Source organism: Acinonyx jubatus, chromosome A2 (assembly GCF_027475565.1).
Source record: "Acinonyx jubatus isolate Ajub_Pintada_27869175 chromosome A2, VMU_Ajub_asm_v1.0, whole genome shotgun sequence".
Classification (NCBI taxonomy): domain Eukaryota; kingdom Metazoa; phylum Chordata; class Mammalia; order Carnivora; family Felidae; genus Acinonyx; species Acinonyx jubatus.
This window is the reverse complement of record NC_069383.1, coordinates 32,419,387-32,563,565: the sequence shown is the minus strand read 5'-3', so window position 1 is coordinate 32,563,565 and position 144,179 is coordinate 32,419,387. Positions and strand designations below refer to the sequence as shown.

The window sequence follows — 144,179 nt, the reverse complement described above, 5'->3', positions numbered from 1 at the left end:
AATCACATAGCTAGCAAATGGTAGAGTTAAGATGAAATCATTCTGACTCCAGAATCTTGTCTTCCAAAATAAAAATATAATATATACCACATAAAGATAAACTGTGGTCTTCCTAGCCCCCTATTCTCTCTCAAAGGACATAAGAATTTCTTTGTGGAACAAGATGCACAGCACTGCTTTGCTCTCTAAAGTTAGCAATATACAATCTTCTCAGCCCCTGAACTTATTCTCTAATTTCTTTTACTGATCTTTTTTCAGCTATGCAGTCATGCAACAAACATTATTATATAATTACCGAGAGCTAGGCACTATATTTGTTATTGGAGATATAAAGGCATAAGGCAGCCTCTACACTAAAGAAGCTCATACTCTAGTGATAGAGAAATAAATAAGTAATCCCAATATAATATGTAGGAGTTGCACAAAAGAAAGGTGTTTGCAAAGGCGGGGGTGGTCAGGGAAGCCATCACATCAATGTTTTGAACTGGATCAAGTAGCGAGTAGGATTGGCAGGGAGATAGGGGAATGAACCTTTAAACTGTGGGAACCACACTTATGCAAGAATGCAGTCATGAAATGGCTTGATGTTGGGAGTCTCTTGGGTTGGAGTTTAGCTGGCAATGAGAGTAGAGGGAAGAATGAGACTAGAGAACTAGATAGCAGTTAGGGGCTAATACACTACTATTATTACACTCATTTTTTACTTAGTTAGCACTACGTTCCCAGCAATGTCCCAAGTACTTTACATACATTATTTCATGAGGAAGTTTACAGTTGAAGAAATTGCAACTCAGATAGATGACTAATTTGCCTAGATCATGCAGCTTGGATAGAGGTAGAATTTGAGCTCAGATTTGATTTGTCTCTAAGCATGCATTTCTCTTCCATCTATCACATGTAGGTGTTTGGAGATTATTGCCCAATAAACAATGAGAAGGTGCTTGAGAATTTCTAACTACCATGTAATATGCAATGCAATACATTTTGAATTTTAGAAGGATCTCTCTGGCAGCAATGTAGAGAATTAACTGCGAGTGATATAAGACTAGAAGATCAATTAAAAAGTTACTACCAGGGTCCAAGTGAGAAAAAATGAGATCCTAGGTCAGTGGATCTCATAATTGAGTGTCTAGTGGGAAGCTTTAAAAAATATATAATGCCTTGGTCCCATACTCAGAGATTCTATTTTAAATACCAGATGTGGCCTGAGAATTTGACATTTTTAAGGTTCCCCAGATGATTCTATTATGAAGCCAGAGTTGAGAGCCATTGGCCTTGGCCAAGTCAAAGACAGAGGAAAGAAATTGAAGAGATGGGCTTGAGTATTATTTAGGAATTAGGGTCAACAGGACTTAGTGGTTGATTGGATGCGTGTACAGTGGTGATGGAGTGAAGGTGGGATGGAGGAAAGACTCTAAGATGACTCCTAGGTTTCTGATTTAGGAGACTGGGAGATTGTGGCCCCATTAACCAGGCCCTACTGTCTAACAACAATAAGATAAAGTTTACGATCTCTTAAGGTAATGCTATATAGAACAGAATTATATTATAAAACATAATGAATTTTTAACACATTTGTGATAGATTCTAGCACAAAACAGTAAAAATAAGTACCTTTTGTGTCAAAGTGAGAAAATAAAACTTTTAAGACTTTTAAAATAATCCTACTCTGCTATCTCCTATCCCTGGTGTTAACAACCTTACTTTACCTTCTCTCCAGGCAGACTCACCATACCTGGAAGCTGTAAGGATCAGAGAGAGCAGGTTGATGATGGCAGTGGGCTACACACTGCTACAATCCCAACAACTTCGATTCTGCTCACAAGCACTATGAAGGCATGGGCTCCACTGGTCTCCTAAGCTCAGAACCAGTCCTAGAGGTAACGCTGACAGCAGATGAGAAGAGGAAGCAACTTCCCAAATTAGCTGATACTGACTGACTTACACCAACAAGCAACTGAGTTAAAGGGAGAAACAACAGGTGGTTTTCAGTCTGGCTGCACATTGAAATCACCTAGGAAGCTTTAAAAGATACTGATACTTAGTTCCACTGCCAGGGACTCTCATTTTAATTAGTCTGGGTTGCAACCTCAACACTGGGATTTTCTTAATGCTCTTGGGTTATGCTAATGTGAAGCCTAGGTTAAGAATCATTGCTTTAGTACCTTTATGAACTTTCAACAAATAGACTGCATTCAAGTTAGAAAGTAGATTTTTCTGGGTTATTTAGAATGGCCAGAGAATGCCTTTCTTTCATCGGAGGAGAAGCAACAACTGTTGCACATGTTAACACTTTTGCAAGCAATGTGTTCTTAGTGGTCAAAATTTCATAAACTTCTAGATAGTAGTGCCAGATGCCAACGTTTTTGACTTTACAGACAGAAATGAACTGTCTGCACTGTAGCTCATGGTGACAGAGTCTGCTCAGAGAAACAGACCTATGCCTGGTAATATAAAAGGAAATTCAGTGTGGATGCTAGTTTAAAAGTGTTGGAAGAGCTAAAAGGGAAAATGGGCTGGACAGGCAACCCAGAGATGGGACAAAAGGCTACACAACACCTAAGGAAGTGGAGAGACAAAAGTAGGGAACATTTTTACTGCCACACATTCTTACTGCCTGGACTGCCTTTGAGAGCTGGGACCTCAAAGGAAGTAGCTGACTGACAGGAGCTGGAACCACAGAGATGTAGCCACTACTGGAGATACTTTTTAAAGCTGAGAGGAAGGGAGGAAAGCCTGGCTCTTCCCTTCCACTTGCTCTCCAATCTCACACCTGTGCCTCCCATTGGCTGAGGCTAATAGGAAGCCAGGTGGAAAGGGATCCTGAGAAGCATACTTTGCAGGACTTTTCACTCGGCAATACATCACAGAGCTGGAGGCTGGGGATGGGTCTTAAAGCAAACAGGCAAATGACCAGGGCTATGATGCTGAGCCAGATTTGTCCTAGATTCTGGCTGGAGATGTATTCCATACCTGCTGTTAAGTATACGTGGTACAGGATACAAAGCAACTGGAAAATTCTGAGAGTTTTCCTTTTATTCCAGGTACATAAGAACAACTATTCTAGTGACATATGTTAGTAATTGTTCTGACATTATCCGTTTCTCAGCTAAGTTCACATTTACAGAATATATTCCAATATAAACATGTGAAAAAATATATTTGACATGAATAAATGAAAGAAAAGCTACAGATTACAAAAAGGATGAAACTTCAGATAGGTGTAATCTCAATGTGCAGAATTTTACGGATACTGAACAGTTAGCAGTAGGGTAACAGCTGCATTGAGGGTGCTATTTTCAGATAGGTGGTAAGTCTCATTTTCACAAGCCAATTTGCAAAGAGTAACATTTAGAAGAATAATTTTTCCCCACTCAAAAACTACCTTGGCTACATGTACTGAAAAATAATTAAGAGTGAAATTGTCTTTATACAAACCTGTCACTGAAGGGGCCATATGGGCTTCAATTCCAGAACTTTCTACCTATTGGTGCCCATCTATACTGTTTGGAAGGGTCTTGCTTATTCCAAAACAATATCCTTGGTTAAGAGTGAGGAGTCTGGTCCCAGATGAGCCATGTGGCTGGAACACTGATGAGATGCACACCTTCATGAATTTAGACTAAGCTATAGGTGCACATACAACAACTATATCATTTTCCTATGGAAGTATTAATCTGAGTCAGGTGGAAAAACTGATTATTTTCCTATCCCCCCACCCCCAGTTGAACTTTAAGAAGATTAGAAAGAACAAGATAAATCTGAGAGGAATGTACTTTAGTCTTAGTTGTCTATTCACGAGTCTATTCTAATTGAGATGACTATTATAGTGGATTAAACCCAATGATTTTACAGTGGTTTCTTTTTTCAAAATGTAATTTCTCCAGAACTTGGTAGTTTGCATTCTTAAAGTACAAGTAAATATGACCAAAACATTAAAAATGTTCACATCAAGATGAACTTGGCCTACTCGCATTCCATTACACGTACAACATTTATTTGACCTGTACCTCTGTGTATTTCTTCAAGAATGCATTTTCTCATGATTGGTTTCAAACAAATGTAAAGCTTTAAAAGAGTTAGGTTAGTCTGAAAATATGTGAGTCTTTTATCAGCATCTTAGGGAGCACACAGTATCTCTTTCAGATCCTGGATTCCAAGAAGTGATAAGAGTCCTTGTCTTGACAGGTTGATTTCTTTGCCTAGGCTCAACCGATAATGATAATAGTAGAGGCACTATGCGTGTACTATGTTTCATTGGCAGAATTATTAAGTTAATGTAAGACTTGAAGGTTTGTACACTAGTACAAGAACTTTCTTGCATGGGGTGTGTCTATGTTTTGCATACTAAATGCTAATGGTGTGTGAATTGCCAGGAAATCCTAATATGGTCCGGCCAACCAAATATCCAATAGGGTTTTTTGTTGGTTTTCCTGTTTGTTGTGACCCTCATTTTCATAATGGCAAAAGGTAAGGTTTTAAAATACTTAAATTTTGTGGTGTGTGAGTGGCTCAGTTGGTTGAGTATCTGACTCTTGATTTCAGCTCAGGTCATGATCCCAGGCTTGTGGGACTGAGCTGCACTTTGGGCTCCATGCTGAGTGTGGAGCCTGCTTAAGATTCTCTCTTTCCCTCTGCCCCTCTCCCCCACTTATACACACACTCTCTCTCTAAAAAAATAAAATTTTTAAAAATACTTAAATTTTATGTTGTTCAAGATTTTAATCAATTGATTTGTGTAAACTCCCCTTTATCTTCCATCTGCTCCTGCATTTTGGGTAGTAACAAGGACCAGACCAGAGTTATTGTTGTGTGTCAAATAATTTACTGATTTATTTTATAACAAGACCTATGACATGGGACCCTCTGTTACAGGCAATGAAAACAGGCAATCCCCACTGGAAAGAAATCATTCAGAAGTTTCTCTGTAACTAAATGCAATCAGCTTTCCTCCAAAAATAGTCTTCACTTCATCTGGACATTTACACATTTATGCAAAACCCGTAGCCATTTTTATCTTTGTTCTCTCTTTTGACTCCATCCAGGTTTCCAATGAGATAGTCTCCAATTCAGTGTGGAAATTAGGTTTTTTATATGCACTCCATTCTATACACGTGACATTGTAATAAAAAAAAAAGTGGTTTGTTGTCCTTAATAATCTCATTTGGCTCTAGCACACTTCTTTGAGATAATTCTCTTGCTGGCTGGTCGTATTCTAAAAGTGTGCAAACCATATTACGCTTCTCTAATCTAAAGTATGCAGACCTTTACTTTCTACTCTATTTTATAGATTCTAGTTTTCATTAAATTGACATAAATATATCATCCTTAAACTTTTGATTTTGTTTTTAGTTTAAATTTCTTTCTTTTCAGATTTTATAGTCTGCTTCTTCCTAAAACATTATTTGAAATTGAATGTATTAATACATTCTATGGCAATTTTTCCCCATACTATTTTATTCTTTACTTTCTAATATCCTCTCATTATTTATTATACTTTATTTTTATACTTCATTTTCACATAGTTCAGCGGATTTAGCCATAGAGTTACATATTAAGGACTGGGAAGTTTTTAAATTTTTTTTTAATGTTTATTTATTTCTGAGACAGAGAAAGACAGAGCATCAGTGGGGGAGGGGCAGAGAGAGATGGGGGACACAGAATCCAAAGCAGGCTCCAGGCTCTGAGCTGTCAGCACAGAGCCCGATGCAGGGTTTGAACTCACAGACTGCGAGCTCATGACCTGAGCCAAAGCCAGACGCTCAACCGACTGAGCCACACAGGTGCCCCAACGGACTGGGAAGTTTTTAATCAGTAAATGTTTTCTAACGGGTTTAATGACTATTCAGACCAATCTATATTTTAGTCATTCACAGCAGAATGTCAAACCAAGAGTTGTGGGACATATCATTGATACAAGTTACACAACAGAATACTGGGAATCCATTAGATATTAGTAAATTAATTAGACCTTCTTAAATTAATTAGTTCAAAACTACCACCCTTTCAGAACCATGGACAGCTATATCAACCTCTTGTGCTGATCTCAAAAATTGGGATTGTATAATGAAAAATCTAAAGGCTCTTAATTATGTAGCCTTGCTTAATGCTTAGAAGTTTTAAACATCTTAGTTATCCTTAGGAAAATTATGCAGGGCATTGGGGTCTGAGCTAACCTTCAGAAAGCTTGCCTAGGGACATAAAGTTGGAGTCCACTAACATCAGTAAACTGGCCAAGCACACTATTATAGCCCTCATAGCTGAGGAGACTCATCTGTGGAGGCTTTATATATTTGTGTCTCTCTCAAAGAGACTAATATCCTAGGAAAGTTTAGTGGCCCTTGGCTTTGACCTAATGGTAGTAAATTTTGAGGCTAGGTAACGTGGCCTAATAGAATGTTATAATTCTATACAATTATGTGTGAGTACATTAGAAAAAGTTAAAGAGAGGAGACGATAGAAGTGGGAAATGTAGAAAATGTGTAAATAATCTTGAAGAGGTATTTAGAGATTTGTGGTCGGTTTGATCTAGAATATCATGGGAGCCAGTGGAAGCAAAGAAGAAAAAAGAAAAATGTAGTCATCGCAATATGCCAAGAAAGGTTATTTTACCTCTATCACTAGACATATGAGTATTTCACTGTTAGATAAAAATCATCCTATACAGTACTTATTAGGTTATTCCATGGTTTTCTGATAAACTTTTATCACCCAAGATAAAATGTGAGCATAAGGGACCTGGATTAGATTCTTAGCATATTTCACTCAATTTTTTATGGTGGATTTATATTATCTACCCTCTTTCTCCTCTGTTCAACTTCCCCACTGTCATTATATTCTTGTGGATTTTTTTTTATTGGGAATGTTCCCTTTCATGTGAAAATGTAGCTGGTGTCTCTTTGGAAAGGAAACAAGACTAATTGTCTACTTTGGCAATCACTTAGTCCTGAGTCTAGCAGGAAGGGCTGGGTTTTGGCAGGAAAGAGAATTAAATGTTCAAATTCCCAAGCTGTCAGCTAGCAGATGTATGTTTGAATAGGAGAACAAAGAACCTTCTGGAACAAAGTTGAGGGCCTTGAGTGTGTTGTCACTTGGAAGGGGAATCTGTTTCAGCTCAGAAACAAATGCTCAACTCCATGTGTTCTGACTTTCTGTACCAGTCCCCTCATCTCACCTCTGTAACCCTGTGCCTCCAGTCTGCTGAGAAAATATCCCTCTAGAGGGGACACATATGGCTACAAATTCAAATTTTCACCCTTGTCACATGCCTGTGCATCGTTATTATTGAGCTAATTACATTAGGCAGCATCAGGTGCTTTCCACCTGTCCTTTCTTTGTGGCTGTGTCACAATCCTATCTCCCTGCTTCCAACTTGGCCAAGTTTGGGAAGGCCACTGACTGTCTTCTGGCTCAGTCAATAGCAAGAGACCAGCATTCCCTACACAAAGAGCCAACAACCTGTTTCCTGGCATTTGGCTTCTGCTAGAAGAACCCCTCTTTTCATTCTCTTTTGTCTTTGTGGTGTTAAGGGGAAACATAAAAAACTGGTATGGCTTGAAAGTTCTTTAGATATTATTGATACCATGTTATTTTTAGCAAACCTATAAACTGTTTATAAACTTTTTCTACTTAGTAAAACCTAGTATAGCTTCAAATCTTATCCATACTCAGACCACTTCTCACCGCCCCCACCCCCATTTGTCTCTCCCTTAGTCTAAATCACCATCAGATCTTACCTGTAATATCTTTGTCTCCCAAGTAGCCTTTGGAATTTACCTTTGTTCCACTTCAGTCTAATCTCAACCCAGCAGCCAGGGGGATTTCGCCACATCACACTACATCTCTGTTAGAGCCCAACACTGGCTTCCCAGCACACGCAGATGAAAAGTGAAGTCCTTACAGTTATTCAAAATGCTCTGCAGGGCCTGGTCCACCAACTCTCTGGCCTCATCTCCTAATTTTTTTTTCCTTATGGCCACTCAACTACAGCCATGCTGTCCTCATTGATTTCTACTACACATGCTCCTACTGCAAGGTCTTTGCATTGTTCTTCCCTGAGAGAGTCCCAAAGCTCACTTCCTCCCTTTTTACCCTGCACATATTTTCTTCCCTGCTTTTTTTTCTCTTTAGCATTTATCATTATACATTTTACTTATTTACATTGTTTATTGTCTTGCCTATTATAATGCAAGCTTAATTTCTCTCTAATTTCCCTATGTTAGCCTTGTGAATTTCCTCTCTTGCTAGCATTTGGCACTCTTTGGCGTATTTAACTTGATATGTTTTCATCAAAGCTAGCACTTTGGTTTTTGTCTTTCCCAACTTTGTTGAGATATAATTGACATATAATATTGTATAAGTTTAGGTTGTACAACAATATGTTTATTTGGAACACATATATTGCAAAGTGATTACCACCATAGCATCAGCTCATACATCCATCACCTCACATAGTCACCTTTTTTCTTTTTTCTGTGTGGCAAGAACACTTAAGATCTGCTCTCTTAGGAACTTTCAAATATACAATACAGTATTTTTAACTAGAGTCACCATGCTATACATCAGATTCCCAGAACTTACCCATCTTATAATTGAAAACTTGGGCCCTTGACCAATAACACCCCATTTAAAGCTCTCGTTTTGAATCCCGTCTCCCCCCACACAGGTCCAACTTCAATCCATTTAATTTCAATCCGTACCAAATATATCAAAATAGCAAAAATCCTTTATATAATCAGGGAAGGGGGAAAAATTCTAAGGGAAAATGGGTATTCACTGGGCAAGTCTATGCAAAAGGTAAAGAAGTGTAAGATAATAGAAGGCTAAAATATTATTTAATGCAGAAAAATGATAGGAAAGACATCTACCCACAAGAGATGATCTCCAGACACCTACTGTGAAAGTAAGGAAAACAGGCAAGCTCCTCCCAATTCTGATGAAGTTCTCAACAGTGATATAACTCTTGGAAAATATCAGGCTTTCTGGTCTTTGGATATTTCCTGTCTGACGGGGTCTACTTTTCTGCATACGTCTACCTTCTTAGAGTCCTTCTTAATAGAGTCATTTAAAATCAACATAGCAAGAACTGTCTTTACTTATGTCTCCAGGCCCTTAGCGATTAAATGGACCCTTATGAGACTGGTTATATAATCAACCGTCCTTTTATCTATGACTTTGGGGGCCACGCCTTTTTCTGAGTTCTCTTCTAGGGAAGTGAATGAATAGGAGTGGCTCTTATTAGACTTTTTCCAATCTGGGGCATAATCTCATGCCCAATAATTCATAGAAGTATGCTTCCTCCAACTCCTGCTCACAAATAAAATTAATGTGTCAAATACTTTTATTTTAGTCAAAAGTTCAAACTAGTTAAGATGAAGAGTTTACCCCAAACACCACTACCTTAGGTTATTTTTGTTCATGTACCCTTTCTAATAATTTTGAAAAATCATTTATTGCCTCAAAGATTTTTTATTTTCAAGGGAAAAAATCATCATAATATTAAATAGTTACACAGCACTTAATTTCTGGCACACTGTAAGAACTGACATTTAAAAATGAAACTATTACAACATTCTTCTAAATGTTTCATGAGAAATCGAAGGTTGTAATTTGATAACTACCATAATCCTTTTAAAGTATATTAAACTGTTCCCTAACATCTAGAAACTTTCTTTCATTTTTATTTGTTAAGTCATATTTCTATTCTACTATACCCTCCTACATATTTATCCTTATATATGTTGTGCTTGAAAAACATTTTGTTGATCATATCATTCTAATCTGTAACAAAATATGCACATAAGTTTAAATTTAAATTTTTAATTTTCTCTAACCATGAGATTTTCAATGTTATGTTTTTTTTCTGGATTGGGTTACAATTATAATTTTTAGTAATATATCCTTGATGAAAACAATGTAAGCATACTATAAATGTCAGTGAACTAAACATAAAAGGTATACTTTTAATTGAAAAATCTTAAATGAAATGAACAATGATCAAACTTTTCTTAGGCTTTTAGTGAAAGGCAACTGCATTTACTGCTAAAAACTGGTTACACATTATAATCTGGAACATTTTATAACATGAAATTTTATGAGGACTGACTGTAATTGGAATACTTTATATAATATCATAAATGCAAGGTTCCAAGCTCTACCCCCAAGAGATTCTAATGCAGTAGTTCACCCCCACCCCTTACACTTTGGGAGGCAGTAGAACCTACTGAAGATGTGGGTCCTAATTCTAAGTGCAAAGGATAACCCCCTTGAAAGATCTAAGTTAAGGGTTGACATGCTCAGGACCATGGAAGGAGCTGTGAAGAGTGTATTACTGGGGACAGAAGAGGGTAGGGACATACCAGCTGGATATATCTCAGTAGTCTAGGCAGGAGATGATGGTGGCTTAGCACAGGGTGGTAGTCTTCATGATAGAAATAAACAGATAGGTGTAAAATACATTCTAAAGGTAGAGTTAAACACAGTATAGTGATTAAATGAATGTGGAAGGGGAGGTAGAAACAAGTGTCAAGGGTGACTCTCAGATTTCTGGCTTAAGAAACTGAGTGATGATAGTTACTGAAATATGGAATACTCTAAGTGGGATAGTTTGGGAAGTAGAGAAAGATCATGGGTCCATTTTGGACATGTCTGTTGCTTAGACATCCATGAAATTCTAGTTGGTCACCTACAGCAGCATGCATCTCACAAAGCCAGTACAAACTAAAGCAGTAACCCCCAAACTTTAGCATCAGAATCGGCTTTGGAGCTTGTTCAAATACAGATTACCAGACCTCACCCTCAGGGTTTCTGATTTTATGCATCTGGGAGAGTAGGGGCAGGAACTTGAATTTCTAACAAGGATCCAGAAGATGTTGTTACTGCTGACTCAGGGATCACATTTTTAGAACAACAGAGGTAGAGCTTGATATTTGGAAGTCACTTGGAACAGGGATGGTATCTGAAGCCATAGAAATTGATGAGGTTACTAAGGGAAGAGGCCAGAAATGGAACTACATAAAACTTCAAAATTTAAAATACCACTGGAGGAATTGAGTATCCTGAAGATAGTCAGAAGATAAGACTGAGAGTATGAACAAAGTAGGTGGCCTTTCACTCATGTGACCTCTTACAGGTCTTTGTAGCCCTATATAATTTGCTATACCTAGTTCTAAGAAAACACAACAAAATAATAAATAAGTATACCTGGAAGCAGATACTACCATCTGGGACTGAAAACCCAACATGTGCTTTTTGCTTCCCTCAGCTGAAAATTATGAAGCCAAATTAGGACATAAAAGCCAAGGAATTTAGTTTTGTTAGAAGGATAGATACATCTCTTAGAATCATCACTACAGATCATCAATATGCAGACCATCTTTAGTGGATGAATCACTTGAAATCTTATCTGGCCCGATGAGTTCTATTTCTATTATGCCTGTATTTAGTGGTGGACTACCTCTGCGTCTTCAGAATGTTAAGACCTTACCGAAGGGCCCAACAGTCTTCCTGACTTATGCTACCTTTTTCACTGTTTCCAGTTCAATCAATCCTTTTCTCACAAACTTGAAAATATTAGCCACATGGTTTATTTACTAATGTTTCATGGAGGGATAGCCAAGCAGGAATTTTAAGAGAAATTGACTTCCAACCCTACCAGGGTCTTTTGTGACATCAAGGAAGGCCATTTGGCCTGTTGGGCCACATACTTGCCTCAACCTCCAGTGACATCTGTTACATGACTCAAGTCCCCAGTAGAGATTGCAGAGTTATTACTGTTATCATCAACTCCCAGAGTCAAAGGGAACATTTTGTTAGTGATTCTCTTCTTCACATTAACAAGGCTAGTCTGGGGATAATTTTAGTATCTCTGATCATGGGTAGAATTCACTTGAGCTCCTGACTTTTTCTGGCTCTTTGTAACCCTATGGGCCAGGACTGCCCACACATAACAGGTGATTTGCCCACACAGAGAAAGCACAAAAAAGTTTCTGCCTTAACAATGAAGTCCTCCAGCCATATTTTCTGATGTTTCCCTTGTTGCCAATCTGTCATGTCATTCTCTGGATCCTGCCTAATAATCCGCCCCTGTACATGGATGGCACAGCCTGCCAACCTGCCCACCCATCTCTCCATCAGGCCCAACTATCCACCCACCTGCCTGCTTGTCTGCCCACCTGCTTGCCTGAGCTATGGATTGGGCTTTGTCTGTTCATCTGACACATGATTTTCTTTGTTCTGTTTTGTTTCTGGTTTTGTAGAGAATAAACTTTGCAGAGTTTTTGTTTTGTTTTTGCAATTTGAGCATTGCAAATTTGACCCACAAAATCTCCCTCACCTTTTGCTTTAGTTTCAGTTATAAGTAGTAAGTGTGAAATCAATATTCTCCTGAAACTCACGCTATGCAATAAATATGAAATTATTTTTAGTAAATTGGACATTTAAAAAATTCAGCTGTAGTTGAATATATAAAGGATTTCTGGGATAAACATTTACATATTGAAAAGGATTCATTTGTGCTATGAATCCTTGCCCCCTAATGTACATTTTTCATACCATTTTTCATACTCGATCTTCTTAAAGTGAACCACTCCAGCAACTTGAGCATAACTTCCATCATTCATAATCCTTCTCATGTATGGAAGAAGGATAATTTCAGTATTACTGGGCATTACCACAGCACTTGCCAGTATATAACTAGATTGATGGAGAAAGCCCTCTCCACAGCATCCCAGCTGTGACAGCCTACAGGGTTCAATCCTGAACTGGTGTCTTCTGGATGACATAAATGTCAAGAGTCATAAACCTCTATGTTGAAGATGTTTTCTGCCCGAAGGCCCCAACAATCTAGGGTAATACCAGGACTCTATACATAAAACAACCAGAATGTGGTACAATGAAACCAATCATTTCTGTCAAGTTAATGAATATGCCAACTGAGAAATGAAAAGTCCATCTGCAGCAACTGGTTCTGTCTGAAATGAGTGCATCAGCTGTGCCCCAGTTTAATGCACAGGCTGAATATAGAAATGGCCTATATACCGCTAACATTTTCTTCCACATAAAGAAGACTATGATTTTGTTTACATGACAGTCAAAGGAGGGTATTCTTTCCTTCTTGGAGTCATCAAAGTGCTCCACATTTTCCTACATTTGGCAATGACCCTATAGGAACAAATCCTTTGAATCCATCATTTTAAAGACATGTTATTAAAATAAAACCAGCCAGTTATTTCTTCCTCCAATCTAGGTTTCTAGGAGACAAAATTGATGGACTCTGGAGCTTACTGATGATGTAACAGGCTCAGAACAAACATGGGGTTAGGCCACCATGGCAGTAGCATATGAGCAGAACTAATAGATTAATAAGTGTCAATTTTCATCATCTAGTAAATACCTTAGTATGTCTATATTCTAAACTTACTTTTAGAAGATACTGAATTATATAACTATCCTGGGGTCAGAGAGTACATCAAATGTACCTTTGTAATTCCCATAGTACGTCCTGTACAGAACTGCACATAACAGGTGCACAATTAATCCCTATGATAGTCATAGAATATCAGAGTTGAACCCCAGAGAACCCTTAAAAATATTCTGGTCCAACATTTTTCTGAAGTATGAATTCTTTCTCTCTTTCTTTCTTTCTTTCTTTTTATTTATTTATTTATTTATTTATTTATTTATTTATTGAGAGAGAGAGAGAGAGAGAGAGAGAGAGAGAGAGAGAGAGTACCAAGCAGGCTCTGTGCTGTCAGAGCAGAGCCTGAACCAGGGCTCAATCTCACAAACTGTGAGATCATGACCTGAGCCAAAATCAAGAGTCAGATGCTCAACTGATTGAACCACCCAAGTGTTCCTGAAGTATTAATTCTTTTAAATATCTGACACAAAACATCTGCTCAGTATTTTCATGGATGCTTCTAAAGTTAGAGAAATCCCTGTGTTCTGGGCAAGTCCATTCAAAGTTGGGAAGTTTTAACTTCCTAAATGAAAGAAGGAATAAAACAAACATTGGAGAAATACACAAAAGTATAGCACTAGATGGAGAGCACTCTAGTGATCAAAATCAACATGTTAAATTCCATGGTCAATTATTATAATCAGCTCCTTGCATGTACCTACAATTCGCTTGCCTCTCTTTAGCTGTATCCTACTCCCCTGACTAAACCACACCCTGCTGAAATCCATCTATCCTATCATGCATGCTCACATGTTCTGCTACACATGCACGAGTAAAATACAGATCTGCCATGATTGGTCACCCTTTAAATTCATGAACCTCAGAGGGCTCCTAAGGATATATGACATTCCGCCCCTGACCAATTCCTTCTCCCAGTCTTCTGGATGACTTTCAGGTCTCTCTTCTTTCCTCAAAACTTCAAGTATTCTCCCCACCCCTATTTACAGCAGATCACCTTGCTTCCTATTTCACTGAAAAAATGGATGCAATCTGAAGAGCAATTCATTTCCCCAACTGTATCTACCCAACTATTGGCATCTGTGCTCATAATGCGTCCTTGCTCGAAGGCCAGTCCCTCCAGTTATACATTAGTTCCAACTTCTTTTCCCTGCTTAAGGTTTTATCAATTTCTCCCTCCCTACTTGGATCATTACCATGAATATGAACATGGTAATATTTCCCAAAATTTAAAATAACCCTTTCTTTATCCTCTCCCTGCTTCTGCTATCTCATTTTTCTCATTCCTTTTACAACAAAACTCCTTAAAAATATTTGCCTTTACTATGCAGCTCCAATTTTTTTTTCCTTCCATACCCCTTCAAACCATTTCAGTCACACTTTCACATATATCATTATTACAGGGACTATTTTCTTTTTTTTATGTTTTTTTCTTTTTTTAAGTTTATTTTTTATTTTTTAAAATTTACATCCAAATTAGTTAGCATATAGTACAACAATGACTTCAGGAGTAGATTCCTTAGTGCCTCTTACCCATTTAGCCTATTCCCCCTCCCACAACCCCTCCAGTAACCCTCAGTTTGTTCTCCATATTTATGAATCTCTTCTGTTTTGTCCCCCTCCCTGTTTTTATATTATTTTTTCCCCTTCCCTTATGTACATCTGTTTTGTCTCTTAAAGTCCTCATATGAGTGAAGTCATATGATATTTGTCTTTCTCTGACTGACTAATTTGGCTTAGCATAATACCCTCCAGTTCCATCCATGTAGTTGCAAATGACAAGATTTAATTCTTTTTTTTTTTGGATTGCTGAGTAATACTCCATTGTATATATATACCACATCTTCTTTATCCATTCATCCATTGATGGACATTTGGGCTCTTTCCATACTTTGGCTATTGTTGATAGTGCTGCTATAAACATGGGGGTGCATGTGCAGGGACTATTTTCTTAACAAAATTATATTGTTAAGTACATCTTATCATCATTTTAATAACCTCTTAATAGCATTTGGCAGGGACACCTGGGTGGCTCAGTTGGTTAGCATCGGACGTCGGCTCAGGTCATGATCTCACAGTTCATGAGTTCAAGCCCCTCATTGGGCTCTGTGCTGACAATGCAAAATCTGCTTGGGGTTCTCTCTCTCTCTGTCCCTCTCCCACTTGCTCTCTCTCTCTCTCTCTCTCAAAATAAATAAATAAACAAAAAACCCTGCATTTGGCATAGTTGATTACTCTCTCCTTTCTCCAAATATTTTTTCACTTGGTGAGGTAGCCGTGATCAATTCTTTTCCTTCCTGTAAGTGCATGCCACTCCCCTGCTAAGAAATGGTGTCTATTCCTCCACTTCCTTGAATCTAGGTTAGCCTGTAATTGCTTTGACTATCAGAATATGCTTTGACTAATATAAATAACACTTTAAGTTCCAGATTTAGCCCTTAAGAGGACTGGCAGTTCCTATTTCTTGCCCCCTTGAACCCTGAGCTAAGAAGGCCAGGAGGCCACATGGAACAGTACTGAGGTGCCAGACATGTGAGCGACAAAATAACTTTGGTCTTTCACCCCAGTCAAGCCTTCAGTGACTACAGATCCAGCCAAGATCTGACTGCAGCCAGAGGAGAGACATCAAGCATGAACCGCCTAGTTGAGCTCAGTCAATTCATACAGCCTTGACATAGAATAATAAGTTGTTTGTTTAAGGCACAAAGTTTTAGGTTGGTTTCTTATACAGCAATAAATAACTGTGTCACCCCATTTAGGAAACATGAAAACATGGCTTCAGACTAAAGGGAGTCTAACTGACCGAGGGCACCCAACTGCTATCTCTGGAATGCACTGTCATATTTGCATAGCATATGAATGGTTGCGTGTGGCAGGAATATCAAGGCAGGCCCATTCCTGGGAAACCAGCACTTCTCCAGATGGTTGACTTTGGCTTCAGGACTTCCCTGTGGACTTCCTAAGCCCTCTTTAAACTGCATCCATTCAACCTCCCCCACCCAAATTTTTTCACTTGTGATCAGACTCTCATTGCAGTCTGTCAGCTGTCCCAGTCTTGTGGGGCTCCCTCCTCTGCTTTTCCTCACAAGCATTTTCCCTAATAAAATACTTACATGTTTAGTTCTATCTTTAGTTCCATCCTCTGCACAGAGGATCTGGGTTAACCTACCACACTTGCCTGGCTCTTTAGTCAGTGCTTTTCAGTCTCTTTCATTGGTGTCTCTTCATCTCCCTGAAGTCAAAGTGTAGATGTGCCCTAAGACTCAGTCCTTGGACTTCTCTTTTTCATTGACGCTTTTTCGCTTGGAGATCTTGATGAATCTTGGGGCTTTAGATGCCACTTATATGTTGAAGACTCCAAAATATAGATCTCTCTCCAACCTGGACGTCTCCTCTGAACTCCAGACCTGATAGTTCACTTAGGAGTCTTATGGGAACTTCTCAAATTTAATGCGTCCAAAATTGTGCTGCTAACATTCCCCCCGCCCCAAATTTTTTCTCTTGCATTCCTCATGATTTCAGTAAATGGCAATCCTATCTTTCTAGTGGCTGTGATCATTCTCGACTCTCATACATCAGTTCTGGTCATTAATAGATTCTGTCATCTTTAACTCCAAAATCTGACCACATCTCACCACCTCCCTTGATACTGTCTTGGTCCAATGCATCATCTTTCTCACTTGGATTACTGTGACAATCTTTAATCTGGTTCTCTGCTTTTCTTCTTATCCTACCTTCACCATAGTCTCAGAGCAGCTGCCAGAGCAATCTTTTTAAAATCTGTCAGATCATGTCATTCGTCTGCCTCAAACCTTCATTTACTCAAAAATCTCACTCTGAGCAAAAGACAAAGTCCTCATAATTATGTGTAAACCCTCCATGGCGGGGGCCCCCAGTACCTCTCTGACTCATCCTGTCACCTCTCCTCTTAGCTCACTCTGCTCTGTCATGTTGGTTTCCTTGATGTGCCTCAAATCTGCCCAGCTTGCCCCAACTTTAGAGGGCCTTTGCCTCCGCCTTCTGCCTGGAACATTCTTCCTCTTAATATCAGCCAATCCCCTCCTTTCAGTTTTTCTTTAAGTTTATTTATTTATTTTGAGAGAGAGAGAGAGAGAGAGAGAGAGAGAGAGAGAATCCCAAGGAGACTCCACACAGTCAGCACAGAGCCTGATGCAGGGCTCAAACTCACGAACCATGAGATCGTGGCCTGAGCTGAAATCAAGAGTCAGCTGCTCAGCTAACTGAGCCACCCAGGCACCACCCCTCTTCCAGTTTTTATGCAAATATCAACTCCTCTGCTAGACCTTTTCTTATCACCGTCTCTAAAATTACTGTTCCCACTTCTCAGGACACTTTATATTTCTTTTACCTATTTTATTTTTCTCCTTAGCACTTGTCACTAAAATAGTGTATATTTGCTTACTTTTTCTGTTTTTGTGTACACCACTATAATGCACACTCTAGGAAGAAGCAGATTTTTGTCTGCTTCACTCTGTTGTTTCTCAGCACCTAGCAAGCATTGTCTGTTACATAGAAGATGCTCAGTAAATATTCATTGAATGAACAAATACATTATTTTTCTGAAATAAAATAAACACACATGAGCCAAATTTCACTGTCTGGTACATATAAAATGCCCAATAAATATCCATTGAATTAATGAATTCTTTTCCTAATATTTAAAGCACAAAATACATGAGCAAAAATTTCACTGCAGTGAATTAGAGACACTGTTTCACTGCAAAATGTACAGAGTATACCATTCTGTAAGTAGATCATAACTGGGGTTTGAGAATCTTTTTATCACACAGATACTTTAAAAATAATGGTATAGTCTTTGACCTTCATGTGTAATGTCTGTTTCTTATCACTAATCTATTGGATATCCTATCTTTGACTGCTAATCATGGTGGAATTTAATTAAAGTACATTAAAGGGAAAATTCCCTACCTTATTTCTTGGCAGAAGAAAACGACTCCAACTGAATTCATTTTGTGATGAAGTTCATTTGTTCAGGTAGTATATGCAGACTTAAATGAGAGAAAGAAAAAGGGGAAAAAAGGATAAGCTTAAGCATTTTAAACTCTTTCTTTCCTCAATCCCTATAGATGGAGAAGGTACATCTTTAGTCATTCGAGCCCTGTAGTTTCTGGTGCCAAAATTCCACTCCTCCTTCCTCCTACTCTTCTTGACATATATTTAAAACAGCCAAATGCAAAAGGAACTCACCATATCTTCACGAGGGGAGGAAGCTGTGCATTCCCTTTACTGTATCCTGGGATATTTTTAGCACATTTAAAGAACAGATTTTGACAATAGCAAAATAGGGCTGTTTGAGAACTAGTTATTTAAACCCCTGCTGAATGTATCCTGACAAAAATTAGAGAGTTTTATTAATTAGATAGCCTGAGGAGAGAATTAAAATCTTGAATCACCACCCCGTGTGCCAAAATAAGTTGAAATCTTCAAACTTAGCCTTGTAATTAGAAGGTCCCAGTGAGAGAGCCAGAGTATTCACTATTCATATTGGAGAACCTGACTGGCAGCAGGCGTTAGTGAGAGAAACTGCAGCAGCCAGTTCAGAAGGACAAAGAAAAAAAAAATGGGTGTCATTGAAAATCTGTGTGCCTGACTTCAATCTCCAAGAAACCAGGACAGGGAGTTGGAATTTACGGCTTTGAAAAACAGGAGACTGTGACATTGTCTTCCCAATTTACTCTGAAGCCTTGGTGCCATTATCTACACAAAGGGTAAAAAATGCAAAGTTTAATTGCCCGACTGCTTTCTTAAGGATAAAAAGGTGGGGATGAGAAATCAATGAAATTCTTTCCCAAGCCCCAGCAGGCAAGATTTTTGTCTAATAATTTGTACTGGAGCTCTAGTGATTTTCATGCAACTTCAAATATTCTCAAGAATAATGTACCATGTTGTAGCTCCCATAAATGAGAATGCTTACTTTTCAAAAATATGACACTTTTCAAATCATTTGCATTTTAAAGGTCTAAGGAATTTTAATCACTGATCAGTTTTAACCCACGTTTCCTGAATGCGAACATGAGAATACACCCTCAGCTTTGCCATCCTCATAAAAATTCTCTCTTAAGCTCTTGCTTTCATGTGTTTTTAAAATGGCTCAGCTCCCCTGCAGTTCTCATTGGCCTGCTTTCCCAAGTGGTCCCTCTGCTTGGAAGATAAAAGACCCTGTTCACCTCAGCCAGGGCTCCAGCTTCCAGCTTCCACTTACACACTAGTGGAAAATAACTTAAAGACGGAACAGGAATGGCGTATACAGGCTGACCTTGAGCTGGTGCAATGCATTTCCTCACAGGGGCTTTTCAGTTCTCCTGTGGTCTTTATTCCTAATGGGAAAAGCCACCTGATACACAAATTTCTTTAATTAAAATAAATTCTACAGCTTCATATCTACCCAGTTGTTATAGAATATGAGAAGCCCACTTATTTCATGGCATAATAGTTTTGGATTCTGGAGTCAGGCTGCCTACATTCAAATCCCACCTCTCTCTCTTATTAGCTGTGCAATCTTGAGGAAGTTACTTAACCTTTCTGTGTCCTATTTCCTTATGAAAAATATGGCTTCTATAAAATGGGAATATTATCTATTTCAAAGGGTTGTCATAAATATTAAGTAAGTAAATATGCATAAAATATTCTATAAGCATAAGCTATGATTATTTTGTATATCCCTTTTACTAACAGTAAGATAAGTAAGATTAAGATATACAGTTAGGGCTGTTAATGACATTTAATGCCTCCAGGATTAAAACCACATAAAAGTTCTGTGATATCTACTGGCTCATTTGTATTGACCATTGCTATGGTCTGAATATTTTTGTCCCTCCACTCCCAATTTATATATTGAAATCTTAATCCCCAAAGTTGATGGTATTAGGAAGGTAGTGCCTTTGGGAGGTGAGTAGTAGGTCATAGAGTTAGAGCCCTCATAAAGACAGTTAATGCATTATAAAAGAGACCCCACAAAGATCCCTAGACTCTCCTGCCATGTGAAGACCCAGCAAAAGGTCAGCAGTCAGAAACCTGAAAGGGGGCTCCCATCTGACCATGCTGGCATTCTGATCTTGGATTTCCAGCCTCCAAAACTGTAAGAAATAAATTTCTGTGGTTTATAAGCCATCCAGTCTGTGGTATTTTATTATAGAAGCCTGAAAGAATTAAGGCAACCATTTTGACAGTTACTAAACACTTGTCATGTCCACAGCAAATGTTCAATAGACTCCATTTCTGGCCATCCATTAGCTGGTGTTCAGGGCTGCAAGGCTAGTTTCCTTATGAATGAAGATCTGATGTTCTTGCCAAATAAGAGCCAGACAATACATCTCTCAAGTAATATGCAGTCAATAATATTTAAGTGATTCTCAAGGAATTATGTGCCATTACCACTAATAAGCTTTTATTGGGTGATGATTGTGTGCTGGGCATGGAGCCAGATGCTGAGGACACAAAGAGCCACGACATGGTCCTTTACAATAGGTTTAAGATTTGGTTGGAAAGATAGGATATAGTCATCAAGAGATAAATAAAAACAAATGGCAGCATAAGGTCAGTACAAAGTAAGTGGAGCAGATAATCATGCTCTAGCAATTCTAAAGCAAGAGGTTATTATGGGTTTGGGGAGCTGAAAAAAAATCTCCCTACATAAAAAAATCAGAATTCAGGCAAAATCTTGAAGCTGAAGCAGAACTTTAAACAAGTAGGAAAAAGAGGGGAGAAGGTATTTCAGTGGTCAAAGAATTAGAAATGTTTATGGCACAATTGGGAAATGAACTGGCTAGTTTAGGTGAATCAGGGTGTCATAACCCTTCACCAATGGTGATTCCCCAATTTCATGGAATATATATTTTTAAATGCAATTTGAATTTAGATTCACTGAAAAATTCCATATTTCCTCATGCAGGGCACTGTCTCTCACATCTACATAGTTAACCAGTGTAAAGGAGCAGTTTCCTAGCATGCTATATTTAACCTCTGCAACTATTTTTTCATTTGTCAGTACATCCAATCAGATGAATGTTGGGGAAAGTTGGAAGAGAGAATTAATTCAGCCATAGGAATACCTTAAAACTTTTCTTGGAAGGGGCTAAGAAAGTAAAAAGATGAAAGGAAAATTAATAGAATATACATTTATTTTGCCCATGCTACTCTGTACCTGATCAGAAAAGTAGAACATTTAGAAGTAAAGAAAGTATAGCAACTATTTGTATATCCCTCTTTACAATGAAGAGACAGTGATATATTCATGAGGGAATAAGTGTGCATAGTAATTATGGGCAAAATCAGGACTAGAACTCCAGACTGGAAGTCAGAAGCTGATCTCCTGGCTATCTGGCACACCAGGCTGGTGGAGAGAACCTGGCGGATGAAGATTGGCTATAGAAACCAGGAGGAAGTCAATGGGCAGGTGACTGTGAGATGGCCTCTGGTGTTAAAAGAGAAGTTGAGAGAGTAGGAGATTCTGGAAGTGTGAACAAGCCATGATATTGGGGCCAGATAAAAAAAAAAAAAAAGAGCACCAAGATCGGAATCTTTGAGAAGTGGTACTCTCTGAGTCTGAGGTCCCTTGATGTGACTTAGGGATCTGAGGCTAGAATGGAGGTGCATGGCACCCCCTATGAATTCTAATTCAACCTGTGAAATGAATTATACTTTTGGTGATCAGAAATGGACCTCAAGGAGTATTTCCTTGAATATCAAAGACACTAATAAATTTTTTGATACTTTATTTAAGGTTCTTGTTTTTCTTGTCAACTGATTCTACAATTATCACTATTAGGATCTCTAACCAATAGAATATAGGAAGATTCCAGCATGCAAAATGCAATAGTAGATTACACAAAAACATGATTGATATGATAGTCATTGAGATTCATCCTGATAATCAGGAAATCAATGTTTATTGTAATGGTTATTTTTAGTTGGTAGATGACTTCTGCAAACTTTATTTTACTTTCTGGCTTAATTGTAGCATTTAAAAAACTTTTTTTCTTCAGGTCTATCTCTCCAAAGAATATTTCTCCCTTCAGAGAAAATCTGAATGCTCAACTCAGCAAAACTGACACACGAATAATATTGGTGTCGAGAGCTGTCTTATTAAATATTTTATAAATGGTAATGATGAGGGAATGGGAGCACAGTGCCATTTGTAAGCCTAAAGATAAAAGTCATGTTGTAGATAATTGAATTCTATGCAGATGGAGATAAATTCCAATGAGATATATAAAGGTAAAGAAACAAAATAGTTTTGATATGGAAAAAATGTTAAGAATATTAATGAAGTAACAAATAAAACTTAAAGTTGTAAGGTTTATAAATTATGATTTGCAAGGTCAGTTTGATTGATTAATGTCTTATGAGAAAAATTATTCAAAGTGAATTGAAGGCTATTGATTGTAATCATACAAGTTGATAACCAACAAGGCCAAGATATGGGTATAGTAAGGATAAATAGTGGACGTAAAATGTTATCAATCCCTTGTACACAAAATGTTATAGCCTCGCCTGAATTGCTTCATGCACTTCTTGTCATTGTACCTCCAGAAGAAGAGAGTCAATTTGGAAAAGGCTTGCAATCTTACTCATCATTGTTCCCCCAAAGTTCTTGGCACATAATAGGTTTTAAAAAGTATTTTGTAAAATGAACCATTAGGAGACCTGGTATGATAATTTAGAACAATGGGATGGTGTAAGCAAAGGTGTAGTTGCAGATTTTAAAAAGATCAGTCTAAAAATTAGAGGCTGAAGAGCATTTAGAATAAAACTAACAAAATGGATGGAATCCCCCCCAACTCGATAAAAAATTCAGTATATAATAAAATATGAGGCATCTTGTGACATTTAAGAGATAAATATAAGTCAAATAAAAAGGGATTTGCAAAGCACACAGTAAATGTACATATCTCATTACTTCACAAGGTACACATGCTGAAAATGTGTATGAGCTTTTTAAAAAGGGTTTAACATAAAAATATATATTCAAGGAAGCAGGAATGTTTAAGTGTCCTAAATTTCTGAGACTGATACAATGGGAAGAAACTATGCTCTAACCCCCTCAAGGCATAAATTGTGTATAGTGTGAAAAACACTAACTTTGAAATCAGAATAGCTGTACTCAATTTTATTCTGCTACCTACTAGCTCTATGACCTTGCACAAGTCACAATTCCTCTAAATCTCATTTTGTCATCTGTGAAATGGGGATAGTGAGATCTCCCCTGAATAATAAATACAATGATTTAGTTGAATGTACATTCAGCACAAATGGATATATCATATACAAGGTATGAAATAATTCCTTGGAGTCACTAAGATATAGACTATTAGGATGACCCAAGGTGACACTGATAGTTTGAGAATTCAATATCCAAAGTTTCTGTTTATCAAATTTCCAATTGACATTCTGCTGGGAATATACTAATTTTATGACAGTAGTTACCTCTGCCATGGGTACTTAGTACAAACACCTACCATTTATTCTTAGAATGCAGGGCTAGATGGGAAGGTAGGTATGGAAAGGAGGGGATTCTAATGGCCTTTTATTCTTCTTTGAAAGTTTATTTTCAGAGAGAGAGAGAGAGGGAGGAGAGAGGAGAGAGAGAGAGAGAGAGAGAGAGAGAATCCCAAGCAGGCTCTGTGCCAGGCCCAACGTGGGGTTCGAACCCACAAATCAAACTGTGAGATCATGACCTGAATCAAAATCAAGAGTCAGAGGCTTAACCAACTGAGACACCCAGGCGCCCCCTGATGGCCTTTTTAAAAATGCCTGAGGAGATGACAAGTTCTAAAACCTGGCAACCTTCACCATTTCCCTGGCATGAGCAGATACAAGGGATGGTATAAAGATTACTGAGTAAGGGACGCCTGGGTGGCTCAGTCGATTAAGCCTCTCTGACTCTTGATTTCCACCCAGGTCATGATCTTGCGTTTCATGTGTTCGACCCCCGCACTGGGTTCTGCACTAACAGCGCAGAGCCTGCTTCAGATCCTGTGTCCCCTCCCCTGTGTGTGCGCTCTCTCTCAAAAATAAATAAACATTAAAAAAAAAAATAGGGGTGTCTGAGTGGCTCAGTTGGTTGGGTGTCCCTTTGGCTCAGGTCATGATCTCGCAGTGTGTGAGTTCAAGCCCCACGTCAGGCTCTGCGCTGACAGCTCAGAGCCTGGAGCCTACTTCAGATTCTGTCTCCCCATCTCTCTACCCCTCCCCCACTCCCCCACTCACACGCTGTCTCTCTCTCTCTCTCTCAAAAATAAAATAAAAACATAAAAAAAAAAGATTACTGAATAAGAACTTAATTTTCAAAGCTAAGACTGAATAAGAACTTCATTTTCAAAGCTAAGGCAGATCTACCAGGATCTCAGTGCCTGAGTGGCAGCTCCTCAGAAACCCTGGCTTCTGGAGACAGGTAACACAGCAGTAGGTTTTTTTCCCTTAAAGATTACATTAAAACTATAATATTAAATGATAAAAAGGAGTAGCCCAGATTTTAATGAAGTCAGAATTACTGGCCTCCATGGCACCCCAAATAGCCACAACGGTCTCCAGGAGTCTGGCTCAGTAAAATACAAACAAACAAATAAAAACTGACCTGCTGTAAACTACTCACTGGTTCCCAGAGAGAACATGCAAACTGATTTCTGATAATATCTCGTCTCTTCAAACGCCTTTAGTGTACTAGTTTACAACGTTGGCTAACAAAAGAATCACCTGGGAAGCTTTCAAAAGTCCTGAAGCTTAGGCTGTATTCTAGAACAACTAAATTAGAATCTTAGGGGGTGGGATCCAGGCACTGGTATTTTTAAGGCTCCCCAGATGATTCCAATGGTGGCTCAGGTTGAGAACCACAACTATAATAGCTTTGCATTGCCAGCTGAATCAAATCCATTCTCCTTAGCTTGGTGCTGAACTCCTGCCACACCTTGGGCCCCATTTATGCTTCAGGCTTATTTCTTGTACTCCCAATGCACTAGCTTTATCAGTCTGTTATGTTCTTGCATGGTTTATCTGCAGATAAAGATCCCTGTGTTTACCTCCATTTATATTACCTTCGCTTATTCAAATTACATTCATCTTTCAATACCCAGCTCCAATGGTAGTATTTCCACGAAGTGTTCCCTAATTCTCCAGTGTGGTGTTTTTAACATTTATTTATTTTTGAGAGTGCAAGCGGGTAAGGGACAGAGGGGGGGCGGGCAGAAGAGCTCAAGTGGGCTCTGTGCTGACAGCAGCAAGCCCAATGCGGGGCTCAAACTCAAACTGTGAGATCAAAGTCGGACACTCAACCGACTGAGACACCTAGGTGCCCTTCCAGTGTGGTGTTTTTAGAACACGCCCACAAATTGTTGGACTCTTTTCCCACAAAAGGTAGAGTATAATTCCTTTCCCTTTAAATACAGGCTAGCCCAAGTGAATTGATTCCAACAAACAATGTGGTAGAAGTGACTGTTAAGTAAGACTGGGTTAGAAAAAGCCATACAGCCACCTGCTGCTCTCTTTCAACATGCAGCCCAAGATAGAGAGACGAGGTAGAGGGACCACAGAAAGACAGAGTGAGATGCCTGAGAAGCTCAACTATCCCAGCAGACCAGCTTTTTGAGTCTAGGCAGCATCAACTGCCAGACATGCAAACAAATGAACCTTCGGATGATTCCAACCCCTAAGCTTCAAGTCATCCAACTGAGGTCCCAGACATCATGAAGTAGAGACAATTTATCCCTGATATTCCCTGTCTTATTTCCCAAACCATAGAATAAATGGGTATTTAACAACACTAAGTCTCAGGATAACTTGTTACACAGCCATAATAATGGAAACTCACTTCTCTCATTTTATCTCTATATGGTCACATATGGTACTTAACATATTCTTTCACTATTTTTATTACTAAACTTGCTGTGTCTCCCACCCTAGATTGCTAGGTACTTGATGGCAGAACTCCTAGTTTATTGATTTTTGTATCTTCCGCAATGACTTGTCTTAAAATGTATTCAAAATTGGTAACTTCCAGCACAGACAAGAAATAGCCTTCCTAAGGCATGTTTCTGCTTTTGCTTGGTTCCAAATTCCTGGCCCTAATTGTCATTTATCTTCACCTTGCTTAATGAAATTAAAGACCTTATATTCCATCGACAATACAAAGACAACAAAATGTTGAGAACTGAATGTACAAGAATGAATGTAGCAACATGTGGAATGTAACTAATAAAATACAATAATATATATGAATGTAATATAAATACAAACAATATGCATTATGGGTCTGGTGTTAACCTTTCTAATCTTCACTTTAGGGAACTGATGGATTCTTAGCTGTGTGGCTAAGGGGAATGTTTCTGACCTTGTCTGGTCTGTATGCTCTCCTCTTCTTGAACTGGTTATGTATTCCATGCAAGGTGTTTTATGTCCCACGTCACATGTGCTGGATGTTGGTTCCTTTAGAGGATTGTCAAATGTAAAGAGTTGTCTATTTTAAAAGACAGCACAGAATGGTAGGAAAAGCCTGGACATACAGGGTTGAAATCCTGGGTGGAAGTTGCAGTTGGCTGATCTGCCTCCAGCAAACACTTTCACATTGATGATACTCAATCTCCTTAACTGAAAGAAGAGGAGGGAGACACTTACCTTACAGGGTTGTCAAAAACAAGTGACATTAAATACTAACAGTGAATAGGCAGTGATTGGTACATAGCATTCAAAACCATTAGGTATCTTATTAACTCCCTTTAATTTTCAAGGCAAATTTACTTAGGTTTAGAATTTTTGTGATCTTTATGTATAAAGAAGTTCACTTTTCTCCAACAGGCTCTACAACAGGCTGGGGCTGTGACTTGAAAAATTCTTCGGTCTTTCTGTCTCTGTCTCTCTGTTTCTCTCTTTTGAGCAAGCTCCTTTCCTTTCTTCCTTTCTGGTCTGCTAGACACAAGCTAACCTAAACTAAGAGTGTTATTTCAGTCTCTGATATGTTGCCATAAATAGAGAAGTTTTGAGGTATAATGTAAGCAAAAAAGTGCTACCCTACTGAGCAGATATCTTTGATTCCATAATATTTTCTATGTTATAATTCTAAGTGTTCCCCTGGCTGTGGTTTTCAGAGCAGAGATTAGCTATATAACAATTTTATTACTTCTATGAATAGATTTCAAATCAATTTTTTTAAAGTACAGGCCCAAGAGATCAGTACCAGCTCTCTCTCCAACCCTTTTTCTTCACTTAGAGATACTACATCTGTTTATTATCCTTCCCTCTCATCCATTAGCTCACCAAATCTGGTTGATTGTTCCAGTGAAATACCTCTCAAATCTTCCCATTCTTCTTAACCCTGCTACCACTAACATAATTAAGTTTAGATAAGTGCATCTCAAACTTTAATATGTATTGGAATCACTGAGTGAACTTATTATAATGAAATGCAGTCTCTGACTCAATCTTGGTGTGCCCCAAGATTCTGCACTTATAACAAGCTCCTGGGTTATGTAGATGATGCTGTTGGTCCAGGACCACATTCTGGGTTACTAAGATCTATATTATAGCAACAGCTTCATTCCTGGGCTCCCTGCCCTCACTCTTGCCTGCGTCAATCTTGATGATAAGACCAAAGTGAGAAATTGAAAATACAGGTCTGATCATATCTATTCTGTACCCCTACTCTCAGCCCCATCATCCTAACATTCTTTTCAATGGTCTCCCATAATTGTCAAGGTGAAGTCCAAACTCCTTCGCATAACTTAAAAGGCTTCTTAAGGGGCACGTGGGTGGCTCTGTAGGTTGAGCATCAAACTCTTAATTTCACAGTCATAAGATCAAGCCCCACATTGGGCTCTGTGTTAAGTGTAGAGCCTGCTTGCGATTCTCTCTCTCCCTCTCTCAAAATAAATTTATAAATAAACATTAAAAAAAACTTCATCCCTCCTTGCTTCTACAGCATTATTTCTCTCTACTCTTTCATTCAGCATATATTTGATAAATGCTACTATGACACAGTTCCTGGCCATAGCCAAGAGCTTGCAATGCCCTTGGCACATCTTTCTTCCTTCTAAAACTTTTTAGATGCTGCTCCCTCTGCTGTGAACATAATAATCCCTCCTTGTTTCTCTGCCTCCAACTTCCCTGGTTAGAGCCTCTTCATCATTCAGGACCAAACTTGGGATCATCTCTTCTGGAAGACTTCCCCTTCCCCCATTAGGTATTCCTCCTATATGGCAATCTATTTGTAACATCTGCCTTGCACAGTGCTGGGACAGAGTAGGAACCCAGAGACTACCTGAATGAATAAATAGCATTTATGTTGTTGTATTTTAATGGATTGTTTGACTATTTCCCCATAGTAAAGTTTTTGAGGGCAGGAACCATTATTCATCTTTTATCTCTAGTGGTGCCAAGGCAACTCAGTAAATATTTGTTGAACACGTGAATGAACGAGTGCATAAAAGAATAAATTAAAAGATGGCCCAAGATCTCCAAGTCAGAGATATAAGCAAAGTTATGAATGGATTAAAATGTTACAGCTGAAGAAAATAATAAATGCCAGACTCAGATATGGGCTGGAGACAAGGAGGAAAGATCAATGCTCAGGTTTCTAGGGTTCTGTGAGGAATAAGAGTACTACGGCTAAAATTCCCGAACAACCAGGTTTGACAGAAGTTGGATGCAAGTGTAATTGTATAGGAAAAAAAAAAAAAAAAAAAAACCAAACACTGGAAAAAAACAAAGAGAAGTTCAGCCAAAATCAGTTTTCACAGCTCCCAGATGTTCTGCTAAACTCTTAAAAATTCTCCAGTTTTTAAGTAGTAACTACCTAGTAGAGTGGCTAAGCAAATGTGTTACCAATTAGGGAGTATTTCAAAGGGAGGACCAAAGAGAGATAATTGGAGCACATCTTTTATTGAGCTACGATTATACCCATATGTTCACAAGAAGAAACGCCATATAAGACAGTGAACATATATTTTGTACTTTCCTCTCACTCTTGACCTAGTGTGTCTTGAGAATTCTCATGCTCGGGATTCTACATTGGAGAGAAGATTATTTTCCGGTGAACGCATGCCATTCAAACAAAATAGAGTCGTCCCTGACCTCCTGATGGTTTAAATTAACAACAGACGTGGCAAACCAGACAACAAGCAGAGCCATTGTGCTGGGATCAGGGTAAAGACAAGCAGTGGTGAAGCACAGTGGAGGACTTTGCATCAGATGGGGCCTTGGGAACGCTTCCTGAAGTCCTGGCAACAAAATAAAATAAAACAACTCTTAAAATTAAAAAAAAAAAATCTAACAAAACAAACCAACAAACACACAAAAATCCAAACTAACAAACCAATCAGACAAAAAACCCAAAGGCTGTTAACAAAAAAAAGTCCTCAAAGTTATCAAACAAGAGGCAGGCTCATCTGAAATCTGAGGAAGATATCTGGAAGCAGCGTGTTTCCAACTCCTCTCCTTTCTCCTCTGCTCTCCCTCCGTAGCTTTCTCATCCCCTTGCCCTTCTGTCTTCCCTCCTACTGCCTCCTCCAGTCTAATTCGTATAGTATCTCCCATTGCTGGGGGTGTGGATGAAGGCAAGTTAGATCCTGCTTGGAGGGTGGGGTGGGTGAGAGGCAGATCCAAGAGCCAGAGCTGAAGTCCCAGCTCAGAGTCCCTGGGATCCTGATGGGAACAGGAATTCCAACCTGATCCCTGCAGCTGGCTAGGTGGCATTCTTGCCCTCCTCAGCTCACATTCAGGGCCCCTGGTACTTGAAAGATAAACTGGTCCGGTTTTGACAGAAATCACACAGGGAATAGAAGGTGGGAAGATCTAGGAGAATCCCATCCCATGAATTACCAAAGACCCAGGCACCAAATGACTATCTTGGCCATCTGTGTAAACAGATTGGAAAAGTCTAGCCCCACCCACCTCTAGGTTATCCACTGAGCTTCTACTATTTTTATACATTTATATTTTTACATGTTCTGTAAAAGTTGTGTCAGTTTTAGCCCTTTAAGTGCATTAAATCTTAATTTCAATGATGAAAAAAATTAGATGAATTCTGAGTTTTAAAAATCACATTTTCACTTAAATTAAGGCCAAAATGTCAATGCCATGTTGTTGTGCTACAGTACATCTTTGAGAGTAACTTGTTTACTCAGGTTGGCAGTTCATCCATCATGATGGAGAGAGTTCTTTATTCTCTCTGAACTCAGTCACAGCAGAGTCAAACAAGGGTAAGTAAAATGATTTCTGGGAAAATATAAATAAGACTACTGTAGAATTTTCATATCATAGAATACCATAAAGAGGGCTATTTCATTTCCAGTTTCTCTTATAACCATGGGCTATTAGTGTAAGGACTATTCTTTGGAAAACTTTTTTTCTTTTCTTTTCATATAGCATTCTTATAGAATATGGGTAATAGTTGAATCCATGAAGTAAACCAAACTCCGAAGACAGAGTATTTAGAGGGAGAAGGCAAAGAGGTGCCAAGACTAAAACCATGGGGAATGCATTGATGTGGGTTCTGACAAGGAAAAAGTAGACATAGCTAACAGGAGTGGTCAGGCAGGTAGGAAAGAACCAGAAACTAATTGTGTAGATCAGGGAGAAGAGACTTTTTTTTTGTTTTTTGTCTTTTTAATATGAAATTTATTGCCAAATTGGTTTCCATACAACACCCAGTGCTCATCCCAATAGGTGCCCTCCTCAATGCCCATCATCCACTTTCCCCTCCCTCCCACCCCCCATCAACGCTCAGTTTATTCTCAGTTTTTAAGAGCCTCTTATGGTTTGGCTCCCTCCCTCTCTAACTTTTTTTTTTATTCCCTTCCCCTCCTCCATGGTCTTTTGTCAAGTTTCTCAGGATCCACATAAAAGTGAAAGCATATGGTGTCTCTCTTTCTCTACATGACTTATTTCACTCCGCATAACACTCTCCAGTTCCATTCATGTTGCTACAAAAGGCCATATTTCATTCTTTCTCATTGCCAAGTAGTATTCCATTGTGTATATAAACCACAATTTCTTTATCCCAGGGAGAAGAGAGTTTTAAGAAAGGTGAACATAATGGCCTCTAATTCTGCATTTTCAAAATGTTAGTCCTTGAAATTACCTTATAAAATTCACTGCTTGGAATTCAAGGATTATTTACACAAGAGTGACTCTCTAAAATTTAAAAATGTTTTCAGTCTAGGCTTTTATTTTTAAAGTTGTCATAGTTAAATAGAAATAAAGGAAACAGGGCAAATTGTTTAATTAATGGGAGTTTCCCTCTTATTAATACAACTCAGCTGTGGCATATAACCCAGTCCTTCTCCTTGTCAAGGTTTTATGTTAAATCACCAGCCACTTTCTCCTTAAAGTTTCTTTGAATCTCCTCCAAATAAAGGAGCTCCTCAGAGCCTCCTGAGCCCGGTGTCTAGAAAGCAGGCCAGAGGACCCCTCAACTGGCTGCACAGGCTAGAGGAGAGCGACAGCAGGCAAAAAGAACCAATGGTGCCACATGTCTTTTCCCTTTGGATCTGGTCCCTTTTCTTCACCCACAATTACTCTCCCTTGAGACTTTGATGCTGATGGGTTTTTACCATACTACCTTATATTAAGAAAGATTTTTTTTAAGCTTTGCTTTTGGTCAATTTTATTTTTAAATCTCTCAGTATGTTTATTTTTGAGCAGCTAATTTAATCAATTTCATAAACCTGACTCGGTCAATTCTGAGAAAAGTTCACTGAAACCACCTGGGTGACTGGTTAGAAAAAAAAAAGAAAGAAAAGTGCCCACCTTTGTGACTAAACTGATTGTCATCTTTCTATTGATAATACAGGTGGAAGAGTTATAATCGATCACCTGTGGGCCAGAATGTGTCTGTACCCCACCCCCATCCACATCACCCAGCCATATTCAACAAATTGATCTTGTTTGATTCTTCTTATTTTTAATGTTGATTTATTTTTGAGAGAGAGAGAGAGGGAGAGAGCAGGGGAGGGGCAGAGAGAGAGGGAGACACAGCATCTAAAGCAGACTCCAGGCTCTGAGCTATCAGCACAGAGCCTGACACGGGCTCGAACCCACAAGCCATGAGATCATGACCTAAGCCAACGTCAGATGTTTAACTGACTGAGCCACCAGGCACCCCGATCTTGTTTGATTCTTGATCCCAAAGTCCTTTTCGGGGATCATCCTACTGCTACTGCAACTGCAACTGAGATATTGCTTTATTTTTCTCTCAATGAAGCTCAGGTATTAGATTAGGGGGAAGTGAAGAATTTATCCTAATGGCTTATTATCTCTGCAGGCAATATTAACCTGAACACAATTCTGCTAGCTATGCAACACTCCTCAATCATTGAGTAACTCGCTTACATATATTGATGTAAGTAAGTCTCTGTACACATTTAGTTTCCATTATCACCATCAAGGGAATTAGCTAAGCTTTTATCACAGCATGTGCTGACCAGTGTTGAAGCTACTTGTGATATGGAATTATATTTTTTAAATTTTGGACACGTAAAACAATAACCTTTTAATTTTTTCATTTCAGATTCACTCATACCATATATCATTACTCCAAATGAGCAAAGTCTGTATTTTGTCTCATGGAACCTTTGAACACCCTGCATTTATTTCCATGTGACAGCTCCTGCAATTATTAAAACCAGACACTGCCTAGGATCCTCATGGAGATAAGTCCTTATGGATAGCTAAATTTTCCAGTTAGAGGAAGCTTTATTATTTTAAGCAAAGAACTTTATTCTTAGTTGGAAGCTTTGGAAAATAAGATTCATATTCTGTTTTCCTAAACAAAAGGTCATATGACCATTTAGGAACAACATTATAACCAGTAAAATCCTGGTGACATACCTGGGTTCACTTGCCCCAGTACTAACTGGGCCTAGACTGACATGTTTTCATATTATTAAACATGATTAGCACTGCTTTTCTGTATTTTACTTGTTATCATCAGCCCTTTTCTCCCTTTTCTATTTTGCTACCCCAAATCAATCATGAGTTTGGAAATGAGTTTACAAATCTTAATAGAATTGTGTATATTAAATGTAAATAGATATTGTATAAAAAAGCAGATTTTGAAAAAAATTTTAATGTTATTTATTTTTAAGACAGAGAGAGAGACAGAGACAGAGCACAAATAGGGGAGAGGCAGAAAGAGAGGGAGACACAGAATCCAAAGCAGGCTCCAGGCTCTGAGCTGTCAGCACAGAGCCCGATGTGCGGCTCAAACTCATGAACCACGAGATCATGACCTGAGCTGAAGTGGGATGCTTAGCTGACTGAGCCACCCAGGTGCCCCCAAAAGCTGATTTTTTAAATAAACATGGCATATCTTTCCTTTTATTTAGTTCTATTCTTTTTCTTTTTCATTTTTATTTAAATTCCAGTTAGTTACCATACAGTATAATATTAATTTCAGTGTACAATTTAGTGATTCAATACTTACATTCAACAGCTGGAAAAACTGATTTTTTTAAAAAAATACACAAGCTTTGCTGCAGTGTAGAATTCAGGCTGGTTACTCAGAGGTCTTTTTGCTTTCCTCCTGTGCCCTTTGCAGGTGTTTTCAGCTCGCTTCCCTGGTCGGGGTGGGGAGACAGAGGAGTGACTTTGAGGATAAATAGCATCTGAATAAATCAGTTATCACTGAAGGCAGAGCTCTAAGGATCTGATATGTGACATTCCTTGGAACGTTTCAGAGTCTCAAATGCCTCTAAGAAGCATTGATGTAGAATAAGGTGGTCCAGATATGAGGGACAGGGCAGAATTATCAGGGTATTAAAGAAAAATCACTCCAGTTTTATGTAAGTTTAGTTACTACTATGCTACAGTGGCTCAAAGATTGTCACATCTGTGATATCCTATTGTATTTAGATGCTCCCTGGAAACTGTATGTCTGAAGGAAACAGAGACAGAGGAGACAAGACAGAGACAAAATCATGCCATCAGTGAAAATTATAAAACATACATTCTCAATAGAGGTGAAAACCGGCTTTCAGGAGAAAATCCTATTTTTATATAAAAAGTGCAGATAAGCATATACAGTAGATAAACACATACACAGCATACCTGTGGTATTAAAGTTTCATAGGGAGTGGTGTCAGAAAAAAAATGTTTAAATAGACTACTTGGGTGGAGTGACAATATGAAAGAAAGGTTGAGAAACACTGCTCTAAGACATGAAATCTGAGACCAGCCCCTCTGAATGAAGGAGGAAGGATGGGGTGTTGGCAGATGCAGTGGGCCTACAGGCACCACTGTTAGTATGTCAACAGATGGCCCTGTCTTCCTCTAGCTCCTTTCTCTCATTCACCCATGCTGCACTTTTTACCCCAATGGAACCACCTGCATTTCTCCAAGGTGGCATTCTATTTCTTGATGCTGAGCCTTTGCACATACTGTTCCTTTGGCCTGGGATTCTCTTCTCCCTCTTTCTTACCTGCTATCTCATCCTTCAACATACAACTCAAGCATCACCTCGTCCAGGAAGGTTTCCAGATAGGTGCAAAACAACAAAACTGACTATACAAACTATAGAAAGCAGGATAAACTGACAACAGGGATGTTGTGCCATTGAAGAATGCTGACTCTGGACGAAAACCTGAATGTAGTAAGAGAGAGTGCCATATGACTATTTGTAGGAAAAGTGTTCTGGGTAGAAACAAATACCCTGAAGTGAAAGCAGGTCGTCAGACTCACGGAAGGTCTCTGCATCTGAAACCAACAACAGAGAAGGGAAGTCACAGGAAATTAGGCAGGAGACGTGATGGGGAGTCATATCATATGGGGCATTGTAGTGTTAGGGCTTTGAATTTTCTACCAAGTATTATGGAAAATTACTAGATCATTAACAGCAGGGTGTACCATGAGTTGACTGATGGATTTAAGTCCTCTCCATAGGCTGTTGTGTGGATAATTAATGGTCGAGGTACAAAGAGCAAAGGCAAGGAGTCCAGGTAGAAGGCTAGCAGGAGAGTGTAGGGGAAATGGAAGTTGCTTGGACTAGTGTGTTAGCGACTAAGTAGGTGAGAAATGGCCCAGAGTCCTGTGCCCCTTCCATTTTCCTAGACACGTGGAAAACTCCTCCCCACACTGCAAACCTCAGGCCAAGCACCCAAACATCTGGAAACCTTCCCCAGCCACCCCAGGTTCATGGGAGTCTCCCTTGTCAGGACTCTCACAGCTCTTTGTATATTCTTCTAATTCTACACTTCCTTTATTTCTTTGTAATACTTACTTACATATCCGTCTTTTGTACCTCACTGCAAACTCTAATGGTTAATTTTATGTGTCAACATGAGTGGGCCATAGAGTATCCAGATATTGGGTTAAACATGATTCCTGGGTATGTCCATGAGGGTGTTTCTGGATGAGATCAACATTTGAATCTGTAGACAAAGTAAAGCAGATCACCCTCCCTAGGGAAGGTGGGCCTAATCCAATTCATTGAAGGCTTGAGTAGAATAAAGGGCTGAATAAGAAAGAATCCCTTCTCTCTACCTGACTGACTCCAAGCTGGGCCTTTGGTCTTCTTACCTTTTGCCTCAGCTTCAGATCGGAACTTACGCCATTGTATCTCCTGGGTCTCCAGCTTGCTGATGACTGTAGGTCTTAAACTTCTCGGCTTCCTTCTCAGATTTTTTTTTATAGTAAATCTCTCTATATCTAGAGTAAATCTCTTTCTATCTATACCAGTTTCTTACAGTAAATCTGAATCTATATTTATATCTAGGTACTCTAGTGAGTCACCACTTAGAGGAGTTTTACTCCTTAACAGATTTCATTGGCATAGTTTTGGTGCGAGTATCCAGTTTTTAAAAAAAATGTGCTCAGACAGGAAGGCCAAGTCTATGTGGCGGTGGCAAAGTTATACTGTGGTTTCATGTTAGTCACCTTATAATTACTGCCACTGTAATTAGTGCCACTTAATGTATGCTACCGAAACTAAAGATATTTATCCCAGACTGGAAAAAGTGTCTTAGCTTTTAAAAAATGTCTGATGGAAAAAAAAAAAAAGAATCTTTCCCTCCATATGCTATTGGTTCCGTTTCTCTGGAGAGCCCAAACTAATACAAGCTCCTACAGGGCAGATTATTTAATCATCTTGTGCTATAGACTAAATATTTGTATCTCTCTCCCTCCCCCCAGTTCATATGTTAAATCCAAATCCCTAATGTGATAGTATTTGGAGGTAAGACCTCTGGGAGGTGATTAGGTCATTATCATGGAAGCCTCATAAATGGGATAAGTGACCTTTTATTTTATTTTTTTTAAATTTTTTAATGTTTATTTATTTCTGAGACAGAGAGAGACAGAGCACGAGTGGGGGAGAGGCAGAGAGAGAGGGAGACACAGAATCTGAAGCAGGCTCCAGGTTCTGAGCTGTCAGCACAGAGCCCGACGTGGAGCTCAAACTCACAAGCCATGAGATCATGACCTGAGCCGAAGTCAGTTACTCAACCGACTGAGCCCCCAGGCACCCCTATAAGTGACCTTTTAAAGGGACCTCATAGAATTCCTCACTCCTCTGCTGTGTGAGGACACAGTGCCTATGAATCAGGAAGCAGTTTCTCACCAGACATTGAATCTGCTGGCACTGTGATCTTAAGAGTTCTCAGCCTCCAGAACTGTGAGAAATAAATTTCTGTTGTTTATAATCCACTCAGTTGATGGCCTTTTGTTATAGCAGTCCTAATGGACTAAGATATCTTCACATCTGAAAGGCCTAAGTAGCCAACATCAACAAACTTTCACATTGTGCCTGAGCATTTTACAAGTGTTATTTCATTTGATACAACAGGATGATGAGGTAGGTGTTATTATTACCCCATTTTCAAATATGGAAACTAAGGCACTGACAGTTTAAGGGACTTGTCCAAACCCATAGCACTGGCTACAGAACTAGCTAGAAAGTGGTTGCAGTAGTCCTCAAACCCATCTCTCTAAACACAGAGATTTCACTTTTAGCCATTTTGCAACTCTGCCATAATAAATGTTTTGTTCTTGAACCTTGGAGAGAACCCAAATTGGTTTGAGATTAAAATGAGATGGAATGAAATGATCAGTAATTATGTAAACATCTTGTTCAGTCTCTAGTGACATCTCAGCACTTCTATGCTATAGTTTATCTGATAAAAGAAGCATTGGTTTGGGCCAAACTTCTCTGAGACTGAGGATCACAGGAATGCACTTCTGGGTCTACCAGGGGCATGGCAGTTGAGTTTGTCAGCCTCAATGGGCCTTCATGATCCTTTGGGGCATATATGCTGTTGATCATTTTTATCTAAAATTGTCCTACCATCATCTATCGCTGAAATGGCTGCAGACCTATTGTTAGTTTAATGATAAAAAAAAAAAAAAAAACATTCTGGCATGTTTTCCTAGTTATGGTAATAAATCTATACTCTTCTATTCATACAGGTACCCTTTGAAATGATCAGTTGTGCTTTTAATAACTGGCTAAATATGATCAATGCACAAAGCTCAATGAGCTATTGGACACTGTCACCTCAAAGCATTTTTAGAACAAAGCCAAGTATAAATGAATACACAAACAAGTAACTAACTAAACCCACAACTTTAGCTTAACAATCACAATGTGCTTAGTTTAGCAAACACCAATGTGAAAACATTTTCCTGAGAGACACACATGGAAGAACCTGATGATTCGCTAAACAGGTAGCCTCATGTAGTTAAAATTATTTAGCAGAATTTCCACCTTCACTCTTTTCTCCTGCAAAAGACATGGTGTTTTTTGTCTTCATCCCTTTGTTCTTTTCCTTTGCTGACACTGGGTGTTGAGCTGCTATAGAAAACTAGAGGCTTCTGCTGTGTTACATGGACCACCTTGCTCTCATCACCTCCTACCTCCCACCCACTCCTCATCTGTGATTGCAGAAAGCCTACTGTCTTTATGTAAATCTAATGGTGCCTTAGTGAATTATTCCCAAGTACCATGACAAACATTAAGAATACAAAATATTAGCAGAAAGGCTGTGACTTTTAGACTGTGGTTTTTCTCAGAATCAGTGGGCTTGTTTTTCCAGTCTTTGTTGTCCTTTCAGCACACACCAAAGAAGTCTCTGGCCCTAAAGAGAATGCTGTGTTTACAGATCAGAGGTAGAGAGGTTCACAGAGTTCTTCTGAAAATGAAGGAAAGCTCCATTTCCAAGGCTGTTGCACCACAGATGTTTATAGTGTTCCTTGACAAGTGGGATCTTGTGGGATCTCATAACCTGTAACTTTTTTCTAATGGTCAGGGTATTTTTTGGCCAGGGACACACAAAAGGCTGCATAGGGGGGACAGAAGAAGGTACAGAATCTGAGCTGGAGATGTACCTACTCATGGAGGGCTGGCCCTGGCCAATGTTGGGAAGTTAGCAAAAGAATGGGCCCTCAGCTCTATTAGCCTCTCCTAAAAGATGCCCTCCCTCATCCTCACCATTTGAGACATGTCTCCTTCCCATTCCTCAGGTTTTCTCCAGCCTCCCTACAAAAACCTCTTTATAGAGTCAATAGAAAATGTGACAATGTGAAATACTAGAAACAGTACCCAATATATCCTCAGCTAAGTCCTGGTCCCAACATCACCATATACTACTGGTTTGATTTAGGGCAAATGGTTCAACTCTGATCCCCTGTTTCTTCATCTATGAAATGGGGATCTCTTCCCAGTTCACCTCACAAACCTATTTTTAGGATCAAGTAAGAAAAGACATGTAGGCATGCTCTATAAAATCTAAGTACTGTGCAAATATAAGACACAATCGATTTCTACTTGATCATCTTGCACACGGTGCTCGGTGGATACTCCGAGTGATTGCTAAATGAATACACTGTCTCATTTGACAAATGTTATCATTCTGAGAGATATTTGCAATTCCACAGGGGTAAATCTGGCATAATTGGGAAGGGAAACTTAACCACTAAAGTCATTCGTTTTCAATCAAATTGAATAATCAAGTTGAATAATTAAATTGCATTGTTAAAATCACTTATTAGGTACCACGGGACTGGTACACTGTTAGTAACCTCAAACTGTAGACCAATCTGGTCATCCTAACCGGGATGATGCTGTAGCCACTTATGGTTCCATTATCAAATTGTTTCAACCCTATATAAGTTCTATTATATATCAGAGAAGCTGGGAAGTAAAACAAAACAACAAATGACATTTCTAACATTGCCTTGAAACCATGAGAAGCATGTAACTTATCTGCCAATCAGTTGAACCCACAGTGAGGTTTGGACACAGAGCTAAAGTAATGCACAGGGGTACCTGGGTGGCTCAGTCAGTTGAGCATCCGGCTCTTGATTTTGGCTGAGGTCATGATCTCATGATTATGAGATTGAACCCCACAGCTGGCTCCGTGCTGACAACGTAGAGCCTGCTTGGGATTCTCTCTCTCTCATTCTGCCTCTCTCTGCCTCTCCTGCTCTCTCTCTCAAAAATAAATAAATATTTAAAAAAACTAAAAAATAAAGTAATGCGCATGTGCCTTGTGGCAAGCACAGTAGTGAAGGCATCTGGTGTTGCAGGGTCAACACTATGGTAGAATTCCATCATCCAACATCTCGATTTGCTTGACTGAGAAATCACTGCCTTTGACAGAGTCTACTTAGAAATGACTAAATTATTTCTTCTTCTATCAGGGATGATGGGGAATAAGAGTCAGATATTACAGCCATTAAGGACAAGCAAATATATATATTTATATATATTTATATATATATGTCCTACAAGTGTCCTACAAATATATATATATATACAAATACACATATATATGTATATGTATATATATATATACATATACACATATATATGTATATATATGTGTATATATGTATATATATATACATATACATATATATGTATATGTATATATATACATATATATGTATATGTATATATATATACATATATACACATATATATGTATATATATGTGTATATATGTATATATATATACATATACATATATATGTATATATATATACATATACATATATATGTATATGTATATATATATAACCCCTGCATTATTCCAGGGGTTAGGGGCATATAACTTTTGACTTGCCCAAAACTTTACTTAATAGCCCACTGTTCACCAGAAGCCTTACAGATAACATACAGTCAACACATATTTTTGTATATTATATGTATTATACACTGTATTTTGACAACAAAATAAGCTAAAGAAAAGAAAATGTTATTAAGAAAATCATAAGAAAGAAAATGCATTTACTGGACTGTGTTTTTGGAAAAAATGTGCATAAATGGACCCATGTGGGGGTCAAGGCTATGCTGTTCAAGGGTCAACTGTATTTTTGTAAAACAAAGCTTGTGACAATGAAAAATCCTACTTGCTATGTCATCTGTCTTGAAAATGGCTCTATATCAATACATGCAGATTGATCACAATTTTTTACCTTGCTTTTAAGATATACTGTTTTTTTTTTTTTCCTACTTAGGTACCTCCATATATCATTGAAAACTTGGAAAGAAGTGTTTTTAGTAGCTGCATAAGATTTCATTGTATGTGTACACCACGATTAGATCCACGGATTCATTTTTACACATTTCTGTAACACATTTTTGCTATGCTAAAAACTCCATGCTAAAAATTCTTTTGACATTTTGAATTATTTCCTACAAAATATCCATAATCAAGTTTTATGTTAATACTCTTGGTCATTTCCATATTCTATAAACTTAAATTTAAAAAAAGAAAAGCATTCCAAAGAATATTCCTTACACTAACAGTCCTCATTTTTAAGAGACACTGGAAATGAAGTATTCCTCTTTTATAGCATCCTACAATATGGAAATTATATTATTGTTTTTATTTAGATTTGTTGAGAAAACATTTTGTTTGCCTTTTGTTGGACTCTGCTATAGATGAGTTGAGAGAAAAGAGAAAACCAATACATTTTCTCCACGCCTGCTGCCAGGAGTCAGGAGTCCTCTCCCTATGGGCCTCCTAGGCTCATGGAGTCTGAGCTTAAGCTCCTGCTTCTGAGGCTGCCTCTTTCCCACCCCACCCTCCCTCCATAACCCAACCTATCCTCACCCTCACACTCCTGCCCCTTGGGAGCCTGGCCCCACAGGAACATACCATACCTGGAAGGCCAATGATGTCACAAGCCAGGGTGCCAAGTCATTGTGTGAACTTCTGGAGAAACTCTATACCGACAAAGTCATCGAAATGGACAATCTGACCATCAAGCTGGTTATCAAGGTCCTTCTGGAAGTTTGGTCAGGTGGCAAAAACACTGGACTGGCTGTCATGAGGTAAGATCATCTCCTCAAGATTTAAAATCCCTGAGACATGGAGAATCCATTCTTGAAACTGAAACTGAAAATAAATAAAATGAAAAGAGGAAACAAAAGAAAGCATCATGGTGAATAAAATCCTGCTTGTAGCAATTTTGGAATTCACATCATAGATGATTCTCAAAATGACTGCCAGCATTTCCATTCCATTTACCCATACTGTCCAAGTGTCCTACAATAAACTTCCATGTTTTTTAACTTAAAAAAAAATTAGAATTAGCGACTGGAGGGTGGGAGCATTCTGCAGGGGAGAGAGGACAAAATAGGGAGAATGAGGAGACAGGAGAGAAAATAATGATAGGAGGGTAAATGGGGAGGAGAAAGGACAAAAGGGGAGGAGTTAAGCAACACTTAGTACCCAGGTGTCCTCCTCAGACTTCTTTAAATAACCGTTTTTGTTTGATAATTTCGAGGAGTTTTGAAAACAACAACAACAACAACAACTTTTGGAGTTTCTTGACTGTTTATTTGGTTGATTGGCTTCATTTTGTTGTTTGGGTTTGGTTTTTTTTTTTTTAATTTTAAGGGTTATTCTCTTATTTCCTTTTGTTGCAAAGACTACAAGCTTTCTATGGAGAACAGACTATAGTTTTTCTTTCAGATAAAGCATGTCTACTCCTCTTCATCTTCTTTTGTTTCCCCGTGGCAGGTGCGGGGATCACAGCGCTGGTGGTATTGATGTCAAGGCAGAATCCACTCGTTAGGCAAGCGTCTGACTGGACAGAGAAGCATTCTGGCACACAGCTCCACCCCACCATAGTGCAGAGGCTACCTAGCTCCCAGGGAAGATTTCAAATGTAGAGTATTATTGGAAGGCCCTTCTGTCTTCTACCTTCCTACTTGGAGCCTTCCTCTGACTCTATCTTCTGTCAAAGTTTCCATATTGATGGCAAATAAATCTACAACTTCTGTCCTGACCTCTGTCCCTGGCTTCAGTCACTCTCCCCTGCTGTCTAGATGTTATGCGTCTATAAAGTCATGGGACTTTTCTAAGTCTTTGTGTACCTGAGACCAACGGACATAAAACTAGGCAAATTATATCTGTTCTTCATAAATCAAACCTCTTTCTTGACTCCATCTTCGTAGTAGCAGTTGTGGTGGTGGTAGTTTGGTCGCGGACATGCAGCTCTCTGTCCATGCCCAGGAGCTACACACCCTTCAAGTGACCAGCCAGGACATGGTCGCCCAGATCTAGGCCCATGTAGCCTTGCTGGAGGGCATCGCTCCAGAAGATCAAGTTGTACTCCCAGCAGGCACAGTGCTAGAGGATGAGGCTACCCTAAGTCAGTGTGGAGAGGAGGCTCTGAGCACCCTGGAAGTAGCTAGGCGTATGCTTGGAGGTAAAGTCCATGGTTCACTGGCCCCTCCTGGGAAAGTAAGAGGGCCGACTCCCAAGGTGGTGAAACAGGAGAAAAAGAAGACAGACAGGTGGAGCCAAGTGGCAGATGCAGTACAACTGCTGCTTTGTCAGTGTTGTGCCCACTTTTGCAAGAAGAAGGGCCTCAATGCCAACTCTTAAGTCCGTTGTAATCCTGGCTTTCCCCAATAAAGCCACTTAGTCGAGTCAAAACAAAAACAAAAACCCCTCAAATTTAGCCTATCAAATTTGACCATTTTTCCCCAAACCTGCACTTCTTTCCAAATTTTCCCATTTTTCATAAATGCCAGCAGAAGCCTGGAGCCACCTGAGAATCCAAGTCATCATTGTTCCTTTCTTTTCATTTTCTGTATTCAGTTTGGAAGCAAGTATTTTTGATTCTTCATTTTTTTTTTTTTTTGTCTCTTTTGCATCTCCCTTTATGCTCCCTACCACCATCCTGGTTTGGACTTTTTACTACTTTTCATCGGTACTATTATGATAGTCTCTTGGTTTACTTCCCCAGCCCACATTAAGCCTCCCTTAATCCATCTTGTATATTGCTGCCAGATTCCTTTTCTGAAGAGACTGTAAAACAGGAGTCTGAGAGTGAGAGCCTATCCAAACTCATATTTGTCTGAGTTTGCCTGGTAGTTGCATAAGGAACTCAAGATTTTAAAAGGGTATGGTCACCAGAAAAGTAGGGAAATTCTCCACAGTTGTGGTAGGCAGATTCTAACATGGCCCCAGTGATCTTTCCTCTGTGGTATTCATGCTCTTGTGTAATTCTCTCCCCTTGAATGTGGGCTAGACCAGCTGACTTGCTTCTAACAAATAGAATATTACTAAAATGGTAAAACAATGAGATGGCACTTCAGAGATTTATTTACAAAAAAACTTTGACTCATCTTGCTGGCTCTCACTCACTCTCTCCCTCAGGTGCTCTGAGAGAAGCCAGCTGTCATGCTGTGAACTGCCCTATGTGACAGTTCAGGCACATGTGGCAAGGAAGGCAAATGTGACAAGGAACTAGTGTCTTGGCAAGAGATTGGAGTCCTGCCAATAGCTACGTGAGTGAGCCTGGAAATGGATCCTCCCCCAGTTGAGTCTTGAGATGAGACCACAGCCCTTGCTGACACCTTTATTGCACCTTGATGAGGAACTCTGGGCCAAAGGACCCAGCTAAGCCTCAATTTTTAACTGACAGAAACCATGAAATAATAAATGCATACTGTTTTAAGCTGTTAAGTTTTGGGATACTTTATTATGTAGCAATAGATAACTAATACAACAGTTTATGTGTATATAAATCCAGATTGTTTCTTAGCTTCCTCCTCTCCCTCTATAACTTATGGTCGGAACCAAGGGGGTAATAGGCTGTGATAATAATTTTTGGCAAAGCCCTGATAAGAAATAGCTTGCTGCTTCGTGGAGCAAATAACAGAGTGTAATATATGATGGGAGTAGCAAAGGAAATGGGAGGAGTTAAGTGTAATGGATATCAGAGGCATAACAAAATCAGGAGACATGACTATGACTTAGGTACTAAGCCACATTACATCAGAAATGACAGGCGATGTCATGGCAACAATGCAGAATACATGCAGCCATTGTTAGAGTCCATCACAGGGAATTGGAGAGAATACCAGCAGAAAAAAAAAAATTAGAATTCAGTAATTCTAAAGGGAGCTGGTACCTAAAGCCAGAAAGCATCTTGTTTCTTTTGTACTGTTAGGTCCCAATTTATCTTCCACGTAGGTGGAAAATGGAAAATATAGACCTAACCTGCTTCCATCATGTCACATCACTACTTCTGTTGCTTGCTTTTGAGCATTCCAACATTTGGCTTCTCCTTCTACTATGGATGTGTTCATGCTCTCATAATGCATTGTATTCACTCTCAGTAGCCTTACCACTGACTATAACCTCCTTTTCTCTCCGAATGTAATGCCCATCCATTTGCAAAGTTCAAGGGAAATCCTAAATTCTATATATCATGCAAAATGATTTAAACAATTTCTCTGTATCTACCATGAAGTTATGGAACATCAATCAACTAATTGAGTATAATATACCAATTTATTTAGAACATACCCAATATTTGTTAGGCATTCTCAGGGATACACAATATGTGTATTGCATGGCCACTCCTCTTAAAGACTCTCTATCTTATTATAAAGGTACAATCTTCCGCTCTGAAGAAATCAGAGGACATAGACAAGATACGTATATTCTTAATCTTTTGAAAACAAGTGAAGTTGCTACTTAGAAGTGCTTACCTTTTGAAAGTAAGGGAGAGACTAAAATACGTTTTGCTGTTTCAAAGTAAATTTCGCTTTTCACCCTTGACTTTGAATATAAATGGGAACTTCCAGGTTCTAGTAATGGCATAGATGGTTGCCTGGAAGTTAGTCCTTACTTAAAGCAGATTAATCAGAGTTATTCCTAGTGAATAACTCAATCCTACTGCTCTCAGCTGTCTGTCACCAAATCCAGATGTTTGCATCCCAGAGAAGGTCTTGAGAGAGTAGGGGTAATGTTAGTAAACTAACCTGGCCAACATATAAATTTAACATCATAACTTGTTATGTGATGCCTGCTATACATTAATCCAACCTATTTCCTAGTCCCTCTCTTCACCTAGGCCCATATGAATTAAAATGCAGAAAGTCTATGTTGTTCAAACTTGTTTCATAGCATGATTTCACTCTATCACTGAATACTACTTTCTTTTTAAAAATGTTTTCATTATTTATTTTTGAGAGAAACAACATGTGCAAGGGAGAGGCAGAGATAGTGGAGGACAGATGATCCGAAGTGGGCTCTGTGCTGACAGCAGAGTCCGATGCAGGAATCGAATTCACAAACCATGAGATCATGACCTGAGTCAAAGTCAGATGCTTAACTGACTGAGCCACCCAGGCACCCCTACTTCACTTCTTATAACTTGTCTATCATGCTTGTCCCTGAAGAAGAATATAATTATACTTGGGAATAATTGCAAGTTGTTAATAATTTCATAATAGGATATTTTGAAATATTATCTCACATAATCTTTACTTCTGATAATTGTTATTGTCTAACCCTTTACCCAACAAGAATGAAGCCACGATTACTTCAGAGCATAAGCAGAACCAGCCAAGAGCAAAGAAGAAAGTATTCATCTTTAGGTCTCAAAATAAACTGCTAAAAGTTAGGTACAAAAATCATGGAAGCATAGGCTTCCTGTAACAATAGCCTTGCACTGGAGAAAGAAAAGGATTTTCTAAATTCTTAAAGCTTCCCCTTAAAGGTCTAGAATCATAAAGCATAGAGATTTACTATAAGCTATAGGGGAGAAAGGATGTACATTATGATCTTTTTAGAGACAATGTCTAGTTGCACGAGAGAATGAGGAAAGGAGACACAAATGAGGTGAGTGTGGTGCCTCTGATAGTGTTTTGGCCCTTCCCCTCTTCCAGGGTGGAAATCCTGACTGGGAGCTGGGGTGGAGGTTGGAGGAAAGGAAAGGTGGAGAGATCTGAGAGCAAAGAGGGCTTACACTTCTCTTCCCAACTGGCACCAAAGTGATCTGCACTGATTGACATGGGGTGAGACAGCAATTATCTGTGTTTATGTCAGTAGGGAATCTCAAGGGAGCATTTGCTCCTGGTTCTCTAGGATTTATGCAAGCCAAGGAAAGGTCCAGAACCCTCCCCTCCACCCCCATCACCACCCCCACCAGGGGCTAAAACTGTTGAGAGAGTACATGGACTTGTGGGTTCTCCAGGTGGGGATGAGGCATGTAGATGTCACTTCCAGAGGCTATGACAGGGACCACAAACATCAATAGTAACAGCTGTTGACTTGACCCAAATACAGATGGAACCCATTGCTTTAGAATATCATAATGACCACAGGGAATGAAGCACCCAGAGCCATCAGGGACCATCCCAGGTCAGCATGTGGATCAGACAACTATCCCTCGAGGTCACAAGGTTTCACAAGTATTCTGGTACCTACACACCATCTGGTTAGAAGCAAAGGAGGAAGGGGAGGGAATTATGTAAAACTGACCATCATCTCCAACAAGATGAGTTAATGTGGAAGAGACAAATTTTCAAGAAGAAATTTATCTTTAATTAGAAAAATTAAGGTTTTCATACCCACCCCCAATATTGCTAGTCCTTTTCATCCCTTCTGCCCATCTATGAAAGGAAGCAAGGTCATCAGAGAAAGTTGAGTTCAGTCTCAGAACTCTCATTACCATTCTTCCTTCTGAATCATAATAATGTCTCTAAATCTGACACTGCCTATAATACTTTCTTCCTTTCCAAGTATACCTGAAGGAACATGAGGAATATGTAGGGTCCTAAGAGTTACTGATTGGTTTTGAAACAGTTTTCACCACAAAGTAAAAATCCATCATACCCTAGATCAAACTCCAGATGCATGGATTGTGGGGTAACAATTTGCTAGGTAAATGAAATGCGAGGCTGGCCAATCACTGATCACACTGTGACCAAATTTATATCATCCCTAAATTCACAATGTTGCAGGGTGCTTCATCTGGAGGTGGTTAGAGTATTTGAAAAACATAGTGTTGTCAATATTTAAAATGGCTAAGATAAATACTGCACCCTTTTTTATGAAACAGTTCTATTTCTTCCTTTTTTAAAATCAGAGTGGTAAAAAAACTGACAATCCTTTAGGTGGTGGTCATCTATTTTTTTTTAAGTGTTTATGATACAATAGTATCCATTGCTTCTCATCTGAACAGATTAAGATCCTAAAATACTCCATACAAAGCACACAGTATCCGGGCACCTGGGTGGCTCAGTTGGTTGAGCATCGAACTCTTGATTTGGGCCCAGGTCATGATTTCAGGTTCCTGAGTCTGAGCCCCACATTGGGCTCTGCGCTGACACTGTGAAGCCTGCTTGGTATTCTCTTGTCTTCCTCTCTCTCTGCTCCTCCCCCCCCCCCCACCCCGGCCCCATTCCACACCCCCCCCCGCCTTCACCCCTCCCACCCATGCTCATGCACTTTCCCCCATCATCACACATCTCTCTCTCTCTTTCTCTCTCAAAAATAAATAAATAAACATTAAACACACACACACACACACAGTATCTCCTAAAAGTTTTGTGAAAAGCTGAGCCATTCTTTCCGTCTGTGCTAGTGAGGCTATATTTTATGGTGACGAATGTGAATGGCTAAGGATATACCTAGCACGAGTCCTTTTCTACTTGGCCAACACATGTAAAATTTGCTACAAAATCTTAGGTTTAAACCTTTCTCCTCAGATGCCCAAAATAAAACCCTATTTTGAAATAAGCAGATTTTTCAAACTCTTGATCAAAATGCAACCTGTCCCATTTTATAGATGCTAGAGGTAGAAAATGGAGTATCTCCTCTTTTGTGAGCATTTGAACCCACCTCCACTGCAGTGGTTTGCCCAGTGTCCTTTGCTTTGAATGGCAGCAAGTCTGCTTTGCCTACAACTGTGTAACAATTTCAACAAAATCACCTTCATTTGAGTTGTCACAACTATACCCACTTCCCTCAAACAAATGAGACCATTTAATGGAGCTGACAGCCTTCACTCTTCTCTCATGCCTGATACAGGATGAATGAACATACTGGCTGATGGAAACTGACTTTTTTTTTTTCTTTCCAATTTCTCTTCCAAATCTCCTAAATCAGTATTCAAGCCATGTCTCAATATTTAATCCTTATGCAAACCCAACACTTCAGAGGAGCCCTCCAAGACATCCCATGGCGCTCTCCAGACCCATTAACTTGTATTACCTCTGGTTTTAAACAATCAGATGCTCTCTGATTATGGAAGAAGAAAAAGTGTGGCACTCGCCAGCAGAAACTCTCAGTAGGAGTCATGACAATCTCTTGCTCAGCCAGACAACAGAAGCAGCGCAGAGACACCTAAGTGCAACTATGCTACTCTTAAAAGAAAAATCACATATGCCCAGGAGGCATTATGCATTTTATAGATTATTGCAAAGGGGATATTCGATTACTTAAAAAAAGCGAATGAGCAAGCAGAGCCACAGAAATAGCAAGTCTTCTCAGAAATGAATATTGATCAAAAAAATTGAAGTCCTAGTACTGAATTGTCTGATACCTCTCAACCATAAGGTCAGAGCCAAGGAGGAAAGATTATTGGCAAGGAAGTTCCCACAAGATAACTAGGTGACAAGCAAGCATATTGTCAAATGGGTCATATAACTTCTGAGGCAGCTCTTTTACTGTGTTTGTGGTCATTATGTTCCAATGTGAGACAGGACACATTTAAGACATTCACGTTGTTTTCTGTAAATATAGTACCCCCCCCCCCCCCATCCATCGGGACACTTCTAAGGCCTCCAGTGGATGCCTGAAGGTAAAGATAGTACTGAACCTATATATACTATGTTTCTTCCATTACATCCACAGTTATGATAAAGTTTAATTTATAAATTAGACACAGCAAGGGATGAACAACAACCAATAGTAAAATAGAACAATTATAATAAACTGTAATAAAAGTTATATGAATGTGGTCACCCTCTCTCAAAATATATTGCTATGCTGTACTCACCCTTCTTGTCATGATGGGATGTGACAAAATGCCCACGTGATAAGAGGAAATGAGGTAAATGACTTAGGCACTGTGCCATAGTGTTAGGCTACTGCTACTAACCTCAGAAGACTGAGGCTGACTTTGGGTAACTGAAACCTCAGAAAACAAAACCAAAACCATGGCTAAGTGAGGACCACTATAGTGCATGTATTACAACCACTGATCAAGCTGATTAGTACTTTACCTTTTTGCTGGAGATGAATATATAGGAACAGTCCTTCCACTAGAACATTAGCCAAGAAGCTTGGGCCCATCTGAGAAGCAGAATCAGGGCCAGCTCTTGTGTGGGTACAGGTGGCACTTGGAGACTGGCTGCTCCTTTGTTCTCTTCTGTACTTTTACCAGCCTTTTAAAAATTGCATTTTAAGGAAAACAGAGTGCACATGTTTCTAACTCATTTACACTTAAATGTTGATAATATTCTGTAAGAGTTAGTTGATATCCAAAATGGTTTTTTTTTAATTAATGTTTTAGAACAAGGGACTTGAATTTGGTCCATTATACATTATTCTGAGCACTCTCGCCCACTCTTCTCCCTGCAAAGTACAGGGCTTGAGTCACTTTAAAAACGTCTTCATAACCCTAATTTGACTTTTTAATATATTAATCTGGTGTCAAAGTTTTAAAAATCTAGATTGCTGGGGGGAAGATGGTGGAGGAGGAGGAGGTTCCCAAACTTACCTCGTCCTACAGATACACCTAGATAATACCCACATCAATGTCAATAACCCAGAGAACGACCTGGAAACTGGCAGAACAGACTTTCCACAGCTCAACATAGAGAAGAGGACACATCAAAAACCACAGGAAGAATGGACAAGTGGTTGGAATCAAGCTGACCTCAAGATTGTTCAGGAGAGGGAGGGCCACCACAAGCACAGAGAAGGGAGAAGAGTAGATACATAGGCACCCCAGGCACAGGGGACCTGTATTGGGAAGACAAATACCCACAACATTTGGCTTTGAAAACCAGAGGGGCTTAACACGGTGAGATTTTATAATCAGCGGGGCTGAATTTCTAGAACTTTTAAAAATCATCTTGCCATTTGCAACAACACCTAGAAGGTATAATGGTAAGTGAAATGTCAGTCAGAGAAAGACAAACACCATCATTTCACTCATATGTGGAATTTAAGAAACAAAACAAACAAAGGTAAAAAGAGACAGACTCTCAGAGAACAAATTGGTGGTTGCTATAGGGGAAGTGGGTGGGGGGAATGGGTGTAACAGGTGATGGGGGTGTACACTTACTGTGATGAGCACAAAGTAATATTTAGAAAAGTTGAATAAATATATTGTACACTCGAAACTAATATAACACTGTATCTTAATTATAATAGATTTTTTTTAAATCTAGATAACCATAATTCAATTTGTTTAGCCTTTCTTTTTTTTATATGCCCAACCAAAATGGACTGAATTTAGACCTTTATTTTATTTTATTTTATTTTGAGAGAGAGAGAGAGGCAGAGAGAGAAAAAACATGCAAGCAGGAAAGGGGCAGGGGCAGAGGGAGAGGGAGAGAGAATCCTAAGCAGGCTCCATGCTCAGCATGGACCACCATCCTGGGGCTTGATCCCAGGACAGTGAGATCATGACCTAAGCCAAAATCAAGGAGTCAGATGCTTAACCAAATGAGCCACCCAGGTGCCCCTAGACTATCATTTTAGAAGCCAAATAGCAACCATAATGTGGAAAAACAACATTTAATGAAAAGAGTATTTTTTTTTATTTCAAGTTTTAAATTGACACTTAAACCTTACATTAGTGCAACAGCCAGTTACTTAATTATCTTTGCTTGCAATTGCTATGCAAGATGATGGCTGAGAATAATGCTTAATGGTTTTAATTTATTGTTGTATCAATGAAAGCCATATTTTTTCATGAAAGATTGGACATGTTGCCACTTAAAGAAGCAGACGACTCAACAATCATTCATCAGTTAAAGACTTTCTATCCACTCAGCTACTAGAGTTCCTAGCTGTTTCACTTTTCCTGGAACTAACAGAAAATGCCATTAGTAGCTTTCATTTCATCACTCAAAACAATGTAGCAGTTTAGGACGAGTCTTTATTTATGCATTGATAACTTCAGTGTCATCAGTTATATTGATGATTTCCCAGGAATCCTATGTGGGAATTCAAATGACTAAATCCTTCCAGTGTCTTTACGCTGCTATTCTCTGAAGAAACGACAGGCGAAATATAGAAACATTTATAGTCATATAAAGATGATTATGCAACTCATAACTAGCATGGTAGCCCCATGCAAATTCTGAAAACAATAAATAAAACATATACAAAAGTGAAATTGAAAAGAACATTTGTTCAGACACTAGACAGAAATAAAATACATTCTTTTCCAGCAAGGATTTTCACCTGGCACTTTACATTCAAATGCCCAATTTCAAACATTCCAGTGTTGGGAGAGTTAAATATGAACCTCTGGAGGTGGGTCCCAGCCTTCATTATTTTTCAAAGCATTTCAGATGATTTTCATGTGAAGGCAGATTTGAAAAAACTCTAGTTTACAGGAGTGGAAATTAGAAACTAAACACAGGCTGGAGTCAGTTTATAGAAAATATGAGCTACAGCATGATTCAGGGCAAGGCTCTGACCACAGTCTCAGAGACCTGGGTGGAAGCAAATCAAAATTAGTTTTAACACCTACAGTGCTAAATGCTAAGACTTTTCTTCGAAGCAGATAACTTGAATAATAGTTTCTCCATGTATTTATAGGCCTGATTATATCTAGGGTTGACAAAGCTACTATTTATTTCACAAATATTGGTTGAGTTCCATGCATTCTGTTAGGCACAAAATGACCTGGAGCAGAGAAAGCCTAGTCAGAGGCCCATAAACCAGATGTACCAACTATCATACTTTACAGAACATACTGACAATAATAACCACATGGAACTTTTTTCCTGTCGAATTAACCTTTGCTGCAGTAACACTGCTACCACTCACTATTCTTACAATGCCAACTTCTGTGATTTACATATATATTAGCATCGATGTAATTTTTAACAGACAGCCAGGAATCCATTCCCAGAAGGAAAAGCCTCTGTTTGTAAGTGTAGTAACAACATCATAAGAAACCTCACTCAATCAGTCACACAAGTAAACACCTTGGAGTAGTCAGAGACGAAGCTAACTATGACAGGACCAAACAGGGAGAATAAACTAAAAGAGCCCTTTTTGCTCTTTAGGGTGGCGCATTGAGTTCTGTCTTCTGGACTGTTAGTTTGGTTCAGGAATGGCTTAGTTTACCAGAAAGTGTTCTCTGGCTGTTAGGATTGGTGCAAAGGTTTTTCCTTTTCAGAGTTCATAGTAAAAAGAACAAAATCTCATTGTTGGAGGTGGGGGATGAGGGTAGGAAAGTCTTGTCAGAAGAGGTGCTACTTGAGCTGAGTCTTAATGGAAGAATAGCAATCCGTTGAGTAAAAAAGAATGCGTGGGAAAAAAAATTTAAAAAAAAAGGGGGGTGCCCGCGTGGCTCAGTTGGTTAAGCGTCCGACTTTGGCTCAGGTCATGATCTCACGGTTCATGAGTCTGAACCCCGCATTGGGCTCTGTGCTGACAGCTCAGAGTCTGGAGCCTGCTTCGGATTCTGTCTCCCTCGCTCTCTGCCCCTCCCCAGCTTGCACTCTCTGTCTTTCTCTCTCTCTCTCTCTCAGAAAATAAATAAACATTAAAAAAAATTTTTTAAAAAAGAATGTGTAGTTGGGGAGGGAGGAACATATTTAAGGCTAAGGGAGTGATATATGTGAAGGCTCTAAGGCATAAACCAGCACAGTTGTTTGGGAGTTTCCAAGTAGTTCAATATGACTGCAGCTTGGGAGGTACAGAGGCAGAGCTGGGCATTAAAGACAGAGAGGCAGGCTCTGGTGCACTAAAAAGGCATTTGTAATTTCTCCCACAGACTCTGTGTAATCCTTTAAGTATCTTTACTAATAGGGAAACACTGAAAAATTTGTTTCTTTAAAATTTTATTTATTTATTTGGAGAAAGCGAAGAGTGAGAGAGAGAGCGAGCGAGCAGGGAAGGGGCGAGAGAGAGAGAGAGAGAGAGAGAGAATCTCAAGCAGACTCCCTGCTGTCAGTGCAGAGCCTGACTCAGCACTCTAACTTACCAACTGTGAGATCATGACCTGAGCCGAAATCAAGAGTTGGATGCTCAACCACTGATTCCTGGTTTAGATGTAAAGAATTGCTTTGGGAGTGTTAGGGAGGAAGGACTAATCATGGGGAGGGGAAGATGTGGACACAGTAGAGACCAGCTGGAGGCTACTGGAAGTGAGAAGACAGGAGGGCTGGAACTCAGGGGTAGTGGTCAGGGGAGAAGAGAGCAGAACTACAAAAATCTCTTTATAGCACTTCTGTCAGGGAAGCTGAATGAGAAGGAGGAGGGCAATGCTTAGGTTTCTGGATTAAAAAGCTGGTAAAATGATGACCCCTTTTTACAGATATAGGATATAGAGGAGAATTAGGTCTGTGGAGGGGAAATGGATGCAATATTAGATGCAGTTTTAAGTTAGTCTGAGAAACAGGAAGGATGTTTCCCCTAAAATCTTAAAACAAAAAATTTGAGAACCTAAGTTTAAGATCATTGAACAAAAACAGCTGAGCTATACTTATGAAAAATGTCCAGGTCATGACAGGTAAGGACAGACAAAAAGGCTTCCAGATTAAAGCAGACTGTGAGGAGACCTGACCACTAAACACATTCAGGTATCATACTTGAGTCCTTTCCCTACAAAGGACATTATTGAGACAGATGGAGAAAACTTGAATACAGTCTGTTGATTAGCAACTAGTGTTGTATCAATACAATGCTAATATATCAATTTTCTGATATTGAAAATTGTATTGTTAGGTAAGAAATGTCCTTGAAGTATTTAAGGGTAAAGGATATCATATGTGCAAGTTACTCTCAAATGGTTCAGGAAAAAAACAAACAGCATGTACACGTAGAAAGACTGAATTGTAAAGGGAGTGTGATAAAATGTTAATTTTTGAGAATATGAACAAAGGGTATGTAGGAATTCTTTGTACTATTCTTGCATTATTTTGGTAAATTGGAAATTACATCAAAATAAAAAGGATTTCAGTAAAAATTCTTTAGAAATACTTGAAATTTTTAGAAAAGCATAAAGAATAACATAACAATGTTCCCTGTGACTAGAATAAACAATAGCTAATACTGTCTTATGTACTTTCAGTCACTTTTTAAGCAAAATACTACCTTGTAACATTTAGAAACAAAATTATTGTGGGGGGGGATTATAGAAAAGGAGGAGAATGGCAAAGGTTGTAGACTATAAAGCAGGTTTAATCATTCCTTAAATTAAGAAATAATCAACCCCAGAATAAAGATTATATTCTATGTATCCTTAGAGACTATGAAACCTGTGGTAAAGCTTAGAACATAATTTAGTTATTCTGCAAAAGGCTTAAGGGGTTAAATTTCTATTTTACTTTCTATGGAAAAGCAAAAATATCTTTTTTTTCCCCATCTATCAAAAAATGAAAAGGAATTACTTTATTTGTTGTCTTAATTTTGTTGGAATCCACATAGAAAAACCACTTCAAAGGTGCCATTTAACTGAAACTATAGTATAAAGAAGGACTGACTACTCAAAAAAACCTTTCAACAGTCTCTTTTAAACAGCAGTAAGAAAAATACAGATGGGTAAATATTGACAGAACATGTGATACCAAATGCTAAAACTAGTGACAGAAGTTATATTCTAGGTTTGCAACCAAGATTGCTACCTTGTTTTCTAGGAGGGGTCAGAGTCACTGCCTGGGGCTCATTTGGCTTGAGGTAGATGTCGGGAGACTTGTTCTGAAAGGAAAAGAGATGGACACATGATGCTCCCCTGGCCATTCAGGATGTCTCCTCTCCTTCAGGTGTCTTTTATCCAGATACTCACTGGTAAGAGCTTTAATCTTGCTTTCCTAGGTAGGCAGAAGAAAGGCCAAAAGAAACATAGGAATCCAAGACTGGTCAGCAAATCCAAACAGCATAAGCACAAGAACAAATGGAATAAATCATGCGGACCCAGGTGAAGGAGCAACTGTCTGCAAGGGCAGAAACCAGAGCTCGGTGCTTGGCCGGTCTGGGTGGAGAAAGGAACAGGGTTCGTGGGGATTGGAGGTACTGGCTCACCCACATCCACCACTCTATTTATTTCTCCCTGTGCTCTCTGTTATTTTCCTTTCCCCCTTTAAACTCTCCCACCAAAACAGGTTAGCTCTCTTTGAAACACTGCAGCAAACAGGATGCTTTGAGCTCTCTCTAGGAATTTATGAGCACTGTCCCACCTTTGTCATATGCCTTCTTTGGATTCCTCCTTTTGTCAGAGAATAAACTGTAGTTGACATGGTCATGACCTTTTCTCCTACATTCTCTTCTTATGAAAAAAGAAAAAAAAAAAGATTCCCTTTCTTGAAATGAAAAAAAGATTCATTCTTTTTTTTTTTAGTATGAAATTTATTGTCAAATTGGTTTCCATACAACACCCAGTGCTCATCCCAACAGGTGCCCTCCTCAAAGCCCATCACCCACTTCCCCCTCCCACTCCTCCATCAACTTTCAGTTTATTCTCAGTTTTTAAGAGTCTCTCAAGGTTTGCCTCCTTCCCTCTCTGTAACTCTTTTTTTCCCCTTCCCCTCCCCCAAGGTCTTCTGTTAAGTTTCATTCTGAGTTAAGTCTCCTCACAGCATGTCTTCAAGTTGTTACTAAGACTTCTCAGCCTAATGGAATAAAATATTCTCTTAGTAATTTGTAAGTCCACGCATGGAAAAAAAATACCATCATCAAGTACTGTGCTTTTGCCTCATTTTATGGAGGAAAACCACAGCTAGTAGGAAAAGAAAGGCATCATAAAGATTTATATGAAAAGAACAGTGAAAAATCACTTATAGACACAAAAGAACTTCTGAACTGGTCTCCTAATTGAAAACTGCCTACTAAAGTGAACAAACAAAATATCTTGGGGTGCCTGGGTGGCTCAGTTGGTTAAGTGTCCGACTTCGGCTCAGGTCATGATCTCAGGGTTTCTGAGTTTGAGCCCCGCATTGGGCTCTGTGCTGACAACTCAAAGCCAGGAGCCTGCTTTGGGTTCTGTGTCTCCTTTTCTCTCTGCCCCTCCCCACTCGTGCTCTGTCTCTCAAAAATAAATAAAATGTTGAAAAAATTAAAAAAAATATCTTTACAGGCCAAATGTATGTTTATCCTTGTTGCAGTAAAGGCCAAAACACAAAAGATGTTTAGAAGCCAGAGTCTCCAAGCCCTGGAAATTAAATTCTGAAATGTTTTATGACATCAATCAAAAAGTAAAGAATTATTTAGTAAAATTGACAAGAGTATGTGTATTGGGGCTTTTATAGGGCTATATCTGAGGAGATATTTTCCTAAATATGAACAATATTTATCCCTAGGTGGTGGTATTTTATATGATTTTTTAAAACTTTCTTCTTTTTGTGTTCATATATTTTAATATTTTAGAGTATGCATTATTTTTATAATAAAGAAAATAAAATTATTTCCTTCTCAAATTAAAAAGTAGTTCATGAAATATTTCAAACACCAATTATTTTTCAGAGTTGAAAGTTATATTATAAAAAGTACATTTTTTGTTCTACTTTTTTAAAATTTTTATTTTAACTCCAGTATAGTTAACATATAGTGTTAAATTAGTTTCAGGTGTACAAAGCAGTTCAGCAATTCCAGACATCATCCAGGGCTCATCACAACAACTGCCCTCCTTAATCTCCATCACCTATTTTACCCATCTCCCCACAGAAGTGAAATTTAAGAAACAAAACGAACAAAGAAAAAAAAAAAAAAAGACCAACCAAGAAAGTAGACTCAACCACAGAAAAACTACACATTTTTAATGCAAATCCATTTTTTAATAAAGTAACATTGAAATTAATTTTTTATTACTCTCTAATACGTAGTTTAGAAATATTGAGCATTTATGACATTCCCATCAAATACAGCTTCCATTGTGCAAGCAGTGTTGCTAGGGTGTCATCACTTTGTATTGGCATCTATATTATAGATGAAAGCTTCTATATTATAGGTTTTATAACTTCATATTTTCTTATTCCAGTTAAACTTTTAAAATGCTTTTGATTATCTGCTATAAGGTCTAAAGGATTCTTGCTTCACTCTCATCACAGATCAACCACCAATCCAAAACAGTGAACATAAATCCTCAGTGCACGCACCAGCAGAATCCAGACTGATCTTAGTGCCCATTCCCTCCCACCTACCATCTGGACCTCCCTGCAGCGAGGGGAGCCTCAGCAGAAAGCAGAAAGGAGAACTTCTCTCCCTCCATTAACCGCTCCAACCACTAGAAGCAGGATCCAGAAAAAGAGGCCGCGAAGTCATGATTTTCCTCCATTTTCAGCAACTTTACTGACCCGATAGGAATTTTAGGGGATCTTCTAATTCCCTTTCAGATAAAAAAATAAAAAAAAAAATCTATAACTCTGTGAATAGTTAATAAGAAAAGTTATTCTTTCAAACGGAGGGTTTTACCCCTTCCTAACAGGATTAGGGATTCAATTAGATTAATTTCTTTGTGGCAGATGTATGAATAAATTACCAGCTCAAACCCTACGCCTCTCCCATTTTAAATATTTTTTAAGCTCTAAGGTTCTTCTCATAAAAACATCTTTCAGCCAATACAGTGGTATCCTACTGCTTGGGGACTTCTTCAGAATTTCATCTATCAGTATCCTCCCTGCCTCTCCCTTTCTTCTTCAATTCTTTATTGTCTGTAGTTTATAAACAAGTTCAGCTCCACCTGTACTAAAAAAAAGCTTAGCACTATCTTCTGCTTCAGCTACAATCCCATCCTTTTCCTTCCTCCATGACTACCCTCACCATGTATTCCTATCCTCTTCACCATAGGTTGGTTCCTCCTTGCTGTCACTCTGAAGCTGCTGTCATGATGGCCAGCAATGGCCTTCAAAGGAAAACCAACATTCACCTTGCACACCATTTTATTTTGCTCATTTTTTCTATCCTTCTTCAAATTTACTTCCACCAGGATCATGGACACTGCACTCTCCATGCTTTTTCCCATTCCACTAGACATTTGCTCGTTTCTTGTCTTTTACCTACCCCTAAATATTGGTGTTTTCTGGAGACCTACCCTATGTTTTCTTCCTTTTCCTGGGCACCTCACCCAAATGATACTCCAGGCCACCTGTATATACCTTCATCTCACTTCTCAGTTCCACATCGACAGTTTAAATTTACGAGTGGAAATTTATTCTTTCCTTAAACATTCACTGAGTCTGTACATTGCATCACATAAGAAACAAAAATAAGTAGCCTGATTATTGGTCCCTTTTCATCCACTTTCTCCTCTTTGCAGTCTACTTTTGTTCAAAGGAATAAATTTAATCATGTTAATCCTCAGTGTTAAAAAATTCAGGTTCTCCCTAGGGCCCAAATGAGAAATCCAAACACCATTCCTAGCTCGCTGAGTCCTCTTCTACAGACTACCCCTCCAACTTCATCTTCTTCCCCTCTCTCTCTCCTTGTGTCCCCAAACTTACCAACCATTCATACATACGGTGTGCTCCCAACCACATCATCTGTGTATATCACTTGGTTTTACCACTGGGCTGGAATACTCTCCTCTCTTTCTTCTTCACCAGCTCAAATGTTTCTTCCTAAGTTAAACCTTTCTGCTTACCTCTTTTTTCCACTTCCTACACATTTGTGGAGCTTAACATTTTTACTTCATTGCAAATCTTAGGGCAACTGGGTCTCACCACTGCCTGTCTACCGCAATTCTGATATACATCAAGACTCTTCAAATGTATGAATGAGTTAACTATAAATACACCCACGTGGGTGTGGACATAAAAATGAGGAAATCTGTAGCTCAAGTGAATAAACAGAACTTTCCTAGACTTACTGTGGTGACCATTTTGTAACATATATAAATATTGAATAACTGTGTTGTACATCTGAAATACAATATTGTATGCAATTATTATTCAATAAAATTTTAAAACATAAAATAAGTGAAAATAAAAACAAATAAACAAGGCCTTATTTACATCTGGGTACCTCATATTGCCATATTCATAACAACTATGGTTATTATTTGCCATTACATGACTCCCTATTCTCTCCCAACTCAAAAATATTTAGCGGGTGAAGCGTGCCTTTGGCACCTACTCAGTCCCCAAACTTGAGGAGAACAAGAACCTATAAGCTATTGAAAGCCAGGAAGTTCTTAATTTTTGCACTGATAGTCCAGTAGTAAAATGGCAGCCCATTTACTGCTTTTTAATTGTCAAAATCATATAATTTCAGTGCAATGTGGCTATCAGTGGACTCTATTTTAAGAGCAATTATTTCTCATCAGATTAGGGAAACTGATACCCCAATGGTCATGAACTGATTAGGTAATTGCTAAATGCCAATAAATACAGTTTAGAAAATTAATTATAAACTGAGCGTCACCTGAGGGGGAAAAAAAAGTAGTTCAAACCTCCATAAATGAATAAAGCCAAGTGTTTCACATCTTTAATGTAATTTTAAAAGAACAGTTACAAAATACTGGAATCACTTCTAATAATTTGCCCATGTTTCCAATAAATGGGTCCAAAACAGATAGTTTTGGTTTTGTTTAATTCAACTACATTCTTAAGGACAATATATAGGAGATGTTAATGAGCAGCTATGCTATGTATCCATGAATGCTTTTCTTGCCTCAGCAGTCAAAAAAGAAAAAAGTGCATATTGTAAGTTTGGACCAATTTGATTAATATGAAATTTGGACAGCATTCAGAACAGATAATTGAGCTGATAACTTGTGAGTACTTAGAATAGAATGTGGTGTCCAACAGAAGCCATAAAATACAAGCTGAGGGAGAGCCCTAGCAACCTAGGAAAACATGGCATCAGGCTGTATGTCCAGGTCAGAAAACTGAGCTAAATACCCTCCATGCTGTAAACCTGTAAGAGTAACATTCTGAAGCTATGCCTCAGGGGTGCTAATATAGGACATGCTAAATACTCAACACTACCATTCACCTTTGCATATGGAGAAAACAGGTTTAAAGTGCAGGTATGAAGAAAACTTCCTTACGGAAGGATGACAGAAAAATCTCATCCCTCAGTGATAGTGGATGGCTATCAAAGATTGCTTAAATGCATATGAAATTTGGGTCTTTTTCACTCCAGCTGGTGGAATCACCTCTCTCTCTCTCCTATCTATTACCTACTGAACCACTGCTCACTCATCAGCAGAAAGAATAGAAAAATGACCTCATTTCATAGAGGGAGGGATACCTCTCTACTCAAATAGCTAGGGTCTTGCTGGTAGAATGGCACTTAGATATTATCCATTAGCTTTTCATCGCTGTTGAGAAAAATGTGCCTATTTAACCTACATATGACATAAAAAGCTCAACATTCATTTCTCCTCTTATACATTTTTTTTCCATACCATTAGGAAAAGGTAAATGGGACAAATAATGCACAATTGTAGCAGTTCAAAATATCATATTTTCTAAATACAACAAGATTTTCCTCCTAAATGGCAGCTGCTTTAAATATGGGATAGCTACTGTGTACTTGTTTTTATTATCCTTACTGAAAAATCTCTGAGAAATAAATAATTCACATAGTTGAATTTACAAGGGCAACTTTGTTACAGTTGCTTTGGAAACTAGTTCTGTGTATGTCTATGGACTCACGTGATGCCAAGCCATCATTTTTCAAATATCAAAAATAATTCTGAGTTTTCCAGAGATTTTGTTCCTTGTATTGATTGAATTAGAGCTATCTGAATTGCATAGAAAAAAGGATCTGATCAATAGTAACACCTAACCTGAACTTTCTAGCTCTAAGAACTAGAGAAATGATACAGAACTAAGACTTTGTGTTTAGTCAAGGAAGGTTGGGGTTAAATCTTGAGTTCCTTTCTGGCATTATGAATCTGACTCTTATCTCAATTAATGTAGTAGCAGCTGCTTTGTGATTCTCTGAGGAATTCATTTAGGAAAATTCAATTAAATATTTACATGAGTAGCTGCTATTAATAGATATTCATGCTCTGTTTAAAATATTTAACAAGCTAAGATGCAATTACCTCTTCTCTGTTCCACCATAATTATACAATTAAAAATGACTATTCTTATTTGAGAAAAAATTACAAATAAATAAATGTCAACATTATGCATTCAGGACATCCTACTCGACATATAGAGTATCTACAATTAATTGGTTTTGTGCAATTAATTGCACAAAACAAAAATGATAGAATCTTGATGTTGGAACAAACTTTGGATGTCTTCTAAACAAACTTTGGATGTGTAGGGACCACAGTTTGATGAGGATAAAATGAATGACAATGTCATGGTTCTATAGTTGTGGGCTGTTCAGTCAGGTAAAAGGTGTGGCAGTGCTGCCAAAGGCAAATCACAAGGCTTTCCCAGAAACAAAAGATACACATAATGGGAAATCTAAATTGTCCAGACATTTTCTAAAGCTATATTCTGCTAAAAATCAGTGCATCCGCAAATATTTACCTTATCTTCTAGACAGTATCATTTTTTCAGACTTTAGAGAAAGTGATAAAGAAAACCGCTAGTCTAAACTTGGTTGTGAAAACTGCAGGGGGTTGATGAAGAGACACTGATTGTGGCCAAAATGGCTTGGAACCAAGCCATTTTAGAATTTATAATAGCCAAGGAATTAGGTACCAGGCATTGGCAATAAGGTCATCAATCTTTGAAAGAGTAAATAGTCCCACTACTCACGTATTCCTGAATACTGACAATATGAAATGCTGGTGAGGATGTGAAACAACATTAAGTCTCATTCATTGCTGGTGGAAATGCAAAATGGGACAGCCACTTTGGAAGACTGTTTGGTGCTTTCTTACAAAACTAAGCATGTCCTTACCATACAATCCAGAAATCATGTTCCTTGGTATGTACCCAAATGAACTGAAAACATGTATACACAATAGCCTGCCCACAAAGTTTATAGCAGCTTTATTTATAATTACCAAAAGTTGGAAGCAACCAAGATGTCCTTCAGTAGATGAATGGATAAACTGCAGTACATCCAGACAATGAATATCATTTCAGCACACAAAAAAATGAGCCATCAAGCCAAAAAGATACAGAGGAACTTTAAATGCATATTACTAGGTAAAAGAAGCCAATCTGAAAAGGCTACATACCGTATGATTCCCACTATCTGACATTCTGGAAAAGGTGAAATATGGAAACAGTAAAAAGATCAGTTGTTGCAAAGAATTTAGGGTTGGGGGTGAACAGACAGGATTTTTCAGGAGGTAAACGTACATTCTATATGGTACCATAATGATGGATAAATGTCATGGATACATGTCATTTATACCTTTGTACAAACCCACCGATTATATGACACAAAGACTGAAGTCCATTGTAAACTATGGACTTTGGGTGATTATGATATGTTAGTGTAGGTTCATCAACTGTTACAAATGTACATGCATTCTGGTGCAGGATGTTGATTACGAGAGAAGCTATGCATTTGTGGGGACAGAAGACATATGGGAAATATCTGTACCGCCTACTCAATTTGGCTGCGAATCCAAAACTGCTTTAACAAATTTAGTATTTTTAAAAAAGTAAATAATCAAAAACTAGCCTAACCCTATTGTCTCCCATGATGGACTGAGGAGAGTAGGAAAAAGTAGGAATAAGATTACAAAAGCATTCCTGGAAAGAGAAAGAAGGGAGAGGTAACTAAAGTGATCTGTGTGTCTCACAGAAAGTTCTGTGGTGAATCTATCCTTTGTTTCTAATTTTACAGGTCTGTAAATATAGTGTAGACATAGCAGAAATCCTTCAGAATGAGTTGAGGATGGGGCAAATACTGAAAAAAAGAACTTCCTAGTTATACGTAAATACAAAGAATTTGAAATAAAAGCAAGACAGGCTCTATGGTCAGAAGATCAAGCTTGGGATCCTGATTTTAATCCTCACTGAGCTGGGGGCCTTGTTACCCAGCCAATTTGAACCTTTGTTTCCTCATCTATAAAACGACTGTCTCATTCTAAAATTTTTGGTGAGGATTAAATATAATTGGTAAAATTTAGCACCATGGCTGATACATAACAGCTCTCTTTTCAAAGCATTAACTTCCATCAATATCATTACTATCAATGATGTAGACACAAATCCTGGGGCTTATGACATGAAAATGGGAGCAGAATTAAATTCTAGTTTTTATCATCTGTGATACCACCACCAATTCTGTCTTAACTGCACATCTGCACATTTGATAAGCATTACTTCTTTCAATAGTAAAGACCATTATGAATATATTGACTACGAATAGGCCCGAAAATAGAAATTTTAGCATCCTTTTAGGCTGATACCAAATCAGTAATCCACATTCTTTAGGTATGATTTGATAGATTGGGAATTGATCTGGCATATCATATTATCCCTAAATTTATATTTCACCCTCTTCTCCACATGGATATCTGGAAAGTCAAATGAACTATGAAAAATTCAAATATTCTATATGAAATACAAAGAAGATATTCAACAAATGTTTGGTGAATAAATGAATTAAAGAACTGGAGGGATTTTGGAAGAATAAAGAGAGACGATCATTAGATGACCAGATGGGGTTAATGTTTGTTTCTCTTACTGCTATTAGAGTATAATTTCTATATTACATAAAGAACACTATTCAATAACTAAAAAAAGAAAACAAGATATCCTTGGTACATAATGCTTCCTGATTTTCCATTATGATAAACCTGTCAAAAGAAGGTAGGAAATCTAATTTGTTGTAATTTGTATTTTATGGCTTCTGATGGACACCACATTCTATTATAAATACTCATACATTACCAGTTCAATTATCTGTTCTGAGTGCTGCCCAAATTTAAGGTTAATCAAATTGCTCCAAATTTATGGTACCCACTTTTTGCTGTTTTAAAAACTGTTGAGAAAATATTTGCCTATAAGTTTAAACTATCATCCTCAAGGAATGGTATGATTAATAAAGATACACCACCACTTAGGAGAACAAAATATGTGGGGTTAGTAATGTGTTTTTGTTGCTATTGTTTTTCTTTCAAAAAAAATGTTACACTGATTCTGAGTTAGCTTATGAATTGTTCATTTGGTCCCAAGGAGTAATGTCATTCACTTACTATTAACTGGTACTAGATTTAAACTAGATGTAAAATATTAGAGCCCAAGTTTGCTTCATCTCTCATGAGGTTATTTCCAAGGAGCCCTGACTCATGAAGTCAAAACATTATGTTATTCATTCATTCAATAAACACTTATTGTATATACCTTATCTTCAAAGTCTTATGGGGTGAATTAAAATTAAATAAAATTTATTTGGGGGCACCTGGGTGGCTCACTCAGTTAAGTCTCTGACTCTTGATTTCAGCTCAGGTCATGATTCCATGGTTTCTGAGTTCAAGCCATACATCGGGCTCTGTGCTGACAGTGTGAAGCCTGCTTGTGATTCTTTCTCTCCCTCTCTCTCTGCCCCTCCCCTGCTCTATCTCTTTCTCAAAAAATAAATAAACTAAAAAAGAGTAAAATTAAATAAAATTTATTTAATAAAATAAGAGATAAGAGATGCATAAATTCCTTAAAACTTGACCTGTAGTAATGTTAAAAAAATATATCAGTGCCAGGGCTTCATGGAGAGGTGGCATTTCATATGTCCTTGAAGAATGATAAAATATATAGAAGAAGAAGAGATGTAGGGGAGAAAAGGGGCAGGAGAGGTATAGGGAGGTACTTAATTCAAAACTTCAGAAGCAAAGTTAGAGAGGAGCAAAAGTGTCAGGCATTTATGGGGATATAGGGAGTATTTCCACTAAGGATGAATGTTACAATGGATATAATGAAAGACAAACCTAAAGATTACGGTTTGTATAATATTGGGAGAAGTGGTAAATTCTAGGCTAAAAACTTTGGATTTATTCTATAGGAAATGGGGATTTATTAAGGTGTTTACATGGGGAAGTGACATTATCATAGCTATACTCCAGAGAAATTATTTCAGCAGTGAAATTTTCAATAGATTTAGGAGGAAGAGTTTGTGGGGTGCCTGGGTGGCTCAGTCGGTTAAGCGCCCGACTTCAGCTCAGGTCATGATCTTGCAGTTCATGGGTTTGAGCCCTGTGTCCCGCTCTGTCAGCTCAGAGCCTGGAGCCTGCTTTGGATTCTGTCTCCCTCTCTCTCCGCCCCTCCCCCGCTTGTGCTCTGTCTCTTTCTCTCTCTCAAAAATAAATAAACATTAAAAAAATAATTTAAAAAAAAGAGGAAGAGTTTGAGACTGATTATTATTAAGAGTCCAAATGAGTAACAAGGAGGGACTGGTCTAACTGGTGGCATAATATACTTTATTTTATTAATCAATATATCTGAGTATTCAATACCATGATTTGTATGATAAGCAAGTCAAAGAAAATGTTTATGCAGGACCTTCTTAATTAAAACCCAAGCAAGATGTCACGTTAAAGATTAATTACGGCAAAGATAAAATTTAAAAATAATTTTACCATTAGTGACATTTATGGTACTCAGTTCACAGGTACAAAATAAAAGCCCTAAAAATCTCACAGCATTCCAGAAATAAGTAGATACAAATAAAAAGATAATCTAAAGAAAACAGACCTCTGCCAATAAAATGCAAAGCTGTGGTAGGCATTGCTAGCTATCACCTCAATATCCTCTCTCCTTTTCTTCCTCAGTGATAGAACCTACAAATTTATCAAAGCTTGTGACCACATATAATAAAGCTTATACTTTCTAGCCTCCCTTGAAACTAACTAGGGTCACGTCATTAAATTCTGGCCAATGGAATTTAGCAAAAGTGTGCTGTATGATTTCTAGGAAATCAAGTTCCATGACTGGAACTTGAGTAGTCATCTTGAAAAGCCAGGTATTGAGGATAGCAAAGAAATTATCCAATTCTGTCTTGTTTAAACCACTATTTTTTGTTTTGTTTTGCTTTCCTATCACTTGCAACCAAACCTAATCTTTAGAATTAATATTGTTCTAATTCTTAAAAGTTCTCATCACAAGAAAAAAAAATGTTTTGTAACTATGTTTGGTGAAGAATACTAACCAGACTGATGGTAGTTATCGATATACACAAATATGGAATTGTCATGTTGTATACTTGAAACATATATGTCAATTATACCTCAATTAAAAGAATAGAATAGAAGTCATAAGGATAAGGGCTGGCATAATGGAAAGAATGCTGGGCTGGGAGTTGGGAGAACAGGGGCTTACCCAATTTACCAACTAAGTTTGTTCAAATTTCGTAATTTTTTGGTGTCACTCATGCCCTTATAAAATGGCACTATTTGGTCCCTATGCCCACTTTAAATTTGAGTGTAAACTGTAAGAATTAAATGAAATTATAGCAATTAAAAAAGGATAAAATATTAAAAAAATTAATATTGTTCTAGCACTTTTTATTAAAAAGACATCATAGCGACGGGTGTGGGATATGATGCAAGGGTAGACTTCACCATGCAACTGCCACAAAGGTGGTACTGAATGGGAATCTGGGTGGATCAGAAAGAGGGGACAAGGAAAGAAAGGGAGTTTGCTTTATATAAATGCATAAATCCAAGCCTACATTCTTGACAACATCCTCAGCGTTACAGCTGTATTGCTTTTCCTGCTGATCAAGCTGGTGTAGGTTATAAATCATGAATACAGGTTTCCACAAATGAAAGTACACAATAAAACCTAGATATCTTGATATACCTGTTCTACAAGGTGGCATTGCTGCCTGATGTGCTCATGGCTTTGGAAGAGGCTTACTATCCTGGTGGCCTGGTAAATTGACTTGGGATTACAAAAGGCATCTTCCCTGCTAGAACTGTCATTCAGGAGGGTTGGGTGAGAAAGGAATACAAAAGTGTAAGAGCAATTAATAAAGAAGTGGATTTTAAAAAAAAACATTAAACTTTCTTTTCATCAGTTTAAGCATTGTATAAATGGGTCTTCCTCACATGAGGGTACTCAGGGATATGTTTCTTTGTTACTCTAAAACACCCAGACTAGACAATTAAATAAACATTTTTAAATTGAGGAATATGCTCTCCATGGTCTTAACCAAAGTCCAGAAGACTGAAAGGGCTTAGGCCTGATCTGTAAGGAGTTCTTGGGACAGGAAATGAGGTAGGCCCATTGGCATGGGACAGTAACTGAGGTTTTTCTCAGTAGTAAGGAAAGAGTATCAGGAGGCTCAACATAGGCAAAAGGAGTCTGTTTTAGCAGTGACATGAAACAAAGAGCCAGAGGCAGGGAAAAGTCTGGGTAGGAATTCTGTTTCGGGGAGCTCTGTGAATGAGTGAGTAGGATAGCCCAGTAGGTAAACTTTGCACAGCCTAAGTGTCTGCAAACAAGGAGGGCTGGCTGGCAGGTGGACTGTCAATGTGTGGTGGTACTCCAAACAGGGGACTGGAGCTCAGGCCACAGGAGGAACAGCTGGAGGATGTCAGGTGCAAATCAAAAACTGAACTCAGAGTTGGAAGAGAAGATGGAAGCTTGGTCCCAAGGAAGGATACAAAATGATGGCTATTAAAACAAGGCTCAAAGTATAAGGTTAGAGGGGTGAGCAATGAGGTAAATGGATCCTGAACTACTGAGGTATGTTGGGATGAAGGGTCCATTTTATTTTGGGGCTATGATGAAGTTAACAATGGGAGCCAAATGGCCTCAGTCTGGAACCTAGAAGGCTTTGGGGAGAGGTAAACAACTAATCACATTGTTCAGTAACAAGAACAAATCAAATGTGCAACCAGGAAATAGCTATCCATCCAAACCCATTCTGCAGGCTTGGTTCTTCCCTCGCTTTAAAAGATGAACTTTAGGGCAGGCACCGTTGCCTTTTTTGGTCACCTTCAGAGTAACCTCTGGTAACATTAGCCCCCTAAATCACAGTTCTAATAATAAAATGACCAGTCCCGTGGGCTTGTAAAAACTTCCAGCTATACTATACCAAATCTTCTGCTCCCTAGATCAAACCTGCTCAAAGGAATATCAGCCTTATTTCTGTTTGTTTTATGCTTCTACCTCTCTTCCTCCAGCTTGCAAATCCATGGCTTCTGACTTCTCCCAAGGTGGAGCTGGTGGGTTTGGGAAGATGAGGTAGCAGGAAAGATTTTATTCATCATACACTGTCATAAAGAACTGGAGATGACATTCTCCAGGCTTGGCAGGTGTTTAAAGCTCTAGTTCTGTTTTTGGAATGCTTTTCAAGGTTCTTTGGAGAGAAGCCTATTGCTGGGGAACGCTTCTCCAAAGTTCCTGTGGTGTAGAGCAAAGTACCGCTTCTGGTTGACAGCATACCTCAGTCCCTGGACATCCAGGGTTCACCTCCAGCTTCTCTCCTCTGAAAGAATATTGTTGGAGAAAAAATCGAGCTACCCCACCTGCTCTGCTCTGTATCTCTTTTCCCTCATGTAGTCTGTGAGAAACCATCACACATTCTTTGCCGCTAAGAAATTCGGGAAGAAAAGAACAGACTGCCCCAGTGTGTTGGTTTCTCTCAGTTCCACCATCAAGGCAGCCAGCCAACCACAGCCAGCTTCCTACCCTTTAATTAGTTTGGCCTGAGACACTGTCCACTATGCCTTCCAAGTAGCAAGGGACATGTGCCAAGCTTTCTGAGTGGTTATTTTGATGCCTATTTTCCTGAGCATAATAAAGAGGCAGGCAGAGGGTAGCGCACTCCGTTTTCTGACAGCTCTTCCCATAATAAACACTCTTCTGATCTCCATGCCTGCCCTTTTATGCCTTCAACGTGGGTGAAGGCCTACACAAACCTAGCTTTTGACCATCTCCTTTGCAAGTCCCATATGTATAGTACTCTCATACCTCATTTTAAAACACGGGAGTAGTTTGCACACACTTGTAAGGCCTCAAGTAAAGCTAAGGCTTTCATTAAATATTTTCATTTTAGTATCCAATTATAATCACAAACATCTATGTTCTTGTTAAAATTTAGATTTCATCAAGTTTAGGTATATTTTGTTGAGTTTCTTATTATTGCTTCTGGAATAATCATTTGTTTATCTAAAAAATTCAGTATCAGAATCGATGCTGCCCACTGAACACGATAGCACAGCACACTGAGGTGTTTACCAAAAGACACATCTCCACCCGCATATACTAACATACTAACCCTTATAGTCACAGATGATATTAAACATCCAGGAGCCATCTTTTGTATGGAATACTTAAATATTCCCATAGTATGTTTTTCCCCACTACTTTGTCATAACAGGACTCTTTTTTTTTCTTTAATTCAAATTCTTCTTGATCATGTATTTCAGTTCAAGATCACTTTAACAGTATCCAATATAGTACATTTTACCTCAGACTTAGACAACTAGACAGTGTTCCAAATTTCCATTGGATAACTTTCAGGAAATTTGCTTAAACTATTCAGGGTGTGTATGCTATTATCCCACCTTTTTTTTATGTCACGGTTAACCATTGTTGTTGTTGTTTTTTTTTTCCTATTTAAGTTGGTACATCTGCAAAGGTTCTTACACAGCATTCCAAGCTAACAATAATGCCATTAAAGATAGTCTGCATGGCTGGAGACAATTTAAGGGATATAACAAGTAGGAAACATTTACTCTCCTCCCCCCCCCCCCCTTTTTGGTTTAATGGAAGTATGGCAATGGTTCAGCTCTATTCTAAAACCAGCTTTAAGGAAACCATAGATATTAAAAGTTTCCAAATAAATTATTCTCTTGCATTTGGATAAAATATTGGGAAGATTTTAGAACTTGTACCTAATTAACAGGTCCCCAATTGAGAGCTTGGATGTCTCCTAATTTTGATCTTTGGGCATCACTTCATTTCAGAGAAAAAATGAAAAAGAGACATGCTGATACACTGTTGGAGAGAGAGAGGGAGAGAGAGAGAGAGAGAGAGAGAGAGAGAGGTTTGCAGCACTACCAAATACAATTGATTGTTGATACTAGCAATTAATCACTTTATTCACCAAAATTTGTATACTGAGTTAATAAAGTGATTCCAGTATTTTGTGTGTTTTTGGAGGTATTGTGTGTGTGGTGGTAGGAGAGTATAAAAAAGAGAAAATTATAAAGCCTGTGTTTTCAAGATATTACATACATGAAAGCAGAATTTTAAAGATGCAAAAGGAAACTGAATAAAGTCCATTTAGTAACTGCCACAGATAAATTGAAGTATGTTCATAGGATAACTATCAAAAAATAATAAAATTGAACTATGCTATGTGAGAAAAGAAAGTGGACATATTAGTTTGCAGAAGACAATCTCAAGGGAAATATGTTAGCTATTTCATGTGTTGGAAGGATTGTCATTTGTGGAGAGAATATTCTTATGGTTCCTTAAAGAACAAAACCCATGTATCTCAGTTGGCATACCAAATCCTGCACAATCAGATTCCAAACTACCTTTCCTACTTTATGTCTTTCTAATTGCAATCACACCCGCTCCAGGCAGCTTCTTTCTTACTTCTACATTTTCTATGAATAATTTTCTTATTTAGAATGTCTTACTCCTCTTTTCTGCCTAAACAGACATTTACTCATCCTTTAAAGATCATGATGGATTTCTACAAAACCTCTAACTTCCTATTCTATGCCCACATCCTCAATGAAATGGCCCAAGAATACAAAAACAGAAATACCTTATACAAGCTAGAAGATCTTGATGTCTATTATATAGATATAGGGCAGGTAGGTCTGGGTAGAGAAGACACCAAAAACAACTTGCCACTTTCCTCCTTTAAGGTAGCTGGTATCACAAGTAGTAAGTAGAAGAGATACAAGATGTTTCTCATGGGAACAGACCTCCAAGGATCTCCTTTGTTGAGGTCCTATCAATACTCAAAAATAGGTTTGATTGTATCCTCAGAGTTCTTAAGCTACTATTCCAACTAGAAAGACAGTACTGAGCAAAAACATCAGTAATGAAGACGAGGCTTAACTGTATATGGAGAATACACAATGCAGAAACCTTTATTTATTTATTCATTCATTCATTCATTCATTCATTTATTTATATTGTTATTTTTTAAAATATAATTTATTGTCAAATTGTCTAACATACAATGTGTACAGTGTGCTCTTGGTTTTGGGCGTAGATACCTATGATTCATCGCTTACATACAACACTCAGTGCTCATCCCAAAAAGTGCCTTCCTCAATGCCCGTGACCCCCTTTGCCCTCTCCCCCATGCCCCCATCAACCCTGTTTGTTCTCTGTGTTTAAGAGTCTCTTATGGTTTGCCTCCCTCCCTCTCTGTTTGTAACTATTTTTTTCCTCTTCCCTTCCCCCATGGTCTTCTGCTAAGTTTCTCAAGTTCCAAATATGAGTGAAAACATAGGATATCTGTCTTTCTCTGACTGACTTATTTCACTTAGCATAATACCCTGCAGTTCCATCCAAGTTGCTGCAAATGGCAGGATTTCATTCTTTCTCATTGTCAAGTAGTATTCCATTGTATACATAAACTACATCTTCTTTACCCATTCATCAGTTGATGGACATTTAGGCTCTTTCCACAGTTTGGCTATTGTTAAAAGTGCTTCTCTAAGCATTGGGGTACATGTGCCCCTATGAATCAGCACACCTGTATCCTTTGGATAAATTACTAGTAGTGCTATTGCTGGGTCGTAGGGCAGTTCTATTTTTAATTTTTTGAGGAACTTCCACACTGTTTTCCAGAGCAGCTGCACCAGTTTGCATTCCCACTACCAGTGCAAGAGGGTTCCCATTTCTCCACATCCATGCCAGCATCTGTTGTTTCCTGAGATGTTAATCTTAGCCACCCTGACTGGTGTGAGGTGGTATCTGAGTGTGGTTTTGATTTGTATTTCCCTGATGATGAGTGAGGTTCAGCATCTTTTCATGTGTCTGTTGACCATCTGGATGTCTTCTTTGGAAAAGTGTCTATTCATGTCTTCTGCCCATTTCTTCACTGGATTATTTGTTTTTAGGGTGTTGAGTTTGGTAAGTTCTTTATAGATTTTGGATACTAACCCTTTATCTGATATGTCATTTGCAAATATCTTTTCATGTTCCGTTGGTTGCCTTTTAGTTTTGTTGATTGTTTCCTTTGCAGTGCAGAAACTTTTTATCTTGGTGAGGTCCCAGTAGTTCATTTTTGCATTTTAATTCCCTTGCCTTTGGAGACGTATCAAGCAAGAAATTGCTGCGGCTGAGATCAAAGAGGTTGTTACCTGTTTTCTCCTCTAGGGTTTTGATGGTTTCCTGTCTCACATTTAGGTCTTTCATCCATTTTTAGTTTATTTTTGTGTATGGTGTAAGAAAGTGGTCTAGTTTCGGGGTGCCTGGGTGGCTCAGTCGGTTAAGCGTCTGATCAGGTCATGATCTTGTGGTTCATGAGTTCGAGCCCTGCATTGGGCTCTGTGCTGACAGCTCAGAGCCTGGAGCCTGCTTCAGATTCTGTGTCCCCCTCTCTCTCCATCCCACCCCTGCTTGTGCTCTCTCTCTGTTGTTCAGAAATGAATAAACATTAAAAAAAATTTTAAGAAAGTGGTCTAGTTTCATTCTTCTGTATGTTTTCTGTCCAGTTCTCCCAGCACCATTTGCTAAAGAGTCTGTCTTTTTTCCATTGGATACTCTTTCCTGCTTTGTCAAAGATTAGTTGGCCATACATTTGTGGGTCCAATTCTGGGTTCTGTATTCTATTCCATTTGTCTATGTGTCTACTTTTGTGCAAATACCATACTATCGTGATGATTACAACTTTGTAACTTTGTAGTAGAGGCAAAAGTCTGGAATTGTGATGCCTCCTGCTTTGGTTTTCTTAGAAACCTCTATTTAGAAGGCTGGTCCATTATTCTACCTGATGTGCAGATGATAAAGCTAAAATAATAAAAGCAGTATGTTTTGATGTAACAATAATCAGAAAGCACTGTTTCAGAAACAAACTCAAATATAAGTTTTACTAACTTCTCTTAGCCTCAATTTCCTGAGCTGTAAAGCAGAGATGGTAATAGGATAATAGAGTTGACTTTTTAAGATAACACATATCAAATGCTTAACAGTAATTCTTGGCTCTAGAATTACTACAGTTGTTATAATTTTCCATTATCTTTTTAAAAAATGTTTATTTTTGAGAGAGAGAGCATGTGTGTGTGCTGAGTGAATGGGGCAGGGCAGAGAGAGAGGAGAGAGGGGAGGGAGGGAGGGGGAGAGAGAGAGAGAGAGAGAGAGAGAGAGAGAGAGAGAGAGAGGATCCATGCAGGCTCTGGGCTGAATAGTATACAGCCCGATACAGGGCTTGAATCCACAAACTGTGAAACCATGACCTGAGTCGAAATCAAGAGCTGATGTTTAACCCACTCAGCCACCCAGGAGCTCCTCCATTATTATTTTAATATAATAAAATTTGGGATTTCAAAACACTTTGAAAATAATTCCACAACAATGTTGCAACAACAATGATTAAAAGTTTCAGAGAAAATAGAGCTTGACCATTACTTCCTGAATTGCTTCTTATAACTACTGATGAATAGTTAGTTACATAATATTCGCATGCAAAAAGCCTTATTTAGCAAGCACCAAAGACACAATGCATGAGGAAAATGTTACTTGATTTGCTACACAAAAATGGAAACAATTTTAATTAAAAAAAAATTAAGTGGCAAACAATGTGGGGAAAATAGTCCTGATATAAGTGGGAAGTTAAATATATTTAAAATATACAAAGCACTAACTACTCAGTAAGCAAAATATAAATACAATGATAAAAACATGGGGAAAAATTAAGTAATGCATGAATGCATTCAATAAATATTTAATGTATTCACTACTGCACTGGGAACTAGAATCTAGTAATAAAATGAGAGATACAGCATTTACCTGCATGTAGCTTATCTTTAGGAAAATTCACAAAAGCAAAACAGAAAAAAATATATATATAAATTTTCCTCACTAAAAACCAAAGACATGAAAATTAAATCAACATATACATTTTCACCCATCAAGTGGCCAAGTTTTAAAATATACAGGGGCGCCTGGGTGGCTCAGTAGGTTAAGTGTCCGACTTCGGCTCAGGTCATGATCTCACAATCCGTGAGTTCGAACCCCGCGTCAGGCTCTGTGCTGACAGCTCAGAGCCTGGAGCCCGTTTCAGATTCTGTGTCTCCCTCTCTCTCTGCCCCTCCCCTGTTCATGCTCTGTCTCTCTCTGTCTCAAAAATAAATAAACGTTAAAAAAAAATAAAATATACAATGTTGGTGACAAGATGTAGAAGTAGGTTCTCTGCTGGTGAGAATGTAAATTAAAGATACTTTTCTGGAGGGCATGGGAAACTTTTCTTATGTGTTTAGAAAACCACATCATTAGTTTAAGAAATTTAAAAATATATTTATGGTTCTGTAAACACAGTTTAAATAAGTTGTAATAGTTGAAAATCAACTATTATAGAACTAAAAAAATACTCTAGGGTATCTTGTGAAGTGAAAAAATATTTGAAATCGCATTAAACAGAATAAATTGTTTATAGAACATTATAGCAAGTATTGTAGCAATTTCATTTTCCTATGAAAGTTTTTGTACATGCATAAATACTGAAAAATGTTCACTAAAGTAGTAACTATTGTTATCCTTGAGTGAACATTTAATGTAACATTTTTATTTGTTTTATGCTTTCCATATTTTCCAATGATCTATACTGAATATGAATTTTATAATCAAGCAGAAAATCAGTGGGAAGAAAACATGAAGTGACCTCCTCCGTGAAGCCTTGTTCTACCTGCCTAATCAGAGTGGGCTGCTGCTTCCATTCTCAGCATTTTTGTTCTCGCTCACTTTAAACATGTACAAATTTTTTTTATTTTTTAAGTTTATTTATTATTTCAGTAATCTTCACACCCAACATGGGGTTCAAACACATGACCCTGAGATCAAGAATCTATGCCCCTCCGACTGAGCCAGCCAGTACCCCTAAGCATGTACTAATTCTTTATGGGCCTTTTTCTGATGAGGCTGAGCTCCTTCAGAGTGTAGTTATTTCATCTTTTTACTTTATCTTTTTCTTCCCCTTTATGTTCTTCAGTTACTAATTCAAACCCTGAGACAGAGTGGATGCTCTGTGTTATGAGTTGAATTATGCCCCCTAAAAGATATGGTGAAGTCCTAACCCACAGTATCACTGAAATAGTGATATTATGTAGAAACAGGGTCTTTGTAGATGTTAACTGTGAGGGTGGTATCAGGATGAGCCCTAGTCCAATAGGAGTGGTGTCCTTATAAGAAAAGGAGACGCAGGCACAGATTCACAGAGAAATACTCTACAATGACGGAGGCAAATAAGGAAGTGATGCATCTATAAGCTAAGAAATGCCAAAAGTTGCTGGCAACACCAGAAGCTAAGAGAAGGACATAGAACAGATTTTCTCCTAGAGTGTTCAGAGAGGGTAGCCCTTCCAACACTTTGATTTGGGACCTCTAGCCTCCAGAGGTAGAAGAAAACAAATATCTGCTGTTATAACCAATCCAGTTTGTGGTGCTTTGTTACAGCAACCCTACCTAGGAAACTAATATGCTCAGTAAATAATTACTGGATTGCTTCTGCATAACCCCAGGGAGTTAATTCAGAACTGGTGGATGGATTTTACAAGGAGAAGATTCCTGCTCTATATTAGAAGGAATTTTCTTAGAGCCATAGTAGTTCATTGGCGGGATGACTACCTCAGGAGGTACTGAGTTAGCCCTTGTGCCAAGGAATATAAACGTCTGCCCAATAATACTTAATAAAACTGTACAAAGAAAATTCAAGCCATGGATAGTTATTTCAATACTGCTCTAAAATCCACGATTCTCAAATATGACATTAACAAAATAGCTAGCATCTAATTGGAAGTCTAGTCTTTGCAATCCAAGATCCACTGAAATGAATAAGATAAAGCAAGTTCTTGTGGTTTTAGTAGGAGCTGGTAATAGTAGCACCAACTACTGGAATGTGAACAATGCTACGACTCTATAATCAAGTTCCATGGGACAGCACATAATAGGTGTTCAATAAAAAATGATTTTCTTTACTTCAGCTTTTCCAGAAAGAAAAAAAAAAACAAAAAACTATGAATGCCCTGAAATTTCCAAACTCAATACATTTAAAATAAATCTCTATATAAGATAAATTCATGCAATGCACAAAGTTCATTCTAAACACTTAGACTTAGTGGATCTGAGTAGAAAGGAATGCAATTTGTGCACAATTGTGACAAAATACAAGATTGTAACTCAAAAAAAAACAAATATATACTGTCTATAATGAGTCAAAAATACTGCAAGGTGGAAAAGTGACATGAATTTTTTAAAATAAAAAAATTTATTGAAGTGTAAGTAATATACAATGTTATATTAATTTCAGGAGTACAAAATAATGTTTCAATGAGTCTATACATCACTCGGTGCTCACCAAGATAAATGTGCTCTTTTTTAAAAAAATGTTTATTTATTTATTTTTAGAGAGAGAGAGAATCCCAAGCAGTCTCTGCACTGTCAATTCACAGCCCAATGCAGGGCTCAAACTCACAAATTGTGAGATGACCTGAGCCAAGATCAAGAGTTGGACACTTCACCCACTGAGCCATGCATGCACCCCCAAGATAAATGTACTGTTGATCTCCTTTATCTATTTCACCCATCCTCCACCCACCTCCCTTCTGATAATCACCAGTTTGTTCTCTATATTGAAGAGTCTGTTTTTTGGTTGGTCTCGTTTTTTCTTTGTTCATTTGTTTCTTATATTCCAAATATGAGTGAAATCATATGGTATTTGTCATTCTCTGACTTATTTCACTTAGCAGTATGCTCTCTAGGTCTATGTTGTTGCAAATGTCAAGATTTCATTGTTTTTTATGGCTGTGTAATATTCCATATTGTATACATGTATATGTATTATATTATAACATATATTTATATATTTATATAATATATATATATATATATATATATATATATATATATATATATCACCTGTTTATCCATTCATTTGGCTTGCTTCCATATATTGGCTACTGTAAATAATGCTGCAATAGACACTGGGAGCATATATCTTTTCAAATTTGTGTTTTCATTTTCTTTAGGTAAATAGTAGTGGAATTACTGGATCCTATGGTAATTCTATTTTTAACTTTTTGAGGAACCTCCATACTCTTTTCCACAGTGACTGTACCAATCTGCATTGCCACCAACAGTACACAAATGCTCCCTTTTCACCACATTCCCACCAACACTGGTTATTTCTTTTCTTTTTGATTTTAGCCATTCTGACATGCATAAGGTAATACCTCATTGTGGTTGTGATTTGCATTTCCCTGATGATCAGTGACATTGAGGATCTTTTCATGCATCTGTTGACCATCTGTATGTCTTCTTTGGAAAAATGTCTCTTCAGATCCTCTGCCCATTTTTTAATCAGATTATTTGTTTTTTTGGTGTTGAGTTGAATAGGTTCTTTCTATTTTTGGACATTAACTCCTTATAAGATATATCATTTGAACTATCTTCTGCCATTCAATAGGTTGCCTTTTGTTTTGTTGAGTTTCCTTAATTGTGTGAAAGCTTTTTATTTTGATGTAGTACCAAGTTTACTTTTGCTTTTGTTTCCTTTGAGGAGACGTATCTAGAAAAATGTTTCTATAGCCAATGTCATATAATACAGAAATTATAAACGATGTCACATAATAAATTATAAACAAATATATGCTGAATATAATGAGTCAAAAGTACTGCAAGATGGGAATACTGCAAGATGAATTTTTTTTTAATGTTTTTATTTTTGAGAGAGAGGGAGACAGAGCACGGGGGTGGGGGAGTAGGGGCAGAGAGAGAGGGAGACACAGAATCTGAAACAGGCTCTAGGTTCTGAACTGTTAGCACAGAGCCCGACGTAGGGCTTGAACTCACAAACTGTGAGATCATGACCTGAGCCGAAGCCGGAATCTTAACTGACTGAGCCACCCAGGCACCCCAAGATGAGTTATTTTTAACAACACATTTAAATTATTGGAATAAAGAATATTCTTTCTTTATTGTGCTTGTGGAGAAGAAAACATTGAGTCAAAATATATTTAACTGTAAATGTCTGGTGACATAGAGGTTAAAACATCCTTCGAATAGGTAAGACGGCTGTAGCTCACTTTCAGTGCTTTTTGTGGACTATTATTTTCCAAAAACAAACCAAATACAAACTCATCAATTTTATATGTATATGTGAATAAATACATATATCTGTATATGTATGTATATATCTAGATTTGTAAAGATTTATAAACTGTTGCAGTTTAGGGTATAGATTAAACACACATCCACACATGTATTTTTTCTCATTTATGATCCATCTCTGTTAGAACTGATTTTTAATAAAATGTTCATATCTACCGAAATGTTACCGTTTTTCTCCTTACTGCCCCCTCCAGGTAAAATTTAGAAGCAAATGTCATATTACATAACATTTTTTTGTGTTTTTTTTACCCTGAATTGATAGTAATAGACAGTGAAATTATATCTAATCCCCAGCCCAAATAACTCCTTATATATATATATATATATATAATCTTTCCCGATTATATATATGTCCTGTGCAAAGATTAGTTTGTTGTTTCAACATTTTAAGAAACTACAGTCATAGTTAGAAAAGAGTAGCGTATGATAAAGGTTTATTTAAAATATGCCTCCAAACTGGGCTGGAACCCTGAAACGTTAGGTCTCCTTCTAAAATGTATACCTGAATTCACAAATCTTTCAGATTATGCCTGTACAGAGTTGATGACTCACGCAATTTGTTCAAATAGGCTTCTGTGGTACCTTTCCAGGCTGCTCCAACAAAAATATTTTTAAGTGCAAGGGACCTTTTACTTGAGAACCTTTCTACACACTGAAAAGTTTATTTCAATAAGTCTGCCTTTTAGAACTAAATAAGCTGTGAAACCAAAAATGCAAAATAGATATTAAACACCTGTACAGTTTTTAGTTACATATTATTAATTACTTTTTTGAGAAGTTTCCTTAATGGAGTCTCTGTACTATCTGCTCTCAAAAAAAAAAAAAAAATCTGACAGCAGCACAGTACATGAAAATCCAGGTGAGGGAAAAAAAGATGGTTAAAGCAATCTGAGATCTCTATTAGAGTGTGTGAATTCCAGCATGCACTTACTGCACTGAGATGTTGGGGATACAGCAGGCAGATTTCGATATTCATTAGCTACCTGCCCTTGGGCAGTTTGCTTCATTTCCAGTAGTCTGTGCAAATTAGATAAGTAGTACCTACATGCTAGCCCTGTTGCAAAGTTAAAATTAGATGCTACCCATAAGATGTCTGTCACCTGGGAACACTTAACAAATATTGACATTCTTTCCTTTTTTGCTGAATAATTGGGATAGGAGATACAGGAGGAATCAAAACAGCCTTAGAAATACTCATCATAGCATTTTGGCTTTTTCTTTCTTCCACATAATATGGGACAATTTATAGAGATGGTTTCAGGGAAGGCAGGGTACTGTCAGTGCCTTTCACTTATTTCATTTTTGGTAGAAATTATGTGACTACAAAATAGCATTTTCAGAGACAGGGATCTGAACTGAAGGATGAGTGAATGTGGCTGTGCTGAAATATTTCTTATTTCACAAATTTCAAGAGCACGTTCACACACAATCCCACTCACATCATTATGTATCTGCAGTAACACATGGTTGTTTGAGGTGGAGCCAGGTGTATGGCCAGGCTTGGCCTAAGTACACATGGCAAACACAGCTTGGGTGATTTAAACCTCCATGTTTCCCAGTCATCTGATAGGCTCCCCGACAGAATGCTGTGGGTGGATGGTGTTGATGCCAGAAGAGGTAAGAGAAATAAAGACAAACTTCAGGGTATTATCATGGTTGGTTTCTCTCCAGTGCACGGAGGTCTCCACAAGTTTGATATTCATTCATTTATTCTTTCAACAAATATTAACTACCAAACTTATGCCCGACTTTGTATGGTTACTGACCAAAATATAGCAGTGAACACAATGGATACTACTCTTGCCATTAACAACATGGAGGCCACTCAGTCTAGCATTGGAAAGAAGATGAATCCTATAAGTACTCGTGAAGATGATTAGAATATTGCTAAAAAGGAAGAATGGATAGCCCCATGAGCACAACATGAAAGATTTACAGACATCACTAGAAGATAGCTAAAATATCTGAGACAATTGTGTTTTTGCAATAAGATGATACATAAATGTGTGGCCACAGCTACCACTTAGAATAAATAGGTAAAAATAAACTGAAAGAACCATTGAAAGATTTTCTGAATATAAAGCATTTTACATAATGAGTCTCATTTGGGTAATTCACAAAAGCCTGATGATTACCATTTATTTAGATGGAAATATAACTTCAAGAATTCCTTCCAGAGGATTCTAAGCACACGAGTATCTTTAAGTTGGCCTTTTAGTGATAAAATATCCATATAATTTATCAAGGTATGATATATCTGATGTCTCTGTTTTCTGGTTTTAGTAATTAAATTGTCAAGCCTGTTAACTGACCTTAAAAGACATGACCTCAGACTCAAAATAATGAAATGCAGCCGGTAAAATTAAGAAAGATAACATAGGGGTGCCTGGGTGGCTCAGTTGGTTAAGTGTCTGACTTCACCTCAGGTCATGATCTCACAGTTTGTGAGTTCAAGCCCCTCATCGGGTTCTGTGCTGACAGCTCAGAGTCTGGAGCCTCCTTTGGATTCCGTGTCTCCCTCTCTCTCTGCCCCTCTCCCGCTCACACTCTGTCTCTATCTCAAAAATAAATAAACATTTAAAAAACAAGATAACATAAAGAATGTTTAGGTATATTAACAACTAGTAGAGTGTCTTTCTGGGCAGAATAGGGATCAAGACATATTGAGTCTTTCTGTGGCTGTAATTCACAGGCTTGCTCTGCTGCTTTCTGCTAATCACTGAAAGGGCCTTAATTGGCTTTTGAGAAATTCCAGTCATTTCTTAGAGTTATAAAATGTTTCTTTTTCCTTCCATGTTGCCCAAGAAGAAAAAATATATTTGCATAAATTCATTCCTGTGTTGTCAGCATAAAGTCTCTACACAGCGTTTTTCCAATCAGAATGAAGCAATTTTCTGTATTATTTCCAAAATCAAGGACTCTTCTCTTCCTAAGATTTTTATTTCCAAAGTACTGCGGGGGCGGGGGAGCTAATACAGTTATCTAGAAACTTAATTTCATTTATTTCTCTCTTTCTACCTCCAGCCCCTCACACACCCATTTTGGATCATGTATTTTTCATATGTAACTTCTGAGAAAAACTATAACATAGTTTCTAAGTCCTGTTTCCAGACTCAGCATGTAAATCCTCTTACTTTCATCATTGCCTTCACCAAGCTTTCCAGATAATGAATATTTTATATTAAAAGTACAGATCATTGGACCTTAGTATATATTCAACTTCAGTTTTTTAAAGTTTCTTTTTTGTCAACTCAGGGCTCCTTTTTTTTTTTTTTCCTAACTTTTTAGTGAACTTTCTAATTTTGACATCTATGTAGAAAATGTATCTATTTTTGCCTTCTGTCTGTCTCACACTGTATTATTAGGAAAGAACTTTTCAGTATGAATTTTATGAGATCAAGTGGATGACTAATTCCTGTCACACTGTTGCAGGTAGGTTTCTTAACTCTTCCTCTTCTGACTTCTGAAGATATCCCCTACTCTGTGGTCTGCTGCTCAGCATCATCTGCTATGCAGAAAAGGCCTAACCAAGTCAAATACAGAGTTATTTTTAAAAATAATTACTTCAGGCAGGGGGTTTCCTTGAGTGCAGGTAATAATTCTCTTTCTTGATCTAGGTTCTGGTTACATGGATGTGTTTTGTTCACTTTGTGAAAATGCATCTAGCTATACACTTCTGATTTGTGCACTTATCTTTGATAAAAAGGTTTGCTAAACAAAATATACTGCTTTAAAAATCACTTTTTGTTTAAGTTCAATTACACTGTGGCCTATTTTTCCATTGAGGTGTTCATCAGTATTCAATCGGTCAACACGGGTTCTCCCAGTAACTCAGGCCAAAATCCTCAGGGTCGTTCTTGACTCCTTTCTTTCCCATGCCCGTGTCCAATCTGTAGGCAAATGCTGCCAACTGTATCATCAAGATAATCTGTAGTCCTACCACCTCTTCCCACTCCACTGCTACCCCACCAGCCAAGCCAACATCTTTTGCACAGCTTACTATAAATGGTCTCCCTGCTCCCACACTGCCCCTCGCCCCACATTTAGGAGCCACAGATCCTATCCAATGTAAAATAAATTTTATCATTCTTCTGTTTCCAACCTTTCATTAGCTTCATGTTTTGCCCCCAAGTAACAGCCAAATCATTACTGTGGCTCACAGTGTCCTATACCATTGTCCTGAGGTGACTGCTCTGATGTCATCTTCTACCATTCACTCCTTCACTCACTCTTCACTCTGCCTCACCCCAGTGGCCTCCTTGCTGCTTCTCCAACACACTAGACAAGCTCCAGCATCAGGTTCCTTGCCATTTCAGTTCCCTTGGTCTGAAGAGTTTTTTCTTAATTAATGTGTCTTGCTCTCCAAACCTTTGATCTTAACACAAATGTCACCTTCTCACTGAGACCCTCCCTGATGATCTTATTTAAAATCGCAATTGTCTCAGGGTGCCTGGGTGGCTCAGTTGGTTAAGCGTCCAACTTCGGCTCAGGTCATGATCTCGTGGTTTGTGAGTTTGAGCTCCGTGTCAGGCTCTGTGCTGACAGCTTGCTCAGAGCCTGGAGCCTGCTCCAAATTCTGTCTCCCTTTCTCTCTGCCCCTGCCTCGCTCATACTCTGTCTCTGTTTCTCTCAAAAATAAATAAACATTAAAAAAAAAATTTTAATTGCAACTGTCTCCATCCAGCATTTCTAGTCCCCTTCCCGTTTTCCTTTTAGATTTACAATCACTTAATATGCCAGATAGATAGATGTAGATAGATTAGATAGATAGGGATATGTATAGATAGGGTTGGCAAAAGATTGCTTTATATCTCTTGATAACCATGAGATTTACATTCCTGGAAAAAAATGTGATTATTTAAAAACACTGTTAGCAAAAACAAGGCATCAAAAAAAGATAAATGATACGTTTTAAAAACAATCAAAATAATGTTTCATGTGTAGATTTGAAACCTGGTAAATAGAAGTTATAGAAGGCATTTACTTCTGAAACAACCTAGATTAATCAGCAATAAAATTCCACCCTCAGGCACTCCTTCTGATTTCCCTCAATTGTTCCCAAAATATTGCTGAGGCTTTGTCTTCCACTAGGTTTTCATTCCTAGGACAATTGTACTTGTTTATATTTTTTACTCAGCCCTTATTGAAATAAAGATTTTACATGCTTACATATGAATTATTTCCTGTTTCCCAATTAAAGGCAGGACTCTCTTGGTGTATCATGAAGCCAATTTAGTGGGCTGTGGCAATGCTTTGATAATATAGATTAAAAAATAAAAACATTAGTGTGAATTCTAAATATCAAAGATAAATAATACTTTACAAAACTTCTGTTTCAGATGTGTGTGTGTGTGTGTGTGTGTGTGTGTGTGATGATGCTCAATAAATTTCCGAGTGAGGTTTGCAGTGAAAAAAGTTTGGAAAACACTGTTGTACGCATATCTGCTGCCTCAAGCCACCCAGAAACTTGCACAACTTGTATCCGATGTTTGCTTTAACCTAGAAAATATCCCTACGTTTGTTTATTTGGGGATGAGAGATGATGAGGATCGAACATTTCTAGGAATCAAAAGGTTGTCAGCCACAGAATATATTATTCCCAGAAAGAAGATTTCAGTGGAACAAAGAGGTTACCCAGCAGCACCAAAGTGGTCACTGGCCAAAATGGTTATCAATGATTCAGTGCTTCCTTTTCTTGGATGACATCTCTCATTATAAATAGGGTTAAATTGGGGTGTCTGGGTGGCTCAGTCGGTTGAGAGTCCGACTTTGGCTCGGGTCATGATCTCGCGGTTGGTGAGTTCGAGCCCTGCGTCGGGCTCTGTGCTGACAGCTCAGAGCCTGGAGCCTGCTTCAAATTCTGTGTGTGTGTGTGTGTGTGTGTGTGTGTGTGTGTGTGTGTGTGTCTCTTTCTGCCCCTCCCCCACTCACACTCTGTCTCTCCCTCTCTGAAAACTAAAAAAACATTAAAAAAAAAATAGGGTTTAATAATATATTTTAAAATCCCAAGCACAATATGAAATATTGTGCATCCATTTGCTTCAGTTTTTGGAGAGGACTATATAATTCTACAGCATTCTGTATTTGTTTCTGACCTCTGATCCAAATTCACACTCTCTTCCCTTCAGTCCATGATTAACAGGAGTGGTTCAGAAACAAAATATAACAAAACACCTCGTAGGTCTCTAACATATCATAGTACCTTATCTCCACCCCAAATCCAACCCCTTTACAGCAATACAGAAGCACAATGAGGTTGTCTCATTTGAGGGATCAGCTACCTGTTTTCTTTGCCCTATCTTACCTGTATTAGATTATATATAACAAAAAAATAACATTGACCTAGGTCTATTTAGGATAAATCACATGGAATAGCCATTATTTGACAATTCTACAAAAAAAAGGAGTTTTAGGGAGTTCAAATGAATAGACTAGACATATGGTGGAAGTCTATTGAGAAATTTTGTTCAGGAATTTCAAAGTCTGAATAGTGACGTTCAAATGATCTAGTAAGAAGATAACTCCGTAAGGATGTTTTATGACTTCATGAAATTAGCACTTAATAAATGTCTGTTATTATTCATCTCATTAATACTGTAAACACTTAATGAGCACCTCTGGTGTGCTCAGACTCTTTTTTAGTTATTCAGGATAGAAAGGTGAATAAGACATAACTCCTGAATTTAAGGAACTTTCAGTCTGATGGCTTGTATTCCATTTGAATTTGAGCGGAAGCATTCAAATTCTAAGACTGCCAAATAATTATTATATTGAAAAAATCTATTTTCCATTTTTCTAATTAAGTGTAATTTTTTTTTGAAAAAAGTAGCATCTGCTCATTACTAAAGAAATATTACAGACATGTGTTAAGTTAGAAAGTAGACATCCTGTATTGGTGTCGCCTACTATTCAGAATTATGAGGCATTTCAATGTGACCATATTCTAGACAGTGCTAAGGAATCATTAAGTGGCTATTTTGTAATAAGAATTTGGAGGTCTTGTCTGGATAAAATGCAAATAAGAAAGGAAACAAAGACAACTTAGAGGCCCCATGCCGTCAAAATGCAAATATGGCCAAGGAGTCCTGCGATATATATCCCACACATGTAAATATATATTGTATAAATATACATAACAAAGAAAGTCCAAAGACTCTCGTCAGACAAACCTGAAAGAAAGGAAGATTTCCTGAATAAACATGAAGAACAAAGAAATCCCAAATGAAAAAAACAAATTGTTCAGAGGATTTCTAATAAAAGAAGTGAAAATTTAACTAATGGCATAGGTCAGTCTGACGATTTTAAGCCTGACTCTTGCCATCCTGACATCAAGTAGCAAAGGATTAAAAAGCCAAAAGCCCCTCAGCAAATTCAGCCAGCAGGGCCTTCGACAGAATGTCTCTGCTCTCTCAGAGCCATCTGGGTCCAGAAGCCACCTACTTCTTCTAGCCTTCTCTGGGACAGACAGCGCAGTGGGGACCAGCAGTGGTGAGGTACCAAGGGAACACTTAAAAGAGTTTATTCCAGGGGTGCCTGGGTGGCTCAGTCAGTTGGGCATCCGACTCTTGATTCTGGCCCAGGTCATGATCTCATGGTCCGTGGGTTCAAGCCCCATGTCCAGCTCTGTGTGATAGAGTACAGCCTGCTTAGGATTCTCTCTCTCTCTCTCCTTTGCCCCTCCCCTACTCACACATGCGTGATCTTGCTCTCTCTCAAAAGTAAATAAATTAATGAAAAAAAAGAGCTTGTTCCAGAGCATGCACTGTATAAACCCATCGGCATTCCTTGACAGCAATAAATAAATTGTCTCTAGGACTAGGGTAAAAGAATAGAGGGACTATAATAGTGAGAAGTCAAACTATCTGCAATAGTAGTTTTCAAGCTTTTGGTCTCAGGACATCTCCATAGTCTTAAAAAAATTATTAAGGATGCCAAAGAGCACATTTTAAAAGGGTTATAACTATTGATATTTACTAATTACAAATTAAAATGGAGACAAGTTTATATACTATTTCACTTGTTAAAAAATAGCAATATATGTTGACAAATATTTTTATGAAAAATAACTGTTGAGTGACATGCCTCCACAGATGTCTCATGCTCCAAGACAACTTGTTATGTATATCAAGAAGCCAATGCTCTGACAGCTCATTATTTAGGTTTTCTCATGGTTTAATGGGCAGCAAGCAGCCTTTAAACTAGGGTCTCCCTCCAGGACAAAAAGCAGGCTTGCTGACTGCCAGCTATCAACAGCAGGTTCCCCAAACTCAGCCTCTCTCTCCTGTCTGCAACCCACTGTGTGTACAGGCATCCATCCAGGCCTGTCTGTGCTGACCCTGAGGAACTGGTACTCACTCGGGGAAACTGATGTAAACATACTGACACTCTGGCTACTGGTTTTGCTGAGAATAATAAAATCTTTTGATTCTGACACAGGAGTCTCTTGTCTCCTGTCAGCCTCCATTAAACTGTAGTAAGCTAATTTGTTAGCTTTTAAGTAGAGTAAAACCTTAGACCCTTTATAGTTCTTGATAACCACAACCAAAAAAGGCAATGAAAACAGCGGTATTAACATTTTTGTAAATCTCTAATGTCTGATTTAATAAAAGAAAGATTTCTCATCTGATTCAATCCTTGCAATATATCATCTTGGCTAAAATTTATCCAGAAAATCTGGCCTCACACAGACATGCAGCTGGAAAAGAGACAACTCTGTTGACCTCCTAAAAGGATTTCAGGATCCCAGTGGTCCTTGGACCACACTTAGAGAACCAATGAGCCATGACTATGCAGCTGACTACACTACAATAATTTTACCACAGAATAGTCTGTGTTTACATGACTCAGCCATTCCACAAAATTCTTGCTTTAGAAGATGAAGCTGTAAATACATTAGAATTATTTGTTTCGCTACTGTTATTGTTGCTTTTACTATTTGTTGTTTATTATTTGCTACAAGAACTTTCTGAAAATCCATTTATCCAAGTAATCAGCCATTAAACTTGCCCTCATCTGAGTAATAGATCATTCATCAGTCTCATCAAAGATTGTTTATTCTTCAAGGCTAACTTCAAAATCTGTGTTGCTGGGTCCATCAATCCTAAACTATTATTTCATAAACCTTGCCCAATCCCAACAGCCCTCCTGTCACATTGAAAGACCTGTCTTAAACAAGACTCTTCAACTCCAACAAATACCTGCCTTTGACTTCCCCTTCCTGAGATGCTTCTGAAGCACACTGTCAATATGATGATGTTCCTTAATGCAATAAGAGATAACTTGCTCTTCCTTCATAAATAGGTTAGTTTGGTAGGTTTTATAAGTTATTGTTAATTGACAATCTATTTCTTATATAGATCATTGCTTATCCAATAAATGAATCTCTGTTCTGAAAAAGTAAGCATCAGATGTGCTTAACACAATCTTTTCTGCACACATTAGGAAAATAAAGTTCTGGGGTCTTTCATCACATGGAGAAATATTGGTATTCAATCTACCATTAAATAATATAAAATTAGGGTTGTCAGATCTAGCAAATAAAATATAGGAAACTCAGTTAAATTCTAATTTCAGTAAAATAATGAATAGTTTTTTAGTACAGGCATGTCCCAAATATTGCGCTGGGCATCCTGTGTTTTATCTGGCAACTCTATCTAACACGTGTGGCAGGACTTGTGGTTCTACTTTAACAATACACATCCTCCAATTGCTTATTATTCATGATCCTGAAAGATCTTAATGACTTTACAAAACTGAATTCAATAATTATTTCAGGTTATTTACTTTAGGTTGGTAGACAAATTACAGATGAAGTACGGAGAGAACAAAATTCTAATGTAGTCAAAAAAAACCCTCTCACTCTGTCAAAGAATCTTGAAACCTTTGTTTTACTTAAATCATTGAGCACCAAATTTTAAGGTTTCAGCTACAACTGCAGGCTAAAAAGCTATTTGTCACCCTACTATAAAAGCTGGATTCAGTCATGGGCTTGCAGACACTATACATAGTACATAAGAAAGTAAGCGGAGAAACAGGCAAGCACAGGTGATGCCAAAGATGACACTATTATAATAACAAGTGTCAAAGTTTTTAGTTTTTAATAGACCCCATATATTTGAAATGGTACAATCCTTAGTCTTTGGATTTCAGAGCATAAATGTTTTACATTTAATGCTCAACCCCACACAGATATCCAAAATTTGTTGTTTGTTTTTATTTTTTATTTTAAGGAGAGTGAGGGAGGGGGAGAGGAGACAGAGGGGGAGAGAGAAAGAATTTGTAAGCAGCCTCCACACTCAACATGAAGACCAACACAGGGCTTGATCCCACAACCCTGGGATCATGACCTGAGCCAAAACCAAGAGTCAGACGCATAACCCACTGAGCCACACAGGTGTCCCCAGCCAACATTTGTTAAGAGCATCTAATGTTCAAGGTGAATGAAGAACAAGAACAATCTTCAAACTACTCTGCTATGGTCCTATAATTTTGCATAACTAAAGCTTTTTAAGAATTAATTTTTTGTGTATTAATAGCATCATGCCATAAAGGAAAATATACCAAACTGAGAGGCAGAAGTCTTGGATACTTTAGTCTCAGGCATACAGCTATTGTTCTTCAATTTTGGGCAATTTAGTTCCTGTGTTAGTTTGCTAGGGTTGCCATAACAAAGTGGCTTAAGCAACAGCAATTTATTTTCTCACAGTTCTGGGAGATACAAGTCCCACATCGAGGTGTCTGCAGAGGTAGTCACCTCTGAGTCCGTTCTCCTTCACTTGCAGATGGCTGTGTTCTCCCTGTGTCTTCACATCATCTTCCCTCCATATATGCCTGTTATAGACTGAATGTGCATCCCCAAAATTCATATGTTGAAATCCTAATCCTCAATGTGATGATTTAGAAGAAGGGGCCCTGGGGAGGTGATTAGGTGATGATGGTGTTGCCTTCACGAATGGGGTTAGTGCTCTTATAAAAGAGACCCCAGAGAGCCTTTGCCCCTTCCACCATTGAGGGCAGGGCCAAAAGACAGGCTGTTTATGAACCAGAAAGCTGGTCCTCACCAGACACCAAATCTGTTGGCACCCTGATCTTGGAGTTCCCAGCCCAGAACTGTGAGAAATAAATCCTGTTGTTTATAAGCACCCAGTCTATGATACTTTCTTATAGCAGCCCAAATGCACAGGACAATGCCTATGTCCAAACTGCCTCCTAGAAGGACACATTTCATATGGAATTACCCTATTAACCTTATTTTCTTAATGTTTATTTTTTGAGAGAGAGAACATAAACAGGGGAGGGGCAGGGAGAGAGGGTAGAGAGGATCTGAGTCAGGCTCTGCACTGACACTCTAACAGCAGTGAGCTCGATGCCAGACTTGAACTCACGAACCAAAAGAACATGACCTGAGCCAAAGTCAGCTGCTCAACCAAAGGAGTCACTCAGGCCCTCCACTAATGACTTCATTTTAAATTAATTACCTCTTTAAAGATCGTGTCTGAGTTAGGACTCCAATATATTAATTTACAGGGACACAATTCAGCCCATAACTGTTCCCATTTCTGATAAGGGTATTGGAATTGATCATTTCTAAAGTCTGTGATTCATACCATATATTCTAAATCAGATTACCTGTTACATTTTATGGACTACAAAATTAAAACTAGTGGGTATAAAGCTCAAGAAAACTAATATTCATCAATGGAAATGTCTGAAATCATGCCATTATAATGTTAATGAATACCACAGATGGTAAATGTTCATTTGAATTTCAAATAGTTGTAGCTTTTCAAGTGTACTGAAATGATTCAGCAAAATCTGCATGGTAGAAAAAAATGTAAATAATTGTCTTTCTCTTATTCCAGTAGAACCTAGGAGGACATTCTACAAATATCTATTGAAATTTCCATGGATTGATACTATTAACAAAAGGCTTTTTACTGAGGCTATGAAAATTAGTTAAGTGTATACCATGGTCTATGGTTTGAGGATATAGGCAGAGACTTGTAGTTGTACCTCTTGTTGTTTTCTTTTTCTTTTCTTTTTTTTTTTCCTGTAGTGATTTTACAGCTAAATTGATAGCATAATATGTTTTCTAAGGATCTTTATTCCCATATTCACCTGGAGAAACTCAAAGGGAAAGGCATCTATAACATCTCTATGGTAGATTCAAAGGCTCCCAAAATTCTTAAGATGCATTTTGGTCATGGCCACAGAACCATGAATGCCTTTAATGAGAAGTAATCTATACCAGTGCATAATAAAATCGGTCACATAGAAGAGGAGTACCTTTAAATAAGATTATTCAGGCTTCATTGTAATACATGTAGATTCAGTATGTCTAGGATAGAGCCCATGAGTAAAATTTTTGACAAAGACATTGCACCCTGATACACACACTCCCCCACCAAGAAGATTTTTATGTAGCTGATCCACCTACGTTTGGCAATTGTGGACAAACAGAACCCTGGATCTCACAGACCTTGGAATCTACTATACGACCCCTTCAATCCCTGAAGCATTGAAATGGTTTGGTTTTACTCTCTATGTTTATACTCTCTAATGTGTTTATGAAATCCTATTCCTTAACAATCAAGGAACATTAAGTCCCCAGTTAAGTGTCATAACTGCTTACATGAATTTGAAGAGAAAAGAGCTAAGATTATCCTCTTGCCTGGCCTTTCTTTGGGGTGCATTTTCTCTGTCTTGTACCACTGGTTTGTACGAAACAATTCTGGCAGATTTTGAAACTTAGTGAACACACCATCTAGTTCACTAATACAGGTTTTTTTCTGCCTTTGCCTTTGACTATATTATTTTACAACACAGTAAAGATACAAGTTAATTGTAGAAAACTATTAGTAACGAGAATAATTTCTGTCCATAGGAACACAAATTTTGTCCAGTGGAATGCCATTGATTATTGTCCTGTGAATACTGACCAGTTTTGCCAGTTTGCACCCCTTTGTAAAAATCGTCTCAGCATTCCTTATCTGATAATAAATATATGAGCTCTCATTTCTCATTAATTAATGAGTTAAACAAAAATTTGACAGATACTAACTTGTACAAGAATTATGACCACAACTACTTTTAAAATTTATCCTTTAACCTGTTCGTTAAACAAATATTTATTGACTATATATGAGTACACATTTGCTAGGATAGTAAACAAAAGAGACACAGCCCTTGTTTTTATAGAATATACACGTTAAAGAAAGGAACAAAGAAGGAAACAGGTTTTAAATGAGCAGGCAATTATAGTAAGGTGTCTTTGTGGTGGGCGCCCTCTGTTATAGCTTCCAAGGATCCCAGTATACTGCTAATCTGCTCTTATGTCGTCACCTCCCTTTGAGTATGGGTTGGATTTATTGACCTGTCTTCAAGAAATAGAACCAAACAGAATAGAATAGAGGGGATGGCATGTAATTTAATTTCCAAGACTGAATTCTAAAATATTATAAACTCTGTGTTGAGGACCCCTTCTGGTTCTGCTGCTTGCTTGTTCTTAGGGGATTGGCTGCCATGCTGTGAGCTACACTATGAAGTGTCTCATGTAGCTGAGAACTGAGGTCTCCAACCAACAGCCACATGAATGAGTGTGGAAGCACATCTTCCCACAGAAACACCTGGAGAGGACTGCAGCCCCAGCCAACCCCTTAACTGCAAACCTGTGAAAGACCCTGAACCAGAGGCCCCTGGATTCCTTTACTCACAGTAACTGTACCATAATGAGTGTTATTGTTTTAAACCATCACATTTAGGATAAATAGTTATACAAGAGATAACTATTATAGTCTTTTTCTTGGTAAACCATTAGAATAGTCTATCACAAATGCCCCAAAAGGAACCACAAAGCTTAGGGTCAGCTTGGGGATCTTACATCTAACATTGTTACCCTTAAGCCTAATTGTCCAGGAATTAGTTTCAGAGTATCCAGGTCCAGGTGAACCAACACTGGTAACTGTAGACACAACAGCACACATATCCAGAAAGAAAGAAAAAAAAAAAGGGTGATTCTATGGCAACTTCCAATGTATTTTATTAAAAATCCCTTTGACAAGCTGTATGTAATAGCAAAAGACATTCCAGATTCTACCCATATGTCTATCCCAAGTTCTAGAAAATTCTATTTCAGAGGAAACATTGGTCCTTCTGTGCTAATGCAGAGGAAAGGTTGTTTGTTGGCATTTGCCAAGTATAGGCTAATGTCCAGGAAATTTGTCATAAGGCTATCCATAATGTAGCCCCTTTCCCAATATAAAATTAAATATAAAATAATCGATCAACAACTCAAAACATTTAAATATCATTGAACTAGGGGCATCTGGCTGGCTCAGTTGGAAGAGCATGCAACCCTTGGTCTTGGGGTGGTGAGTTTGAGCCTCATGTTGGGTGTAGAGATTACACACATACACACATACATACATACATACATTTAAAAAAAGTATTTAAAAAGTATTTTAAAAAATCGTAAAAAAAAATCTTTGAACAAAATTTAGTAATATATATTTGGTTGCCTCCTGAGTGGAAAAACCCAGAGGACCAGAGAATAGGAGCGAGAGGAAAAATTCATCTCAACAGTGTACTTGTTGGTAGTTTTAAATTCTTTATACTCTATATAGATATTATCTAATCAAAGGGTTATTAACTAAAATGTATACACTCTGAATCATATTAATATTGCACAATTTATCTTTCCCTTTCAGTTTTATGATTCTCAACATTTCTTTTTTCTACCTTAGAAGGGAATACTAATTCTAAACATTTTTTTTTCAAAAGTAGTACAAGTACCAGTTTTACACCCCAAAGATATGGCTGCCCCCAACTGCAGTTTTACCTCTAATTTGACTGAGTGTTTCACCCAGCTTCAATCATCTGTGATCAGGAAAGACTTCACCTCTCTTTGGTCTCCTAGAGAGGAGAGCAAACAATGAAACTTCCCACCAGCTTTCAAGCAACTACTTCTTATTAGCTATAGCTTTAGGCAGGTCATCTTAGGTCTGCACCCAGGACACATCTGGATGCCTCCTCATTCAGTCTCTCCAAGACTGGTGGATTGCTGGGATGTGAGCTGCCCTGATATTCTGTCCTTGTTCTTGGAACTTCATAATAGCTCCTCTTCATTGAAGAATCAGAGTAAGAAAGGAGAAGGGGGAAAAACACGTAACAAAACTTAAAATACAAAAAGCCATTTAGGAATGCCTGGGTGGCTCAGACGACTTCTGCTCAGGTCATGATCTCCTGGTTCGTGGGTTCGAGCCCTGTGGCGGGCTCTGTGCTGCCAGCTCAGAGCCTAGAGCCTGCTTCGGATTCTGTGTCCCCCTCTCTCTCTGCCCCTCCCCCACTCTGTCTCTCAAAAATAATAATAAAAAAAACCATTTAAATTGTCCTTAAACCCAGATAATAGTAGCAGTTATTTCAATGAGCTTAGGGTTCTTACCTCTGCTGAATGATTAATGGAAATTCTGTGTCTTCAGAAATACTGAAGCCATCATATCCTAGATTCAGACAAAACAAAATTTTCAACTAATATACAGCAAATTAACTCCCAATTAACCACGACATACCAAAGGTTTTCTACTTTTACTAAAAAAGACCAAATGAGGTCCTGGCCCTGTAACAGATACGGTATTTGTACTGTAGGGATATCTGTTGGTCTGAGAAGATCTCCTTCTAGCTTCGGTGGAGAGGGGAGAGGTCCTGAGAGGGGGTAAAATGAAAGGGAAGCGATGAAGGTGGGCCAGACTCTCCACCCGCTTCTTCACAGAAGAGCCCTCTGCCTTGATGCCCTGATGCTGGGAAAGCACTCACCTCCACACTCCATCAAAGACCTTGTTTGTCTTTGCTTCTTCTCTGTTTCCCACCTTCTCCTACTTCTTGACCTTTCATTTTAAACTCATAGGCTTTATTTTTATTTCTAATCTAGGCTCTCTTAATAGGTATGTTCTTCATTGCTCTCCTAGCTGGATTTCTGCTCTTCACTTTACCTACCAAGCTGTGTGACTCTGGGCAAAGTACCTACTCTTTCTGTGCCTTCCTTTCCTTGCTATAAAATGGAAATAGTAATGGTCCTGTCTCATGACATTATTGAGAGAATTAAATGAGTTAGAAGAGTAACCTTTCTTAGAATAGTGTCTGATATGATATGAAGGATATATAGGGCAGATGTTATTTTTATAGAAAGTTTTACTTATTTCCCCCTTATTCTATTTTTAACCTTCAGTTTATTTTATTGCATTTTAATTTTAGCATTATCTTAGTTCTTTTTCTTAATTTTAGGTTTCTCTATAAATTTAAATCATTATGCTTAATTTTGTCAACTGTCAGCATTCTATAATTGTACACTTCAAGGACTAGTTTAAGCCTGTCTTTCACTTGGGTTTGGATGACCCTCTTTGTTCTCCCATTTCTTCTTTTTGGTTGAATTGAATGGTGGTAATGATTTTTAATGACCCGTCTTCATTACAGGAAACAAGAATTGAGTCTAGAGAAGTGGCTACCAAACTTCAGTGTGTCTTAGAATCACCTAGAGGGCTTATAAAACACAGATTGATGGCACCAGCCCCTAAGGTTTTGATTCATTGGGTCTGGGGCGGGGCCTGGGTGATGCTGAGGTTGTGAGTTGGGGACCACATTCTGAGAACCACCGGTCTGGAAAAGTGTGAATAGGGATAGAGTCCTTATTATAACTAGTAAAAACCCTTCCCATGCAACCTAACCCACTTTCACTATGCGCCCACATGCTTTATTGGATTTTCCCTAACACATTCTACTCCCTGCTCAATATAAACTTTTCCCAAGGCCATTATCATCCTCCCTCCCCTGTATATGGGTCATTAATTGACCAACAAGGTGACTTATTAAAACATTACACTATATATATATACACACACACACACACACACACACACATACATATACATACCACACCATTCTCCTTAAGAGAAAATATTTAAGTCAGAATCCATGGTTTCTAAAATATACAATAATTGGGTTTTAGGCACATCTTGGCAATTCCAGGAGGGAAGAGCAAGGTGAGCCAACCTTACACCCAAGATCCTTCTGAGAAGCCAAGAGTAATGGAGCTCTCAGAGGCCCCACCGGGGTCCTGGGACCTGGAAGTCAGAGTCTTGTCACTGCTTTCAAAATATTCACTTCCAATATAATTTGGGGAGAATAAGGGCAAAGTCCTGCCATAGCTCATCTCTGTCCTCTCCCCTTTCCCCCAGGATAATGGTTTTCCTGTAGTGCATGTACACAATCCCATACATGTTTGTATAATTTTATTTTCTGTGCGTCTAACAATATATAACATTAATATTCATTATATATTTACATACTTTGTATCTTTTTTCAAACTTTCTGATCATGATCTTTGTCTCCCATCTATGATTATTACCTTGTCCCCAACCACTTCAGTCCTCCAAATTCTTAAAGTAAAGCGTTATGGCTGGGCTGGGCTTTTCCAGGCTTTTTTCTTTGTTCATAGAGGGTACAGGATGCTATCCTATGAAAACTAGAGTCCCTCAAAGGGTATTTTATCAAATTTGGATCTAAGCCACTGATAACTCTGATAATGACAATTGCCCTCTTCGCCCCAAATTGCCTGACTGCTTTATGTCTTGCACTGAAAGATTTTCCCATTGAAAGGATTCTTCCCCAATACTAAATAATCTGTCTTCTTCCTGACTCTCATATCCTGCCATCTTTAACACACTGCAAAGTTTCAGAAAGTGGGAGGGGACTTAGCTGTCTCCAGATAGATCTAACCCACTGCCTGACTCCAGCCATTTTACCACCAACCCCTAATCCAGTGGGGATTAATGGTCAGTCAGAAATTCCGCAGACTCATCCACCATTCTTGACTCAGATGGGCTCAGCTGGCTGGAGGTAGAGTGTACTGCTCTACAGGAAATGGCTCTCTAGCAACCCATGAGCCATGAGCTCCATAGCACGACCAATGAGTGGTGGGAGTCCTGGAGCACAGTCTGCATCCTCTAAGAATCCTCTCCTGCATTTTGGCTGGTTGGGACCCCAATAGTAAGGTCTACAAAATGTTGGGGGCTTTTAATGTTAATTGCCTGTTAGAATTCTGGATTGTTCATTAATTTTTCTATATTTGGCCCTTTGGGTCTTTTAATTCTCTAACCATTACTTTTTTTTTTAAGTTTATTTATTTATTTTCAGAGAGCTAGGCAGGGAAGGGACAGAAGGAGATAGAGAGGATCCCAAGTAGGCTCCCTGCTGCCAGGGAGGGGTCAGATGCGGGGCTTGAACTCATGAACTGTGAGATCATGACCTGAGCAGAAACCAAGAGCTGGACACTTAACCAACTAAGCCCCTAATTCTCTATTCATTTCTTATGAAGCTACAGATAGATCCATCATCTTGATCTGTATCAGTTTTATGGCTTCCATTGCAAAATTGTCTAAAGCATTAGGAAAGAAATCTTTTTATGTGATTTTAGAACTTGTTTCTTGGCAAGCTTGATGTGTCTTCATGTTGAAGTAAGCATATAATTTATCACCTAAACTGGAACAGTTTTGAGAGTGACAAATGCTACATCACTTGGGATGCTAGTACAACAGAACACCGGACAGTCTAGACAAACCAGACACACGATCACGGACACCCTACTGAGTGTGCACATTCCCTCCCCCAAAATAAGGTTCCAGAGGAAGCGTTCAGCAAACAGGCTATGGTGTCACCCCTGCCAGGACCATCTGCTTGTGTTTGACGAACCGGGAGGCCTTGGTACCGGCTAAGTCACACAAAATATATTTGGACACATGTGGGATCTGTAGTCCAACTGCCTGTGTTCTTCCAGTGGAGAAATCTACATGAATCCATGCTATAAATAGAAACTTCATTATCTGCACTGTGTGTTTCTGCCTTGGCTCAAAATGTAGGAACTTCCATCAACATTTCCTTTCTCTAAGCAAAGTGTTGGAGACTTAGACAAACATTTCTGCCTTCTCAGAAATGCCAAGGGAAAAAATCTTCCATTCTTAGCAAATCTCAATTACTAGCAACTTCTTCTGCAAAGAGGCGTGACTGAATGACTTGATAGACCTGGGAGAAACCAGTACCTGGTAGGCTGCGTTTCTCTATTGAGCAGGTGATATTCATTGAATGTTTGCTATATGCTGGGAACTTTACATGGTTTTGTATGGTGCATCAGCTCCAGGCCGGCAGCTCAGCACAGCCAGAGGATGCCACAGAGGATATCAAAGATGTATGAACAACAATAACAAAAAACCCAGCAGAGTGAAAATTCTCAACACATGGTTTTTTTGCTCTGTATGTATGTGTTTTAACTAATTCCATGAATCCCTAGTGGAGCTGATCATCTGTGTGTGCCCACACCTGCCCGTGGTTGGCAGGCCTGCAGGATCCCACTCGAGGTCCCAGAGGCCTGCTTCCACTTGCCCTGCACCAGCCAGAGTAACTGACATTCGGATGGAACCTTAAAATGAAAAAGCAAACATGAGTCACAACTTCATAGGACAGTTCTGCCACATATATTTCAGCAGTGTGATTTAGCTCACACACAGTAAATAGGGAAGTAGTATCAGGGTAACACGGAAGTCAAATCAGTTCACACCCAATTTTTCCTTAGCCAAAGGAGAGAACTATAGTTGTTGGCAGGATAGAAAAAGCCCAGCTTCTATGGTGGCAACAGGCTTTAATTTTTAAAATGTGAAGCAAACATCTACACTCTCAGGTGCCCAGACCTTGCACCGTTCTTGGCTTGTGGCAGGCCATGCTGTCTCGAATGCCCCAACCCCTGCTACAGACAGTCCCAGAGGCTTGGAGGTCTGCTTCTATCCACACTGTCCCTATGCCATCCAGCACTATGGTCTTCTTCTTTTTTTTAATGTTTATTTATTTTTGAGAGAGCACAAACAGGGGAGGGGCAGAGAGAGAGGCGGAAACGGAATCTGAAGCAGGCTCTAGGCTCCCTGCTTATGGCACAGAGCCTGACACAGGGCTCGAACTCACAAACTGCAAGGTCATGACCTGAAGTCAGATGCTTAACCAACTGACCTTCAGCACTACTGTCTTATGTCTGTTCTTAACTGGGTCAGAATCTTGAAGAAGGCAGAAATGAGGGATTAAATCCCCCTCACCTTTAACTGGGTGGGCACAGACTCTGGTTCGAGTACAGCTCAGCTCAAACCTTCACTTACGAATGCTCCAACAGAATCGAGTCAGTGAGCACCACAGTAACAGCAACATGCATTCAGAGAGTGCTATTTGTCAGGAATGTTCTAAGAGCATTACATGGTCTTACATATTGAAGGGGATCAGAATATGCCATCCCCAAATATGCCACTTTGACAGGATTATTTTGAGAGGAAAGCATTTGAGTTCTTGAAAATCCCTTATCTGCCTAAAAGCAGGGCCTCCCAAAAGAACTCAAGTGCCACAAATCCTCTCCCGGGATCCACTCTAATAGCTTCTGGGAGACAAGAAGTCAGCACCACACCCAGACACACACTGTCACAAACCATCATATCTTCCATATAGCCCTCCAAGGATCCATTTACCCTTCCAAAAAGCCATTTGCTCTTTCCTAAGTGCCCTTTGTCATCCCCTCCCCTTCTAAGTTAGGTATATAGACCCCAAATTCTAACCACTCCTTTGAGTGCCTCATTGCCGAGTGCTCTCGGATATGCAATGTACATGCAAATGTACATGCGAATGTTCTCAACTTGATCTGTCTTTTTGTCAGCCAATTTACAGGGCCCCAGCCAGAGAACCTACGGGGGTTAGAAGAAAAAAATAATATTTTCATCCCCTACAGTTTGTATGTATTAACTCATTTAATCACAACCCATGAGGTAAGTGTTTTCAGCTGAGGAATCTGAGACATGGGAAGGTTAAGTGATTTAGCTAAAGACTGTTAATACAATAGCATAGCCTGGAGAAAAAGCAAAGTTCTAAAGTTGGAATGATTGTTTTGGGGAGTTAGCAGCAGCGCTGAGAAGACAAAAGGAAAAAACAAAAAAGAACCAATATCAACATTCTTGGGTTGGCATCAAAGGGCAATTGTGGGTTCAACCTAGATAAACTGAGATTTTGGAAAGTCCTATTGGTTTGTGAATGTCATCCTGGGTCGCCCAGATAATTAATAATAAATAATTAATAATATTAATAATTAATATTTAATAATTAAATCATGTAACAATAATGAATTAAAGTTATTCAACTAGAAGAGCAGCCTACAATAATCGTTAAATTTATCAAAAATAGATATCTGATACAAGAGCCGAAATTTTCCACAAGGGTAAAGCAAAGTTATTACCCCCCACCGCTCTTTATAACTTGATTCTTAATGATCAGATGCTGCTTTCAGATGAGTTGGACACAGTCCCGTAGAGAACACAAAGATGAACAATGTTTTATAAGCTAATGATGCAGTTATATTATTATCTCAAATCGTGAGTAGCCTGCACAAACAACAGGTTCTGCAAACTCATTGTCAGAAAAGAGTTACAGACTAACTTTTTAAATGTGAAAATAGTTGCTTTTGGAGGGTGTCCCAGAACTTTTAACTAATTTATAAACAACAAGCCAATACAAGGAGTGATCTCAGTTATTTTGGTGAACATTGAACAAACAGAACATCTTGGAGGATGTGGGAGGAAATAGCTCTCCTCAAAGTCAGGTATTCTATAGGTGCTGGTGGGGGGCGGTGGTGGTGGTGGTTAAGAATTCTGTTTTTGTGGTTTTTCCCCTGAAGCAAGTATCTGATTATAGCTGTTTTAAAGTATTTTCAAGCTAAATTAATAGTTGCCATGCTACACTTTTGGATTCCATTTTATGTTCAACTGTATGCTAGAACAGATCCAAGTTATATTTTGGAGAGAAAGTCAGCCTTCCACAGGTATTCTTCTATATTCATCTCAAGCGGAGCAGACATGACAAAGGCTGGCACAGAAGCACATATATTTGAAGGCGTATCTGCTTTGTGCCCCACCTTGTTACTCTTTCTTCTGTTTTAATTCTAATACTTCCTACCTGGTCATATTTATGTATCATTGAAAGCCAGTTGTAAATCATTTTTCTGAAGATGAGAAATAAATTATGAAAGAAGTATAATTTAAATACCTTACTTCAAATACACATCTTCAAATATAAATTCAACTAGTAAATACATACATATACAACATATACATATTAAGACTCTTCCAAAGTTTGCATAAAAGCTTCTTTCATTTCAACTGAATTATTTACTGAATGAAGGTGCCAGATCTTAGCTTATAAACCACATTTAAAGGCTTTGTACTGAATATTTTCTTTTCCTAAAACAGGAAAATTTTGCAATTGCCACCTTTCCTAAGGAGACAGAATTATCCTTCCAATAAGGCTTAATCTATATTAAAAAAAGGAAAGTTGCATGCACATTTACATGCATTATTTCTAAATCTGGAGACATCCAACTTCTTTGCAGGAACAGCCAAGACAGAATGAGTCATCCTCTCCAATTGGTCCTCCATTTGACAAAGGACTAAACCTCTTCCCTATCACCTCAATTAGCTTTACACACTGAAACACATCTCCAGCCCTCAGACTATAAACCCTTTTACAGAAATGGAAAGACTGGAATTTATAGTCACAAGTTCAACCATTTTCAGAAGTCCTAATTTTGTTCTTTAAATGAAAGATGCAAGGATTTTTCTCATTATTACCTAAAATACCCAAGTGTGTTTTCCCAAAAAAGAGTCAGGTAGTTTATTTGGGTGGTGATCCTAGGACATAGGACAAAGGACCCAGGGAAAGTGAGTTCAAAAAATAGAAAAATCCAGGCATCTGGGTGGCTCAGTTGGTTGAGCATCCAACTTTGGCTCACATCATGATCTTGCAGTTTGAGTTCAAGCCCCACATCAGGTTCTATGCGGACAGCGCAGAGCCTGCTTGGATCCTCTGTCTCCTCCTCTCTTTGTGCCTCCCACCCCCAATCCCACTCTGTCTCTCTCAAAAGTAAATAAACATTAAACAAAAAAACTGAAAAATCCAATATAAGTGTCCATAACCAAATTCCCATTGTGGACAAAAGGGGCTCAATTCACCTGAGTGTCCTGATGCATACATTATGCTTCCCAAGGGACAAGAAGCTGGAGCTTCCATCTCCTGTTGATATAAGGTTGTCCTAGAAGTTAACTCACCTATATTTTTAGGCTCCCTGGTATAACAAAAAGATTTGGGGCAGAAAGCTGAAAAATCTGCCTCTCACTTGAAGTGAGAAGTGCAAAGGCAGCCTGAGCTTGCACAGAAGTACACACTTTAGCTTCAGCTAAAATCAAAGGTGGGCACAAGGAATGAGATTCAGTGTTTCAGAGGTGTCTAGTGAAAGTACCCAAATGTGGTAGATAGTTAATGAATCTTGTGCAGTCCCCCTTCCACAGTCTCTGGGCTGGGCTTATGATGGCTCTAATAGGATGAAACAGAACTTATTCTGTGCCTATTCTGTGTCTAGCCTTCAACTGACCCCACAGCTTCTGCTTCTTACTTCTTGGAATGCTTGCTCTTGGAATCTGGTCACAGTAACTTAAAGCTCAATGTAGAGGACCATGTGAAAAGAACTGAGATCTGAGGAATCTACTCCTGAAATCATTGTTTCACTATATGTTAACTAATTTGGATATAAATTTAAAAAAATAAAAAATTAAATTAAAAAAAAAAAAAAAGAACTGAGATCTGACTGACAGGTCTGGCTGAGCTCCCGGTCAAGCCTTCAGACGACTGATGCTGTCCCAATGCCGTTGGACAATACCATGCTGGGAAGAATTGCCATCAGTTATGGCTCTGAAGGATTCTGAGTAATTTTAGTGATTCTGAGAGGAAATGTTTTTGATATTTTTTTGCCAAATTACATTGTTGAATATTATTGTGTGAAAATTTTTCATGCCTACTCTAACCTTCCTCCCCAGTGTGGATGTTATAGGGTTATCAGAGTCATTTGATGTTCACTCAACAGTCATTTGAAATTCACTGAACAAATATTTATTGAGTACTTACCAGGTGGCAGACCCTATTCTAGGCACTATTATAGTAATGAACAAAATAGATAAGAAACCCTGTCCCCTTGGAGAGGGGAGAGTGAAAATGAGCAGAATAAATTCATAGAATGTAAATATATAGTATCTAGAGAGTGTTAAGAGTTGAGAAAAACTAAAGCAGAAAAGGAGAATAGAGAAAATGTTTACAAACAGGTGTCAAATTTTAGATTAAGTAACCAAAGATGACCTCATTGAGAAGACAGCTTTTGAGTAAAGTCCCTTAGGAAAAGAGGGAACCACAAGGGAATCTAAAAGAAAAGCAGAAAGAACAGCAAGTATACAAAACTTGAGGCAAGGCTGTTACTGAAGCATTCAAGAAACAGTGATGAGGCCATTGTGGCTACAGCTGGGTGAGCAAGGGAATAATAGTAAAGGTGTAAGTTAATAGGGGACTAGATCACACAGAATCTTTTGGAAGTGAGTGGAGAATTTTAGCAGAGGGGTGATATGATCTGACTACATCTTAAGAGTATGATTCCGGCTTCTGTATTAAAAACAGATTGGGAAAAGAGGACCAAAGAATACTCAGGAAAAGCAACCGATCACTGTACTGCAATACCAGGTGAGAGAAGAAGGACTTGTACCAGAACGGTAACAGTATGGGGGGCAGGGAGGGTGAGGATGCAGGGAGAAATGGACCGATTGGACAGATTTGAGGTATAAGTGAAAACAGAGTCAGACAATGGAATCTGCTGACACTTCAGATGTGAGATGTTTTTAATAAAAGAGAAAGGTGTTAGGCATTACTCCAAAGTTTTGGCCTCAGCAAATGAAGAATTACATTTCTATTAACTGAGATGAGGACGTTTGGGAGTTTGTATATAGAGTTCAGTGTTAGACACATTAACTTTGAGATGGATATTAAACCTGCAACTCAAGACGCTGAGGAAGAAGTCTGAGCAATAAGCCTGAATTCAGGATAGAGGTTCAAGCCAGAGATATAAATATGGGAGTCATCAGCATATGGTATTTAAAGCTATAACACTGAATAAAATTATGAAGAGACTGAACATAGATAGACAAGGGAGAGGTCTCAAGACTAACTACAGGGCATTCCAAGATATAGAAGTTGGGAAAGAGAGCATGTAGAAGGAAAACAAGAGACTGAGAAGCAACAAGCAAAGCAGAAAGAAAGCCAGCAAGGTGTGGTAGCTAGAAAACCAAGAAAATGTTTTAAGGAGGAAAATATAACTGACCATATCAAATGCTAATAGTTCAGGGGAGATGAGGTGTGAGAGCTCATTATCAAATTTAGCAACACAAATTGTCCTGGTGAAAAACAGTTTTTGTGAAGCAGTGATAAAAGCCTAATGGATTGAGTTCAAGAGTAAATGGAAGCAGAGAAAGTCAGCAGTCAATATAGAGAATTCCAAAGTTTTTTTTTATATATAAGCAAAATGAAGTTGGCATAGCAAAAAAAAAAAAAAATTAATGGGAGATATAACAGCAGTTAGTATGGTGATGTAACAACCCAAAAGAGAGGGAATAATTATGATCCAAAAGAATGGGTCAGAATTGCTGGAATCATGCCTTTAGTGGTGAAAAGGGATGGAATATAGTACAACAGTGAGAAACTGACCTTATTTAAGAATACAGACAATTTAAGTGCATGCTTAGTAACAGAAAAGGAAGGCAGAGTGAATGCACACAGATGCAGGAGGTAAGTAGATGAGGTGTGAGAGTTCATGAAAGTTCTCCTATGAAGGTTTCTATTTTGCCAGTGAAATAGGAACCAGGGTCATCAGCTAAGAGTGATTTCGGTGGAGAAGGCCTTGGAGATTTGAGGAGAGGTGCAGAAAGTATGAAGTAATCAACAAGGAAGAGTATGGATTGGGGATATATGGTATCGGCATCGCTGCAGGGCAATGTCACCTACTTTAGGAACAGTGGTAGTGACAGCAAGTGACAGTAGTCAGCACTGTTGTGGGCTTCATTCCACTCAGATGTGTAGGTGCAGGAACAGCACAGTTGGATTTAGCCAGGCTGTGTTTGGCTAATCACAGCCTCATCTCCCTCCACCCCCCATCCCTGAACCCCCTCTCCTCCTCATGGAAATATTAGCTATTTCTTTCCTAACAGATAACAATACTGTTCAGAGAGCTTGGTGATTCTGACTCAGCTTTCAGTACTTCTCCCAATGATGTCTTGCAAAAGTTTCGTGTTTTGTCATTTACTTTTCTTCTTCCCATCCCACAATTCATATGTTTTTCTATTTTCGAAGTTATGAAATATAGTTGTATCCTGAGTAATTTTCCAGAAGGGGCGAAGACAACTGTGGAATGAGAGAGAACTGGTACGATATCTCAATAATGTTAAATACTATTTATGCAGCACCTTTATGCCGTAGGTACTTAACATACATTTCTAATCCTTTCAATAAGTTTCCCCCTTTTAAAGGAATGGAACCTTAGAAGTTAGATGAGTCACCCAGCTAATAAATGCCAAAGCCTAGATCTGAACCCTGTTGTGCATGTTCCACGGAGCTGACTCTGGCCACTCCACTCCCTGGCCCTTATTTGCCAGGGCAAAATCAAGCCTGTGTTGTCCTAGCTCCAACTGTGGTTGAAAAGTCTTGCCCAAATATCTTTAATCCAAGGTGCTGTTTCCAGCCTCTCCCCTGCCAAACACCAGATCTCATCTGCTCTTGTTCTTGAAATAAAAATTCTAGTTTTCATGTTCCAAACTGAACTTGTTCCTAAATACTGAATTTCACCTGCGTTCTACTGTCCAATTTTAAACCTCTGGATTTATTTACCTATATTTACAATACCTTGGCACTGTTAATGTTTTGGGCCAGGTAGTATTTTTCTTGTGGAGCCTATCCTGTGCAGAGTGGGCTGCTCTGCAGCATCCCTGACCTTTATACACTTGATTCCAGTAGCACCCCCTCCCCAGTTGTGACAATCAACAATATCTACAAACACTGCTAAATGTGCTATGGGAGGCAAATTGTCCCTGGTTGTGATCACTGGATCAGAAGTAAAGATTACATAGGAATTAGTTTTTTGGGTTTTTTCATCTTATTTTAAATTTTATTTTGCCACTTTATCCATAAAAGATAAGTTATTTTTATACTTTTTGTTTTAGATTGTTTTTTTGTTTTGTTTTTTAGAAGACATGCTCCTCTCTGACTTTTACATTCTCTATACTTTTCCAAGAACTCCTTGTCTCAACATCACCATTACAAGTAGAATTAATTCTAACAGTCCCCATGTTCCCATTATACTCTGACATAAAAAATCTGTAATGGTATTTATCACATTCTATTACAGTGCTTTAAAAAACATAAAAACCTCACACCTATCCTGAACTATCAACTCTTTGATGACCTAGATCATATAATACTCATTAACAAAAATCCTACCAGTATTTGCCTAACTTGTGCATTTAAACTGTATTTCAAGGAATTCCATGTGCTGGCTCTTTAAATTATCTAAGCCTACAGAATTCCCCTTTATTTTATTTTATTTTTTATTTTATTTTCAGAATGCCCCTTTATGTCTTCTGACCTACTTGCACATCACAGTTCTGCCATCTAGTGGCCAATTACCCAAACGGTAGGTGCAATACCTAGTATGAAATAAGCAAATAGGCCCTATTTCTCAAATACAAACATTTATTTTTTTTTTATTTAAAAAAAATTTTTTTTTCAACGTTTATTTATTTTTGGGACAGAGAGAGACAGAGCATGAACAGGGGAGGAGCAGAGAGAGAGGGAGACACAGAATTGGAAACAGGCTCCAGGCTCTGAGCCATCAGCCCAGAGCCTAAGGCGGGGCTCGAACTCACGGACTTCGAGATCGTGACCTGAGCTGAAGTCGGACGCTTAACCGACTGCGCCACCCAGGCGCCCCTCAAATACAAACATTTAAATTACATTCAATATTATAAGAAACTTCTATACCAATTTTATACATATACACTTTTAAACTAGTGAAATATTCCAGTTAACATTTTGCCTCTATTTGAAATTAATTCACATTATAAGATTTATAGCTCAAATATATATCATTTTTATTTGCAAATAAGGAATATGTAATGTCCATATCACCGGCCTTTGATTTTATGCAATGTCCTTTCCCAACCAAGCTCAAACTTTGCTGGTTTTTCTCTTAGAGACCTCTCTCTTTGAAGAGTCTAAGCCATTCAACAAAACACATACCAGGACACCAAACTCAGCTAAATATCAAGACAGCAGGACAAAGTCCTCACCTGATAAGATCCGTCATCTAATTGGATCCAAAGCTGTTCTCCAATATAGACTGAAATACAGTGTTTAACCAGTAGGCTTATTAGCATGGTTACAGGGTTGACTGAATTGATCCAACAATTCCACTAAGTAGGTTAGTAGGAAATTAGTCTAAAAATTAAAAACTATAAGAAGCATTTTCATTCTTGATTGAATAAACCTCCTCACTAACTCATTGCCTTCACCAATTGTGATTCAACTGTCTCATTCATGCATCATGCTATTATAACAATAATATGATCAACTAATAACACAAATTGAATAAGGAGGGGAATAAAAATGGGAAGAGGATGAGATAAGGGCTGGCGATTCAGTTCCAACTTTAATTACTACCTTGCATTTGAGATATCATAAATCTATCACTATTTCATATTTATGAGTTAACAAAGTGTATTTGCTTTAGCAGGAAGGCATTACCAAATAGCTCTAAAAAATACATTCTGAACTGTTCTGTCACTTATCTCTAGCTTGTTGAAATCATTAACTTACTGTGAAGCCAAATGTAGCAGATGTATAAACTCTCCGGTATTTCTTTCTTCCTAATATTCACTCTTGATACATCACTGATTTGCAGAATAAATATTTATTTCTAATACTGCAAACTCATAAGTGCCATGACCCTATTTCTTTGCTTTCAGATATTTAAAATGCCTTAAGTTTGGGACACCTGGGTATCTCAGTCAGTCAAGCATTCGACTCTTGATTTTGGCTCAGGATATGATCTCAGGGTCCTGAGATTTAACCTGGTGTCTAAACACAGAGCATGGTTGGGGCACCTGAGTGGCTCAGTCGGTTAAGCGTCTGACTTCGGCTCAGGTCATGACCTCAAGGTTCATGGGTTCGAGCCCCAGGTCCAGCTCTGTGCTGACAGCTCAGAGCCTGCAGCCTGCTTCTGATTCTGTATCTCCCTCTCTCTCTGCCCCTCCCTCCCCTGCTCACACTGTCTCTCTTTGTCTCTCAAAAATAAATAAATGCAAAAAAAAAAAAAAAAAAACAACACACAAATAGAGCATGGAGCCTGCTTGCTTGGGATTTTCTCTCTCTCTCTCTCTCTCCCTCCCTCCCTCCCTCCCTTGCTTGTTCCCTCTCCCATCTCCCCCAACCCAAATAAATTAAATACCTGAAGTTCAAGAGATTATTTAGACCAACTCCTCACTGCATAGAGGGAAAATTGCGGTTTTGAATGGTTTAGAGCCTTGCCCAAGCTAAGTGAGCTAATTGTAGCAGATGAATCTAGAACTTTCAGTTACTGAGAATAACCACTAGTCCTGAGCCAACACACTATCAAGAGTATTACAAGGTGAACCTCTCAGGACTAATGCCATCATGCTTCACTAATTAGCAGGAGTCTCAGCCTAAGTTATTCTTTCTCAAAAATTCTTAACCCACAAGCTATATCCTCTCCACTTCCCTCTCTTACCAAATTCTTCCAGTGTCTCCTTCGATCCCAATCTGAAGCAGCCATTCCTTTTCTTCAAATATGTGTTCGCTTCACCTCCTTGCCTTACTTGAAACCTACCTGGGTCCTGAGCAAACATCAGGGCCAGAAGCTGATTATATGGAGTTGATTGAGGTAGGTGTATTTCTTGCTCCCCCTTGCTACTTCCAAATGATGTCACCCTTTTCCTCCTGCAAGAATCACTGTTCTTTTAATGCTGTCATCTGGATGTATCACTGTTTCCTACACCTTCTTACACTCTTCTCAACCTCCTGGTCACACCTCATCTTTCACCAGCCTTTGGTTCCTGGCAATGTTCCAATTTTGGTTTCCTTTCCTTGTATTTGGTGATTTCAATACGTAAGTGGGGGGACCCATCAAAAAGCTCCAACTTCTCAGTTTCCTGATTTCTATATTCCACTGACATTTTTCTTTTCCACTTCAGTCACTCACTTTATGCAGTCATACCCTGGATCTTTACATCTCTTAAAAATACAAACCTTTTCAAAACATTCCTATCCAAACACTGAACTTTCCTAGGGCAGCTTCCTATGTATTCAGTGGGCACAAGTACTTCCATACAATTACACAGTTCTTCAATGATGTGGGGACATCTGATCCTCTCATCCCCCCTTTCTTATTATCCATCAGCCCCCTCCTGTCATCACTTCCCATCTGGTTTAGCACAGATTCCATTATCAACATAATGACCCTTTGTAAATACTTCCAACTCTTAGTTCCTTCTTTCCGTCAACTGAGCTCACCCTACAAAACCCTAATCCATGTATAAACTCTTGTGGCTTCAGACTTTCTCCTTGTTTGCACAGAAATGTTAGTGACCACAGATTACATAATCATGTAACTAGTTTCACTTTAAATTCGTAATCTCAGGCCACAGTTTGAATCTTGACTATGACCCAGAAATCTTGCTAGCTTTCTCTAATAATTTTATTTTTCTGTTCCCCAGGATGATCATATTGATCTGGATTCTCTTTCATTTATCTTCTACTCTCCCTCTTCCACCTTTATCTCTTAGCAGGTATGCTTGCCCATAATTTATTGAGAATACAGAACTGTCAGACAGAAGCATTCTCATCCTTCCACAACCAAATCCCCAGGCCTACTGCCTCCGAACCATTTTTCCCATTGCCATGAGATCAGGATACCAAGGAACATATCAGAATATAGCTGGAAACTTCAGAGTTTGAGGCAACTGATCATAAGTGGTTAAGTTAGTAATGCCAGATTCAGAAGGATAGTGAATATTATGCTCCGTAGGAAAAGGAAAGGCTTTGGTGGGGAGATGCATGATCCAAGTTATGCTGAAGGACAGAGGTCAGCAGACTACAGCCCTGGGCCAAATCTAGCTTATTGACTGCTTCTGTAAGTTTTATTGGAGTAGTCATTTATGTATTCCTATCTGTGACTAGTATGCTACAATGGTAGGATTAATAGTTGACACAGAGACCATATAACCCACAATGACTAAAATATTTACTATCCCTTTCCAGAAAAATATACCAGCTTCTTTTTAGAAAGATAATTCTGGCAGCATGATGAAGAATAAATAAGAATGGGGAAAATTAGACACACGGGAAATATTTGCAAGGAAATTGTGTTAGTGCAGTAAGAGTAATAAAGGTTTGGTCTAAGCCAATGGAGGTAGACACAGAAAAGAAAAAAAAAAAAGAGACATATTGTGTAAAGAGTCAGGATTAGATAAACAATGAGAAAAAACATGACAGAAATAGGTTAAAAAAATGACTGCACGTTTTCTATTTTTGGTGACTGGGAGAGTACTGGTTTTCTCAACTGTGGTAGGAGAAAAAGGATGAGAGAAGTAAAAGCTTTCAGGAATAGTAACAATGGTCATTTTTGGACAAGTTGAATACCTACAAGAAATATACACATGGAGCTTGCTGAAATTATCCCCAAAATGATCTCTGAGGCTAATGGAGTTATGGAAATCATTGGTCTATAACTGGTAGCTGGTACAATGGGAATAGATGAAATCACTTAAAAATATGTAAAATAATACCAAGTCTCTTAGAAGTTTGAATTCAGGAGTTGAAAACTTATGTCCACACAAAAATTTGCACACAGATATTTACAGCAGCTTTATTTTTTTTAATTTTTTTTTTTAACATTTATTTATTTTTGAGACACAGAAAGACAGAGCATGAGCAGGGGAGGGTCAGAGAGAGAGGGAGACACAGAATCCGAAACAGGCTCTAGGCTCTGAGCTGTCAGCCCAGAGCCCGATGCGGGGCTCAAACTCACGGACCACGAGATCATGACCTGAGCCGAAGTCGGACGCCCAACTGACTGAGCCACCCAGGCGCCCCAGCAGCAGCTTTATTTTTAACTGTCAAAAGTTGGAAGCTAGATGTCCTTCAGTAGGTGAATGGATAAACAAACTCTAGCACACTCCGGAAATGGGAGTATTATTCAGCACTAAATCAGAATGAGATATTAAACGAACAAAGACATGGAGGAAACTTAGATGTATATTACTAAGTGAAAGAAGCCAATCTGAAAAGGCTACATTCTGTATGATTCCAACTATATAACATTCTGGCAAGGACAAAACTATGGAGACAATGAAAAGGTCAGTACTGGGTTGACAGGGGTTGGTCGGGGAGGAAGGGATGAATAGACAGAACACAGTATTTTTAGGGCAGTGAAACTATTCTACATGATACTGTATGGTAGATACATGCCAATATACAACTGTCTAAACTCACAGAACATACAACACCAAAAGTGAACAGTAATATAAACTATGGAATTTGGTTCATTACGATGTGTCAATGTTGGTTCATCAATTGTAACAAATGTATACTCTTGTGGGGATGTGGATAGGAGGGAGGTTATGGAAGTGTAGGAATAAAGGGTATATGGGAAATCTCTGCACATTCCCCTCAATTTTGCTGTGAACCTAAAACTGCCCTGAACAATAAAGTCTTAATTTTAAAAGTCTGTGTTTAAAGGGTCGTTAAAACTGTCATTAATTCATACACAAAAGATCACAGAGAAATTAAAGTGAATTAACTGATCTAGATATATCAAAGCAGGTAAATCTCAAATAATGTTCAGTGAAAGCAAGCTACAAAGGATGCTATGATTCTGTGTATGTGAAAGTTTAAAACATAAAGTTAACACATACTGTATGTGGACACACAAATGTAGGAAAGCATATTAATGATAATACAACTTCAGAATAGGAGAATAGAGTAGAGGAGAAGAATAGGAAAAAGATGAGCTTCATTTGCCAGGTATTATTTCTTTTTCAAAAAAAGCTTACAGTGAAACACACCAAAAGAAGGAAAGGAGTATACGCTGTCAGGGGGAAAATTAAGAGGAGACAGTAGGTCTTGGACATCAGAAAGGAAAGGAGGTATGCTTCAAAGCATAAAATAAAACAGACCATCCAACTCTGCAGAGAAGTCAAGTGACATGAGGATTAAGCAGCTCTATCAGTCAGAAATCTTGCAGAGTTTCAGCAGAATAATGGAGGTGGGAACCAGATGGTGGGGGGTGGAGAGAGGAAACTTGGCACTAAACAAGTGGAGGCAGTGAGAGCAAATGGCTCATTCAAAAGAGTTGGCAATGAAGAAAGAGAAAGATATACAGCAGTTTGAATGAGAAATATTTAATGTGTCTGATGCTTCAATTTCAGGCAGGTGGATACTCAAATAACTCAACATTTTTTGCAAAACATTGAGTCCTTACATTTTCAAAAATGAGAAACAGAAATAAATCTTTTTTCCTTAACAGAATATCTGCAAATTATCTCATATGTTAATATGGTATAAAATAATATTAAGAACTTGGTTCGAATGACAAATAACATGAACAGCAGAAGTGAAAAAGTTAAAAACAGGTAAGCCTTGAGACGTAGGGATTTTCCAGATGTGGAGCTCACCCAGATCCTCACAAAGTGAGCACACATGTTCATGCAGTCACCCAGTCCAGTTCAAGGTTGGCCTTGAACCTTTCAGATTTAGAAACTTAATCTCATCAATGGGAATATAATTAGCTTCCCAAGAAGCTGATCCATACTAACAAAGCTCATCATAGAACCGCTGTTTGAGCCACTTCCCTTATTTATAAGCAGTGTAACTGCTAAGCAGTCTAGATAGATCAGCCTGAACAAGAACTTAGATTACTGGAATGCGTCATGAAATCTAGCTTCCACGTGACAATAGCAATATCCTTGTCAAGTGGCTTCTTACATCAGCCTCATAGAACATTCTTTCTCTAGGTGAAGTCGGCTCTGGCAAATTTCCTTTTCCTGCACCTTTACTTCTAAACATCCTGCTTCTAAGGTGCTTATCCATTCCTTACAATGTTGATACCTTTCTGCCGAGGAGCAGATACATCTCTATAAACTGATTCTGCTTTTCTTTGCACTGAATGCACTACACTTGTTATTGTTTAAACTTTCAGAGTTCTCTGAGGAGTCTAGGATCACCTCCATGTAGAAGATAACCTTTTATTTGCATTTACAAGTCCATTAGCATATGCTGAAGGGCAAAGTCCACATTCCTTAAATTTCAGTCATACTTATACCACCTTCAATGATTGTTATTACAGGTGAGAACATACCTATATATATATTTATATAGGTATAATTATATATATATAATTATCTATATATATATAACCTATATATATATATAATATATATGATAACATCTAAAGACATATAAATAACTTCATTATTTTATTTTTTTTCAAATAAACTCATGTTGTTACCTAAATTTATTTGTAAAAGATATTTTATATTACTACCACTAATTAGCAACCCAAGCTATACTCAACATAAGTAAAAGTAACCAGTAATAAAAGAATAAAAAATAATATTCTTCAATAATTTGCTTCACTAGTACATCTATATATACCCCCACTTACTGTCACAGCTGTTAAAATATGATATAGTTTTGTACCTTATGTAAGGTCTAATATAGCCCACGCATAACATCAGCACTGCTCTCATTCAGCAGACCCTGATATGAATGCTAGCTCAACACTAAAAAAAAAAAAATTTTTTTTTCAAAAAATTGTAGTAAATATGAATTGTTTACATTGTTAAAAAGAAACAACAAGCCCAAAGTGGAGTCACTTGCTATGCCCCACAACTTAATATGTAACCTACCTACAGTTACAGCCTCTTCCAGGAGTGGAATTTAAATAGTCTGGAATTTCCTGGTCAGCACTAGTGAAGTAATCTGCCTGATGAGACCCACTGACCTGCACCTAAGGGAAGGTAACCACCTGAAATAATCCATTCTTTTGCCTTTCTGGTCCTACCCTCCTGCCTGTAAAAACTTAACCATTTCATACAACTCAGAGCTCTCTTCTGTTCGCTAGATGGGATGCTGCCTGATTCAGGAATCATCGAATAATGCCAATCAGATCTTCAAACTTACTCATTTGATTTTTTTTTTTTTTAAACAACATGGAATGCTCCTTAGGATAATATCTCTAAAATTAGACCAACTGCCATGGAAATAACCTGGCAAGTCTTTCATGAAATTCTAGACGAGTTCTAATGGTACACTTAAAGGGTTATCATTAAATGATTTATTGCTGTGTAGGTGGTAAGTTTTGAAATATTTTCTCAGACATAAAAAAGTCTAGTTCTTTTGGACCTACAACAAAATGTTTATTTTGCACAGCTCATTCTCAATGTGTGTATCACCGTAAGCATGGAAATGTTTGAAAGTAATTATTAAGGAAAACAAAAGAATAAGGAATTATAGGAAAGATACAACCTGTATATCTTCAGAGACTATTTGAAAATGTATAGGGGAGCTGATTATGTGCAGACAACACAGAAAGAAAAGCCTCAGAAAAACGTCTCTGTCCTGAGTTAGCAGAAGCCCTATGTTATACTTTCTGTTCAGAAATTTTGTGGCCAGGGGTCCCTAGAAAAAACAAATGTATTCTGAGCCATCAGATTTTTAGGACTTCTCACTAAAGGGACAGCAATTGCAAATGCTTATGTTTAAATCTTTATTTCCAAACTTAGGTTCATGGTTATATTAAAAACTTCAAGCAAATGCAAAAGGAAAAAAAAATGTTTAGTAACATTTTAGATACTATAGGTATTATATATAGGGAATATGATTCAACTTGATATAACTGAATTTATGAGCTGCTTAGAGCTTTGGAGCTTTGTTGCATTAGCTTCAAATACCTCTTAGGGAAAAGTGGATATTTGTTGGCTGCTTCCTCAGGATTCATTTCTCCTTTTGTCCAAACATTTTCTATCACAGAACTCACCCATCCCAGTACAAAGCAGCCATGTGGTTTGAGCATAGATCCCATCCCCAGGTTGGTTAAGTTCAGCAGAGTATCCTGCACCTAACCACACTGATTGGTTCAGGGAGGCACATGTATCACATTTTGACCAATGAAATGTGACTTAATAAGGAGTCCTATGACTTAATAAGGTCATAGGACTCCTTAATAAGGAGTCCTTATTAAGAGCCCTTGCTCTTCTGTGGGAGCTTTAGGGACTTGACCTGGGTTGCTTTTATACTTACTTGGGCACCTCTTTCCTGGCTTCAAAACCATTTATTCCAGAGGTCAGGACCTGTACTCTTTTCCAGAATACTGCCTACCCTTAGGCTAGTTGGGTTTTGCCTTCACTTCCTAAGGACCAGACAGGGAGTTGGAGAAGACCAGGTCCCTTGCCTCGGATGAGGATAAAACTGCACAGTGCCAACTCACACATCAACATTTTCCAGTGGGCCAGACTCAAACCATTTTTGGTGAGAACTAGCCTGCAAATGTACCTGTGCTTGGGTCCACTTCTTCTCCTGCTTTCCTCGCTTCCTTACGGATTTCTCTTAGGAACACTTCCTTAGTAAACCATTGACATATAAATAAATCCTTCCTTCAAGTTGTGCTTGTGGAGACTCTGTCCTAAGACATTCTTCTAAATGGAAAGGTCTGTAAAGAGATACCAGGACTCAGAGAGGGAATATAACAAGGCCAGTCTCATCACTGTCACCATCCCAACAAAAACCTGAGAAGCCTTTTGCAAACTCAACATCTCACACCCAGTTATTTCAGGAAAGAGGCACAGGTGGCTCAAACCTTCATCTCTACCACCTAAATCACCAAACTGCAAGTTTGGCTCAGGCTTCTCAATGTCATAACTAGTTCACTGTGGTGTTGAAGAGGAAGGTGAGCTTAGATTTGTCAAATGTTTACCTGAAGAGCCCAATGTTTGGGAGATACCCAGGCTTACTGGTAGCACTCTACCTATGGTCAGACTGCACGCTGGCCAGAGTTTGGGGATGGGTCAGAATGGCCACTCGGATTCACTTAATGGTGCTTTCACTGTTTTTGTTTTTTTACTGTCTTATTTTAATTTTATTTTTTTATTTATGAGAGAGAGAGAGAGAGAGAGAGAGAGAGAGAGAAAGGGGCAGAGAGAGAGAGAATCTTAAGCAGGCTCCTTGCTCAGCATGGAGCCTGACAAGGGACTCAATCTTCTGACCCTGTGACCATGACCTGAGCCAAAATCAAGAGTTGGATGCTCAACTGACTGGCCACCTGGGCTCTCTTCAATGGTACTTTCACTTTGGTTTGCTTTTGAACCAGTAAGCAAGAGAAGTAAAAGGTATACATGAGATTAGGACAGAGACTAGTCACTGGCAATCAGGAGGCATATCCAGGCTTTGGGAATATCACTCTCCCCAAGGAAGGAATGAGCAAGAGAGCAGCTCTGAACTGTGGACTCACTCTCTGCCTTTTTTTTTTTTCTTTTTCCATTTCAGGCTTGATGAGGGATATCCCTTCATCAAGAGTCAAGAGTCTAATACCATAAATTTTTCCTAAGCCATTGTCAGATAATTGAGTAATTACTGCACTTATTTCTTTTTTAATGTTTTTATATTTTTTAATGTTTTTAACGTTTTGAGAGAGAGAGAGAGACACAGCACAAGTGGGGGAGGGGAGAGAGAGAGGGAGACACAGAATATGAAGCAGGCTCCAGGCTCCAAGCTGTCAGCACAGAGCCCGACATGGGACTTGAACTTGTGAACCGCAAGAGCATGACCTGAACTGAAGTTGGACGCTTAACGGAATGAGCCACCCAGGCACCCCATCTGCACTCATTTCTTAATACAGCACTGAGCCTGAGGTTTCAATGCAGCTACCCAGTTAAGGAACCATACACAGATATTTCATTTTTGAGTAAACTTCCCACTTCAGACCAACTTTGGTGACAGTAGTGATTGTTTACCTAGGGATATTTAAAGATGCCTGCATAGAAGACCATCCTGTCCTTTGCATCATCTAAAAGACGATCAGATGGGATCAGGTGGAATCAGATGATGACAAGCACTATGGTTAGGCTACAGCTATTCTCAAGCTCAAGGAAGATATAGACCCCTTTGAAAGGAAGAAGTATTCATGATTTCAGTTTGGGTTCTCCCAAATGCAGACCCTGAGGCATGAATTCAAGTGCAAGTAGTTTATTTAGGGAATAAACTACTTCTATCCCCAATAAGGGAATAGAAAAGCATTACAAGGAAAGGAAGGCAGCCAATGAAAGGTGCGCTATTAATCCAGCTACTGTATTGAATGACAGGAGATATACCAACTGAATTATCCCAACTTGATGAAGGGGCTGAGGTATTAGAAACCCACTTTGTCAGTCATGGACTGAAGACTGGTTCCTGGGGTTGCTAAGTTCTTAGCATTTCCAACCTACCACCATACAGACAGGGTTCCAGAAAAAGCCCTCAAACACAGAAATGCACATATCAACAACTGAAAGTGACTGGAGCACACTGAAATAGTTTTGAGAGAACTGGAAAATGGTTATTATATACCTATGTATCCAGAAATTGAGCTAGAAGGACATAAAATTGGCCCAGGTGGAGTGACCAGGACTTTAGATCCACAACATATCCATACTGCAGGGATGTTCAGTTCTCACAGAATTCATGGTAACATATTTATTTAAATTGAAAAGAAAGTCAGCTGATGGGTCTGGTAATGGGCTTTGCTGTAAACTTACAAGTCAAATCTGCAGCACCAAGGTTTTAATGAAAATATATTTAGGGGCACTGGGTGGCTCAGTTGGTTGAGCGACTGATTCTTGGTTTTGGCTCAGGTCATGATCTCACGTTTCGTGGGTTCAAGCCCCACATCAGGCTCTGTGCTGACAGTATGGAGCCTGCTTAGGATTCTCTCTCTGCCCCTCCCCCACCCTCTCTGTCTCTCTCAAAATAAACTTAAAAAGTTTATAAGAAAATATATTTAAAGCATAAACACAAAATACCATGTGGCAGAAATAACATTGTTTGTAATTAATAAACATGATACAAAAATTTAGAGTTTTAAAGTAAGCTCCTATAAACAGGTTTTAAATTTTTTTAGTTTAAAAAAATGTAGAAAAGGGGCACCTGGCTGGCTCAGTTGGTGGAGTATGTGACTCTTAATCTTGGGGTCATGGGTTCGAGCCCCATGTTGGGTGTAAAGATTAGTAAAATAAATAAATAATTAAATAACCTTAAAAGAAAGGTAGAAATAAGCAAAAGAATGTTTGAAGGTCTCGGTAGCTCACTGCTAAGACTACACTTCCAGAACATTTCAACAGTCAGAATTCTTGTCAGCTTGAAACCAGAAATCAGCATAAGCTGGTTTAAGCAGCAAAGGGTTATTAAAGGATATTCAGTAGCAACATAATTGTGAGACAGGCTGGAGAAAGAGTTGGAAATTCCATAGCCTTGCAGCACGTCCTAAGGACACAGCAAAGCTGGGTCAGTTAGAATCCGGACACCACTGCCAAACATTACAGACGGAAGCTGATGCTACCAGTAGCATCAATGGTATAGCTCCTTTATGAACTTGCTCCTGCTGCAACTGATGTGATCTCAAGAGTGCATTCTCTGTAGATCCCAATTCAAAGTGTGAGGTGGTTATAAGCAGGGACTCAGGCTCTCTTGCTGAATCAAAGACCAGGAAAAAAAAAAAAAAGTACCTGATATACTGAGCTCTATCTAACACCTTCTGATGTTGAATAGCGAAAAAACAAAACAAAACAAAATAAAATCACAAATAATATCCCTAATGCAGAGTTGTGTTTAATTTGAATTACCACTTTTTGTTTCCAAAAAAAAAAAAAAAAAACCTCTCTGCTGATAATTTCCTTTAATCCACTGTATTATGATGTGTGTGTGGTTTTTAATTCAGTTTCTAATACATATGTTAAAAATAAAGGTCATTCTTTATTTTCTATTATTTTCTATTTCTTATGCATGAAAAATCCCATTACATGCTTTGTCATCACACGGGGTAATGACTTGGAAAATGTTTTACAATTCTGGCCTGAAACTCCAACAATAGGAAGGAAGGGAGAAATGGAAGAAAAAACGCACACATACCTCTGAAGTCTAACCTGAGTTTTGTTTGTTTCTTGTTATTCATGGTACAAATTATTAAATTCAGAAAAATGGAGGAACCATATCTTAAAGTTGGTCAAAATGGGCATCATGGTGATACCTAAGACTGGGTAGGATGATGAATCATCTCATATTCCTGCTGGGAAGTGTGCAAATTTTGTAAAAGGACAATTTGGTAATATTGACATAAAAACTTTAAATATCTCATTTGTTGACATTAGAGAACAGAGATCTGCAAACTTTCTGCAAAAGAGACAGACAGCAAATATTTTAGGGCTCTGTGGGCCATATGGTCTCTTTCACAACCACTCAACTTTGTCATTGTCTCTGAAGAACAGCTATAGACATATAAATCAGTAGGTGTGGCTGTTCCATAAAACTTCATTAACAAAAATATTTGGTCTGAGAGCTATAGTTTGCCAGCCACTGTTAGAAAAGTTTAATAGTAATAATACAGATGAATTGAATACAAACAGATGAATATAGAAAAATATATATAATTAATGCAGCAGAGGAACTTACTGTTGAATAATTTTTTTGAAGTGTCCTAACCAGAAATTTGAAGGAAGAGTCACAAGTGCCCACATCTGGGCCATTAACCTTAAATGACCTTTTGTTTTTATCATGTTTCTTCATTCTATTGGGCATTTCCTTTAGACAACATTAAAACTGCAGTGTAGTACAGTGGAGCTTGACTGCCTAGGTTCCAAAACTGGCTCTGTGATTTACTAACAAAATGACTTTGGGCAAGACAAAACCCAAAGAAACTAAAACCATGGAACATGTTCACAGGAGAGATGGAAAGCTGAGAAGACTGTGACTGCCTGATCGAGAAGTAAAGGTTGAGTATGTACCACTCCTCGCCCTCCACCTTATGATAATGACAGTATGATGAGTCAGAAATACGCACATGAGTAAATAGTAATTTGGGTTGAAGAAACCCATGTTTTACTTAATTCCACTATGGAGGAAATTCTGGAGAGAAGTTTAGAATTTAAAAGGACTTCGTACGACAGAGAAAGATGGCCATGAACAACAGTACCTAAGTTGTTTATAAGTGCTCCAAAATCAAATATGCTCTAAATCTCTAAGGTGTAGTACAGCTGATTTTTCCTAATAACTTTGTTTAGTCAAAATCCAGGAAGATAATAAATTAAGACACTGCATATCTCCCTTAGTATCTGTTGCTGATATAACAATTATCACAAACTTAGTGACTTAAACAACAGAACTATCGTCTCACAGACCTATAGGTCAGAAGTCTGGTATGGAGATATCTGACTGGACTGAATCAAGGTGTTGGCAGAATGTGTTCCCTGCTGGAGGCTCTGAGGGAGAATCCATTTCCTTCCCACCAGGCCTGTTGGCAGATTTCAGTTTCTTGCCTTTGTGGGACCAAGGTCCCTGTTTTCCTGTTGGTTGTAAACTAAGGGCTGTGCCCAGCTAAAGATGACCATATTCCTTGGTTCATGGCCCCCTTTCTCCAACTTCAAAACCATGAGCAGTGGAACCAGTCCTTGCATACATCTCTCAGATCCACTCCCTTCCCTCCATCTTCCACTTTTAAGGACTCAAGTGATTAGAGTGGGCCCACCTGGATAATCCAGGATAGTCTCCTCATCTCAAGGTCCTTAACCTTACTCACATCTGAAAAGACTCTTTTGTCATACAAGGTAACATTATCACATGTTTCAGAAATTAGGAGGTGGACATCTTTTGGGGTAGAGTGGGGTTTTTTTCTGCCTAACACAACATCCTATTTGTTTTTCCTAGCCTTCCCAGTGGTATTGATATCTCAAAAATGTCAGACTGCCTTTGAGTACTCTTGGATATCTGTTCCTTCTGATCTTTAAAAAAGTCTACATACAAAGGCAGACAATGACATATTTATGGATATATGCTGATCATTTATACATACAGACTCAAATCTTGTCTTGCGAGTAAAACAACTTATTACTAATTATTGTCAAGTTACTGGTCTAGAATCTAGAAAGCGCTCTGTAAGCCTTGCTATGTAACCCGAGAGAGTCACTGAACTTCTTTGGGACAATTTCCTTATCCATAAGATGAGAACCATGGACTTGGAAATTACTAAATTTCTTTCCAGCTCTAAAAATCTAGATCCATGCTCTGAAAAAAAGGTGGGGGGGGGGGGTGGTGGGAGAGTAATATAGCTTAGATATAAAAAATAATGAGAACTTTTCAAAAACAGTAAGAAAGCAGTGATTTCTTTTTTCATTTTTTTACACAATACGTATTTTTTGTATTAAATTTTTTTACTGTTTATTTATTTTTGAGAGAGAGAGACAAAGCCTGAGTGGGAGAGGAGCAGAGAGAGAGAGGGAGATAGAGAATCCAGAGCAGGTTCCAGGCCTGCACTGTCAGCACAGAGCCTGACACGGGGTTTGAACTCACAAATCAATCATGACCTGAACTGAAGTCGGATGCTTAACCAATGGAACTACCAAGGTGCCCCGGCAATACATATTTTTTAAAACAAATTTTTAATGTTTATTTATTTTTGAAAGAGAGAGAGAGAGAGAGAGACAGAACGCAAATGGGGGAGGGCAGAGAGAGAGAGGGAGACACAGAATCTGAAGTAGGCTCCAGGCTCTGAGCTGTCTGCACAGAGCCTGACACAGCACTTGAACCAACAAACCACAAGATCATGCCCTGAGCCAAAGATGGATGCTTAATCAACTGAACAACCCAGGCACCCCTCTACCCAATACATATTTTTAAAATATATTTATTTATTTTTGAGAAAGAGAGCAAGTGAGAGAGAGAGAACACGAGCATGGGAAGTGCAGAGAGAGAGAGGGAGAGAGAGCATCCCAGGCAGGCCCCACACTGTCAGTGCAGAGCTCAAACTCCCAAAACATGAGATCATGACCTGAGCTGAAACCAAAGTTGGACACTTAATTGAGCCACCCAGTTAAGTGTGGCTTAACTACCCAATACATATTTTAACGTAATTTCAGCATTTGCTTCCCAAAAGTAACTGAAGGTTACTCATGCTTAGTTTTTGTCAATATAATTCAAATACTTCCCTCTACCACTCCATTTATCTTCTGTACTTTCTCGTATTATTCTTCCCTCATAGCCTAACTTCAGTATTTTTCCTCAAGGATACCAATACATCAAATTTGATCGCTCTTTTTTTTTTAAGATTTTTTTAAGTAATCTGTTCACCCAACATGTAGCTCAAACTCACAACCCCAAGATCAAGAGTGGCATGCTCTATAGACTGAGCCAGCCAGGAGCCTCTAAATTTGCTCTTTCTTGCAATATAATGTCACAACAAATCTACATCAATCTATTCCTTCAGTGTGGATTATGCCATTCAGGAATGAGTTCAGGTGAAAGATTATAGACACCTAAGTCAAAGTAATGTCTGCCTTCAATATGATTTTTCAATTTTGTCATGCCAAATCCCAGTGAAAAGGAAAATATAATTTTACCTATACTGCAATCCAAGCCACTAAAGACACTAAGCTTTAAATATTAGCAAAAGTAAAAATGCAAGTGGATGCATTCAACTTAAAATAATGTTTCTTAACTTGTTTTGTGATGGTGATAACACATAGATGGCAATTTATACAAAAAAAAAAAGATATTAAATGGCTCAGGCATGCGTGTTCCATTTAGATTAGTCCTACTCTTTACTTGCTATTTAAATAAAGTCACCCCACGCTGTACAAATTCAAACATCCTCTTAGGACAGAGTCAGAGGCTGTAGACCTTCCTACCCAAAAAGCTACCTGCTACCTAAAGGGAGGATGAAGCACAGGAGGGGAGAATAGGGGCAGATTAACCACATTTAAAGCCCATATTCTCAGTGGAATAGTAACAGTCTGTTGTGCTATAGCGCTGTTTTGTATAATGCAAATCAGCTCATGTGATTATTAAATAGGGGGGAAATGTTAGAATGACACAGAAGGCGGGTTGGTTCATACTTAATTTTTCCTAGCACTTTATGTCTTGTGCTACCAAGAAACAACAGCTGAATGCAAAGTACGCAGCTGACTCCACCATGATCACGCCAGGCCTGGAGGAAGACAGTACCCAAATGACATCTTTCATTGTGTGGCATCCCATTCTTCCTTTGGCTTAGCTCAACCCTGTTTTCCATTTTGATAGTGCTTAGTTTGCAGTTCTCTTAGATCTTTGTGCAAAAGCCACAGAGGACATGAATCAGAGCTATCCATCTCTGGCATTGCTACATTTTGTGCAAAGTTTGCAACTGCTTCTCTACCTGCAACCTCTGATGATAACTACTGCCTGCTCATGTTTCAATCACTCAGCAGTATCAACTTTTCCACAAACTCATTTTTCAAGCTAACTTCAATTCTTTTAAAAGGTAAATAAGTAACCACGGCTTTTATTTGTTAGGAATTGTCCCTGTTAATGCTGCAGTTCAGTAGTTCCCAAACTTTGCTTCATGTTGCAGTCACCTGGGGAGCTTTTGGGAGAGGCTGGATGCCCAGACTCTCCCTTTATTCCATTTAATTCGGAATGTCTGGGGGTGGTTCCCGGGCATCAGTTTTCAAAGATCCCCAGGTGATTTCAGTGAGAGCAGTCAGGGAACTATTACTCATCAGGTCAAGTTTTGAGTGGTCCTTCCCAGATCTACGCTTTCCTTAAGCTCTGTTACATTGAGAACTATTTTTTTTTTCATGTTTATTTACTTTTGTAAGAGACAGCATGCAATTGGGAGAGGGGCAGGAGTGGGGGGAGAGACACAGAATCCCAAGCAGGCTCCAGGCTCTGAGCTGTCAGCACAGCACAGTGCAGGGCTGGAATTCACAAATCATGAGATCATGACCTGAGCAGAAGCTGGACACTTAACTGACTGAGCCACCCAGGCGCCCCCAGTGAGCTATTTTTTAAAAGGTAATATTTACAGGAATAGAATTATAATATATATATATATATATATAATTATAATTTAAAATGTAGTGTTTATAGGAATATAATTATAGCACACTGTAACTAAAATGTTTCTATTACTATTTGGGTTTCCAAAATAAAAATAATGTAAAGAATGCATAAAAGCATACATTTTATTAACGTATATTATCCTTCATGAAGGCAAATAGTGAACCTCCTGAGATACACTGATTCGCCACTGGACCTTTAAGGTGAAGTGACTGCCATTTTCAGAGTGACCAGTACGTTCTGTAGCCTCACCACTAGCTGGTAAGCAACAAGTGTTACATGTACACAGTTTTACAGACTGGACCATCCACTTTATTACCTAGCAGTCCTGTGTTTTCCTGGGTCTCCTTACACTTGCCATCCTTTCACTTCACCAACCACTGTCACAGTGCAGCCCATGATATGCTGTCTGCCCCACCGTCTTTCTTAACCATTATTTCTGAATGATCTTTATTCTGCTTTCCTATTCCTTCTGCTATAAATCAGATATTCACACCTGGATTCTTGTTAGCCTTCTTATCCTTAGTTCCTACCACCACTAAATAAATAATGTCAGATTAATTTTCCTAAAGTGTATTTGTACTTTTTTTCAAGCCCCAGTTTAAGTCTTATGCTGTTCATAAAACCTTCCAAGATTCCGGGGTGCCTGGGTGGCTCAGTCAGTTGAGCATCCAACTTCGCTCAGGGTCATGAACTTGCAGATCTTGAGTTCAAGCCCTGCATTGGGCTCTGTGCTGACAGCTCCTTCTCTCTCTGTTGCTCCTCCACTTTCTCTCTCTCTCTCAAAAATAAATAAGATTAAAATTAAAAAGAAAAAAACAACCTTCCAAGATTCCAATACATATCCCTCTTCCTCAAGCACTTAAAATGTGTAGCCCTTCAGTTTGGCCAATCAAAAAAAGGGCAGTGAACAAACTATGGTAGGAGAACAAGCTTCGGGACTGAAAGGTTATGTGATGTATATCCTTGAGTAATAATAACTAATATTTATTAAGTGCTTTATTTTATGCCAAGTTTTATAAGAATTACTTTTAGTCCCCCAACAATGTGATGAGGTAAGTAACATCTTCTCAATTTTACAGTTGGGGAAACTGAGGTAAAGTTATGAAATCCACTTGGTTACACAGTATCAAAATCTAGACAGGCTAGTTCCTGGGTCAGTCCTCCTAATCATGATCCTGTACTGCTTCTCAATTAACAAGTCAATTGTATATGATTTTTCCCCCATCCCTTAACAAATGGGAGTTTAAAATGTCTGTCTTAATAACTTAGAAGACAAAAAAAGAAATATGGGTAACCCTTTGTAATCTATAGTGTTAAATGAGCTAATACTTCAACATCAATTACCTTTCCTTAAATTTGGAATATTTATTGTTTTTCCATGTACTAATTGTTTCAGGTTTATAATTAAAGCTCTGTACCTATTCAGTAGTTTACTTGTAAGGAGAGACCATGATTTATGTCCTTTTCTGTCTTGGAAAATCCTAGAATGATCTATTCAACATATATTACTAATTAGTTGACACTTTTGGAACTCAGGAATGTAAATCAACAAAAAATAAAAGTAAATAAAAGTTCATATCGCATTAGGTTAAAAGTAGTATTTTCCATGGGCCATTCACAGGAAAGTGCAAATTTAGTATCCTCAGATCCTAGTATGAGTCTGATTCTTCAGGTTAACAAAAGAATACAGAATACAAAGGGAGATGAGTTATGTCCTGATTCTGCTTCCAGAGAGACCCATTTTATACACATTGGTTTCTACTAACAAAAAGTAACTCCCAGGATGTCAGATGTCTAGGGATACTCCTTTCTCTTTTTGGTCCTGTTCTTGATTAATCTTATCTGTTGTTCTGGATACAGGCGACTGGATTACTAACAAGAGGGAGGCTCATGATTGGGCTGGGAGATATAAAAAATCTTAGGTTAGCCTTTTTTTTTTTTTTTTTTTAATGTTTATTTATTTATTTTTGAGAGAGAGAGAGAGAGAGAGGGAGAGAGAATGAGTGGGAGGGGAGAGGAGCAGAGAGAGAAGGAGAGAGAAAATCCCAAGCAGGTTCTGCACCATCAGCGGAGAGCCTGATGTAGGGCTCGGGCTCATGAACCATGAGATCATGACCTGAGCCAAAATCAAGAGTCGGTCGATTAACTGACTAAGCCACCCAGGCGTGCCTATAAGCTAGTCTTAAATGAACTACATATGAAAGCAAAACGTAGTTTTCTCCTTAAGGTTTAGATTCAGGACTAATGGAATAAAACGAGTATCTATTCCAGCATACTTTGGTTGACTCTTGTTAACAGTAATAGAGTATCATTTAAATGAGTAGCACTTTGAGAGGTTTTGATCAAAATTAAAGGTCTCATTGTACACCTTGGTTTTTCAGTCGTCAGATGTTTATATTTATCCTTTTCCCCTGATGGGACTTAATTTTCCTTCATGAGGTGTTGAACTCTCTCCATATAATCCCAAGGTCATCCGGATATAATTCTTTTTTTTTTTTTTTCTTACTAACTGGACTTTTTATCCATAGGCTTTCTCTCAGCATTTGTGACCCTTATGGACTACAGAAAATACAGCATTTTTAAGACCCGTGTAAAAAAAGTTTCAAACCCAAGTGATGCTACATAAACACTACACATCTGCTATTTATCTGGCATATTAATTTACTGGAAACCACACAGGGTCATAAAGTTGTAATGTATTTATGATAAAATTAATTGTTACTATATAATGTTAATAAACATTTTCAAACATAAGCACTCTAAGAGGTGAAAAACTTAGTTTATTCATTTTAAAAATATAGCAAAATTATTTTTTAATTCTTTACTAATGATACCTCATTTATCACTAATCAGCATTCTGTTTTTCATTATTTCAATGTCTAACGTTTGCAAATCACACAATACCTTCATGTTTTCATGTATGGAAGATACTTTCATTTTCCCCCCTAAAAATAATGGGACACTCATCACCTAATTCCTGACTATCTGGAGTTTCAAACAGGCCAGAATACCTTTCAGTATATAAAATATTAACCATTTGGGAGTGATCTGTAGGTAATTGTGTGGGTATGCCGTAATGAAAACAGATGCTTCACTTTTCAGAAGAAAAAGGCTGAAACTGCAAGTGATTTCAAATCCACAATACTTCAGTTAAGAAATCACAAGCCTAACTAAAACCATTTAGAAATTTTGTAAAAATAGCTTTCGTCGGTATTTTGTATATAGATTCTTTTCTAACCTCAAGTTATAAGTTACAGTAAAATAGTAGTGACGTTTTCTAGTAACATATGGCGATACCCAAAATACCTGTGACAGGATATACGCAAACTGAGATCCAGGTAAGTTGCTGTTACTTGGGCAAGGACGACAGCATAATTCGTTAGCAGAGACAAGTTTAAAACCCAATCCGGTGCTTACGTGGAAGCCTCTTCCTGAATCCGTCTTTTCGCAAGCAGTGGCAGATCTGCCTTATATTCACTAATTTCACCCTGAGGACACAGAGACCTTGTGGCACGGTAATAGGGAGGCGGTTTTCGGAGGCTCACACATCTTTGTATTCGGTTTCTTAAATAAATTAGTAACAATGCCTTCACGTTGGAGCACTTTTAGAGGGAAATGTAGAATGCGCGAACATGCTTTTTACTGTAGTGTTCTCCAGAGATGTATACTATATGGTCACAACGTGCACAATTTTGTCCTGGGCCACTGAACGTCTAAAAGATTAATTTTCGGCCCGTGTGGCAGAAAACTAGGGATCGTTCCAGTTCCCTGCACCTACATTTCATACGAGAACACATTCATCTCTCTACTTGTGATGAAAACACCTTATTTCGTTTTCTCCCGCCTTCCCTGTCTTCTCTCAACATTCTCCCTCAGTGACTTCTACTACTTGCCTTTCACTCCACTAGAAAACTCGCTCTCCCACCTTCTCCCTCCTACCCCACCTTCAAGAAACTTCTTCCTTTCTTCCGCCTGCTGCTCGTTTTTGCCACTCTTGGCTCCTGAGATCGCCGACCGGAAAAACTGCGGAACACACCACGCAGGCGCACTAACTCGCTACCGCTTTGACTCTCAAGTGTGGTTGGCCGGTTTCTTTAAATTTCCGATCCTCTTAACCTGCGGGGCTGTAACTCTCGCGATGTTTGCTTCCGCCACTCGGCGGGAGCCGCTGCCGGTCCCTGGCGGGCCCTTTTAGCTCCTCTTGTCCCGTTTGCTGCTGTGTTGCTCAGAGCGGCCGGGCCGAGCATCATGACGTCCGCCTTGGAGAACTACATCAACCGTATCCTCGGACCGGCTGCCACAGCTACCAGCCGGGGCACGGCGAAGCCCGCGTTCGCACTTGGGAGGGCTGGTGCTGGAGAGATCGGGGGTCGGGACCGGCGGGCGGTTGGGATGTCCGGCCCCTGCGCGGCCTGGGCTGCGGGTGAGGGGCTTAAGGACCTGGGACCCGCTAATCCCGCTCCTGGGGCTAGAGCCTGCTGGTCCTGGGGGCCCAGGGCGCCTTTTAATTTTCACCTAAAACCGAAATATTCCTAACTGTATAGAAACGCCTGTCTCTATAGTAGTCAGCCATCTGTTCCTCCACTCTACTTCCCTAGAGGCCTATACGTTCACATTTGGGGAGAAGGGTCTTGTAAATCCTTGAATTTACTTTATTCATTGGCTTTGCTCATTGTTCGAAGATACCAGAAACTTTAAAGATGGTGTGCAGATTGAGTTTCTGCCCCTTTACCACTTAAAGTCTCAACTTCTTTGTTGATAGAATGACAACGCTCGTTGTTGTAATTGCTCTCCACGAAGGGCAAATAACTTCTAAAACCCCATGTGAAGTCTTAATTTACCCTATATAGGTGTTACTATTTTAAAATCTCAGGACAGAAACACTACATTGCTCTCCTGTACAAATTTGGGACAAAAGTGAAATACTAAAGCCTTAATAATGCAAGCGTACGGGCACCTTGTGACACTGAATCATAGCTTCTTTTTTGAGTTCCAGAGGCCAGGTCCTAAAGTGTCTTAACACGTTTGAAAAGAGTCAACGTTGATTAATTTAGCACTGATTGAATTTTCCTTTTAGAGATCAAGGAACAGGTTGAGGAATGGGGGAAATGTCTTGCTCAAAGTCCAACTGGCAACATTCCCCAGTGAAAAAGAGTACCAAACATCTCAACTGTTTTGAGATGGGAAACAACTGATCACAAACAGAAAGGGATTCTCTTTTTCCTGTTTTAATTGTGTAATTTAATTGAGGAAGTTATAAATACTTAAAGTTATCTTGTGAATGTAGTGGCTGTGTTGAATAATATCTTAATTCCGTCCACCTTTTTCCTACTAATTAAAACCATTTCTTTACCAGATTCTAACATTTTTATTTTCATTCCCTGAGAATGCTTTCCTTGATTCAGTTATCAGGAACTGTTGCAGTTATTACTTCTGATGGGAGAATGATTGTGGTAAGTGTTTAGCATATTCGTCCTTCCCTTGTAAGCTTCTTGCTTGTAAAGTTTTAAGTCAAACTTCTGATCTCTAATGCCTAAGCATCACAGTACACCTGCATGGCAGTTTTGTTATGATTCACCTCTTTATCATAAATAGCTGCTGATGCATATTTTCTTCATTAATAAACGTTGGGTGTAATTTATATACAAAGCTTCTAGGAACCAAGATGAATAACAGATTCTGTCCTCGGAGAGCTTCGAGAATAGTCTTCAGACATCTGCCTGTATTTTATATTTATCTTCCTCTAACATTTTTTATTTCCTTCCCCCATTCAATGCTCTGACATCGCCGACATGAATCATAGGCTTTCTTTTGAAATTTTGTGTATGCCTCTTAGAAACTTCTTTATGATGTAGATACTACATATATAGAATAATGAACATTTTAAGGCTTGTATGGTTGTTAATATATTTTTAATATTTGTAGGTTGCATGACCTCTGTTTTCTGTAGGGTAAATTATAATTGACTCTTTTATATCATTTTATTTGACCTTTTATCACAGTATCCCCTTTATAATTGCAGAAAATTCTTGGATTCTCTCCTTGATCTGTTTCTTGATCTGAGGAATTTATCTCATGATTTTTGGCTACTTAATTATTTCTTCACTTACAATTCATACATTGTTTAAAAAAAAAGTTTTAAAGCTGCTAACTTTCTCTGTTTTCTTTACAAAATTTTTTTTTAACATTTATTTATTTTTGAGACAGAGAGAGACAGAGCATGAACGGGGGAGGGTCACAGAGAGGGAGACACAGAATCTGAAACAGGCCCCGGGCTCTGAGCTGTCAGCACAGAGCCTGACGCGGGGCTCGAACTCACAGACCGTGAGATCATGACCCGAGCTGAAGTTGGACGCTCAACCGACTGAGCCACCCAGGCGCCCCCTCTGTTTTCTAATTGTATCTAATTCATGTAATTTAATCTCTTATTTTTCCATTTTGCAGTTGGGTCTTTGTTTTCTTTTTAATCCTTGTGATTTTTCCAAGTGAGTCCCTAAGTGATTTATCAAAGTGTTAAACTTAGCCATTTATTTAAATGTATATCATGTGCTGGGCACTTTACATCTAAATCTTCAATACAGCTCTGTAGAAGTATCCCTGAATTCTTGGTTAGGAACCAGGTTCAGAAAAAGTGAGTCACTTTCCTAGAGTCACTTGGATAATAGGTGGCAGAACCAAACTGAGATTTAAATTCAATTTGACTCTTAAAAAAAAAAAGGCCATTTGCCTTGTTTCCTTCTTTAAAAAAATTTTTTTAAGTTTATTTATTTATTTTGAGAGAGGCAGAGTCAGCGTGAGTAGGGAGGAGCAGAAATGGAGAGAGAGAGAATCTCACGTGTGCCACCATCAGCACACGGCCTGATGCCCGCCTAGAACTCACTAAACTGTGAGATCATGACCCGAGCCTAAATCCAGAGTCAAGATGCTTAACCCACTGAGTCACCCAGGCACCCCTGCCTTGCTTCCTTCTTAACTGACTGAGCCACCCAGGCAGCCCTGCCTTGCTTCCTTCTTAAGAAAACAATCTTTTTGTTTTTTAGGCACCTCATTGTATGTTGTCAATAAGGACAGTTTGAAACATTTTTATCTCATCTTGACACTTCAAGAAATCTTTTGCTATTAAATATTTGCAAATAGTTTTTTTTATTTTTTTAAAAAAACAATAATACCTCAAGTTTAATTTTTCTTGTTTCTGTTAATGGGATAGCTAAGTTTGAGAAATATTTTAATTTTATAGAAGAAGGAATGTTAGGGGCACCTGGGTGGCTCAGTTGGTTAAGCTTCCAACTTCGGCGCAGATCATGATCTTACAGCTGGTGGGTTTGAGCCCTGCATCGGGCTCTTTGACAGCTCAGAGCCTAGAGCCTGCTTCAGATTTTGTCTCCCTCTCCCTCTGCCTCTATCCCGCTTGCTCTGACTCTCTCTTTCTCAAAAAAAAATAAATAAACACTAAAGAAATTTTAAAAAGGAGGAAAGTTATTTTAAAACAGCATTTTGAAAATTTAGTAATTTTGAAAATTTAGTAATTTTGTATTTTTTTAACCCTGGCTCACTTGATAGAATGCTTACATGTAAAATGAAGTCAAGAGGCTATGTCTCGGTGTGGTAACAACTATATACTAATTAGTTTAGTAAATACTCCAGATTTTCTTTCTCATCCAAATTCTGGGTTATCATTTTCTCTTGTTATGTTCTGATTTTACATATTTTGATTTTCAAAACATGAAACAGTTTAATAGCTTGAGAGAATTAACCAACCAAAACAACTGTAAGTTGACATTTCTTCAGAAACTTGAAAAGCATCTGAGTGACTGTGTTGTGCTAGATCCGTATCTTCCTTTATTCAAAACCAGGATTCTTCCATAAAATTTTCTCTGAATATTTCCTTCAAGTTCTGCTTCTACTAATTACAATCCTATTTGTATTTACCTTACCGGGTTTGGGGAAGATTAAATAAATACATGTGAGGCCCATAGAACACTGGCAGATAGGAAGTACTCCTTAAGCGTTAGCTGTCACCACCAGTCGAAGTTTGTATATATTTATGGGACTGATTTGAATCTCTGAAGAATGGTAAATTCTATTTGCTTGTTCATAGTAGTATAATATAGTAGTTCAGTGGCATGGCCCTGAAGGTAGCTTTTTGTGGTTCAACTCCTAACTCTGCTGCTTTCTACCCATGAAACCTTGAGAGATGACTTAACCTCTCTGTGCCTCAATGTTTCTTCTCTAAAGTGGGAATAACTATGGTATCTACCTCAAAGGATTAAAATTATTTGAGATACTGTGTACAGTGTGTTTAGCACAGGCCTCCTACTAGTATGTAGAACGAAGTGATACTGTTCTGTTACCAGCTATGGTTGCTATGTATATGCTTCTTCGTCTTGTATATTTATATAGTTTTCCCTTGTATTTTATTTGTAATAGTCTATGTCTAATGTTAGCTCCTACACTACATGGGCTTTTAGGCTACTTCCTTATTGGTACATGGGTGTTCTTTGTAACTCTGGACAACTCTGCACACTAGTCTCATGTGTGGTGTGGTTTTTCCTGTCTTAAAAGACCCAGAGGTAAGTTTTGTGCCCCAGGGTACTGTTGGTTATAAAGAAGTGTTCTATTTTCAGTGGACTTCTATTTAAAATGAATACTTCTGTTAGTGTCCCTGGAACTAAAATTTTTGTGTCATTTAATGTCTGTTTTCAGGTAAACTAGAATATTTATCTTTTTCTTTTGAATGTTTTCTTTACAGGGAACACTGAAAGGTTTTGACCAGACCATTAATTTGATTTTGGATGAAAGCCATGAACGAGTATTCAGCTCTTCACAGGGAGTAGAACAGGTGGTGCTAGGGCTATACATCGTAAGAGGTGACAATGTGTAAGTAACATAGGTCTTCTTTTTAAGGGCAGGTCAAATCTGCTATAGGTGTACTACCTTGCTGTATGGAGAAGAGGTTTTTATCTACTGAGATTGGTCATATTTATGATAGTTAAGTGGCCTAGATAGGATCCAGAAAGGGCCCTGCCTTACACTGAATACTTTATTAGAGAGCCTTCTTAAAGTGTTCTTCCAAAATAATCCTAATTTTAGAGAAATATAAATATACTTCTAGGGTCCAAGGCTAGGGTTTGAAAATGCCTTTGAAACCTCCTATGTGAACAGTTTTAAATAATTCATGCTCTATAACTGATGAATTTATGAGTAAGTACTTATCCATTATTTTTTTCTTTAAATATTTTAGTACAGTAAGATGCCCCATGTTTATGCTGTAGCGTCAGTTAACTGAAAATACACTTTAGTGGTAGCAATTTAAGAAAATCTGCAACAGTATAAAGCAATACTGTGCAGTAGAACTTGTGGCAGTGATGGAAATGTAGGTCTGCATTGTCCACTGTCCTAAGGTACTAGTCAGGTGTGGCCATTGAGTACTTGAAAACTGGTGTGATGGGAATTGAATTTTAAATTTCACTTCATTTAATTACTTTTAATAGTCACATGTGGCTAGTAGCTATTGTATTAGTGTAGTTATAGAGGCTATAAGATTGTTGAATCCATTTTCTAGTGAGTATAGAATTAAAACATGGTTGGAAGGCAGCAAAAGATATATTACACATTATTTTGGAAGACAAATAGGATATCGAATATAGACAATAGGATATAGATGAGGGAATACTTTATTCATTTAAATTATCTTAAGAAAATCACCTTTGGATGGATAAATTATTTGATCTTTAATCAAAATTGGGGAGTTTACAAAATATTCTCAAGAGGTGACTTTTAGGTGTGAAGTTATAAAATGAGCTATAAAATACGAGAGAAAGGCAGAGTATTTGGTGGGGACCAGGTTCCCTGATGAGAATAATAATGCTTATTTTATATTGGATCTCTGCCTAATAATTGATTTTAAGAAGCTTTCTCCTACTTTGATTTAAAAAAAAAATTAAAAATAAAACTTTTGGACTTCATTTTTAAAAAAATTTAAACTTTGGCGTAGACTCAGTGGTGTGCTAGAGCCAGCTTGATTGGCTCATGGATGCAGATTGTTATATTTTCAGGAATTTTGCAAGCTGGTTGATGTCTTGGTGGTAGCTTGAAATTGACCATAGTGGGAGTATTTGCACTAAGGATATGAGTAAACACTGCAGGTCTGCCTCCCTCTTTTCCTTTGGAGAGCCAATTTTAAAACCTGTACCAGTACTCCACTGTCTTCCTTAAGGATTTCAAATGATACTAAAATTTTTAAGGTGGAATTGAGATCTTTGATTTGTTTTATATTGAGAAAACAATATTTATTTTAACCAGAGTTTGGTACTTCTCATTTATCAGAGAGCTGAAGGCTATATAGAGTTTAAAGCAAAATTGGGCAAATTCTCTATTACTTGTATTCACTAATAGATGCTACTCTTATTAAAGCCAAACTAATTTAAACAACCAATTTTTTTGTGGAATAATGTTTCATATATGTCCTGTGGTCTGGATATAACAACAACTGTATCCAGCTGGAAAGCCGTGGCTTGGTGCTTAGCATGGTATTAACGTTTTCATTATAGATGTTATGGTAGTGATTCCTTGAATCAAGGAAAGTTTTGCTGGCTTTAACCCTAGCCAATCACATCAAAAAATCATGTGTTAAGTTACCTGAGTACCCGTTGCTACTATTATCTTTGTGTCTTTTTTTTTTTTTAATGTTTGTTTATTTTTTAGAGAGAGAGACAGAGCATGAGTGGGGAAAGGGCAGAGAGAGGGAGACACACAACCTGAAGCAGGCTCCAAGCTCTGAGCTGTCAGCACATAGCCTGACGTGAGGCTTAAACTCACAGACTGTGAGATTATGACCTGACCTGAAGTTGGACACTTAACTGACTGAGCCACTGAGGCTTCCCAAGAACTGTACATTTTGGTCTTGGATTTAAATTGAGTACACTGAGAAATCTTGAAACAGAAATTAATGGGTATTATGTATACTCTGATGGATTTAGTTCATTAAAGTTACTCAAAGAATAGACACTTACTTGCTTATTTAGTAGTGATTTTGTGATCAACCCTAACACAGTCCCTGGGTTGAGTTGAAATCATAGGATTGGAAGTTTTGGGATTTTGATTTTTTTTTTTTAATGTTTATTTTTGAGAGAGAGCAAGTGAGATAAAGCATGAGTTGGGGAGGGACAGAGAGAGGGAGACAATGAATCCAAAGCAGGCTCCAGGCTCTGAGCTGTCAGCACAGAGCCTGATGTGGGGTTTGAATTCACGAGGTGTGAAATCATGACCTGACCCTAAGTCGGATGCTTAACCGACTGAGCTACCCAGTTGCCCCAGTTTTAGGGTTTTGTACCATATCTATCTGATATGTGCCTTTTTTCTTTGAAGACTCATGATCCAATCACACTGTATACAATCTGTCTTAATAATTGGTTCCTACAATAATGTTGCCTTCAAATTACTTCTTGAGTTTTGTGACTTAAATTGCAATTCACTACTTCATGAAAACGGTATTTGCTTGTCACCTTAAGTAGTTTGTACTGTGTCCTTTCAGTTTTATTTACAAGTGAGATTATTTTAACTGATTTTTTTTCTCCTTAAATAACTACAGCGCAGTCATTGGAGAAATTGATGAAGAGACAGATTCTGCGCTTGATTTGGGGAATATTCGAGCAGAACCTCTAAACTCTGTAGCACACTGAGGAAAAACTACATACATTGGACATCTGTAAATCTTTGTATAGAAACTGATTATTCTGAGGATGATGTATGGAATTTTTATGAATGTGTAATTGTGGACTTTTGACTCCATATATTGATTCATTGTAGTATGATATGTAAATTAAAATATTTCTACATTTCCTTGAAAATTTTTTATTTTATTTATTTATTTTTTTTTTTGCCTAAATCAGGTTTGGTGGCTTAGTTTTATTTTTCTCTTAAATAGTATGAAAATCTAATGTGTACTGTGAGAACTTTTGGAAAAAATATTTTGATATTTTAATATTTATAGAAAACTAGTTAAAAAGAGAAATTTGTGTGTTATGTTAAATCAAGCATCTGAATACCATCAATGGTGCAAGATACATGCGTTTCCAATTTTTAAGAAAGTCACAGAAAGGTAAGTCATGTGTCATGTTGTCTGAACCATCCCCATTTATCACACTGCCCTGGTGGTTCATTGTTCTCTAGCATTTTAGAAGCCTGGGTAAAAAATGTGTTTGGTTAAGAAAAGGAAAAATGCTAACAAAGTTGATATTATCTGAAAAAAGAATGATTCCGTATAGTCTTAAAAGCCATCTTAGTTTTTAATCTTAAAAATTGGAGAATTTTTAGTATTAACAGTTTTTTGTTGTTTATAAATGTGAGTAAATAAACCTTATGTTTGTATCGAGGCAGTGCTTGCTATTATTGTCAGGAACTTCCATGACTCCTTGGTTCCATAAACCTATTTTCAAAAGAAGTAAACCTGGTTTCTCAGAGCAATAATGAACAGAATAGGTTGATTGTTTGAGTGAATCAATTAAGTAGATAATGTCCCTCATCTACAAATAGGCTATTTTCTAAAACCCCTTGTACAGTTGACTGGACTTTTTAAAAAAAATATATTTATTTTTTAGAGTGCACAAGCAGGAGGGACAGAGAAAGAATGGGACAGGATCCAAAACAGGCTCCATGCTGACAGCAGCGAGCCCAGTGTTGGGCTCAAACTCAAGAACTGTGAGATCGTGACCTGAGCTGAAGTTGGGCACTCAACCAGCTAAGCCATCCAGACACCCCAGTTGACTGTGGACTTTTTAAAGAATTCATAGAAACAATGTTAAAATACTGTTGAGATCTCTGACTGGTCCACAGAAATTCTCATCAGTTCCCTGAGGGCCAGAGTCTGTAACTTTGTGGTGAGTAGAAAATAGAAAAATATTTACATTCTTGTAATTCAAACAAAAAATTAAAATAGTTTTTCTTTTTTAAAAAAAGTGTTTAAGGGTTGGCAAGTGTTACGGTTGGCATTTTTGTAAAAATGCAGATAGCAAATATTTTAAGCTTTGAGGGCCATATGGTCTCCGTCACAACTCCTCAATTCTGTTCTGTCATGAAAACAACCATAGGTAATACATAAATGAAGAGTTGTGGCTGTATTCCAGTAAACTTCATTTATAATAACAGGTGGCAGGCTGGATTTGGCCTGTAGGCCATAGTTTGCTGACCCTTGGCTGAAAATAATACAAGCTCAATAAGAAAAGATGAGGGCTAATTTGTTTAAAATCTGAAAAGAACTTCTGGAATAGATCCTTTTAGAGTTTAGAGGTAGATTTCATTTGTACTTTTAATATTTAACTCTCTACTTGCCAGATATGATAGTTTTTTGGTGCAAAAAGAAAACATTTTTCAGAGGAAAGTATCTTCACTCTTTCACAGAAGACTTATAAGGAGATCTGTTGAAATAGTTTTCTTTACTGGTCGTCAAGGCACCGTCACCCAGCATATCTTGGTTGATGTTCTGATCTGCCTCAGGATTAGAGGAAGTTTAGTTAGTATTGGCTATCATAAGTATTTTGCTTTTAGGGGTGCCTGAGTGGCTCAGTCAGTTAAGCGTCTGATTTTTGATTTCGGCTCCAATCATGATCTCACAGTTCATGTGTTCAAGCCCCACCTCAGGCACTGTGCTGACAGCGCAGAACCTGCTTGGGATTGTCTCTCTCCCTCTCTCTCTCTGTGCCCATTCCCCCGAGTGTGCCCACAAGCTCGCTCTCTCTTGAATAAATAAAACTTAAAAAAACATTTGCTTTTGTAGTATAAAGTTTTATAATTAATAAAATGAAAATAATGCAAAGTGAGTAAAACAGGTAATTTAATTAGGGACTATAAACCAAATGTGCTATTTAAGTAAATGATGGTATTTTAAATGGGTAAACTATTTCCAAAAATCAAATAAGGAATACAGATATTCATTTGCTAAGTGAAATGTATTCTAACAGTACAAATGAAGTTCAAGTCAGATACTTTGTCAACATACTTGATATAATACAAACCACACACAAAGTAGTAAACAAATCCTAGTCCCCCCCCACCCTCCCTCACAGTAATGAGGGATTGATGTCAAAAAAATCATTCCCCAAATATGACTTGGATATTTTTGTGAATAGTAGGGAAAGCAAACCAAATGAAATGCACACCAAATGATATAAGCAATTCTTGGGGTGCCTGGGTGGCTCAGTCCGACTTCGGCTCAGGTCATGATCTCATGGCTCGTGATTTTGAACCCTGCGTTGGGCTCTGTGCTGACAGCTCAGAGCCTGGAACCTGCCTCAGATTCTCGGTCTCCTCTCTAAGCCCCTCCCCTGCTCGCGCTGTCTCTCCTTCAAAATAAATAAACCTTAAAAAAAAATTTTTTTTAAGAACAAAACAATAAAACAAATGGTATAAGCAATTCTTTATTTCTGGGTGCACATGGTAGGGTTTTTTGGTGCTCTTAACCAGTTCAATTTGGATTTTTTTTTTTTTTTTTGCATGACACTGTAAAGGAACCACAACCATGAGTGGCAACTTGATTCTTATGCAGTGTCAAGTGTTTATGTTTTTTAATGAGACTTTTATTCTGCAATCACTTTTCTTATTTATAAAGAGCCTCAAATAAATTTTAACCTATAATTAGCTCTGTGCTCTGTGATTCTGGCACTAAGTCCAGCCTAATGAATCAAATAAATTTGTCTTGGCAAGATATTTCACTAAACTTTTTTGTAAAGGGCAATTAACTGCGAAAGGACTTAATTTGCTTCTTTTTAACTGAAAAACCAGCTAAAGCAATAGTTTAGAACACTGCTTTTAGGCTAATGAACTTTGCTAAATCAAATGGCCTTACATGCTGACAGTTTTAGCTTCAATATTACAAACCTTGATACCAGAAGAATAAGAGATAAAGATAAGCTTTATTAATATATGCTTTACTTAAATATATTGTTTAACACCTTTATAAAATCATTCAGAATTTTTAACCTGATGTGAGATATGATAAAAACTTTTTAAGTAGTATTTAATAATAAATGTAGGCTCTCCATGTCAACATGTTTCTCAGACATGTAACAAAGGATTCACCATGTGGATGAGCAAGTATAATGTCTTCACAATGGCATGTCAACCTGCCTGGGTACCACCCAGAATTATAGAGCAATCTTTAACCGGCCATACAGTGTAATTTAGGCCTTCACCTTCAAAATTTAGTAGGTTAAGTGCATATTATGTGTTGGGCATGATGCTAAATGCTTACAACAGTGACCATTTTACACATGGGTAATTTGATGCTCAGCAGGGTTAAGTGCCTTATGAGAGGTCACACTTATGAGTAACAGGGCTTGAATTTGATCAGGTCTTCGTATTTTTATAAACTGCCTATGAGTAGAAAGTATAATATCAAATTCCTGAGGCCTGACTGAAAGAAATATTTAGATGATCTAAGGCAATTTGCAAAGCTGTGTTGTGGGTCATTTTCAAATTACCTGAATTGCTTTAAATATTATCAGGTCCCACGCACTGATATGGTTCAGTAGATCTGGAATGATGCAAAAAGTAATAATAAATAGCTAACTAAGGAAAGTGTGGTAGAATTATTAAAAGACCTATTATATGCCTTGATGAGTCCCTAATTATGCTTCAAAATCCTTACCTTTAAGACATGGATAACAATATGGATCTTTGGGCATTATGACAAAATTAGATTCCCTTTACAAAATTTGATTTGATTTATGGGATTTTACAGTAAACAGCTTATTCTAGGTATTCAAAGGCCAAACTGGAAATGGCGGTCTTGCACCTTCGGTTTTCAGAGTCCCACTGGCTACCATATCTCTATGTAAGAGACTGGAGTATTTATATTATGATGATTTAAGGTGAAGTGGAAGGTATGTGTAGTAAGTTTATATTATTTAACAAATATACAGTATAAATAAATTTGTTTTATGGCAATCATATACACTTGATTGATGGGGTTTAAATGAAAACATAAGTTTTTCACATATAAACTAGGATATCCATTCTGAACTTGTGTAGTTATATACCTCAGTTTATAAATTTATTCATTTTAATGTTCTTGTTTACTTACTGATTTGGCGTTTTGTTTTGTTTTTTTACCTTGGGCTGTTATTCTCAGTTTTTAAGTCATTGTCAAATTTGGTAAAAATTCTGTTTATGTTTAAGACTGAAAAACAATGTTGACAAGTGAGAACTCTCCACTCAAGTTGATACTGATCCATTAAACAGCACAGTGTTCCCATTCAACCAGCTACAAATTTGTTTAATTATAAGATATTTAGTCTTTTTTCTCCATCTTGCTTATAGGGAGTATTTATGTGAAATTTGGTCAAATGCTTTGCTGTGATCTTCATTTCTCTTTTAGCAGAGAAACTATGTGACATGGGCATATTCAGTCTTTGTGAATCAACGCTGCCTCCTAGTGATCAGTGCTTCCTTTTCTATTTTTCCACACACTGAAAAATATTCAGTACTTTGGAATTTTATCAGAGACATTTGTAAAGCCATTAAGGCACACTAGGTACCATGCTTTAAACTGTGGATATACCAGGGAATGACATTAACAAGTTTATGTCCTTGTGAAGCTTGTTAGCACCTCAACCAAATCATCTTGACTCAAAAGTTTACTGTCCAAGGTCATGAGTTATTTTGTTAAATTCCTTCAGTACCTTAGGAAGTAACTTACAGGGCTTATACTCATTTAAAGCAACTAGAAACTGTCTTTTTAAGTGGTTCTAATTTTTTTCATGTTTTAAGATTGCAGAGTCTCTGTAGTTGTGTAACAGTAAGAATAAAGGCAAAAGAGGACTTCAGCAGCCATTTTCTCTCCTTAGTTAACAGAATACCATCTGCTGCCCACGATCTTTATTTGGTGAATGGAGGAGTTGAGAATATTCTGCAAGACATGTTTCAGATCTTAGGTGCAGCATTAAAAATTTTTAAACCTCCACTTTCTGTATTGATTTTTTTGTTATACCTTTTACTTCCATCTTTTGTGTACATGTTTCTTTTTTAAACATCCTTTTATCTTCTAGATGTATTACTTGCCAGAAGTGGCACAGGTAAAGTATTGCTACAACTAAGATCCAACTCCCATCCTATTATTTCTACCCCAGTGTTCTTTCAAATATATGATATGGCTTCTCTTTTCTCATTAGGGTAATTTTCAATTATACTGTAAACCTTTAGTTTTTGTTTCCTTTTCCCTGTATATTGTCTTCAAAATACCAAATAATGAAAATGGTACCAAATTGTTTCATTTGAAATATATTAAAAGGAAAAGAATTCAGGAGCAGGGGTATGGGGGGGGGCATATCTCTGGGGGATACATAACTTAATTCGTGTGTGAAAACCGTGTGCATGTGTATGTGTGTATTGGGGAGCAGGCGAAAATAACGTTCTGTTTGATGTCTTAAAATATGCACAATATATCTTTTGTTTCACTTAATTTGTCTTATACCAGGAAAATCATAGATTATAATAAATTGTACTCTACAAAGGGTAAGTTTGTAAGCTGATACAAGTTGCCAGAAAGCACTGCATTATGGCTTATATAACATTTTAAAAATAATGATGTTAATGACATAATGATAGCTAAAAAGTTTTTAATTTTTCTTAAAAGTTAAAATTTTACTTCAAAAAGTATTTAGAGATCTCAGCCCGACTTGGGTAAACTCTACTGTAATTATGTAGAAAAGGACCAGAGACACTGAAGATAAGTAGGAGGTGTAATTTTTAGGGATTTTTAAATTAGAGTCAGGTGAGGCCAGTGTAGTATGTCAGTGAAGGGAATCAGACTTAGCTTTTGTAGCAAATTAATCTTCCCATGTCTTAGATGCTCTAATAAAAATGGGACAACCCTCCTTGAGTTGTTAAATGAAGATTAAGATAGTAAACAGAACACTGCCTGGAACAAAGTAATGTGTCAATGTTAATAACAACTAACATACATCCTAATATTGAATGAAGGACTTTCTCTATTGTGAGGTAGGAAAAGTACTCAAAAGTAAGAGCATTTCCTGATAAAGCTCTTTGATGGAAAAAATACTAGTAAGATTCTGTACAGAGCTGTAAGTTAATGAAGTAAAAGTATCCTTCCCTTAAAGGTGATAAGTTTTGATCACTTTTTTTAAATGCTGGAGGTAGAGAAAGTACAGAGAAAAGCAATTAAAGTCAAAATGATTAGAAGTCCTAAAAAGATTAGATCTCTCTAGCATGAAAAGATAGATGGGAAATGGGAATGTGTTAGAAGTCTGAAATTAAGAATAAGAACTTGCACAGTTAATTTTGTGTATTAAAACTATCTTACGAAGATTGGAAGTTTATCTTCTAATAAGCCGTTTAGGGCAAATAAAATTCTACATTAAAGAATGAATAATAAACCCAAGCAATTTGTCAATACAACTTTACTTCCTGAGAATGTGCTGTATGAGAATCTTCACTGAAAGATGACAAAGTGATTATTTGAGGGCAATACATAAATGTGCCCCATGTATGGCAGAGTTTGCAAATGCTTCCGTGTGCAGAGATGTGGGAGAGCACAGAGGAGGATTCATGGAAACAGATTTGTGCTGGGTCCTTAGGGATAGTAAGGCTTTGCATAATGGTTGAGACAGCTTTCAGCATTGGTAGACACAAAGGCCAGAATGAGCAAGATGTGTAATAATTCCTTGAGTAATAAGGAATAGACTGATGTATTTGTGCAGGAAAAGCTCCAATCCTGCACACTCCAAAGAAAGGACTTGGCCTGACCCTCTGTCTTCTGGGGGGGTAACCTCGGAGTCCTTGGAATATCCTTCCTCATAAGAGAGCTTTCATATACCTGAAGTCCTGGGCCATGCTGGTTTCAGTTTAACTTAAGGGGGTGGGAGCTGCATATCTATCTATCTATCTATCTATCTATCTATCTATCTATCTATCATCTATCTATAAACAGTGTTCACTGAACTCCTGATAAAAACCTCGAACGCCAAGGCTTGGGTGAGTTGCTCAGGTTAGCAACACTTGGCACATGTCGTCAGACATTGTTGGGAAAATTAGAGGCTATCTGCAACTCCACTGGGAGAGGACTATTGGAAGCTTGTAACTGGTTGGGGTTTTTTTTGTTTGTTTTTTGGGGGTTTTTTTGTTTTTTTTTTTTTTTTTTTGGATTTCACCCTAAGTATCTTTTTCATTTGCTGATCTTAATCTGAGAAGGCAATCAAATAATCTGTAGTCTTAAGGCCACAGCTGAGATCTGCCCTCAAACCCTTATGGCAAAAACAAGGTATTGATTACTACTTTAACTATCAAACACATTAGAACAAACACATTCTAGGCCTAATTAGGCTTCTCAGAAAATAATAAAACCAAAGCAGTTAAAATCTGACTTCTTGAAGTAGATTTTTTTTTTTAATTTTTAATGTTTATTTTTGAGAGAGACAGAGTGAGAGTGGGGGAGGAAGAGAGAGAGGGAAAGACAGAATCCAAAGCAGGCTCCAGGCTCTGAGCTGTCAGTACAGAGCCTGACTGCAGGGCTCAAACCCACGGACCACGAGATCATGACCTGAGCTTAAATTGGACACTTAACCCACTGAGTCACCGAGGCATCCCTTGAGGTGGATCTTAACTGGATCCTGTCTCTTGCTACTATGGGTGCAAAGGTACCCATGGGGAGAGGAATTGGTTTGAAAGCCTGGTAGGCTTGGAGTTAAGTTATGGGACTGAATGTATTACCTAAGGGATCTTGGGCCAATTAATCAAGCTCCCTAAACCACAATTTTGTAATTAATAAGAAAATGACAGCATGACAACTTTGCAGAGCAATTATGATTATTATACAGAGAACATACATCAAGCACATAATGTCCTGTCTAGCCCAGAGTCAAACACTGAATGAATGTTAGTTCCATTTCTCTTCATTCCCTTATTTAAAAGGTAATAAATGAATCTATAAAAATCCTACCTGCTAGTAAGTCTTCTTCAGAACTTTCATCCATAACTAAAAAATAAAATAATCAGCAAAAGGAA

At 38.2% G+C, this 144,179-nt stretch overlaps 1 protein-coding gene, 1 long non-coding RNA gene and 1 pseudogene across 9 annotated transcripts; 2 read left to right on the top strand and 1 right to left on the bottom strand.

The window, feature by feature from the left end:
* Positions 1–28,576: 28,576 nt before the first annotated feature.
* LOC106970638 (uncharacterized) lies at positions 28,577–128,294 on the bottom strand. 8 transcript variants are annotated; one of them, XR_008296694.1, is made up of 8 exons: positions 128,108–128,294; positions 115,599–115,755; positions 94,483–94,540; positions 93,880–94,160; positions 41,544–41,778; positions 35,093–35,137; positions 33,870–34,002; positions 28,577–29,664 (listed from the first exon to the last, which is right to left on the bottom strand). It is a non-coding gene; the product is annotated as an uncharacterized LOC106970638 (long non-coding RNA). The 8 variants fall into 8 exon arrangements; XR_008296699.1 differs by lacking the exon at positions 115,599–115,755; XR_008296700.1 differs by lacking the exon at positions 115,599–115,755 and having other exon boundaries at positions 93,880–93,953.
* On the top strand, positions 42,776–43,275 carry LOC106970637 (ubiquitin-like protein FUBI; annotated as a pseudogene).
* Positions 128,290–136,537, top strand: LSM8 (LSM8 homolog, U6 small nuclear RNA associated). The gene is made up of 4 exons (XM_015067321.3): positions 128,290–128,442; positions 129,576–129,616; positions 132,913–133,040; positions 135,754–136,537. The coding sequence occupies exons 1-4, from the start codon at positions 128,412–128,414 to the stop codon at positions 135,842–135,844; spliced, it is 291 nt and encodes a 96-aa protein (XP_014922807.1). The 5' UTR covers positions 128,290–128,411; the 3' UTR covers positions 135,845–136,537.
* The last annotated feature ends 7,642 nt before the right edge of the window (positions 136,538–144,179 follow it).

Bases quoted from the DNA above. Each gene is read 5' to 3' on its own strand.
- LSM8 (XM_015067321.3), top strand. From the start codon at position 128,412: ATGACGTCCGCCTTGGAGAACTACATCAACC. The intron at 128,443-129,575 runs GTATCCTCGGAC...TTCAGTTATCAG, and splicing joins CTTGGAGAACTACATCAACC to GAACTGTTGCAGTTATTACT. The intron at 129,617-132,912 runs GTAAGTGTTTAG...TTTTCTTTACAG, and splicing joins CTGATGGGAGAATGATTGTG to GGAACACTGAAAGGTTTTGA.